General features: G+C 45.7%; 2 protein-coding genes across 4 annotated transcripts; both read right to left on the bottom strand.

Annotated features, from left to right (window-relative positions):
- Positions 1-52,837: 52,837 nt before the first annotated feature.
- On the bottom strand, positions 52,838-68,059 carry MAB21L3 (mab-21 like 3). Of its 3 annotated transcripts, none has more exons than XM_033001027.2 (8): positions 67,632-68,059; positions 67,292-67,475; positions 65,283-65,423; positions 63,107-63,178; positions 60,272-60,563; positions 57,269-57,450; positions 56,306-56,500; positions 52,838-53,446 (listed from the first exon to the last, which is right to left on the bottom strand). In XM_033001027.2, exons 2-8 carry the CDS (start codon positions 67,337-67,339, stop codon positions 53,213-53,215), a joined length of 1,164 nt encoding a protein of 387 aa, XP_032856918.1. In that variant the 5' UTR covers positions 67,340-67,475; positions 67,632-68,059; the 3' UTR covers positions 52,838-53,212. The 3 variants fall into 3 exon arrangements, with proteins under 3 accessions (XP_032856918.1, XP_032856922.1, XP_032856913.1); XM_033001031.2 differs by having other exon boundaries at positions 67,858-68,059; XM_033001022.2 differs by having other exon boundaries at positions 67,292-68,059.
- An 11,911-nt stretch (positions 68,060-79,970) lies between these two features.
- Positions 79,971-123,490, bottom strand: SLC22A15 (solute carrier family 22 member 15). The gene is made up of 12 exons (XM_042788883.1): positions 123,290-123,490; positions 108,765-108,977; positions 105,547-105,679; positions 104,371-104,535; positions 103,260-103,389; positions 101,351-101,566; positions 99,892-100,032; positions 99,035-99,120; positions 96,856-96,976; positions 95,827-95,899; positions 92,300-92,488; positions 79,971-89,218 (listed from the first exon to the last, which is right to left on the bottom strand). Exons 1-12 carry the CDS (start codon positions 123,374-123,376, stop codon positions 89,132-89,134), a joined length of 1,641 nt encoding a protein of 546 aa, XP_042644817.1. The 5' UTR covers positions 123,377-123,490; the 3' UTR covers positions 79,971-89,131.
- Between the last annotated feature and the right edge of the window lie 20,689 nt (positions 123,491-144,179).

The following is a 144,179-nucleotide window of genomic DNA, read 5'->3' as shown; positions in this document are numbered from 1 at the left end:
CGGGTGTCCCAAAACATCCACCAGCACTAGCAGGGCAAAAGCTTTGCCTCACCACCGTAATCCTCTGTCCTTTCCTCCTGCTGCCCTGGCACTTCCCATCTCACCCCACAGCTGTGTTGGCCCAAGTGCTGGGGACAAACACTGTGAAACAGGTTGGAGAACCCAACCCACTTGAAACAAACATGCGGAAGGCATCCCCCATTTTTTTTTTTTTCTTTTTCCGCTGGAGTCTTTTGTTCAGGGATCTGCTTTCACATCAGGTCCGCACAAACGGCAGTGCCAGCACAAAGCAGCACTGCCGTAAACTGGCATTGCCACCACAGCGTGGGAGCCAGGAGCCCCCACATTTGCTGGTAACTGAGTATAGTTCCTATACGGGTCCCTTTGCTTATAATGGCCAAGTGCTTCACAGCTGTTAGGAAGAGCATCCTGCCCACCTGGAATTAGTAAAGAAATGCTCTTGTCTCCCTGAGGCACAGAGGTAGAGTCTCCAGTGGGATGCCCCTGGGGTCCAGCAGAAGTGACACAGCTGGGGAAGGGGCTCATCCCAGTCTCACCCTAGCCTAGATTTGGGACAATCTGAGTATGGTCCCAATCCCTGATGCTCAGAAGTGCTCCTGATGCCTGGAGTTTACGTGCAAAGAAATCGCTTGTCATCTTAGCTGAGGTGCACAACAAGTCTAGGAAAGAGCAAGGCTGTCACCTGCACCGGCCGCAGCCAGGCAGCCAGCCGGGTGGCCAGGACCTGCAGGTTCACAGGAGTTCTGAGCGGTGTTTGTAGAGGGTGTTTTGTACCCTGGGAAACATGAAGTACATACACATGATTGGTGGTTATGTATGGGGCTATTTCAGGACCATGTAACTGCTGGGGGAAAGGATGATTAAAAAAAGGTTTTGAAACAGACAAGATAGCTCCATAAAATCCTCCCCTGCCTGAGATGGAAAGCCAGCAAAAACAAGCTTCACCAACAAATACAATTCATTCCAGGTCTTGCGGTGGGGAAATAAAACAAGGGAGCTGCCAGAACAGTGGATTGCAGTTCATGGTGTGAGTGCATCGGTATCATTATAGCCTTGAGATGAGCAGTTACCCTTAGTAAGAAATGCACATTCAGCAGCAAAATTGTTCTGTGCACATGGGCTAGAGCCCAAGGATGCGTCATATTCCCTGAGTGTTTACTGCCCAGAGCAACTCATATAGCATGAGCAAGCAAAGCTCTGACCAGCTATAGATTTTTGCTTCAAGTTTATGAGTCTTCCTTATCTGCAACACTGCTCTGATCCAGTAACAAGTTCTGTTTGCAGAACATCTTTCCCTTCAAGGATTTTAAACCTACCAATTTGCACTGATCACTGTTCTGGGGCAAAAGAAAAGAGCTGCTTATCAACACTCTATAATATTACCCCATGGAAAAAGTAAGGAAATTACAAGGAGAGAATTGATGAGTGAGAGAGAGAACTCAGATGACAGGCATAGTTGACACAGTTGCTGGCTTTTACAAAAATGTCATTTAAAAAATGTTGTGTCTACACGTTCAGAACCCAGACGAGAGTCTGAAGAGCAGCCTCGACTAGCAGTAATTGAGCTCTTGAGAAGGGTTCCTCTGCATGGTGGAGAGCATCTCTTTAAGCATCCCTTAAAAAGAAAATACTTAGAAATCCATTCTCTCTGTTGTTGTAAGAGCTCAGCCTAACCCACTCTGTGTCACTGGTGTTACTTGGAATTTCTGGTGCCCGCAAGGACAAGTGCTAGTCCAGAGATTTTTCCAGCAAAGTTTCACACAAATCCATGCATATATGTTTGCTTCATTTTTTTAAATAAGACAGGTATGGCTGCTTACTGCAACGGGAAGGACAAGATTCATTAGACTCGAGAAAATTAGAGCAAAGTCCTAGCAATCGTTGTCTGCATCGCTGCTTGCTCCTTGTAAAGACCAGAGGACACGGAGGCCCTCGTACTTTAATCAGCTTCAGCATGCATTGCAAAGAAAGGATTTGAATGGGCATAGTCGTACGACGTACCCACAGGAGCACGTCTGGACTCTACCAGCTAGCACCCCTGCGTGACCGTACGCTGAGCATAGCCGTGGTCTGACTGCAGAGCAGAGCAGCAGGGAGCTCATCATCTTTCCAAAAGTTAGGGCAGAGCAGCGGTGGCTCCGTCTCAAACCAGGGAAGGACCCACGCTGTCTCCTCCAGGCGTGCAAGCCACACAGTCCTTATTGGCAGGGCAGAGCCAGCTGCTGAGGAGGAGCTCTGGGGAGGATGCTGCTCCATTTCTTCCTCTACCTTCTCTTACCCCAGGTTTACAGCCCTGCTCTGAGATAGCCAAAAGGCTGCTCCGGGTCATCTGTCTGGATGTGCTTCTGAGTTACAACTTTCAGGCTGCCCCAGGCACCCTCCCTGTAGCAGCAAGGCACCCCGGCAGTCCCTCTGTGCTGCTGAGGGGAGCAGGGTGGCAGGTCCTTTCTTCCCAACAAGTGGCCGCCCACCTCCACCCCATCGTACCAGGAAAACTATCATGCAGCCATCAGTCTTGGGCAGGGCTTCTGGCTGCCCTAGATATAAGAGTTGCACATCAGCCAGAGGCTGTGATAGTCTCTGTCTGAGGGATTACACCCCCATGAAGAAGAAGCGGTTCTGTGTTTAATCAAATCAGTAAAAGTCTGAAGTAGGAGCTGGCAGCTGACAGGAGCAAAGCCCATGCTCATGGGAACAAGTTATTGCTGGGGAAGATCATGTGAATTTATAATGTCTCTGTTCCCTTGGCTGCCCAAGGCAATGCCAGCTGTGGGGAGGATGCTGTCCGTTTGTCATGAGTAACAAGAGGTGCACGTGGTACACCCTTCAGAGAGCTCACTTGTGCTCTCATGGCTGCTTTGATGCACTTCATTAGCCACTTGTGGATTTTTCCAGCTGGCAAGCCATGTCTCCAACGGTAGTCCCACACTAAGAGCCTCACTGTGCCATTATCTACCCTGTACAGGAGGGAGGGAGAAACAGAGCATGGAGAGGCAAGAGTGGGGTTTGTGTTGTTTCCATACTCACTAGAGAGCACCTCTGCCAAGAGCGATTCATTCTACCAACATCTACCACCAAACCTAGAATGAGGTGTCACCCTGGAAGGCTCCATGTTTCTTTACTAACTTTGGCCCTGTTCAAAGACCTAAACTTTTGAATAAGCTGAAGTCAGGGACAGTGAATTGCACCAAAACTTGTCTTGCCTGAGCTTCTTGGAAAGTTCACGGCAGAGCTAAGACCTGCTCATATTCTGCTTGGGATCCCAGTTCCAGGCAAACCTGAAAGCCCAGCCTCTGCTTAGGTGGATATCAGCTCTTCACCAGGATATTAATGGTTCTTTCCAATGTCCTTCTGGCACCAGCTGCTTTTGGGCAAGTGCAGATTTACCGTCATGCAACACATACATGTACCGGGACTGAAATGTTGGGTTAACAGCACCTGAAATTGTGGTAATTTTGCTGACTTGTAGCTTGGGTTTTTCCCCAATGAAGAGCGGGGTGTTGGCCACTGTGCTTTGCTCCCAGTGCTCCTCGGTTGCCCTCTTTGTTCTTTCCCACAGACTGCTGAAAAAGCAGCATTCTCTGGGGCCATAATGTTAACGTCTAGCTCTCCTAGAGGCAATTACAGTAGAGACGGTAGACCAAGGGAGCAGCTCTGAGGAATAGCATGTCCCAGGAGAATGTGCTTTGCTCCTCCAATGACATTGCTCTGTACAGCACACAGGTATCTGCCAAGTACATGCAGTACAGCAGCCCAGTTCCCTATCCCCCAGTGTGGGGTTTTTTTAATGATTATAAAGTGTTTAGATACATTTAGACTGTGGCTTGCCAGCACATAGCTATTGTCTGCACGGGCATGTCCTCAAAAAACAATGCAGGGAGCCCATTATGGTTAGTGATAGACCTGAGCCGCATAATTGAGATCCACCCTTAAGCCTCAAGATGTTCTGATCTAATACTCAAATCCAGCAGATTCGTCTGTTGCAGATAAAAGCAAAACACCCACCACAACCAGCATTTCCATAGCTGATTTTTGCAGTTCTAGAGAGTCTGAGGACTTTATTTTGGTTTGAGGGCTCAGTGTCAGAGTTCAGATCTTGTTCCCATATAGAAGTGTTCAGGAGGACTGCTGGATGCACTAGCTTGTTTCAAGCCTGGTCTACCAGTTACATTGAAAGTGTTTAGAGGGGAGAGGCCCATCATGACTTGAGTGAATACCTGGGAAAATTAATTTTAAGGCAGGTCTGTAAAAGTCTGTCTTTGTGCCAGAATAGCAATATTGTGAAGGAACATCTTTTTTTTCCCCCCTGCCCTTTTTTCTTGGCAGAGAAGTTGAAATTTCCATAATGACAAAAACCTTAGTGCAAATGCTGTTGAATCCACTTATAAGTCTTTTTGCCAATACATAATCATTTTTGTTTCACTTATCGAAATCAGCTAAACCAACAGAACTCTCTTGTGACAGCAAAAACAGTACTCCCCCAAGAAAGGTTTGCTGGGATGGCTCTTCTGGAATACTTACAGCTGGGAATTTTAATGGTAAGACTTCACTGAAATAAATATATATAAATATATATATATATATTGCAAAGAGGTAGTGAGGAAAACAGCCTGAGTCATCTCCAGACTATCCCAATGGACAGATGAGAAAGCTTTGCCTTGCTTCCAGTTCCTACATAAACAGTGGGAGCTTCCTCTCTGTTATTTATGCCCTGATGAGTAGGAAGACAGCAGTAACAAACACCACCAGCCCTGTCTTCATTCTTTGCAGCTTATTACCCTCGCAGTGCGCACACAAGCCTCTCCAAGGGCATTGCCAAACTCCCCAGACAGCCTCCCCGAGGTATGTTCTGAAGAGCTAATGCACGTCACGCCCATGCAATCCTCTTTTCCTGCATCTCCAGGCAAGGGCACGCACCGCTCATAAAAGCGTGCAAATCACTCCCTAATGCGTAAAAGAAAGTATTTCCTTGCCCTGAGGAAGCCACCGGCAATGAAGAGGTGGAAAAGGCTGGGGAAGAACGGGAGAGGGTTGGCTCTTCCCTGGCTGGAATAACAGGGGGCTGGCACAGGCCGTGTGACGGAGAAGCCAAAACGGCCCGTGCTAGCCAGCAGGCCTGGGGAGCGGGGCGGAGGGATCCCCTCCTGGCTCAGTGCGCCCCGAGCTGCTCGGCTCCGGTGAGCTGATGGGCCCCGGGTGCCGCCGACCCAGCGGGGCCAGGGTGGCTCAGGAGGGACTTCAGCTGGCCGAGGGACAGCTGTCCTCGGCCAGGGCCACCAGCCTGGAGCCGAGAGGAAGGTGCCCCTGACTTAGCGCCCGGGGCACCGGCGGAAGCACGTTATTTCAACTGACCGACCAAAGGGGCTGCGGTGGGCACAGGGGGCACCGCTTGCACTGCTGGCCTTTACAGGCTGGAGCTATTGCAGAAAGGGCCTCTTGAATTGTACGCATAATTTTTTTTTTAATCTTGCTTAACAGCTTGAAGAAATATCCTTTTTCCTCTTCCTTCGGTTCTGGGGCAGCATTTCCCAGGTATACTTCCAAACTCAAAACACAGGCTTCCTGATGCAAGCTGGGTGTATTGAGCAAGCAGCTGGCATTGCTAAATTGGAGCGGTACCATCTTCTCCTGGAGAATCGCAGCGGAGGAAACAGAAGTTGTGCAAACCTAATCAACTAGTCCTACGGGAAGTCACGAGACCAGCTCCTCTCAAGCCAAAGCACTGAATGCTTAAACAACAAATTGAGATGTTGACTAAAAGGAAAAAAGCCTTTTAAATCTATATTGGCCAATGCAGTTCAAAAGGGAGGTTTATTGTTGTAAGTGTATATACTATAAATAAGGGGGTTATTTGATGTTCGGAGAGTTGTGCAACAGGCTGTTTCATGCGATCTTTCAAGAAATGGTTTTAGCATGAGTGAAGTGGGTGGTTCTCGGCGGTACTGGATTTCATCAATATGATGAGGCTTTTAGGAGAGCTTCCCCCCTAAGAAAGACAGATCTGTCATGTTGGGTTTTCTTTCTCTCCCAGGTGAGGGAGAACAGACGGGGTGATAAAAGGGCATAAACCCCTGAGAAGGAGGGGCGGGGGAGAGGGGGAAAGATTGTTTGGGTAAAAGAGCAGGGGAGATTTTGTTTATTTATTTCCAAAGAGGGAGTCTGCTCTGCATTTCAGTTTTGGATATATTTTTTTGTCCGTGTTGCCAACACAAGCAGCAGTGTATTGGGGGTCAGCTAGATTCTAGCAGCGTTCCAGAGTCCTTGACAGCAAAACATGGGTGCCTTCATGATCCATGGCCATCTAGCAATCCTGAAATCAGCTTAAGGTGGCAAGAGGAAAAAAAAAAAAAAAAAAAAAAAAAAAAATCACAGCACAGCAAGGACCTGCGGGTGATCAGAGATAGGGACTCCAGTAGGGTGCTATGAGGCACAATGGAAAGATGTCAGCTCCCCTTTTTCACCTGAAGGTTTTCAGGACTGCAGAGTGACCTGGGCATAAGTGGTACTCCACCTCCTGCTATTAGCTTTTTAAATTTCTACTCTCCTGTGTGCCACATGGAGCCTCATTTCCTCTGCTCTGAAACTGCAGTAGATTGCAAAATGTCTCTCTCAGATGCAACACCATTAGCAAATGTAATGGTCAGAGAAGGCAGAGGTGGAAAACAACCATGCAAGTGGATGCAGGTTACACCTCTGGTTCCTGCTGGCAGGTAGTACTTGCACCTTTGTTGATGCAGGATTTTTTTTGTTTGTTTGATGTGGTTGGGGCAGGAAAGCCAAGCTCCTTGCTGTTGGTCCACCCAAGTTAATGAGTATGAACTTGGTTGTTGTCACTATAAAAAAGGAATGCCTTGAAGGAAGACTGTAGTGTAATAAAAAAGGTAATCTAAGTCCTGCACTTAATTCTGTGCTTAGCACTGTGTAGCTGAGAAGTTACTCACTCTTACTAGACCTTTACACCAGTCTGACTATGAGACTGTAGTTCTACCCTAAATCTGAAAGAGAGAAATATTTGATCCAAAGGGCAGGCTTTAGAGCTGAACCACGAAGAAGATCAAGATGTAAGCTTCACTGCACAGGGATTGCCCTGCTTCTAGCCATATTTAAGTCTGAAACACCATGTACTAAATGTTGAGAATTCACCACGGGGCCTAGGAAACCCCGGCTACATCCTAAATGGAAAACTGTAGTTCCCCACTGGGCCATGCACTTGCAATCAAGGTGCTCTCACACTTTCTCCCACAATGGTACAGCAGGGAGATTTCTGGCTTTTGTCACCCAGCCCCACACAGCTGAATGAAGGGGAAGCTGAATGAATGCATACCCCAAAAGTCATCTTCTTCCAAGAAAAAAAGGCCGTGGGCTGTACCCGATTGCCTCAGCGACAAGCTCATGCTGATCTTACCCACCCATTGCTCTGAGACAGGATCGAGGATACCTACCCCACCCCACCCTGCCCAAACTGCAGAGACTTTTAAGACCTGATGGGTGGTAGCCCAGCAGCAGAAGCTGCTTATTGGAGGACTAGCGACGCTTAAAAACTTGAAAATATTTCCCCAATGCCTACCATAAATCATTCTTACTGTAAATCAAGCCAGGCCTGCCTTGCCTCTGTGGACATGGAGAATAATGCATCTCAACTTATACGAAAGGTCAGGTTTTCTGGTTTCTCCCCAGTTGTTGTAGGGGGAAGAAAGCATGCTGGACTATCACATGTTCCTCAGAGGTCATGTTTTTGAATCCTCTGCCCAGCTTACCACTTTCTCTTAAAGTTTTTGCTTATGTCTCCAAGTCTTTAACCCGATATAATGCAAATTTAGTCTGATTTCTGACCCCAACATAAAATTCCCTGTGGTCCTAAGTGAAAAATTTCCCTGGTGAGGGAATAGAAACAAAGCTGAAACATGGATCCCATCCACCTGTAAGGATACTTGTCCCTGAGTCATAACTTCATAGGGTCTTTTTTAAAAAAAGAAAGACTGAGCCCAAATCTTGCCTTTAGCTGTCTGCACACTCTGGATAAGCTTACACTTGGAATGAGCACATGGGCCCATAAGCAGAGCCTGGCCCACATTAATTCCTGAGCAAAACATTAATAATGCAGGAGAATTAGAAACTTGGGACACTCGACTTGATTTACCAAAAAGGTTGGCCCCATGGATTGAGTTGCAGGTCTTAGCACCGAGACTTGCATGACTCCTCTGAGGCAGCAGAGGTGGAGGAGCCTTTGCAGGTGGCTTGCCTTCTTGCTTTTCCACAAGCACAGGTGGCAGAAGGCATGGTGTGTGTTACTGATCTGGGTCTCAGCATATCTACGTGTGGTAACCAGAGAAGCTGTAGCAGAGCCATGAGGAAGGCAAGCTGAAATTGATCCAAGAAACAAGAGAGGATGTCAGTACAGCACTATGGGAGACTATTGAAGAACAGGCCTTTCATCTTTTATGAATATAAAAAGCAAAATAAATGCAAACCCAACAAGTTTTCAGCTTATGTGTCCCTGTCTCTGAGAATCTGAGGGACCACAAACAGAAAAGCAATGGCAAGAGAGCTGAGTATCACAGGTATCAGCTTGACCTCTGAAACTTAGCATCCAGGAAGAAGACACACCTGGAGTGCCAGATAATATCTAGAGGAGGCCACTCCTGTCAAGCCAACAGTCTGGGTCTCAGCCGCACAGGAGCTCTGCCTGGCCTGGCTGCATCTGTGCGTTTCCCTCTTGGGATGGGGAGGAAAGCGTTAACAGTCTTACAGCTACCTACTACAGCCTAAAAGCACTGTACCTGCAGAGACACAGAGGAGGGTTGATGGGGCCCTCAGGCTGCTTAGGGAAAGGGAGAGTTGCAGGGGATGGCGCAGTGCTCTTGAGGGGCATGAAGCAGCACTGGTACAGCTGCATTTCATACCGGTGCAGCAAAGCCACCCGGGGTTCCCGGCAAAGCAGGCTGGGCTGGTAACACTCAGAGAAAGCCATACTTGCTTGCCTGGGGTCTGTGTGTCCTTCCATTCCCAGTAAATTCTGGGGCACCTGGTGCTTCAACCAGCATGCAGGTGGCTGCACTGGCACCTAGCCATGTCCTCAGAGGGCTTCTGGTCAGCCTGACACATCCCTGGCGTGCTCGAGGCTTGCTTCCCGCCTCCAGAGCCGGGGATGTCTCCAACCTTGTACAGGGAGCGTGAAATACCAGATACCTGCATCTCCCACCATACTACAGTGCTGGCAGAAAACATGCTCCAAGTGCCAGGGGATTATCTCTAATTCTCAGTGCCTCTCAGCTGTGTCCCATTAATCAGAAAAAGGCAGGGTGCTCCGAAAGTGTCTGCTGCCAGGGCTCATCCCACACATGACCTGGCCTGGAGGAGTGGGGAAGGGGGACCCTGATCAGTGATCTGACATGGGGTGATGGGGTAGGGGGGCTGCCCCTCGTGCTTGCTGGCATTGGGACTTCACTGAGGGGCTGCTCTATTTGTAAAAAAAAACATCGCTGGCAGAACTACTCTGGAAGCTGTCTTTTTTCCAACTGCATGTCACAGGGGCTGCGTCCTCTCAAACCATGCCTCCTGTCCCCTTTGCAACATGCTGTAGCAACGAGACAAGAAACAGATAAGGTTGACGCTCCTAAGGTTCTTTGCATGGGTTACCTGAAAAGCAATACCTACGTGACAACAACTGCTGCGGAGATGCATTTTTTCTATCTGAGTTCTGCTTAACTAGCTCCAGTTCTCCTCTGCTTTACCTGTTCTCTGCCTCTTCAAATGTCAAGAGTTAATGTCCTTATTCTCCCTAAGTTGGGTAAATATCCAGCTGAGCATGGAGAGGGAGACAGTAGAAGGGATTGTTAGCAGCCTCAGAATAATGTATGAGAAATTGTGGGCTGTATCCATCACTCAGCTCTTCCACAGAGACTTGGACTGGACCAACACTGTTTCCCCACTTGTAAAACAGAGGTAATCAGTCTTCCTAAATCTGTTGCTGGGAGAAAGTTTGTTATTGCTCATTAAGCCCTTCAAGGTTGTTAAAGAGCAGACTAGCTGGCCAAAGGACACAAGGTCTATCACCCAGCTGGAAGGCACTCTGTGACTTGAAATATAACAGCCCTTTGCAGGGGGAGGATCATAAATTCCACAGGGCTCCAGTTAAACTGGAGGAGCTGAAAAGACAAAGGGGCAGCTGAAGTTTGAAGTCCCTTCCCCCTCATGTTCTGCCTCCTCCTTCCCACCTTTGCCATGCCAACACAACAATACCGATGTGACAGCCCTCTCTATCACTGCTTGGAGCAAAAGCAGCATATGGTTATGCTGCCCAGGGTCCTGCTGCCCATGGATCATGTCTGTCCTTCATCCCCATACCTCCTCCTTGGTCAGCAGGTGGACAGCCTGAGCAGCCCCCCTCCTGGGAAAACAAAAAGAGGAACGGTGGTGGAGGGGGAAGACGGGGTTGGAGGAAGGCAGAGGGAATGGAAGGTTGCGATACGGGGTGGGATGGAAAAGCCGGAGCTGAGCAGAAGGAGAAAGTGGAGATCCTAGGGTAAAAGTGGGAAGGGGAGGAAGGAGCACACAGATAGCCTTGCAAAAGAAAGGCAACGGGTGGAGGTATGGAGCAGGGCCTGGCTATGGGACCTGGTGTTGCACACATTTTCTGGCAAGTGGGAAAAAATGCGAGGTCACACAGAGCCTCCTTCCCAGCACACACATCTCCAGGCAGGTGCCTTGCACACTCAGGAGGTAGCACTGGTGTACACGGTCAGCAACTGTCTTCACCTGCCACTGCTGGAGCAGAGTTTTGAGACCAGACCAGAGATCCACAAAAGTAACACAGCCTTTATTTGGTGCAAGCGGTGCCCACTTTGCCCAGTTCCAGCCCTGACTGTTTGACTTCCCCACTGCAGGGTGGTGATCAGTCAAGTCACACAGTGGTCACCCAACTTGTTCTACTGCTTTGGTTGGACAACACAGAACAGCTACAGGAGCCTGGAGAGTTCCTGTGAGGGTGAAGACAACAAAAACAAGACTGTAGTTAAAAGTGCTACCAGGGTAGTAATTTTGGAAGGGGGCTAGGAAGAGGAGGGAAGACAGCACTTTGTCAGAGCAGTAACAATCCAAGTGTAGGCACAGTTACGCTGCAAGAGTACTTTTACCAGGTAAGCTTATTTCACTTTTACCAGAAGAGCTTATTTCACTTTTACCAGGAAAGCTTATTTCAGGAAATCCCTGCAAACAATGTCAACAACTGCTTTGTATAGAGGAGTATGTATACAAGAGCCTAGATATGCACCAGGGTTGCTGTGGCATAGCAAACTCCTGCTCATCAGCTGCGTATTGCCTAGGAAGGAGTATCTGAGTTCACAGCGTGTGCAGGATCATTGAACACAGACAAACAAGCTACAATCATTATTTATTAGTAATTTATTGCCATCAATACCGTGGCAGTGTGTCTAAGCTCTGTGCAAGGAAAATGGGGGAGGAGGCCATATAGAATTTTGGGAATAGCATGCTACCAGTAAACCTTTCTGGTGAAGAGACAAAGTCTTCACCAGTTATGTTTCATCGCACAGAGAAATAGCTACAGTAGCTGTGCAGAAAAAGCCATGTCCACACTGCTGGGAGACTGCTCTGCTACAGCTTCCCCGGACAGGTACAGATACAGAGAGGGGACAAAGCCAGCGAGGCTACAACAGCTAGATTGACTGACTTCAGCCTGGCTCCTTATGCTCTTGGACTCACCTCCAAACACTACTTCATCCAGAAACATGAACTCCAAGTCCTCGCTGACTGCATCCGCTTTTCACAAGCAATGCACGCTCAGGCTTGGAAAAACACAGGTCATTAATGGATCCTTTTGTGACAGACGGGGACCGTAGGCTACTTGCAGCCCGTAGGCTGAAAACTGCATTTCCCCAAATGAAGGGTAAAAGAATTTGCCTCTTTGTTTTAGGGATTGTTCTCCGCAACCCTAAGCTCAAGATGAATATTCATGAACCTCCTATATGAATTAGTTATCTTCTAAAAGCAAACACAAAGTCCTCATTCTGCATGAGGTGCCCAGGTGCCAGACAAAGCCAAGTGTGTGCTCTAGCAGTGAGTTTCCCAGGGACTCTGCATGCTGCCTTAAACCAGTTACTCTTGCCTATTAAAGCAGGATCAAAACTGAACAAAGACAGAGATCCTTCCAGAGCTGCTTGAGGCAGCTGTAGCTAGTTCAGACTTCTACATCTCTTGACCTAACATGACTCCCAGGCTGTCACATTGTCTGGATGGGAAGCAAGAAGGGAAGCTAACGTGATTTTTATTGCAAGCGCTGTTCACCAGTGCAGTCTAGTTTATGTTAAGAGTTCGTGTTGCTAAGTAGCTTGCCAGTGCAGAGGTTCACATTCATGGTTGAGCTGTACTTGTGGTAGGAACAAATGGGGGTGCATGAGCACTAATGTGTGTAATGGCTCATTTGCAGGTGTTCATGTAGCATGCACGAGGGAAATGGGCATCTCTGAGTGGGAGCCCTCCTGAGGTTGTTGAGGACCTCAGAGAATGGTTCATTATATACACGATGGAGCTGACATGAAGGCATTTAAAAAATGGGTGTTACTGGGGAGCAGGCCCAGGTCCAAGTGATATGGCAAGACTATGCGAAAAAAAAAAAAAAAAGATGAACAATTGCAAGTGTGTGTACAAGAGAGATAAGACGTGCCCGTATGGTGCTGTGCTTTGCATTTGTGACTAGAACAGTGTTGATAGCACACCAGTGTTTTGGCTACTGCTGAGCAATGCTTGCACAGTGTCAAAGCTTTGTCTCTCTTCTCCCTGCGCACCCCACAAGTAAGTAGGCTGAGGGTGAACAAGATACTGGAAGCAGACAGCCAGGACAGCTGACCCAAACTGACCAAGGGGAAATTCTATAACATATGGCTACACCATATATCATACTCAGCAATAAAAGCTCCAGAAAAGGAGGAAGGGGGGTGGGGTGTTCACAGTTATGGCATATGTCTTCCCAAGCAGCCGTTATGTGTACCGAGGTCCTGCTTCCCGGGACATGGCTGGAAATGAATTCCTCTTTTTGCTTTGCTTCCATGTACAGCTCTTGCTTTTCTTGTTAAACTGTCGCTATCTTGACCACAAAAGTATTTTTTCATCTTATTTTCTCCCCTTGTCCTGTTGAGTTGGGGGGGAGTGAGAGAACGGCTGGGTGGGTGTCCGGCAGCCGGCCGTGGTCAACCCACCACATTGTCCTTTTGTTCAGGTGGCCTGTGTCCCTCCCGAGCCCCTGTGTACAGACGGCGGGGATGGTTAAGGACGCTTAGGAGGCTTGTGAGCAAGTCAGAGGGCCTGTGTGGGGAACTGCCTGGGGCTGGGGAAGTAGGAAGGAGTACCAGGGTGAGACTGACCTTGTGTCTGTATGCCTGGGAACACAAGTGTCATTGCCCCTAAAATACCAGTGCTACGGTGGTACCCCAGTACAGCAAGTGTCTCTGGGCTGGCATTGCCAGGCTGGACCTTGTGACTAGCCAGGGACCCCGGCCTCTCTGCACAGCGAGGCGAGGGGTCTCGTGCGGAGAGGTGGGCTCGTAGGTGCTGCCCGTGGCCTGTGCTGAAGAGTGTTCCTCCTCACCCGGCAGACCTGGTGCGTGGGGAGACTGGTCTGGTCACCTACTTGGCAGCCTCCCCTGCTCACATCAGTGGGGCCAAGAGCACCGGCCACGCGGGTCCCTTTGCCCGTGCTCTGTGCCACCCCGGGGGACACCAGCTCCACGCTCTGCCCAGGCTGCCATCTCTGCCGCCGATTCCTCTCCAGCCTAGAGCAAACATTTCAGAGCAACCAGGTCTCCTGCAACCACCAAGGGGCAGAGGGGCAATGTCCTTGGCCAGTTCCCACTGTGTATCCTCCACCTCTTGTGTACAGATGGCGGAGAGACCCTAGTGTTCCAGAGGACAGTCCTGGTAGGTGTCACCAAAATCAGAGCCCTTCTGGACGACAGGTGGTTGGTTGGACTCCATCTGCTCCCTTTTCCCAACCCCTAAATGGAGTCAGCCCTTACCCTCAGAAGACGTTGAAGGACACCAGCAAGACTGTTACCTCCATGATCCAACTGCACAGCCCGCAGAAGCAGCAGTCACGGGCATGGTCAGAGCACGGTTTATGAGGTCCCCAGACACAAATCCCTTCTGCAGCACGAGAGAGAGACCCTGGCACACATGCACCTGGCATGCTCCAGCTCCTCTCCCATCTCCCCTGAGGGATACTGTGTTTTTCTCCCCACCTTTTCTGCCCACACCCTCTCCACCAGCAGCCCCACCATGTCACAGGACCTTGGCAGCATCCTCTTGGCCCTGGTCAGGCTGACCACCCGCAGCCCAAGGAGGAGGATGAAGAGGGGGGACCACAGTGACTATTTCTCTCCCTGCACTTTGGATGCTTGCAGGGAGGGGTGGGCACAAATGGTGGGGCTCTGATTCCCCTCCTGGCTCCCTGCTCTTGCACTTTTGACCCTCTGACCTTCATCCTTTTTCTCCCATGAATTGTTCCCATTTATGCTGTTTTCCTATATACTCCCCCCCCCCCCCCCCCCCATCCCAGGAGCTATATTGTTTAGTTAGGATCAGCTGACACCCAACCTAAGGAGTAGGGTTTTCCCCAGCAGTCCTTGGCCAGTGGCCACATGATTAAAAGCAGCAGGAGAGCGGCAGCGGGAACCCAATCTGGCATTAATGAGAGTGAGAGGTTGTTGTGTGACTGGCTGAGCAGCAAGAGCCTGGCCAAACGGTAGCAGAACAAATGGCGCCGTGTGTAGCAAAGCTCCTCGTTAGCATAACGAGGATCTCCGTTACACCCGGGGTGCTCAGCCTCCCAGATTTGCCCTTTCCTAATCAGCCCTCTTGCATAAGGGAATGTAAAAGAGCAGACTCTACGAGTTCCCTGCAGAAAAAAAAAAAAAAAAAAAAAAAAAAAAGAAAAAAAAAAGATATCTTACATTTCCACTTTAGTTGTGTTTGCGTCTTGTCCCTCTCGGGACCTGATGGTGTCCAGATGGAGCTGGTCAAGCTAAGTGACCTGGGACTGGGTGGTGTGGAAGAGGGCTATCTCGTTTCTCTTTGCTGGGAGCCCACTTTCCCCATCGGCTGGTGAAGCTGGCAAGGTGTCTGTGGGCAGGGAGGACCAGCCAAGATGCAAAGAGCTGCTAGGCTTTGCTGTCAAACAGCTCACTGCATGGATCTGAGCCTTGCTTGGACTTTGCAGGACTTGGTTGCTTTGGGACTTGCCAATGCGGCCCTTCAGCCCACGAAATCCTTGTGCTTTCTTCACGGAGGTGCTTGGTGAGGCTGTTTGCAGGCTGCTAGATGCAAAACTCTCTTGGCTGGCTGCTCTCTTGCAAGGTCTGTATTAAGAAACTCCTTCTCAAGGTAACTCACAGCTGTATTGTACAGCAAAACACGTGAGGCTTTACGCTGACTACTAGTTGTAGTTTGTTTCAACTCCTCCATGCACAACACAGCAGGGACTTGCTGACACAGCTCAGTAAGCAAAAGATCATGCTTGTTCACAGCCTTAACTGATAGCAGATGTAGCAAAGGCCCGGTCCTAAAGTCCCTGATGTGGATGTGATCAGAAGAAATCATATAATTTAGCTATTACTATACCCTTACACACAACAGTGGTCCCCAACTAGAAGCTTGGAGGCAGTCCATAACCTTTGTGCAATCTTGGGAATTGATTGTAGTCTGAGGAAGCCGCCGTCTACGCAGGCCAGAGACATCAAAACAGGGTATTGCCCACAACATGTTCTTTGCACGGTATTGTTAGCTAAGGAATGACATATAATATGTGGTCATATCTATCATCTGTTTAGCTACACCAGGATAATTCAGACAGTCAAAGAAGTTATGTCAGTAAAATTTCCCAAGTGGACAAGCCTCATCATGGTTTTCTGACAACCACATAATACAGCATTTTCACACTGCTCAGAGCAGCTAAGCAAGCATCAGACCTGGCTTTCAGTGTAAAAAAACCCTCTGAACAAAAGCAGCAGGTTAAAGGGTAGGTCACCATCCAAGAGTTTTTCTGCCTTTTGTGGAATAAGGAAATGCATGAACGATCTCTACCTTTTAAGAATATGAATCTAGAATAAATTTTGCCAGGGTCTTCAAAAATCATCATTTGGGGCTGGGAACCCAACAAGACAAGCGGTGGTTGGTCTCTATGTTATCAGGAGAGTTTGTACTGGCAACTCTATTTCTGCAGTAGAGATGTGACTCGTTCAGACCCCAGATGGAAAGCAGCCCAGCACGGGAGTTTGCACAGAGCATGTCTGTCTGTCTGCACTGATCTCCACTGGAAAACTCCCGTCTTGGGGCAGGGACTCCCAGTCGTACCCTCAACAGAAGTAATACATGATCATTTATGGTTTCAAGGATGTTTCTTTTGCAGGCAGCCTGAGCGGGGACTTGGAGGTTGACCACAGCCCCAAGGCCAGCGAACCAGCTGCTCTGGAGTTGGAGGCAAAGCCGTTCAGCGCTGCGCCCAGAGAAACAAAGCTGTCAGAGGCACTGCTGTGCCAGTTGCTGAGGTCGTGGCGTGGTCCCCGCGTGTGTCAGTGACCAACCAAAAACTGCCGTTGGGAGAGGGCACCCAACCACCAGCATGAAGTATAGCCTGATCTGCAGCACGCAGTTGCTCTGGTTGTGAAAAGCTCTTACCTGCTCTTGGAAGCTTGTATGGGTACGTATGGGGGGGAATTACAAAGGTCTACTGAGCAATGACAACTGTGTCCCAGCAAAAGCCCCAGCACAGGGGCCTCGTACTGGCTTTGCAGGGCCTTCTGCAGGCAGAACCTCCCCAGCAGCAGCACTTCCTTTCTAGCACGGATGCCATATCTGGATGCACGGGCAAAATCTTTTCTGGTAGAGGCAAGGAACACCTGGCAGAGGGAACCCTATAGCTGGGCATTTCCCAGGGCACCTATATGACCGAAACCACCACTTCGTTACCGTGGTATTGCTGGGTCAGAGGCTCCTCTTTCTGCATGTGTGAAAAGGATGATACCAGTAGAAGCCCACGTAGGTGATAGAGGCCACAGTCCTGGCCACAGGAGAAGCACAACGCATGCCATTAGGTATGTCTGTGTGGGGGCAGAAAGGATGTTGTGATGCTGCACTGCAGCTACAGGGAAACCTTTGTAGGATGGGGCCACAGTGTTAGGTCCCACCAGCATGCCAGAATGAAGCTATCTGCACTTAGTCAGCCAAACACTTTAAACATGCCCCAGGCTTCAGCCTGACTAAGGAGACCTATTGAAATGTTACCTGCAAACATGATTTCGTCTTGCTGAATACAGCAAGACAATATTGCACTCCACTGCAATATTAATGGGGTGACACCAGGTCCTAAGCGTAGGAGGGTTAGACAATAACAATAGAGATAGAAAGTGTGTCCATGCAATAGGTTAGATATGGAGCAATGTCCTGTCATAAACAAAGTTTGGCCTCACCTGCACAGAAGGGATCAGCCTAGGTTCACCATATTACAGCCTTGCAGAAATCATGGACCAAATTTTGACATTCATTAGCTCCAAGAGTGGCACTGACTCAGACGACAGTTAAATGCAACTCTGTGGATGAAAAGGATCAATTTTCCTGTAACATGAGAGGAGCACTTTACCTGGCTGCTTCAGGGCTATGGTATTTGCAACAGGGATGGGACTTTGGCAGGCCAGGGAGTAGGAGGCAAGAACAAGCCACGAATTGTATGTCTGAGGCCACAACAACAGATGGGGCTCGAGGCAAACCGTCCAGATGAAAATTGGCCATGGGTGAAGCAAAGATCTGCTTGCAAAAACCTGTGTCTGAACTTGCCCACGCAGTGTGGGTGTTTGAGTCCCAGTCCGAGCCTTCCTGGAAGCTCAGTGGTGTAAGAGGTAAGAGTCAGAGCAGAAGAGATCACAGGGTTCATATCAGTAGAGGGTAGAGACCAGGTAACAGAGTCCAAATCCAGCAGCGACTTTGTCCTGTGACTCATGAGGACAAGGGGAGTTTTGCAGAATCATAGCTTCAGGTCTTTGGATGGTTTGCAAAAAGGCATCTTGGTGCTGATGCATGTGAATTGCTCTCAGATGAGCTCTCTGTGTACAGAGCATGGGTGGCATTTGACCTGTCCTAGTTTTATCCACTCCCTCCGTATCATCCCATCATAGACAGTAGAAGAATTGCACAAAGGGTTGCCCAGCTGCTTTCCCATCACAGCTCCCCCCCTGACTGCGATGGGAGGTCTAGAAAGCCTGGCTTGTGTTTTCATCCAATCTACAGGAGACTGAGAGGAGCCACAGTAATAGACTTCGAACATGTGAAAGGTCACTGCAGAAGGCAGGGGAATAACCTGTTCTCTTTTCCCTCTGGGGAAAAGTCAAACTCATGTGCCTGAAACACAGTAAAAAGATCCAGGTCAATACCATGAAACATCTCTAAATAATAAGGTGAGTGAATCACTTCCTGAGTAGGCTGGAAGATTGGAGGGCTCTTAAAAACATGTCAAAAAACATCTGGCAGGCATGGACTAGGTTTAGTTAATCCCGCCTTGAAGAGGAGGATGGGTTAGCTGATCCCAAGGTCCTTTCCAATTCTGTGTTCAGTGATTTCACCAATCTTTATAGTACCCAGGGACCAAACGCAGCTATTAAAATCTTTGTAAGAGTCCAACCAGTTTGTCTTTCTTCAATTAAAAAAAAAAAAACAAAAAACAAAACAAACAAAAAACAAAACAAAACAAAACAAAAACAAACAAACAAAAAAACAAAACAAAACAAAACAAAACAACAGACTCACCCATGGTTTATTTAGGAAGGAAGCAGATATTCAGGGAAGGAAAACATCCACCATTTACTCCGTAGCCAATACTTAAGGGAGGACTGTGAGAGGAACCAGGTCCTGCAGTGCTTTCTAAAAGCAGACAAAACTTCTCCTTTGGGAACAAAAAGATACACCACAGCCAGCACAGCCACCTCTCCCGCAAGTGCCTCCAGTTTCAACCTTTCTGATGATAGACCTTCACGAGATTTTCTCCCTTTGAAAATGCAGGCCCCATACAGTCAATTTAAACTAGCCGGCAGAAGTCTTGCGCTCCTTAATTACCTTTCACAGGCCTATATAGGGGGTGTGCAGACCGCAGGCCAAAAGGTCACTTTGCTGAAGAGAGTTCAGATTTAATCTCTTTAAAACCAAGTGCAAGGGATCAGGCATCTGAATGCGATATTGCCCGGGGCTCTACCTTGGATTATGCTCCCAGGGAGCATTTTGTATTTTGAAGCTCTTTTTCAGGACAGACCAAAAAGTCAGCCATTCAGAGTCAAGAGGACTGTGGACAGGCGGAAGGGGAAAAAAAAAAAAAAAAAATCTTTTTGGATTAACGCCAACAGACTGGTTTGTACACCCTCCGGGGCTCATCAACATCCTCATCATAACTGCCATGCCATTTCTCACAGAGATGTAGCTAGCTGCTTGCTCAGCTGCTGGACGTGGTGTCATCCAAGGCTATTTGCAACCCTCACAAAGTACCCTGACACAACGGTGACACCCCACATCGCTGGACTCAGGGTAAAAGCCTCATGGTGGTTATACTGGTTCCTCACTGCTGTATTTCCCTGGGGGCTGCCAGGAGTTTCTGTTTCAGCTCATGCCCTGGAGGGCTGGAGCATGCTGTAGTGCAGCACCGAGTATTGTTAGCAGAGACCAAAATGGGTTGTGCTTGGCAAGCGCAGTGGAAAGGAAAAAGAGGGTGACCTAGGAGCATTGCTGTTCTCACTTCGTTTTTCCATTGCATCCACTGCTTTTTTTTCCTGTCAAGCTCAAAGAGAGAAACAGAACAGAAACAAAATACAAACAGGTTCTCTCAACAAAAGGACTACAGGAGGGGAGCACTGTCACAGAGACGAAAGCAAGGAGGTCTGGATTATAGTCTCCATCCTTCCATTCTCTCCCTCTTCTGTCTTTCATCCCCTCCGGACTCGATTTCTCTCCAGCATCCCACTGCTGCTGCCACTCAGGGTGCTGAGCTGATGTTTGCACTGGAGCCTCAACAGGGTACCAAAGAATTATATCGCTCACAGGCTGACTCTGAAGAGACATTTTTGGAAGCTCCTCAGCTCTCCTCACAGCATATTGTCAACAGATACAATGGGTCAAATACGACAGAAATTGAAGACAACAGGAATGTTATTGTTGTCTGTGTTGCTGGGAGCAGCTCCTGGCTGCTCAGAGGGGCCAGGCATCTTTGTGAAGCATCGACAAGCCCATTGCTCAAAGCTCAAACCATCTCAAAGGTGCCCATCTCCTGTGGCACCACCTCCAACCCGTCTTTGGCAGAAGCTGAATGCCACTGGCATCTACCACCCCCGAAGAAACCCAGCCCTTGCCAACTGGTCCGACGTGGCCCCTCTTCTGGCCAGCTCAGCTGAACGGCCAAGGGGTGAGTGGTCCAGACAGGTCCTGTCCTGCAAAGGAGCGGGCATAGGGACAGGTTGCTTTCCCACTGCCTGGGCTGTGCCCTACCATCCCGAGGGCTGTGCGTGCAGCACAGAGCTCAGGGATGTGCTATGTCCATCAGGCAGCCTGCTTTGCCCTTCCGTGCCGGCGGCTCTCCAGCACCACCGGCCTCCCTCCATCCCTGGGCAGAAGGGAGAGCTACAGCACATGGGTTATCCGTGCTCCTCTCCAACAGTCCAGTAACTCCAACTGCCCGTTTCCATGACGGTATTATGGTCCGCAGAGAAAGGTTTGCAGAGGATATGATGCCAGGAAGGTCCCTGGAGTGGGTCTGTTTGGAAAGGATTCCTTTTTGAACCAGAATCTCACCCACAGGACCCATGGTGACTGATCTGCCCTAGAACTGGATCCAGGGAAAAGGCATTTATTTTTCTGCATTTCACTGGCAGTGTTACTGTTCTGGCAATGGGCGCAAGGCAGACCCCTGAACTTGGCTCCCCCTTTGCTGGCAGAGCTGCAGGGGCTGAGGGAATTGCAGTTCCCACAAACCTCAGAGCAATCATGTGCTTGCTTGCAAGAAAAGCCTTGAAGCTGGAGAACACTTTACTCAGACCTGGAAGCAGAAAAACCAACATTTCTTCCCTCTGTAGCATGCCTCTGAGAACAACAGTCACCACGAACCGCCATGAAACCAGACTGCAGCCAAAAACACCCCGATCCTAATGCCCGGGAGGAGGCTGTGTTTACACCCTGCTGCTGCATGTAACCTCGGGCAAGTCACCGCCTCGGTTGCCTGCACCTCAAACCTGCTGAAAGTAACCTTTCCTGATCTTGCTTTAACTCTCCAAGAACGTGGATTCGTCTGCAAGCCCAGCACATACCGGTCTTTGCATTTAGCAGGCAGGTTTTGCCGCCATGCTGCTACAAGCAGACCTTGCGGGGCTCCGGCCGTGCCCCTTTAAATAATGCGCCTTTATTTCAAATGGCTCTTGCAATCCTCCTGTAACCTGAGCAGCCAAAATTGGTGCTGGCACTGGAAACCGGTTACACAATATCTAGAGGTGAAGCCCTTTTGGCAGGGGGATGTGAAAGGAGATACAGGTGGGAGGCTCCAATCGCTGGGGTGAACACCCGCATGTCCCCCAAGGAGCCTGGGAGAGAGAAGATGGACGAATCCACTCGAGTGACTGTCTCCTTCCCGGCTGTTGTTTTCCCAAAACACCTCGGCCACGAAGCGGGGACAGATCTGGACAACAAGGTGACGACACTGCTGGCAAATGGTGCAAGCCAGAGCTGTCCCAGTCCAGACAGGAGACCCGCACAGATGCTGTCCACCCTGCGCGTGTTTCAAGCAGCACCTTTCGGTGTCCAAAGCTGTCAAGTCAGCCATGTGTTCGCTGAATTGTATCATGTCTTCCCTCTCCCAGTGCCAGCCCAGCTTGGGGGGGGGGGGGGGGGGAGCGTGCAGACGCAAGAAGCCCCCCAAGGCTGAGCGGGCAGGGTGCTGGGCGATGTGCAGCCTGCAAACCTCGCCACGCATTGCCCCAGCAAAGCATGCCGTGCCGTGCCGTGCCGTGCCGTGCCGTGCCGTGCCGTGCCGTGCCGTGGTGGAGCCAGCTCCTCCGCCAGCCAGGGCCCTGCTGCTCCCAAGGGAAGGGTTTGGCTGCGGCAGGCCGGCTCTGGCACGTGTGAGCGGCAGGGCACGTGTCCCGTTTCTTTGCACGGGCTCGCCGGCATGTGCACCGCGGAGCGGTGGGACTGTACGGGCTCGGGCCGCCCCGTCTCCTCGTGGGTGATGTCTGAGGCTGGTCCCACCCCTGCTGCCGGGGTAATTGCTCCAACCTGTAAAGGCAGGATTTTGCCCTCAGCATCATTTTTCTCCAGCCGTGCAAATTAATTTGCTGGTAACCAAGAAGCGCGATCTAACCGGTGCTCTGCACCATCTACCCATGCCGGGGCTGCTGGGATTCCTGCCCTCCTTTTCTCCCTGCTCAAAGCCCCCGAGGTGCCAGCTCCCCGTAGCTGCCTTCCCACCCCCAGCTGGAGAGACTTGGCTCCCAGTGCTGCCAGCCTGCCTGTGAACGAACGCCCATCAGCCGCTTTCTGCTTTCTCTTCCATGAGCCACACAAAATATTTGCACCTCCGCTGCAGAAAGTGCTGCACCCTGCTCCTTCCTAGCCCTTGCACAGAAGCTGCCTTGCTTTCCCCTGCCTGGCTGAGCACATTCCTTCCTCCCTCCCCACTTTGCTCTGCCCTGCAGCAATTTCCAAAGCATTTTTGCGGCATGGAGACCCGGAGACAAATTCATGAGATGTGGAGATGTGGTTTCTGTCACGTGCTGTCAGCTCCGAGTCCTTGCCAGTGCTGAGGGTGGTGGGTCCACAGTGGCACGGGCACCGGCCGTGCTCCTTTCCCGGGGGTCAGGGTGTGCTTACTGTTTCACAGCTGGCTCCTTTTAAGTGGAATTAAATTGCTCTCCATGAGCTGATTGGGAAAATATTGTGTCTGCGCTCTCTCTCCCAGGTTCCTGACAGTCAAAATAATAATCATGTGGCCTGGGAAACAATGATTATTAACCATAAGCCTGGGAACTGCTTTTGCTATTCAGCTTTATGGGAATTCATATGGCTCCCATGGAAGGGGATTATTTACCTAGGCCCTGAGAAAAAGCTGAGGAGCCCACGTGCTCCTTCTGGCTATTGTATTGCCGAATGCCACGGCATTGCAGCCGGAGAGCAGCTTCCTCTAGCTGTCATTATTCCTTGTGTGCTTGAGTGCCTCAGGATGCGGCATCCTTTGGGTCTCCGGCCACTGGGAAGTCAGGCCATTGTTTTGGGGCTTTTGTCCCAGATGGAGGGCTTGCTGGAGCTGAGGAACCAGACTTTGCAGGCATCCCACCGTCACAAAGTGACTGGTTGCTCAGGCCTTTCCTAGCTCTGCTGCTGGGAAGCCAGCTGGATTTGGACTCGTTTTGATGAGGATGGAGGAAGGACTGGCCCTGGGATGTCCCAGTATGAGCCGTGCTCGCCCTGCATGAGCGAGCTTCCCTGCACGCCTGTGGCTGCAAGGGGCTGGCTCCACCACAGCCCTCATGGATGGGATGGGATGCCCAGGACCCCCCTGCTTCCTCCTGGTCCCTAACTGCCAGCCTGCTCTTCTAGTACTTGCAGGGGAGGAGCAGGAAGACCCAGTTTCAATTCAACACATGAATTGAAGCAGATGAGATCTTCTCTTCCTCAAAGAGCTAAAAGAAGGCTTGCAGAGGAGGCTTTTTAATAGCGATGACGCCCATGGCAAGCGTGTGCACACACATGCATGGAAGCAGTCAGGGCATGCAGGGAAACCCAAGCAGGCCCTTCGTTCCTTGCCGTGGGCTTGCAAAGCCCTTTGTGTTTCCTCCTCCTCCAAAAGACTCTTCCAGTGGCCTTCAGGAGGTGGGAAGGAAAGAGGAAGATGTGGGAGATCAGTATCAGTGATTCAGCCGTCATCAGACCATCACCATCATGCACAAAACAAGTGGGCACGCAGCGACGCTCGAGAGCAAGCCTGCAAAAATAAAACTGCAAAACAAGTGGGCACACAGTGACACTCGAGAGCAAGCAATAATAAAACTGCACCTACAGGTCAGCTGTCTGTGGGATCTGGAGCTGCCCTACAATAAACAAGCAGTGTATCTTCTGGCAGATGCCATCAAACCAACCCGCTGCTCCCCTGGCCAAGGCAGAGCAGGAGGGCCAGCGCTTAGGAAGGGCCCCAGCTTAACAAAGTGTGGCACCAACCCGTGCGAGTCTAAACCACCTGTATTGTGTTACAGCCCCGAGCTGTGACACAGCAAGCTCTGCAAATGATTTTTATGGTGGGAACCATAGGGGAAAGAAAAGAAATCTGAATGTTTTTCGAGTCAAGGTTTGAAGGGAGTTTATAACTCTGATGGGAAAGTCTTTTTTCAAGGTTGTCTCTGCCTCAGCACAAACTACACTTTAGGGATAGCTCGGAAGGAAGCAAGTTGTGATTTCTGCGTGATGACGGCAGGCAACGCACCAGTGAGCCTGAAAAGAGCTGCCTTTACTTTCTCTAGGTGAGGCACGCAGCTGGGAAAGCCTACATGTGGGCAAGCCCCCACTTTCCCCCCAATTCCTGTCCCTCCCAGGGCAGCTGCAGGGATTCGTGGAGCAAAGCAGCCAGCCCCTACCACCCACCCAGCTCTGCCATTGCGTTGTGGCTAGCAGCTCTCCTCCTTAGCTTGCAGCAGGAGCTTCCCTCCTCCTGTCCTCTTCAGGGGCCTTGGGTGCAACCGCAGCTTTGCAAGTGGCAGCAGTATTATTTTGATTCTGCAGTCACTCCTTTACAGTAACTCATTGCTTTGTGAGGTGCTAATGGATGAGGAGAGGGCTGAGAAAGCCGCCTTTTACACTAGCCCAGCAGTGCTGTCAGAAGCACAGCCAGGATCTGGAGAAGGTCAAAATCTGATGGCCCCCACGAGTGGAGCTGTGCTGCTGTCCCTTCCACTGCCACCTGGGCACACAAGGAAAGTCTGTGGGTCTTCCCAACCCACACAGCGAGGGGCTGCCCTCAGAGACCCCCAAGCTGGTGCATCTCACGGCCCTGTGCGTGGTGCCGGGCTGGGGCTGAGGTTCCATACCTTGAGTGCACCATACCTTGAGTGCAGAACGGCAGGGACCCAGCTGTGCAGCTGGCCCGGGCAGCCTCAACGCCCTGCAGGGATCACGAAGCACCGGCGTGGTCCCACGGACCTGCCCGAGGTTCCCCTGGGAGCCTGGAGCAGAGCGAAGGACCAAGCTCCGACCCATCGGGCTCCTGGTGACCGCAGAGCCATCTTAACCCTTTGCAAAGCGGCACCAGCCTTTGCTGCGCACCGGGGAGCAGGGTGACGCCGGTCTTGGGCATCGATCCCTCCATCTTCTCCCCGATTTTGCCTAGTGAGCGGCGCGCAGAGGAGCGGAGGGACACCCTTCCCCTCCCACGTGCTCCGTGGATGCGGAGCGCGGTGGCAGCCGGACAGAGCCCCTTTCTCCAGCACAGTGCTGCTATTGTCTGGCCGGGGCTCCAGGGCCTCTCGTCCCTGCCAGACAGACACGGTCGGCACCTGGGTGGCCCAGCAGCACAGGTGATAAGGTGAAGGGGATGGAGGCAAGCTTCTGGAGCGGGCGGCCCACCTTTGAGTCTCCCCCGTGCAGCCCCACCACTTTTTGGACTTCTGTGCAAAAGGCGGTGTAAGGGAGAGCACTAAGGTGGGGGTTAACAAAAGGAAAATCCGAATGAAGAGGAGGGGGAAAGGAGAGGAGAGAATGCTGCGATGTGAGGGGCGAGACAGAGCCAGCGAGGCAGAGCTGGGCTGGGAGCCGGAGAGGAAAAGCTGTGAGCCCCACGGGAGCCGGGCTGTGGGAAGAGACAATGTGATGTAGGGGAAGAAGCCAGCTCCCGCTCGGGGACACGCGAGCCCTGTGCAAGGCTGCAATTAGAGAGAGGAGACAGCATGTCTGCCCGGGCTGGGAAGCCTCTTTCTGCCACGGATACAGGCTCGTGTGGGTGCTGGTGCAGAAACAGGCAGCCTGCTCTGTGCCCCTCTGCACAGCCCCTCTTCGACTTGCACCCCTGGGGGTCCAAAAGCCCCGAGGGCAGAGGCTGGTGGTACCTACGGAGATTTCCTCCGAGGTGCCGGGGGCTTTGCTCTCCAGTGCTGGGAGGAGAAGTCCAGCTCTTGTCCTTGAGGCTGCACAGCCGCGCCGGAGCCCCCTGCCCTGGGCAGCCCCGGGCTGTCCCCTCCTGCCTCCTAAAATAGCTGCTCAAACAGAAACCGTCCTCAAGGCAAGCAGGTTCCTTGACCACCCGCCTCTCGCAGCCAGCAACACGCCCTTCGGCAGACTTTGGGGATTTTCCCGGATGAGGGATGCTACAGACATACACGACTCCAGAGCACAAGCTCTGGTTTTAGTGGCCTCCTCTGCACTGCGATTATCCAGCCCCCCAATGGAAAATTCCAAGTTTGTTTGGAAACAAAGTCTCTGGATTTGGCTTGGAAAGGCTCAAAAAATACCACACAAGGGGTCACAAACTTTTAGCACGGACGGGGTTTAGCCAGGGCTGTACAGGAGGAGAGAGGTAGAGAAGGAATAGGAGCACCCACATTTTTTGCTACCACAAAGCTTGAGTGGGAAACTCTTTGTGCTTCTCTCTCTCTGGACATAAAGGTCCAAGCGAAGAGTTAGATGCTCCAGAAAGAAAGCGAACAAGCAACACAGCCAGAGCAAGTGGTTTCCAAATTTGCTTTTTACAGTTCATTTTCACCACCCAGCCAAGAGGCAGAGCTCCTGCAACCTTCCACTGGAGTGACAGCAAAGGGAGATGCTTGAAAAGAGCTGGCAGCTCATGACGGGAAAAAGAGAGCCCTAGTGAGACAACAGTGGGTTTTTTTAAAATACAAAATAATATACTTCAGACTCGCAGTGGTTTTTGCTTCCTGCTCAACAGTTTCAAACCAACAGAACTTCTTTCCTCTTTTTCTGGTCATTTTAAGATCTTTTTTTCTGAGGGGATATTAAATACAAGCAGGGGAGGAGATCTGCCTGTTTCCCTGCCATTCTCACCTGCGTGGGAGCAGTGGTAGCGATGAGTTAAGGCAGCACCATGTGTTGACTGACCTGTCAGAGAGAGAAGCATGGAAGATTACCGCATCATATTTAGAGCTGTGCAGGAATAACAGCTAATTTGTTTTTGCTTAAAGAGCGGTTAGGGTTGGTTTTGTTTCATTTTAAATAAAGGCATTTGGAATCCAAAGGTCATTTCCGTGGAATAACAATGCTCCTTTCAGAAAGGGGTACCGGCAGGGTCTCCGGTACACCCAGTACGCCCAGCCTGGTTTGAAATCCGAGCTGTGACTCAACGGGGTGAGCGTCCCCGCGGCTGCCCCGTCCTGCAGCTGGCCAGCCCAGCATCCCTGCCACCCAAAGCACAGGAGCTCAGGAAGGAGTTTCGGCTTCTCCTCCGGGGTGTTTGCAAGCACCCAGTGCCTATTTGTCAGTAAAATGAGGACGGCCTCCAGCCCCTCTCCCCCCCTCGCCCCAACCTCAGCCGCACCCCTGTGCTTTCTGGGAGCGCTGGCAGGGGATGGTTCATCCCCAGCAGGCAACGTATGTCTCTGTGCATTTCTCTCATCCTCATCAACTACGGCACGAGGATCAGATATGACCAAAAGACTCATCTAAAAATAGTCTATTTCCAGTGTGTGGTTTTCCAGGTGCTGCTCACTTTAAACGGCAGGTGACTGTGCCTCACTGATTCCAGTGAAGTTGGTACCGTGATCTGTATCCGTGCAGGTAAGCTGAAGCCAGGTGATTTATCCAGCTCAAGCAAGAAGCTTTCAGCAGAGCTGGGAGAAAAAGCAGGCATCTCAGTTCTCTGCTTCAGTTAGGTTACTTCTTTCTTTTCCTATATGCTTCCTAAATAGCTACTCACTCAGGCTTTCAGCAGGCAGAAAGTGATGGTCCTGTGAAAAAGAAAACTTGAGGCTCAGGCTGTTCCCTGTCTTGCAGACATGTATTTGCCACAGATTTTCTCTCTGCTGCAGCGCAGCCCCCAGCATCACTTTCTATCGGTTGAACAGTCTTCAAGTTTCAGGTCACTTTGCTTTAGAAGTAAATTATCTTTTATTCTGTGTGGGGAAAGAATCTGCAGGAAGAAAAAGCCTTTGGGTTAAAAAAAGCTCCCCTCCTTAGTGAGCACTGCTGTTCTTGGAAATTTGTAAACTCTTCTCTCTGTATTTATCTAACTTTGCTATTTTTGGATTTGCCATAGCTGCCTGCGCTGACAATGGGTGTACGGAGGGGAGAGCGTCTGTGCTGCTTGGCTGGTGTTTTTGGCCGGAGCATCAGTCGTTACTGGGAGCTCGGGTATTGCGGGACGACGCAGAAGGGAGTCCCGATCCCCTCATCTCTCTGGCTCCTCTTCCTCCTCGGGGAGCAGTGCTGCCCGGCGGGCCTGCCCGCAGTGGCACAGCCGTCCCAGCCGAGGTGGCCAGCGTAGGTGCTGCCGGGAGCGCCGAGGGCTGGAGGGGCAGGGGGGAAGGAGGCCGGGATGGACGGCACAGCCGGCTGCAGTGGCACCGTCCGGACCTCTTCTGCTCCCCACCCCAGCTCTCTCGTGGCCGCAGGAAGGCTCACTGGCAGCTGAAGGGGGTCTGTACAGTTTTGCTTCCCAGGCGCACGGCGGGACCATGACGGGAGAAGGCAGATTCCTCCTCTGCTCTTCCCAAAGCTGCCCTGCAACTCCCAGACAGCCGGCTCCAGCGTGGGAAAGAGCCGCCCGGGACAAACCCAGCCATGGTGCACAGAAAGGAAAGGTCTTCATCAGCCCACACCCCTCCACAGGGAGGTGTGGGTGTGCACATATTGTATGTATACAAGTGCGTGTATGTATCTTAATACCCTACAGCTTACAAGACACTCGTAATTTTTATTTTCTTGTCTTGCCAGGGCCCTTTCCAAACCACCTCCAGCCGTGGTTAAACCGGGCTGCGCTATCCTGTGAGCAGAGGTCGGCTGTGTGGGGGAGAAAGAAGCTGCCACTACGGGAACGTCACCTCCACCCCGTCGTTTGTGCCTGGGAGGCCCCAGCAGCACATGAACAGGTTTCCCCCGTATCTCCTAAACAACATCTGTGCGCGTTGATAGCTGAGATCGGGGGTGAACCCCAGCACCAGGCAGCGATTCGCTCCCGTCTCTCCAGCCACAACAAGGAGAAGCCACCGCAGCTCTCCCGTGCAGTTGACAGAGAGATCTGTCCTACCCCAACCAAAGTCCCGGTCAGAGCCACTGTGCATCTGCCGATCGCACACAAAGCTCTTCCTGATTTCTTGGAGGCTTGTGGGAGCAATTTTTTCAGCTCCAGAGTTTTGATTAGGGCTTGTCTTCCAGTAGCCAGGAGGTCACAGTGTCTGGATAGAGCACAACCTGAACATCTGCATCCTATTACACAGCACGGTGATTATTTTTCAACATTCCCCATGTCTTCTAGCAGTGACAGTAGTGATTAAAGCCTGGAGTGGATTCCTGAGTACCGTTTCAACTTCCTTTACTTTCGCATCCTGACCGTAAACAGGAGAAGAGGGCTTTCCTTGGGCACTAGGTCAGGAAGCCCATGTGCCTTATGGTGATACTGATGCACTGATGAAAGCCCGGAGATGTCAACTGGTACAAAGCAGCTGAACAAACCTGCCAAGGGGTGCCAACAATAGCAGGATGTCACTGCAGCTTGCAGGGAGGATGTTTCCATTCACTGATTTGGCTCCTGTGCCAAAAGCTGTCCACTGGTCCAAGGAATAAAGCCATTGTCTCCAGGAAATGACCACGAGCAGACCTTGGTGGCTCTGAGTGAGCGATGGGGATTTTCTTTCCCATCCACAGTGCCAGAGGAGCAAGAGGAGGAGGAGATGTGGGAGGCGAGCTCTGGTCAGGGCACCTTTGGGCTCCATAAACCTCCCTGTTGGAGACTGGGAATTTATCATTCTCCTTCTTGGGAGAGGGAGGCGAGACAGGTTGGGGAGATCAAGGAGCCAAGAGGAAAAGGATTAGTCAGGTCAAGTCTATGGCAAGAGGCTGGAGCTGCCAGGCAAGTACTCCAGCTGGGAGACAGCCTCAAACGAGTAAGGATTTTACTTTCTCTCCTCATTGTGCAAGGAGGCATTAATGAGCCCATATTTCTGGGCCATTGGGTCTGGGCTTGTGCAGGTCAGCATTTTCAACATTCAAAACCCTTCTTTCACCATAATTTTCGCTGCAAGGTTTTGTAAGGCAGCCAAGGGCAGGAAACTGTCTATAAATGAGCGCGACTGCTCCGGGTGGGCCCCGGCGCTGAAAGCAGCTGCTGTCTACACTCTGGATCCGGCCAGCGAGGAGGGAGGAGGCCGGGCTCCTCTTGCAGCTCACCCCTTCCCTTGGGAAGCGGGGCCGTGGCACACGCCTGTGCGCACGCCCTGCACGGCAGCTCCTGCTGCTGCCCCTCACCGCGTGCCTCCGCAGCTCTTCCCATTCTCCTCCCTCTTTACCTGCCTGGTATTCCTCTGCTTGGCTACGTCTGTCTGTCTCTTCCTAGGCATTCATCCTGTCCCCACGTCCCTGCCTGCACGCGCAGCCACGTTTGCATGTCTCCTTCAGCCCCAGCGCGTGTCTCGCTCTTAATAATCGCGCAGGCTGCCTAGCGGCTCCGTGCACGTCTACCGTGCGCCTGTGTTTTGCTGCTCAGTTACGCTTGCGTGCCTCTCCCCGCCTCCACCTTCCAGCGCCTGCCGGCATCTCTCCCTGAGTTTGTACATCTCCTTCCACTGGCTCTTTTTATCGTGGTAAACAGGACAGACAGGTGCATCCGAGCCGCGTGCGCCCAAGTCGGCTGGAATCGCGCCGGCCGAGAGCTGAGGTGGAGGGGTGGGGAGGAGGAGGGGGAGCGCAAAGGGGAGCGAAAGGGCTGTTGGAAAAGGCCTAGGGGACAGCCCACCTTCTTGCTGCCTGCGCACTACTCTCATGGAAAGGCTCCTGAGGTAAACCTGCTCATTAAGATAACGACTGGGTGCCAGTGGAACTGCAAGCCACCAAAGCTGGGCAGCTTTCTTGTTCACGCTCCGAGACAAGAAAGGGTGAGGGTGTCCTGAGGCTGCCGCTTCTCTGGGGCTAATGGGTGTCGAGGGTGGGGGGCACAGGTGTGCACTGGAGCTCAGCTGAAAGGGGAGGGCTGCAGGGGGTTGGAAAAGGCAGACACAAGGCAAAAATACTAACATTTCAGAAAAATGTGGGGTGAGCAGTTAAGGCTGTTTAAAATAGGAGTAATATTACATCCTTCCCTCACAGAGGAAGGGCATCTGGGAAGCTTGTAAACACCTCCACAGAGCCCTGGTTAAAACTTTGTGCCCCTCCCAGCGATGCTGGACATCACACCACGCGCCAGCTGAATTGTCACCTGCAATGGGGGCCTTCCTCACCTTGCCCACGGACGTGGTGGGGCGGGGGGGGGGGGGGAGGATGAGGAAGGAGGATGCTGCAGCGAAGGCATGGCGGGGCTAAGTATCTGAAAGCGCTAGCAAAGGGTCAGGGGAGCTGTGGGCAGCTTGGAGAGAGCAGGAGACTCTGCTGAGCAAAATCAGAGGGTGCAGAGAGGCCAGGCAAGAAGTCCTGGCGGAGGAGGGACTGGCAAGGTTTCTGGGGATGTAGCTGGGAGGAAGGATGGAGCAGGCTGGCTCTTGCATCCCGCGTGGCACGTGCCACACAAGCGGTCAGAGCCACCCCAGGGCACTGGCAACGCTGGCGGCGTTCGGGTGTGTGGGGAGGCAAGGCAGTGGCTGTGCCGGGGTGAGACGCGGGGGTGAGGAGAGAGGAAGACACACACAGGCAGTCACAGACCTCAAAACGAGAGAAAAATGAGTCAGCTGTACCAGCTGATGACTGGGGGGGGGGGGGGGGTGGTCCTGGAAGATGTCAACGTTTCTATTTCACTTTCTGGAAAATACCCAGCCTCGCACACGTTCCCCGATGGAAAACTACTGCAGCAGAAGTCACAAATGCGGCTGCGCGCGGGGCGGGTGGGAGAGCTGGTGAGACCGGCTGGGATGCCCGGCACAGGGGCCGTGCTGCCGGGCGCTGCTCAGACCTGGGGGTGCCGGACTCGTACCCAGTGCACGCCGGCCGCCCCCCTCCCTGCGTGGCTTTCCAGGTGTCCCTTGTCCCCTGGCAGCTGGGCCCAGCTCACCCAGGAAGCAGCCAGCTCCTCTGCTCGGGTACCCCGAGATGCACATCCCTGCCCTTGGCTGCTGCACCCCACCCTCCCCGCAGGGGTGTCCCCCCTGCAGACCACCCTGCGGGGCCCACCGGCGCAGAGGGTGGCAGGGTTTGGCCTTTTTCCTTCAGCTGGCATGCGAATTTAAGGGTGGTTGTTTTTTTCCCTCCACCTCCTGCAGCACTCCTGATGCTCATGGGGATTCAGTCAAAGCAGCGAAGCCCCAGGAGGGCCTGGCACCAGCGAAGAGAAGCCTTGTCCCGGGCTCCTGCTCTCACTGGACATACCAGTTGGCGGGCAGCTTGGATTTTCAGCTTATTTCTGGCCTTTCCTCACATGTGACTAGCAGTTAATTTAAGAGAAATTTTTAAAAATCAGTGCGGCCAAAGCTAGAGGTCAAGAGAGGGGTGCCTGCATCTGCGAGTGCTCTCAGGTACAGCAGCAAGAGGGAGCATCTTCACTGCCCATGGGGGAAGGCTAAAAAACCCCCAGATCTCACTACTTTTCTTTCCCTTAATCACCCATTTAACGCTCCGTGCCTTCCGCTTGTTTCTTGCTGCCTAATTAAGTTTTGTCAGATGACTGTGTTTCAGAGCAGCAGGCTGCTGCAGGGGGTGTGCAGGTCACCCAGTCCTCGGCCAGCCCCAGAGAAGGAAGGAGTGCATGCGTGTGCGTGCACCCCCATGCTCCCCGCATCCAAACTCCGGCCCCGGGCTGCTTTGTAAAGTCGGACGGAGACACGGCCAAGGGCACGTTGCAATCTCCACCACAGGTTAGGAGATAAGCAGCCCTCCCTTAATGAGGACATGATATACCTGGCAGGGCTATACCCCTCGTGGGGAACAACAGGCTCTTTCACGCGGGGAGCTGGTACAGCCGGGAGCGGTCATGGGACAGAGGAAACCACAGATGATAAACCAGCTCAGCACCACCAGCCATAGGAAGCTGCCAGGGGTGTGGGGCCACTCCATCAGCCCCCCGCTGATGGGGCGGCCCCACAACGGCTCATGTTGGGAAGCCCTGGGATGCCCCACATTGGATTCCACCAGCAATTGCAGCAGGAAGGAAAATCTGGAGGGCTACAGCTTTTCTAAAACTGGCTTTTTTCAGGGAGGTTCGGGTGGGGATGGCAGCTCTCCAGCGCCAAGGGGAAAGCCGCATTTCTGCCTCCAGTATCTGCCAAGGCAAGCCCATCCCAGAGGGAAAGGGCAGCATTACCACACCAAGAGAGCTGCGCTTGGGAGGCAAAGTCCCCACTGAAAGGAGCCAAAACTTTACTGCGCATATCTAAAAGCACTGAATTATTAAAGGGAAGAGATCTCTTAAGGCTGCAGGTGTAGCAGAGAGCTTTACAGATGGCTAGTATTAAGTGTAATGGACCTCTGATGGAAAACCACCTGATTGCTGCAGAATGGTTGCTCAGCCGTGGAGCAACACAAAGCAGCTGGAGTGAGTATGGTATAGATCATCATCACCCCAGGGAATTACTGGTTTTGGTAATCCATTGCAGCCTTTGGGAGCATTACAGTGAGCACGTGATGGGGAGATACCCGCTCCCACCCCGTTCTCTGAGAACACCCACAATCCAGCCTTTGTTTTTGCTGGATGAGCCCAAAACAGCCTCTCCCTGTCTCACCAGAGCAGGGAAACAGGCCTTGCTAGCCTACAAAGAAAAAGCCTTTCTGAGCACGGGGGTAAGGCCGACCAGGCGATACCTGACGTGGAGGCACGGGGAAACCCCATCACCCTGCAGGGTGCTGGCGAGGCTCGGGCGCAGCGGAGGTCCGGGTGGGTACTGCACACAGAGCCGGAGGCTTACCTCTGACCGGCCGGGAGAGGCATCTGCAGCAGTTGTTCTGTAAAACCAGGGCTGTTTGTCAGCAACGAGAAAACCCTCAAATACCCTGGAACCAGACTTCTTCCCACCCTACCACTTCCACGTGATTAAGGTCGTGGAAGAGCTGGCTGTCTTTTCCAAGCCTCCTGAAATTGCCAAAATTAGGCTGGATTTGTGGCAACTGGCTTCCTGAGACCTCGGGCACTTCCTGCCTCAAGCAGTGGGCCAAAAACAACACAGCAGTGCTTGCTCTCCTAAACTTTGGTATGACTCCTTTAGTCCCACACAGTCACAAGTTACAAAACTCATTGATTTTGAAATCTTGAAGGTCAAACATTTTGGCTTGTTCAAGACTGCTCAGGCAGAACATTGCTATGACACTGGGTACAGGAAAATTTTGGAAGTCGGTCCCTCAGAGAAACGTCATATTCTGGTTGCTAACACTGGCACCAGATGATCCTTTGCTATTAAATGGCACCCTGAGGTCAAAGGCATCTTACCTCACATTAAGCACTTGGGAGAGCTATTGCCACTTATTATGGGGATCACTGAGTAAGGCTTTTAGGGACCTGAAGAGTAGGAAAGGACGTTACAGGTGACTGCCCTGCTCTTCTGGGACAAAAAAGCCTTTTCTCCAAGACCTCATAATCAAATATAAGATAGACGAGAAAGATGAAATAACCAGGTTGGAAAGGAAGCCAGGGGCTAGAGGAAAGTGTGTTGTGTACCAGAGCTGCAGGGACTGAGGCTTTCTATTCCTAATTAACAGACTCACTTGTCTTATTTTCTGCTCTAACCACCATATTAGCCTTTTAAATATAGAAGGCTCCTCCCTGGCTATGTACACAGCCAGCCTGGCACCACCATCCATCTCAGCTACTTTGCCACAGGTTGTATTTTCAGAACCACTTGATGGGTGGATTAATGGCTGCCTTTTTATTGCCAGATCCTCAGCTTTCAGGGAAAAAAAAAAAAAAAAAAAAAAAGTAATAATAAAAAAAAAACATATGTGAGGCTTTCAAGTGTCACGAAGATGGCTATAAAAAGCCAAGATTTTTTTTTTTTTTTTTTTTGAAAGGAATATGTAGGGGGTTTATTTGCTGCTTAGTTTGGGAAATGTGAGGCTTGTAGGCTCATTTTTCACACTTGCCCCCACACAGCCCCCAGGCTTGGAAAGATACTTTATTATTTTTAAATGAAAATGTGGTGTTTTTCGTAAGGACATGGCTCCAAGCTTTGAAGGTTTGCTGGAGTAACTACTAACTGTGAATGCTTGTCAGTGCTGCCCAGTGTAGCCACCTGCACAGAAATCTTGAGCTGTCCCTTACATTTAAGATGACAAATAAGGTCTCTTATCCTCTCTTTAGGGCTTTGAGAAGTACTATTTGATATGAAAACCATAGAAGTGATTTACAACTAATTGTGATCGTTGCTACAGGCTTGATGTACAGAACAGTGTAAACTGAAAAGGGTTGGTTTTGTTGCTTTCTTTTTTTTTTTTTTTTTTTTTTTAAATTATCACTATCAAGAGGGAAACTACCCAGATTTAAAAGTTTTCCTGTAGGTAACACAAACCAGCCCCCAGTGGGATGCAGAAGAAGGCCTGGGTGCAGACTCAGGGGAAGACAGCAAATAGTATGCACTGCGCTAGAGCTGGGAACAGGGGAAAAAAAAAAAAAAAAATTAAAATAGGCACGACTTGCTCTCTCCATCGCCCGGCAGAACAGCAGCAAAGCAGCGCTTCGGTCAGAAAGCTCCCGTCCAAGCTGATGTTTCTCACAGCGGAAATCCAACCCCCTGCCCCCCGCCCGAAAGGACAGGGAGGGATTATTTTAACCTCTCGGTCAGAGCCAAGTCTCCAGCCGCGCTGCAACAGGCAGCACGCTGAGGCGATGCTGTTACTGCCGTGGCGCGGCTCCGGGCCCCTGCTCCCCTGCTCCCCGGCCCACCCGGCCCACGGCCATACGGATTTGGCTGCGGACAGCTCTGAGATGGCCCCTTGCGCTTGGCATGCACCCGCCGCGGCCAAAATGACTCAGCCTCACCCTGGCCTGCTGACGGCGCCTGTTATTCTTCGGAAAGACCAGGGTGACGTGAGTCATTTGGTCACACCGGCGCGAGGCCGAACGTTGGCTCGGCTGCCCGAGCTGCCCAGGCCGGCCTCGCGCCGCTGGCTGCAACCAGGCCGCGCTCGTCCCTCTGCGCCCCCCCCCCCCCGCCGTGCCGGCGGCTGGGAGGACGGGGCCGTGGCGTGGGGACACATCTGCCTCGTGGGGCGGGAGGCACGTGTGCCCGGGGGGGCCCGCCAGCATGCTCACAAGAGGCACCCGTCTCCCCGCCAGCCGCAGCAGGGCAGCACGCTTTTTACCGCGACTCCTTGGAGGAGAGGGGGCACCCGCGGGGGCCAGCTCCACACCCACCCCCACCCCCCCCCCCACTTGACACCCCGCTTTCCACACCCCATCACCCCGCATGCCGGCGCAGGGCTGGCTGCTGGGCCGCAAGGGCGTGAGGGAGGAGAGGGGTCCCTGCCGGGGTCACCCCTTCCCAGCTGCACCCCGGGGCTGCTGCAGGGTTTGGGGGCTGGCGGCTGGGAGGGGGTTGGGGGGGGGGGGGGGATTGCGAGGGAGTCGCACCAACAGCTCTTTGTGCCCTGGCCGCCCGTCCCTGGGGAGCGCTGCCTTCAGAAGTCACATCGCCCAGGGTTGGGGCTGACGTGCATCACACAGGCCATGCCCTTGCTCAGCAGTTAAATCGGATGCAAGTAGCATTTGCGTGTTAATTACTCTAACTAGCTAACGCCACGTGTGGATTGAAGAGGGAGTGCTTTTCTCTGAAATAACTCCGTCTATCGGCAAGCTCTTCGAGATGGCGGGGGCTCAAAGCAGACATCAAGGTACTGCCAACAGCTTCCCCGCGGCATCACCCCGACTTTGCTGGACTGCTGCGTGGGATCGGGGGAGCCCAGGGGCACCCCAAATCAGAGCCGGGGGGGCAGAAGCACCATGCTAAATAATGCAGCGTCGTTCCCCCCCCCCCTCCCCATGCCACCTACCCTCACGTGTGGACTTTTCCTTCGGGCTGGCACAGCACCAGCTGCCTCCCTGAGCTGGTATCTGGGCGGGCGGGAAGGAATTTGGACCCCGTGGACCTGATTCCCAGCGCACAGCGCTGCTGTTAAGGAGGCACAGCACCCTGGCGCTCAGCACCCCAGAGCCTGCACCACAATTCGGGTCTGGAAAGGTTGGGGCGGGGAGGGACAGACAACGATGAATGGCCCCCATGGCTCATCTGCGGGCTTAATAGCTCTTCCGGAGAAAAGGAACAGGAGGGAGCTGTGTAAAAGGCTGCTGAGAAATATTTAAATATTTCAGTTTCCAGCATAACTTGAGTCATTTGGAATGGAAAGTTTCCATTGCCCAATAAATCTAGCGCATTCATTTAAAAGGCAGGAAAAAAAAAAAAAAAAAAAAAAAGGACAACTTTTGCTGTTGGCTTGATGAACATAACAGAGCAGTGGAGGTGCTGACACGAACCACCCACCAGCAGGTACATGATGTTCTCGGCCCAGGCCAGGGCCGGGGAGGGGCACGGGGCAATGGGGCAGGCTCAGGGCAACGGGCGCATTTGCTGCCCAGGGAGAGCCTGCTCGGTCATGTTGGCACAGCTAATGCAGATGAAAATTTAGGCTTGGATCAGAGCAGGTAGGGAAAAACCCGTGCACCTTTGGATGAAATTAAAATGCATGAGAAGCTTTTCAGGAGGTTTTTTTCTTTTTGTGGAGCTGCCCAAGTCTGAAGCAACACTCTGCATTACCTGACCGTGACGGCAAATTCAGGCCAGGGGTGCAGATGTGCTCAGCTGTGGGTCTGCCCAGGGAGGGCAGGTTTTACTGTGGGAACCTACTGCCTTGGCAGGGATGGCTCTGGTGCTGGATAACCCTGAATCCAGGAGCCCTCTGCTTAAAGCACACGCAGTGGGATGGAGGATTGGCTCCACCTGCCCCAGGTCCTTCTGCCACACCCCATAAGTGGAGATTGCTCCTAATGGTACACTTTCCAGAGGACCATGTTCCCACATCAGATTTTGGGAGGAACGGAGGATGTTATGGGGGGAAGGGGGTCAGGGAAAGGAGGTTTATGTGTGCACGGACTGCTATTTTCAAGCAGCCCTCAGCCACCCTGATGGCTCCCAGACTCGGGACCCGGGAGGGAAGATGCTGCAGGACCTCACCACCCACAGTTGCAGCCCCACGGCCGGAGCCAGCCCCTGCCCAGAGGAGGGGAGCAGGGCTGTGATGCACCCCAGAAGCTGCTGCTCTTCTGCAAACCGAGGCCCCTGGGTGCCCAGTGCAGGCTGCCCTGAGAGGTGGGGGGGGGGAGCCGGGAGAAGAAGGCTCCCTCTGCATCCCTTGGAGCATCCTCACAGGCCCCCCCGCTGCGAGAGGCCCAGCTCCTGCCTGCAGCCAGCAGCCCTCCCCGGCGCCTTTCTGTGCGCCACCAACTCCTCAGTCAGAAAAACCTTTTCAGTATTAAAACCACTTTAGCGCCAGAAAGCTTCTCGTGTTACCTGGCTTCCCTGCTGTCCCAGTCCCCTCTCCAGCAACACGGTGCAGCTCCGCAGCCAAAGCAAGAGCTTGCACAAGGACCATGGGCGCAGGGTTTGGGGAGCCAGGGGCTGCTTGCAGCAGGTGAGGGCACACACGCACAAAGTAAGCAAGGGGAGCAGGACCTTTGGCAGCGTCTTCTTCCCCAGCACCAGAGAGACATGAGGCACAAGGGAAAACATAACCGAGGTAATCTGGAGACCCCCCAGCCCCTTCGCCCCACTGCTGATGGCTCTTCCAGGGGAAGAGGTGGGGGATTGCACTGCGGCACTCTGGAGAGCATGAGTGGGCACACAGAGGCTGTAGGGCATCAGAGGGATGACCCACCTGCCCCCTCCCCAGCTTGCACGCACCAGATCCTACAGGCTCAGGAGCAGAGGAGGAGAGCAAGGAGGGCTCCTCCTGGAAGGCTGCAGGCAGGGCTTGAGCTGCAGGATCTGCACACCCACCGTCACCCTGAGGGACACCAGAGCACTCAGCTGCTGGCAGCAGGGCCAGAGCGCTCCCCTGAGGGGGGAGAAATAATACAGGGAGGGCCCCCTCCGCCTGGAGATACAGCAGCAGAGCAGAAGCTGTCCCCAAAGACAGCGTTAGGCCCCGGCAGTGTTTTCGTGGAGCTGAGACACGGGCAGCCCACGGCAGGGCTCTCCCCCCACAGAGCTGCCTGGATCAGGTGGCAGAAGCGGGGCAGAGAAGTGCTGCCTCCCTGCAGCATGTAAGCGCGATAGCATGCGTTCACACACTGCCACTGGGTTTCTGGGCAGTTAGAGACAGTGGTCCAGATACTTTTAAAGCCCCCTGTCCAGGCTAGAGAAACAGAATCACTGCAAATACTGCTATTTCTGGTCAGTCTGAGAAATAGCATCTTTCCAGTCGCTCCTGCCCTGTTGCAGGACCACCTTTTAACCAGGGGCCAGGGCAGCAGTATATATAATGCTCTCCTCGTGACAATTTGCATTTACAGCCAGAAACTATTGAAACTGATGAAAGCTATTTACATCCAAGGCACAGGAAGTGTTGCAGACAGAGCACTGCAATTTGACAAGAGATGGCTCTATAATCATCACAAAGGACTTAAACAAACAAACAGAAAGGAAACCATACCATTAACAATATCAAATGACAACAGAGAGAAAAACAACATAGCCTCAGTAAGGGCAGCAGCAGCTTTTCTGCATACAGGAGCAGCCATACAGTCACAGATGACTGTTTTAGCTCAGCACACGCTGAGGAGTCAGGCGGGAGGGCCGGGAGCACTGGGTCCAGGTCTGCCTCCAACCCTCTGCTGCATCATCTTGGACAAGCCAGCAGCCATCCTTTCATCCCAAGCACTGATACAAGGAAGGAGAAGCCTAGAATATGCAACACCGCAGTCATGCCTCCCCCAATGATGCACAGTACCACCCTGTGCCAAATGGCCATGCTTGGAAGGAGAAACTACAGCTCCCCCACCTTAAAAGTCCTGCTAAATCCAGCTCGAGTCTTACCCAGGTCTTGGAGGCTGTCGGAGGTGGGCTGATGCTCACGGTGCATTCATGTCTTGCCTGGGCCGAGGAGAGGGTCTGAGGATGCTTTTGGGGATGTTGTGGTGACACACTGAAGGGAAATGGAAGAAAGAAAAAGAGGGAGTCCAAGTAATTTTAATGGTCAACTTATTTCAAAGCACTAACATGTGTCTTACACCACAAGTGTTTCAAATGAGACTCCAGCACCTGCATTGCATTTGAGCAGGGTTTTGTTATAGGGCTTTTCCAGCTCGTGAGAGCAAACCAATGAAAAAGAAATCAAGAAAAGCTAAGTTTGAGGTTCAGCCTCTTAGCGAGTGATGTTTAGATTGAGCTGTTGTTCAGTGTATGTAGGTAAGAACCCTTATATTGTTCCCACGTAGCTCTGCTGTCAGCATTAGAAGGCTCTTGCTGGGCTGACATTAGTGCTTCTGTCTACTGAACCCTAGACTTTGGCATATATTATAGTTTTCCTTTATTATTGGTCACAGACCAGATCAGTCTCTCTGTGAACCGAGCAAGGGATGAGCCTGTTCATACCTCCAAGTTTTGTGTGAAATTTCAGTGTAGGCTTAGCACAGCAAGTTTGTGGGTACCTGACCAGCCTCTCAAAGACCTGTCCCTGCAGTGCCCTGGACACGGGGTAAAACAGAAATGTGTATTGAGGCTCTCCCAGATTGCTTTTGCTGCATTTTAACTACTGAGTATTGCCAACATTTCTCTTTGTTTTCTGAGATGTTTCCTGTTCAGAAAAACACCCCAGACCCCAGTGCCCTCCTGTTTACTGACCACGTGTTACGCAGAACTGAAGTGAGCAGACAGGGTTTGGATGCTAGCATGTTTTTCATAAATTACATATATTTTGGATGTAAACAGTCACTATTTGTTGAAGCAGTGTTTTCCGTTTTCTTGTTTTGATTGTAGGTTGAAAGTTCAAAGAGATTCAATTTGAGAACACCAAGTGTGGCCTTTGCTGTGGTTTCCTAAGTAAAAGGGGAAAGTTAAATACCATAACACAAACAGGGATGTGCTCCCCCAGTTTGTGTGGAAAAACTCTGCTCTTGTTAAACCCTAGCAAATAAAAGCAATCAGTTGCTACAGCTTCTCCCTGCTGCGATCACATTAACAGCTTTGCCCAGGCTGCCTGATGAAGTTGCTGCCACCTCCACGTCCCAACCTCCTTCACATCCCGACCCCCTTCTCATCTCTGCCACCCTCACATCCCGACCCCCTTCCTGTCCATCTGTCAGTCCAGCTCACCGTGCGGCTGTTGCACAGGCAGCAGGCAGAGCTGGGATCCTCTCAGGTCTTTGCTCTTGTTTTGGAGTCTTTTTAACAACTCTTGAAGTAGTTTTATTTTCCGGAAAGTTGATACCAATACTTTTAGGTGTTGCTATCCCCTTTTCATAGGCCCCAAGCCCATGCCTGTCATGGGGTTTGACTTTATTGGCTCTGGTGTCTTGCTGCTGTGCCTCAGATTCTCCTCTCTCAGTGCCTGGTGGAGCCTAATTAAAACCATTTTCAGAAAAGTTCTTGTGTTGCATCAGCTCCAAGAGGCATATTAAAGACCAGGGCCTCTCCGCGTGGGGGCTTTAGGATGATCTCTGCCTTTAAGATCCTTTAATACAAGAACAGACGGCGCCTGGGCACAGGCTACCTTATCTGACAAAGTCACCAGGGCAACGGGAGGACAACATTTTATGGGGTCAGCCTCCTCCTCTCAGCAGCGTGCTTTGCACCGCGCTTGCAGGGGCAGTCGCCTTCGGTTCCAGCTGGGTGCACAGGCAGAGAGAGCTTGGGCTCTGCCCTGAAGACACGTTCCCCGTGTACCTATAGAGAACGATGGAGGAAACCACAGCCAAGATTCGGCTAGATTGGTACATCCATTATATAATGTGTATCGTATGCATATTGCACATGATCACCATCACTTATTAAAACCTTCAGCAAGACCTGAGATGCCTTTTCTGAGAGCAGCCTCTCTCATTGTCAGGGATGCTTTTGGGAGCGTGTGGTGCCACAGAGGGAGCAGCTCCTGAGGGGACGTAGCTGCTTTCACCCCGTGCAGCACTGGCTCAGACCGCTGCTACACCCAAGGTGGGCTCGGCCAGCCGGACCGGGGTTTCTGCCCCTGCTCTGCTCCCATTGTTGCTGTGGGCTGATCAGAAAAGCCTCCAAGTGTTGCTGAAGGGCTCTGCCTCCTCCGCTCCTTGTAGGGCCAGGAGCTTGCTCAAAGACAACATGCTGTGCAGAGGTCCCCAGGGGCAGCCCAGGACTTTGGCTGGCCCCGGGGAGCAGCAAGCATCCCCCCGCCTCCTGCTGCAAGGTTAAAGGGTGTTGCAGCTAGATTTATGCTTTCCCGTTGTGCAGAGTGCCCTTTCGCAGTTTCTGTCAGGCACCGGCAGGGGAAGAGAGTCTGTTGCCATCTTTTTTTGGTTATTAATGTTGGATGTGAGTTCCCCAAAGCCATATACCGAGCATCTGGCACTGCCATCCCCTGCGTGCTGGCACTTCATCATCCCAAACCAGGGGATGTTGTTAGCGATCTGCACGGCTGTAGCACTCAGGAGGAGCAGGGTGCGAGTTTCTCATCCATCTGCTCCCCCCCAGAGTGCCTCCTCATCACCCCAGAAGTTGTCTTGAAAGGCTCTGGTGGCCTTCCAGCTGTTTAGATCAGGATGTCCTTTGTTAGTCTGAGGTTTCATGAGGGGTTTGCATTGTGTTAAGTTTCAGGAAACATGATGAAACTGAAGATCTTTCTATGCCAGGCTCCTGCCCTGAAGTACTTTGTCTCCAGGGAATGGAGAGCAGACAAAGGAGAAGGAAGAGGGTATAATATCTGAGCAAAAGATCAAGCTGATAAGAGAATATATTATTCATTAAGTGTATCTCCAGGACAAGTAACAAAGGGAGTGTGGGAACAGAGCTTACGGTTATCTTATGTACAGTTTTAAAAAATTGATGTAGCCATTTTTATCTCCACTTTTTTGACAGCTGGTTACTTCATTTGCGATAGGACTCAGCCTAGACACCATTTCTCAAAGTGGTATATTTATATGTTCCCACTGGTTTCACTGGAGACAATGAGATGCGCGTATGATTAGGCGTGATTAGGCCAGCAAGTGCACCTCCTCTGAACCTGGAGCTCCCCCGAGCCAAAGCAGTTCTCTCTATAGATTTTGCCCCCCAATTGGCTTTAACTGTCTGCTGCCTAAGGGAAGGGAAAAAAACAAAAAAAAAAACAAAAAAAAAACAGGGTAGAGATTCCTGAGCTGCATTATGGCAGCCAACATTTTTCAAAAATCCTTTTGGCAGCGTTTGGGCTACCTGCTGCCCATTGCAATGTGCATGGAGAGAGCTGCAGAGAGCTGAGTTTGTTTCTGAAGTTGGTGGTAGCTGGGGTCTCTTCATGAGATCTGCCTGTTAAATGGGCTCAGGACAGAGACGGGGGCTGCTTTAACTCATCATCACATTTCTCTCTGTTGAGAGGTGCCAGAAATTAATCTGCATGTTGCTTTTTCAACCTGCCAACTTTTTTCTTATTGCTACTTTTAATATGAGCCCAATCTGCTCAGAGGAGCTCGCAGATGACCTCCTAGCTGGTATATGCACACCGCGGGGTTCCTGCTGACTTTCGGAAGGTGTCTCCTGCCCCCAGACTGCTGAAGGACTCATAGGACACTGTGCTAAATACACTGGAGTGGGAAGGAGATGGGGAGCAGCAGTTCAGCTCAAGGACCCGGGCTTCCAGCACAGAGATAATGAGAATTAAGTGGCTAGTGCCAAGGGCAACCCCCTCCCAGAAGTACCGCGCTTCAGCGCACTTGCAGCTTTGACTTCTGGCATCATTTACACCCCCTGGGTTTTCCTTCACCACGCAAACCCTCGGTTCAAGCCCTCATTTGGGATGCAAAGCAGACTGAACCAACCTGGAGTGGGGCTGGTGGCTGCAGAGCTACCCCCATATTTCAAAGCTGGTGCTAAAACCCTTCTGCTCAAAACTGAGCAAGGAGCCAGTGAAACAAATCCTCCACAGCTTGAGCCTCTGCAATTGCTTTCTACTTGCCTCGCCACCCCAAGTAGAGGCAACTCTGCAATGTCACGCGAAATTAAACTTTCTCTTTATTCTCCAGTCTAATCTCTCCCTCCACAGTATGATCCCAAGGTTTAATCTGATTACGATCCTTCATATCACACTATAACAAATGGCCCCAGCTGCCAAGCTAAGCAGTTTAATGAGATACTGTGTTGGCTATCAAACGAAAGGCAGAGGTGATACTGCAAACAAAGGCATTGCTTGCTCAGTCTCATCCCTGGGACATGGTACACAGGCTGCAAGGAAACGCTCCTGCAACTAACGTTGTGCCTCTTAGAGAAGAGAAGAAAATGTGCCTTTCTGCAGGAAGTTTGGTGGAGAGCTATGCTTTATTGGGCAGGATAGAAGATGCTGCGTGACTGGCAACCCTGAGATGCAAACACAGTGTCTGCTTGCCATGGGGGTCTGAATGCAAGCTAGAGAAAATGCAGTTTGTCTTTGTTCAGATGTTATTAGATCTGATCCAAACATAACAGTCTGAGACGTATCACATGGTGAATCGATATTGTTGTTTGTTAATCCAAATGCAATCAGACACATTTTTTTTCCTTCCTGCCCAGATAAGACCCACCCTTCCCCCTCAGAACTGCAGCCATAACGTAATTCCCTCTCAGCAGCTAATGGCATTCATAAATTACGCTCAAGACCTATTGTTCATTTAATCCTTTTTGCTGCTATTAGCTCTGGTCACTGATCTGTTGCCTCTCCAGTCTATGGTATTTTAATGACACAGCTAGAAAACAGCCAAACTCTTCAGCTTAGTGGTAAAAAGCCGGATTTATGTTACAAGGAGGGATGGTGTCTACCACTGACTCAAGGGGGAGGGAAGAAGTGGGGAAGAAACACAGCCCAGAGCCGGCTGTCATCTGGGGAGGGCAGAGAGGAACGGGCTGAAACAGACTCATTGATTCTGGCCTGAGCTCGGGTCTCACTGAGATGATGGATCTGTTGGCTCACAGCCTTGGGAATTCAGTTCACTTCCAAGACAATCGGACCATGGCAAGCCTCTCAACCGGCCTAACCTGGTTTGTCAAAGGAAATCATTGACAATAGTCGCTCCTCCTTTGAAGTTGCAGTTATTTTTTATGGGAACTTGACCCTCGGGTGTGCTTTCCTCTTCAGCACAGGGGATGTGCTGCATGGATTAGTATTATCTCTGTGACATGCCATTCCAGGAGACACTGATGAGACCCCATTTGGAATGCTGCAAAGCAGCCTGGTTATCCATGCTGAGATGAATTACACATGGAAAAGATTCAGAGCAGGACTGGAACAGAGGTTTTATCAGAGAAAAAGAGACCAAAGAGTTTAGCATATCTAGTCATGCTCAAGGGATCTTATGATTGTTGCATGGACAGCCAACGCTATGGAGGGAGAACAGCAGCTTGAGTCTGTACTGGTACAAAAGCGGATGACGCTGGCTGTGAATGCAATTAGGCTGAAATTTCAAAGAAAGATCCTAAAGATCTGTGTGGGTCTGAAACAGTCTGCCTGCCCGAGGAGCCAGGGACAAAGTATGTAACTACCTTTGAAACAGCTCTCTGTTCATTTAGGGGAAAGGACCAGAAAGAGCAGTGGGTGGGTTCAGTAGCTGGTGAAATCCTTCCCAGCCCTGTGTCCTTACCTTTTTAAGAGGGGACCACAGGAATTCACCACTTGATGTTCATTTCCTTAACAATTCTTTTTGACAGGGATTTTATTTCCCTGAGCTGTGTTTTCTTTTTTGGTTCATTACTAGCTTGGAACCAGACTTCCATAAACTCTCTTGAATTAATAAAACTCCTCCCCTGGAAAGCATTAGCTAGCCCCTTTGAGTCACAGCACATGCATGCCACCTTGCCCCCCAGCTGTGTCAGTGACAATATCGGCACCAGAAGGGGCTGTGACCCGGCCTGGGCTGCTGGGCTGTGGTGCAGAAGCAGATAGATGGGTCTGAGGCTGTCGGCAGTTGAGGCAGAAGGGGTTTGGCTGTTCGGGTTGCTGGATAACAAATGGTACCCATCTCCTCCAAGGCAACAGCAAAAAAGCCATGGGCCAGATGCAACTGGGCCATGGCTTGGGATCGGGCTCTGGACCACCCCGCCTGTAAAGTGACGCCCTGCCAGGCTGAAGGAGGCTCAGTGCGTATTTCTTTGAGCTGTTGACCCGTGTGGCTGCCTGATTCCAAGACTGGCTTCTCTAAGAAAGGAAACAAGAAGATATTTAGCTTTTTAATTCAGAAAACTTCAAGTTGCACAAGCCACGGGTTGTGCAGCTGGTAATTACTACCACACAGGGGAGCCTGAGAAGATACCATTCTTTTTTCCAATTACTACAAAGTCTTTCAATCTGATTAATTCTTTCCTTGATGCATTTCCTTGTAATTTCTATTTGTGAGGTCGCTAAGGGTAAATTAGAGAATCTTTCCTGTGCAAAATGTATTCCGCATTCTCCACAGACCTGGTCTCTGGTAACATCTGCGCATTCCTCGTCACCCATCCAGGAGATGCTTTCGGAGCCAGGCCCTGATCCTGTCCTTTCTCTCAGATCAAAGCTGTTGCTTGGAGCAGAACTAACAAATACCTGTGTCATGAGAAGAGCATCCTCCATTTATTTGTGCTTCAACAGCTTGGGTCAGAACAGACTAAAATACATTTGCTACCTGGAGCTGTTTATTTTTCTTTGAGGCTGCGCATCTTCCTCTAGCCAGAGAAGCCAGACCCCAAGGAGGTCAAGGGCACCACACAGCTCCTGTGGTGACAGCAAAAGTTGGCCTGATAGGGCAAGCAGGATCTCTTATCATGTTTTGAGCATTGGTGCTGTGTCACCATCTCATGTGACATTGCAAGGGTCTCAGGTGAGAGTCCTGGATGGGCCGGAAATAATAATAAAAAAATATGTTTATCCTCAAAACCAGCAATCCTAGCCTTGGTAGGGAGGAAAATATTTAGTGTGAAGGCAGAATTAGCCTCTTATCTTATCTATGTCCGTGTCCCAGTTTTGCTCAGAGGGGCCAAGCTGCTCCCACTGGGAATGATTTGCAAGGTGCTCTAACTTTGTTGCTGGGCATCACTCCAAACTAAAGATGGAGCATGGCCGGGCGGGGGTGAGGGGAGGGTGGGTGGGTGGTGGTGGTGTGTGCAGCACGTAGATGGTCTGTAATGGCTTCTATGTACACCTGGGTCCTGTGACATAAAGGAGAGATGATGTACACTCGGAAATGACCACTCCCACAAGAGCGAAATGGATCGCATCAGAAAACCTGTTTAGAGGAAATCCCTCCTGGGGGGGTGGTGGGGAGCTGAGGGAGAAAAAGAGGGACACAGAGGTTCCTGGGAGGTAGGCATGCGTGGGAGTTACGGCCACGTTGCCTTCTCAGCACCCCTGTGGCCCAGCCCCATGGAGAGAGGGCAGGACACATGCTCTGATGGAGCAGAGTGGCGGCTATTCCCGCAAGTTCCCTCCTTCCCAGAACCCTGCCTACACTTTGCTTGTTGGTAGTCTCCCCAAACCAAGCCTGTTGGGAATTACTGCAAGCCCATCTTTTGCTGCAGAAAGCAATAAATCCATATTCTGGCTCTTGGAGCGGTTCCCAGAGTTTAGAGACTCTTTACCCAAATCTTGCTATTTATTAGAAAGCTCTCCCGTGGTCTCTTTCCTTCTCTCCTTTTTGGCAGTAAAATATCATTAAATTAAGCGAGTTCGTTTATCTCAGTTCAATGATAACTAAGAAGATGCTGATTTTAAGAGCAAGTGAGATCCCGGATTGATGTGCCTGTTTGAGAGAGACATTGCCCTCTAGTGACTGAAAGGCACATGATGTAAAAGAACTAAAATTTGACGTGTTTTGTAAGGTTTTATATGGTAAATTTCAAATTGAAGTTTCTGACAGACGGAGCAATGTTGTCTGTGGTGAGGGCTGAGAATGCTCCTTAGCTGTAAGGAGGCTCCTTAGCACCCACCATGATCCATCTCAGCATCCCTCATCCCAGTTAAGGCTGCAGCACATGGCACGACAGTGAGGACCACACACACCTCTCCTGCCCAGCCAGCAGCTAGCAACAAGCTACCTTGAACAAGCTACTTTTCAAGTACCTTGAAAAACACCCTCAGTTAACACTCAGCCTGCGTGCCATCGCCTTGTGAAAAGGCCACAGTGGCCAAGAGCTTGGCCCTGAGTCAGCCAAAATTCTCTCAGAGCTGCTGTTTCACAGCTCCTGAACAGAGGATTGCTGTAAACGCTCATTGCACGGCATGTCTCGTCACAAATACGCACTTTGATTTCTCCCTCTTTTGCTTGTGTGAATACTTTGGGAATGTTTGTTGTTCTTGAGTGCTGCGCTTCACATGCATGTAAGACAGATCCCTTTTCGTTACCGCTCCTTCTTGTTTTAAAGACGGTAATTCGGTTAAGGAGGAAAAGCAAAAATGAGGGGTAAGCGAAAAGTCACGACCAACCATAAAGAAATTATGAAAGTTGAGAATTCCTCCTCCTTCCTTGATAGAGCAAATACTCATGAAAGCAATTAAAAAGAGAGGGAGAACAAATGGTCATTCCCTTCCAGGTGTTCTGAAAAAAAGATAGAGCTTTTGATTAAATGTAATGTACTTCAAGAAAGTTTGTATTTGCCATGATGCCCACTTTTTTAAAAGAAAAATTAAAAATATGAAATGTAAAACTTATTCTGTAGCCAAAACACAATGTGATTTCCTTTTTTGGTGGAAAACCTTGGGATAATGCCATGATTTTGCAATCAGGCTGGATGTGTAAGCGAAAACCTATTCACGGAAAGTTTACTGTGATAAGAAATGCAACAGGTACATTTGGCAAGCTTTTTTTATCATAGACCTCCTGTACAACTCTCCTACCACCGCAGAAACTGCCTCACAAAACACCCACACATCCCCAACCAGACCTGCACTAGATGATAGAAGATAGTATGTAGTATACCCCCACCTATCTCTGAGATGGAATAATTTCCTGTGTTCAACCACTTCAACGAACATGTAGTTTCTTCCTTCAAAGCCCTCTCCCTCGCCCTTTGCTAGTGGCCAGCTGTGTCGTGTCTTACTGTTCTGGAGAAAAAGCTGGGGATGGTTTCTGTGCCTTTGTGGTCAGTAACAACGTGCCTTCCAGGGCAGTTCTTTTGTTCTATATGGTCACGATGATATTTCCTGAAGCAGCATATGCAAGCTGAGGCACTTGCCTGCGTATCAATGAGAAAAGAGAGGAAAAAATGAACAGAGTTGCCTCAGAGCAGGAGCCCATGGTTCTGTGCTTACTGAGAGGCTTTGCCGATGCATTCCTGGCTGGGGGAGGCTGCCGCCCAGCCCGGGGAGCAGTACCTTCCACCTCACGGCTCCGCAGCACGCCGTGCGTGCCCACGGTTTCACTTCACAGCAGGCTGTGAACTGCAGCGACTGAGGACTCTGACACACAGCTGCAGCTAAGTTAAGGTATCACCACTGAAACACTTTGCCCTCCGGCTACAAAGGGAGATAAATTCTTCAACAGCCACAACTAAATCCCAAATGGATCATGCATCAGAGCACTAAAATATCAAACTTGGGATTAAGTGCCTTGAACATTTTTCACTGTCCTTTTGAACTGCTTTTGACCCCCTCCAAATTCAGAAGCTAGCCCTTCAACCACAAGACAAAACCAAGATGAAACAGGAGACAGTGCTTCGTAGTCATAGTGGCCTGGCTCTGCTCGGCAGATTGCCATCTCTTTGCTCTTTACTGAAACAGCTCTGCTCACTGGAAACAGGAAAGCCATGCTTTAACAGGGGGTGTCATCATGAAACTGCCATTTGTGCTCCGTTTAGAAACGAGCCTGGAGAAGAAAGATGTAGCAAGAGGAGCTACCTGTTCAAAACAGTTCCACACCACCCGGTTACCCTTGTGGAGAGCTGGCTTGGAGGGTATCCCCAGGTCCTGAACAAAGAGGGTGCCGGTTTCATGGCAGGGTCAGGTCTCTGCACACTGGGATCTGATGCAGGAGACCAGTACAAGAATGACCACACAGCTGGGATCCTGCCTGACCCATACCTTCTCCACTAAAGAATGAACTGTAGAAGAAAGTGTCCTCCTATACTGGGGTGAAGAATGAGGAAGCAAATAGAATAGAACAATAATAGACTATTTCAGTTGGAAGGGACCTACAACAATCATCTAGTCCAACTTCCTGACCACTTCAGGGCTGACCAAGTTAGAGCATGTAATTAAGGGCACTGTCTAAATGCCTCTTAAACACTGACAAGCTTGGGGCATCAACCACCTCTCTAGAAAGCCTGTTCCAGTGTCTGACCACATTGTCTTTACCTCTTGGTAAAGAAACTCTGCCTAATGTCCAGTCTAAACCTCCTCTGGTGCAGCTTTGAACCATTCTCACATGTCCTATCACTGGATCCCAGGGAGAAGAGCTCAGCACCTCCCTTTCCATCTCACCTCCTCAAGAAGCTGCAGAGAGCAATGAGGTTGCAGCTCAGCCTCCTTTTCTCCAAACTAAACAAGCCCAGAGACCTCAGCAGCTCCTCACAGGAGACACCTTCCAGCCTTTCCACCAGCTTGGTCGCCCTCCTCTGAATGCAGTCAAGGACTTTCACATCCTTCTTAAATTGTGGGGCCCAGAACTGCACCCAGCACTCAAGGTGAGGCCGCACCAGCGCTGAATACAGCAGGATGGTGACCCCTTTTGCCCGGCTGGCCGTGCTGTGTTTGGTGCACCCCGGGATGGGGTTTGCCCTCTCAGCTGCCAGAGCACAACTGCTGACCCGCACTGAGCCTGCTGCCGACCAGCACCCCCAGACCCCTCTCTGCAGGGCTGCTCTCCAGACACTCCTCTCCCAGTTTACACTTGTGCATGGCATTACTCTGTCCCAGGAGCAGAATCCAGCATTTGCTCTTGTTAAATTTCATCCCATTCATCAGAGCCCAGTGCTCCAATCTATCTAGATCCCTCTGCAAGGCATCTCATCCCTCGAGAGAGTCAACAGCACCTCCCAGTTTGGTATCACCAGCAAACTTGCTAACGGTGCATTCAACTCCTGCACCCAGATCACTGATAAATACAGTGAACAGGGCTGGCCCTAGAATTGAGTCCTGAGGAACAGCACTAGTGATCAGCCAACAGCTGAATGTGGCCCCATTCACTACAACCCTTTGAGCTCTGCCCTTCAGCCAGTTCTTCACCCAGCGCAACATGAACCCGCTCATCCCACAGTTGGACAGCTTGTCCAGAAGGATGCTCTGAGGGACAGTATCAAAAGCCTTACTAAAATCCAGAAAAACTACACCCACCCTCTTCCCTTCACCCACAAGCGGGTGACCTTATCGTAGAAGGATATCAAATTAGTTAGACAGGACCTTCCCCTTGTGAACCCATGCTAACCATGCCTGATGACTGCATTAGTCTTTAAATGCCCTTCAGTAGCTCCCCATATAATCTTCATAACTCTTCCAGGAACTGAGGTTAGACTAACAGGTCTGTAGTTCCCTGGCTTCTTTGGTAGACCCTTTTGGTAGACTGGAATAACACTGGCCAGCATCCAGTCAGCGGGGACCTCCCCAGACTCCCAAGGCCTTTGGTACATGGTCTAGAGGGGTCCTGCCGTAACACCCACTAGCTCCTTCAGTACCTGGGTGAATCCCACCTGGCCCCATGGACTGGTGAACACACTCCTGCACACAAAATTAAGCCATAAAGCAGAGGCTGTACTAAAGATACGTGGTTAAACCACGATTTGACACAAGGGGGAGATGCTCTGCCATGGATGCTCATCTTGCAGGCTGTCAACTGATGGAGTACAGGCTACAAATCCTATCTCTGCCACCTCCTTTGGCAAAGAAGATGCTTATTTACTTTCCTGGGCAGGTGTAAGGAAAAAAAAAAAAAAAAAAAAAAAAGCCCACTTTGGTTTAATTTCAGTGATTTAATAACATTATAACCAACATTCTTTATACTCATTCTAGAACTCTGTTCTTTAAAACACTAAAACTGATTTTCTTTTTAAACATCTGTAGTATTCAAAGCACTGGGGGTTTTGGAGCTAACAACCTTTGAAAAATATTGTCCTTCTGTGCACCACCCAAAAATACGTGGGTGCTAACAACTAGGGAAAGACCTGCTCCTCCTCCAGCCTGCTGGATGAACCCAGGGGTGGGAGTGAAATCTGCTCCAGCAAAGCCCCCTGGTTGTATGGCACTAACACAACTGGCAAAGGCAAACACGAAGAAAACATATTTGAAGCAACTGGAATAAAAATGGAAGTAGTAAAGGAGAGAAAAACGAGGAGGTGGCAAAAACCACCATTCCTGCTCTAGCTTGCCTTGAGCTATTCAACATGAGCACCATGGTTGTCTTCGTACTGGAGCAGGATCCCATATAATTGGAGATGGAGGCATTGAAGTGCCTCTAAGAAAGCTTCCAGCTTCAGTACACCTCAGAAATGTTCTTCTGCTCTTCTGCAGAGCTGGCCTGCGAGGTAAGCAGGGAATTAAACCTGCTGTCCTTGCGAGAAAGGGGGAGGCAGCAACAATACATGTGCTAGGTTACACAGCCAGTAGGCAGCAGGGCGAGACTTCATTGCTCTGCCTTTCTGCTGAGGTGCCACAAGACTAGAGACAAGAGAACAAGGCAGTTGCTCTGACTGACACAGAAAGTTGGGTTTCACTGGCTGTAGCTTCCAGGCAGGCTGTCGCTGTTGAAAGCAAATTAGATCAGCTGGGCATCAAGCGATACCTCCCATCAGTTTGCACCACCCACTGCTGCCAGCTTGACACTTCTCTTTCACGCTGCATGTGCCAACTGTCTTACAAAGCCAGCTGCAGCATCTACTGGAAGGACATGAAGAACAACCACAGGTGGGGAGAGAAGGTGGGGGATCAGCTCAGGGTTGGGGTGAGAAGACCTTTTCCTGCCTTAGTCCAGGCAGAAGACAGGGTTCTCCAAGAAGACTGCGAGCTTGCTGGCCACCAGGTCCAGGTCACTGGTGTTGGCATATTTAAGCAGATTGGTGTTCTTGACAAAGTAATGCTTGAGGAAGTGCTGGCTTACACACTTGTGCAGTTTCTGTACCAGCCTCAGAAAGGCTTCAGGGAAGCAGCGCCAATCCTTGGTGCGTGGGTATTTTTCACACGTCCAGAATAGCACTGTCTGCAAGAAGCAGATGGGAGAGAAGAAGTGTTAGAGGTTCTGTCGAGGGCTCACACAGCTTACTAAGGCAGTTTTAGTGCTGGTAAATGGCTGACAGCCTTGGAAATCAGAGTCTTGCATTGCTATCTCCCCGTGTTAACATTCCTGCGACGGAGGGATCACAACTAAAGCCTCCTCTGGGGATCAGGAAGAGCCACTCTGACATGCCTGGTTAGGATCTCTCCCCAGAGGACCCCCACTCCACTGACTGCAGCAGGAGCCCAAGGAAAATGGTCTTGCTAAAATGATCTTAGCCTATTTGCCATACTCCAGCGGGAGCCTCTGTAGAAATGCCAGGCATTTTCAGCTGTAGAAAACGGTCTGTTATACAAGTGTAGAAGCCAGTAGGTGCAAGGAGGGAGGGAAGAATAACCAGATTAACACAATAATTTGTTAGCTTCAGCTGTATTTGTACTGAAGATGTACACAGATCTGCATCCCAAACAGATATTTCAAGCAATTCTTGCAGGTGCAGGGCATGCTTTCTGATCAAGTGCAGCCTGTGCTTTTCTGGCACATGATACTAACAGCATGCACTGTGTTCTATTCCCCCAAGTTTATTTTATGTGATTTTACATTTGAGAAATCCCTAGTTAAAATAACAAAATGCAGTTAAAATAACAAAATGCATATAATTATTCCTCTCATAATAATATTTCTACGCTGCTCATGTTGCATTTTTGCAGACTTTCCTATGATTGAGAAGAATTTTCTGGAGCTACTTACACTTATTGTAACAAAAAAGCTATACTGACTGCCTTGGTCAGCCTGAAATCAGTTTTAAAACTACGAAGTCACCCATCTTGGGTTCAATAATTCTGATAAGTTCCTTAGTGTCCTCTGAATCCCAATTTTATTTTGTAGATTCAGCAACCCAAAAAGAGACCCACAGATGCTGAGATGTGGCCAAACTACAGCCTTCAACTCCTATTTCTTCAGAGGTAGAATTTAATCAAAATAATCCATACTATTCTGGAGTGCCTGGTTTGTTTTTTTCTTCCAGTAGGCGTTGCAATAGTTAGACAAATTTCTTCACAGACAGCTTTTCAAATGTGGACAATGTTTTCTTTCACAGATCCAATAACCACAAAGACTTTTTTTTTTTTAATGTTGCCAGGAAACAAAAAACATAGTGAGGAATTAAAGATGTAACTCTGTGAGAGCTACTCCTCGGACACTTACCTTTTGTCACACTAAAACTAATTCAGCAAGATCCATGGGTAGCAGTTGCAGTGAAGTTTCTGGAAGCAAGGAAAGTAGCACTGCTCTTCCAGCCATGTGCCAAACAGGTAATCTATCCCCAGCATTTACTAAACCATTCCTAACAGATAGCTGTCTACCGGAGGCATGGAGTTGGATTTCAAAATGTACCTAGGCCTTTTCAGACTTCCTGATCCTGGAGATAAGCATGTTGAGCGTGCTTACTGAATCCTCGAAGGCTTTCACAACTCCTAGGGGAAAGATTTCCTCTGTCATAAAGGGCCTTTTTCATGTGGAGTCTTATTTAATCATAACTGTTAGACACCTCAGACAGTGGAAACCTAATAAGTGAAAAAAAACTAACACTGAGCCTCTCCTCAGCTGCTGGTTTTTCAACCGACTGTTTCTCTCTCTCTCTTTTTTTTTTTTTTTTTTTTTTTAATGTAAGTATTGTTGAAGCATTCCTTCTGTCTGGTAAACCAATCCTTTCTTGCAGTAAAAGCCTGAAGTACAGCTACAGTGAAGAACTGAAAAGCTTCTAAAAAGCTTTTTATCTTGATCAAGAGTCCATGCAACAGCACTTCCTGGACCTCTTCTCCTTGAGCCAGAAAAAGAGATTGCTACTAATGGTTAAATGATTTTCCACTTTCTCCTACCTATGGCAGTATTTCCACCAGATTGTTCTTACAGGCACCAAGAAATTTTTCATTCTGTTAAGCTACGACCAACCTCGTTAATTCTTTTTTGACTCTATTTTGACTTAGATTAGTCCCATGACTGTAACAGCACTTGATGGTCACAACCTTTTCTTTAGGAGAAGTCTTGGCATTGCATCTGGTTTTGGACACCAGAAGATCAGTGACTACTGTGGAAGCCTGGTGGCTTGAGGCTTCAAGGTGGGAGAAGAACAGCTTCTCCTTGGCAGCTCCAGAAGGATGGAGGCCCAGAAAACAGGATTGCTCTACTGTCTCATAAAAAGTGCTGCCTGTGGCCCATCAGTGTCTGCAACTGTCAGATGTGGGGACACAGCCATAGCAGAGCCTTCTCCCTCTTCTTCACAAATGTTGTTTGAAGCCATCTTGAACCCTGAAGAACTTGCAGGGAGGATGCTACCACTCTTTTACCTCTTTCTTCCCTTTCCACCCCAGGTGAAACAACAGCAGAACTGTCAGTTTGCACCTCATTCATGAAATAACGCTCACCTAAGAGAACTTTGTTTGGTGCACATCCATAAAGGCAAATACACAATTTTCCTCCAGACAGATAGATGGATATGGACAGCTGGGATAGTCAAAAAGCAGGAGGTAACTGTGTGGTTAAAGACAGTATTACAATGCCTGTGTCAAGTCAAAAGAGAGCAGGAGCCTCAACTCTTAGCGTTATTTATGTTGCTGCAATCACAATGTTCCGACATGCTTTAGTTTCTTGTTGAAGTTTGAAACATATATTTACTGAACTACTTGCCACTGTAAAGCAAGGAAATGGTACTGCAGTTTTGACAGTTACCTTAGAAGTTACAGAGACATTACAGTGATTTATGCCATGATATTTTGACATTACTGGATGGGAGCACCTGCAACAGATAGTGAGACTGTATCTTGGTATCATGGTGAAGCCTACCTGAAGGTGATAAGCTGTGATGACAGGCTTATTTCCAGCACACCAGACATCTTCCTTCATCTGCCTCATGACCCTGAAGCACTTCAGGCGACAACCACCATCTTCATCAAGTCCTTCCATCAGCATATGCTCAGCCCGGGAGAAGCACAGCTGCCAGTGATAATTGGAGCGGGCCAAAAGGTCGAAACCAAGTGACTGTGGACAAAAGGGGAAGTGTGACACCAGATCAAAGGCAAACTTCTCCGAGAAACGCAGAGGGATGTTACAAAAAGGGTGTGTGACATTTCTCCGAAGGGTATTCTAAGCGGGATTAGCCGAGGCAGCAAACATGGGTCATGCTCCCATCCTAATTCCTCATCAAATGACTGTGCAATTTGTTTGGTTTCCTCCTGTGCTGACATCAATTACTCCCAGGAGATCCAGCTCTGGAGCCACCAGGTGCAGTACCAGCAGTGCTACTAAAGCAGAGGCACAGCTCTGCAGGCACTTTGCCATGGAGCAGCAGGTCGTGCATGGGAGGGGAGCAGGACTGGAAGGTGTAACTGGACCCTGCAGGAACATGGCAGCTGGGGCTGAGCTGAGGTGGCAGAATCCATCCATGAGCTTTGTAGGGAAAGATGGGATTCGGCTGGAGTGAAAACTGCAAGACAGTGGCCCATTTGCAGAAGGCTTTCATGAGGCAGGACAGAACAGCAGGAATGATACACATGAACGCTGAGCTACACAGGCAGAGCTGTGTGCAAGAGACTCATGCAATAAACAGTTAATGCAGTTTTCTTCCACAGAATTCTCCACCGTAAGGGTGGAAAAAAACACCCCAATAAAATCTGACAAAATACTTTGAAATATTGCTTCTCTAGAGAATACACCTTCCAACAATGCAGTCTTTCAGTTAGGAAACCACTGTCAGCCACCTGTGAGGTAAATTCTGGCAGAGTTCATAGTGCTTTTTACACTGTTCACCTTGATGCACTGCACTTTTTCCTGGGAAGGCCAACGCTTAAGGCAGCGAGGCCACCGGGCTTTCTCGGGCCAGCAAGTTGGAATCTCCACAGCAGGGACCAGCTCCACCTCGACCTGGAGTTCTGATGTCTCCACAGCTACCCGGACTACTGAGCTGAAGCTCTCCAGCACCGTCACTTTATCTGTGAATAAACAGCAAGAGATGGTAATAAAGAGGAAAAGGTCCTTTTCCACAAGCCAAGCAAAGGGCTGTCTAGGGCCTTGCAGTTCTATTGTTCCGTCTCAACACTTTCTCTTCAATGCCATAAGCAGAATACAAGAAAAAACTTATCATTTTAATCTCCCCTGGAGAATGAGAACAAGAAGAAGATGAAGGAACAACTAAGTTCTCAAGTTTACGCTCAGTTACCTTGCCTTTGTTTTCCTCTGTGGGTCCTCTTAAATCCTAGGACCAGCTTCTTAAAAACACAGACAGATAACTGGTGCAACCTAACATTTCTAGTGGTACATTACAACAAGGACATTACTGCAGATTCAAGGGCACCAGATGAACACTTTGTATCTCAAGATCTCCTTATTTCTTCAGAGAACCCGTGATCAGACCAAATGATTTACTCTTGCCGGTCATTCAGAATGTTTTGTGGGGTACCTGTAAATTTTGTTTCTGGAGATGCACTTGCACAGAAGACAATGCCAGAACTTATGGCCTGTTGTGTAGAGCACTCATACAAAAAGGGCTAACTGCTTGCCTCACTGGGACTGCTGAGTGTCAAAAAGAGTTAGTTCCATGGTGATTTGGAGGAAAGAAGTTTCCTCAAGTGAAAGAAGAGTGGCTCATCTCCAGAAACAACATGCTCTAAGAGAGCAGAAAGGAATGAAAGCTGCAACTAATGGACTTGGTCCAGCTGTGCTCATGGAAGAAGTTTCTGGCCCCAGCTTTTCCTGTCACTTTGGCAGGATCCCTGTCTCTTCAACTTTGCCAGACAAGCCAATTGCACAATCATGCTCTAACCTACTGAAATAAAAGACAGAGCGGATTACCATAAGCAGGTTAAATAACGGTGTGTTAACCCACCTCATTTTGTTTGGCATGGGCTAAGGAGCAATTCCACAAGGAGCCCACACAACAGACTTGAAGGGACAGTGATGGACATAATCTACCCTCACAGAGGAAGTATCTGCCTACTCCCAGTGGTAATTTAGCACCTCCTCCAGGAAGCACAGGAGCGAATTACCTTGCAAATAGTGGAGTCCATCCCAACCAGAACTTTATAACTTTCAGTAAAATCTGCATGCTATTTCCCTCCTGAGCCAAACCTGGCACCAAAACAGGAACTATACTGCTCCCAAGCCCTTAGCAGGGATCCCTAGCAGCCAACATGCATTAAAGCAACTGCTGTGTCAGCATGTAAATATACTCACAGCATTTCCAAAAGCATCACAGTTGTGCTACCTATTTTTCCACCAATGAAAAGTGAGACACCTCAAAAACTCTGGTTTTCATGGTGCTCAAAGAATTAAAAAATAGGGAAACAATGAAATCAGGGAAATTTTTTTGTAACTTTAGTTGTACTGTGGGATGAAAGTTCATTCTCCACAGAAATTAACAAAATTGGTAATTACTCCTCCTGACTTCATCTTAGCTCATCTCCTCAGTGTCAGTCTCCTCCCAACTGGTCTTACAAAAAAGGCATCAGAATCATCATCCCAAACATCCCTCCCTGGGTCCCTCGGAAGTACCTCTCCTGGCTCAATAATTTGATGTACGGCTGCTAGACACAATGGCAGGTTTTCACTTCAACACAATGACTTTCGCATAAGTAAACCCTCAGATGGAAGCCCATTCTATCTGGTCTTTTCTGTGAGCCTCCATGTTGAAATTTCACCCCCATCAACTCTTCCATTTCTATGATAGCAAATATTTCATGTAAGAATGTAATGATCTAGCTCGGCTTGGCTTTAACAAGCTTTCTCCTGTGACTAAAATTCAGAGTGCAATCAGATGAGTGGAAATGGCTCCTATTTCTCTGCAATACAGAAGACCCATATCAGGCTGCTGTTGAGTAAAGTCATCCTGGAAACATGCTATGACAAAAGGCACCACAGTCTGGATTTGATCATGTCACAGCATCTTAATGTGAAAAGATGGACATCGACTATTTATCTTGGACCAAGCCAAGTGGTCATGAGCTGGTCTATAGCACACCTCTAGAATGTCAAGAATTAAGCATGAGGATCACTGTTCACTCAGCATCTTGCTACAGATGTTGCAGCTATGATGGCATGTTGCACGCACCACTGATTGCATTATGTCAGTGACCAGAAGTTCCAGTATAAATAGCCACTGGAGATAACCAGGCACTCTGAATTGCTCACAGAGGGATCAGCACCATTACTGAAAGCAAACTTCCCCAGTCCAGTTCTGCTGAGAAGGACTGGAGTAGCCTGGACACTGGGGAAAAGAGCACTTGTCCTACAGACTTTGCTTAAAATCCTTCTACTTAGTTGCCACCACCCCATGATGGAAAGCTATGGGCAGCTAAGGTTTCCTCAGAGCATCATCTGCCCCGTATGCATCTTCAAGCACTTTCTCCACTGATTCATACCCCTTCTCTGTATCCAATTTTCCTATACTATCTTCCTTGATAGCCTAGATATATTGCAGGTGCTGTTGTAGAAAAAGATTTTTCCCAAACAAATTCCTAAATGTTCTGAAAATCTGCATTGCATCTCAGCTGAACTGTGAGGGTGATGTTGCTGGAGACCCTACCCAAACTGCTATTAAATGAGCAACGTCTTGGGTATGAAGAGCCCAAGAACAATTAATTCTATTTTCAGTGCAGGTCTACATGCATCACTGTAATGGGCTACATGATTTTGGAGAGGTTTGCGGTTTCTTAACTTCTGATCATGTGAGCCAAACACCTTGTGTGTGTGATGGCTTCCCTCTATCAGCTGCAGAAGGCAGCCAGTTCCCCTTATGCCTGTCCCCACCAAACTCACTGGAGAGGTTACAGGAGATAATCGACTTCTCCACCAGCTCCCGGAAGACGATTAGGACTTTGGCTGGAACCAGGTCACCTTCGATGTTCACGTCCGTTTCATGCCACTGCTGAAGGCTTTTTGAGAACTGCTCCACCTCTAGCCATTGATGCAATTCCTCAGGGTCCCGCACGGAGGAGAGGAGCTTGGCTCCCTGCACAGTGTAATAACGCCAGTGCCGTACCTGGCACTCCCTGTACCCAGTCAGGCCACGCAGAGGGACTGTGATGAGAAATTGGCTGGGTGCTAAGACCTAGGAGAGTGCAGAGAGATTGAGAGAGGAGACAAGGGCAGATCCATGAGCCTGAAGTATGAAAAAAGGGTTAAGGAAGTAATGGGTAAAACTGTGGGCTTTGAAGAGAAGGAAAAGCAATGGTATGATGGGCAAAACTGAATACATCCAGAACCCGTTCCATGCCTGTCTCAAGGTTACTTTGGAGATAACACAGACTAAAAGAAAATTGTCTTAGAAGGAGTCTGATGTGACAGCCATGGCCCACAGAGGACAAGAGTGCACTGACTGACTTGCCACCACATCTGCCATGGTTTCCCCCATTCCTTGTTATTTCTAGACTGCACTTACATGAGCTGTAATAACTAGCAGCTTACAAAGAGCAAGAAAGCAATCACAGAGCTTGTTTTGAGATCCAGCAAAGGGAAACAAAATAGTGCAAGTTATTACCTCAGAATAGCTACCAGAGATAAGCCCAGAGCTCAATAGTAGTAGTAACTATGGCAAAAAGGGCACTTTTCTGATCTCTTTCAAAGTCTACAACAGACATTAGTAAAATAAGACTATAGCCAATTCATTTTACAAGTGTTTCACTCTGCATGACTGTCCTTGAAGAGACAGAGATGTGAGACAAGTGACATGCCTGAGCCTGCACAGGCAGTGGCACTCTCAGAAATAAACTCAGGTCTTGGCCAGCCGTACTGTATGAAACTGCATCTCCTGCTGAGCAGAAGCCAGAAACAGTGTAAGGCTGGGAGCAGTAACCAATGGGTAACAAACCCACAACCAGGCTGGTTTGCAAGACCTCAGTTTGGGAATGACCATTTTCCAATAAAACCAATGCTGAATCAGTGTTTGCAAACAGTGAATAAGGTGACACAAATACCATGAAATCTCCTGCTGGCCCAGGGCATAGCCAAACATCTCCAAACACTAGTTTGGAATCATCTGGCGATTGTGGCCCCAAGTATTTTGAGAGGGCGTTCAAACTCCTTCAGTATTCTACCATGTTGACTCAGAAGCTCTTTAACTCCACTTGCTACCAAGCCAAACTTAAACTGCCATTAATAAGGTGAAGCTGCTGCACAAGCAGGATGTGAAATGACAAATGTTGCTGCAAGGTGGTTACCTCGAAGGGAATGAAATGCCCCTGCTACTCTCTTGTAATAATCCAAAACATTCTGGTTGGCCTTCCTGGTAGCTCAGCTGGTTTAAAATATTACTGCAGAGGTGCCAGGGTCCTGAGGGCACTAGCAGGCTTTGATGGTACAGCTTTTCTGGGGCTTCTACCCACACCTTCTGCCCATGGGGCTGGGACCCCCGTTTCAGCTCAGCACCAGGCTATGTTGTAGGAGGGCTGGTCTCCAGCTGTGTGACAGCCATGCCTGTGCCTGGCCACTGACCTTGTTGTCTTGCTTGCAATCTGCCTTCCCAGCCTGACCTCAGACCTACCCGGCCACTATGGATTTTCCTGGCAATCAGTAGACTGTATCTGACCCTGGTTACCATCATCGGGCCCGATCCTGACTCCAATGAGTGCTCCTGGCTTGACCTCAGACCTGCCTTATCAGCACAGACTTGCCCGACAATCCAGATTCTCAGCTGACCCCATCTGCCCTCCCGAGGTCTGCCTGACTCGGGGACCGTGGGGCAGGCACTGCCACGCTGCCACGCTCACCTCCCGGCTCCCCCTTCCACAGGGAGCAGCCGGTCTCCTCTGGTCCCTGGCAAGAGATTTGAAATATAAAAGATGGCCAGCAAGAAGCACAGAAATGACGAAGGAAACACCAGAAGGATGACATTGCAGACCAAGCTGAGCTGCACAAGTCAGGTTTGGTGGGGCTGAGAAATCCCATGAGCAGCTCAGGGATGATGTGCTGGCTCCATAAGGAAAAAAAAATACAATGGCTGTCATGCAGTTACTGCTCATCTCACTCCCTCAGCCACATTTGCAGATAAATGACCATTCCTTCCCATCCCAAGATGCTGACTTGTATGCACTGACACCCACAGATTTTAAAGGGGAGAGCTGCAGGTTTTATGCCAATGCTTTCAAATACAAGTCACAAGGGCCTTCCACCTGGGGCTTACCAGGAAACACCAGAAATCACAAGGCTGGGGGTAGCACTGCAAAGCTGGGCCACTGGTGGCCTCTTGGCCTAAATAAATCCTAGTCCCACACCTATGCTCTGTCACACGACGGTCCTACACACCATATGCAGACCATGGGCCCCAGCAAGTCACAAGCTTACACCAGAGCCTCAAATTCTGGGGTGTGTAGCCTATGGCCAATTCTGCTGTATTAAAAACCTGCCTGCAGTATGCTGGGCAAATTGAATACAGCCTCATTCCTGTGATCCTGGCCAGGACGTCCCAGGGAGGCAGAGGCATTAGGTTAGAAATAAAATATTTACACTTTGAGCAAAAAAGCAAGTCTCTTGCGGGGAGGATGAAATAGTATAGGAGGATCGGTTAGGTGGGTGAAGGTGTCTGGAGAAGAGGGCTAGTGAGGAGGTAGCAGGCACACGGACCGGCAGGCACCGGCTGGCAGGAAGGCTTTGTACCTGGATGGATGGGTGGAATGGGCGCTTCCCCCGAAGCATAGCTGACCACTTGGCCAATAAAGCTGGCTGATCCTGAGAGAAGCAGAAAGGAAAACAAGAAGAACACAGAACAGAGAGAAAGCATGTACCAGGTCATTCATTCACAGAGCAAAGCTGCAAGCATCCTTTGAGCCTATTTGTTAAAGGAAAATTCCACCCCCCTCCACCACGATTACAGAGTTAAACACTTGGCGATACCATCGGTCAGTGCTGTACTAGTAATTTCTCTGGACTCCAGCCTGCTCATCATGCCTTACTGAAGCCTCCACAGCTTTTTCATCAGCCCTGCACAGTTGACAGCTGCAAAAATGGTGGGCTGCAACTAAAACAAACACAAGTTTTAAAAATAAAATATTCCATTTTGCCCATCTAAATTTTATTTCAACCTTTTTATTAAAGATTTTGACTTTTTGTCCCCCAGGTTACAGAAAAACATTGAATATCTAAAGACTTTTTTATATATTCCCCACCATCCCTGCATATTTAGAAGACTTGTAGCTTCTCAACAAATCTAGACCCTTCACCATGTTAAGTTAATTCCTTTAGCTGAAAGTTCTGAAAAGTCACTGTAAATTTAATTGACAGAAAAAAAGATGTTGCAAAATTAAACATGGAATAGTTAATATATTGGCCTTCCCTTGACACAACTCTCCTCTAGGTTGAGTTATGTCATCAGTTATATTAAAGATTCTAGTTTTTGGAAGCAGAATGGCCCAAACCAAAAAAAAAAAAAAAATTTCTTACTAACCATTTCTTTGCTGCCCCATACCTGCAGGACAAAGTTAGCCAGGCCCTGCTAGTATGACTTCCACAGATTTATAGCACTGGGTTCCATTAAGTATAAATAACAAATCTGCCACTTTGTAAGAAAATACATTTTGAGGATTTCTTTTAAACCGAAGTTGTTCGGATCAACCTACCATAATACCAAATTACTGCTCAGAATATATTGCCTTGGTTTTGTTCTGCTTTGTTTTCCAGAACAGCAATTTTACTCTGACCCTGGTCCTGTCAGACCTCATTAGCCAAGCAGGTTTGTTCCAGTATGAGAGGTAGATGACAGACTATGTCACTAAGGAACACATGGACCAGGTTGTGGCACCATTTTATGTCACCGTGGTCATTCCTATTGGCAAGACCACATGCCCCAGGATATGCAAAATTCCAGAAAAATATAAATCTGAATGTGTTTGTCCTCAGAGCAATAGCCACATTTCAGATTGGATGATTACATTCTGTCTCCACTTCCATACCCTTCCAGCAGCTTGATACACACAGAGTTATTCCCTATCAATCCTAGACCACTGCAAAAGTTGCCTCATGCTTTTTCATGTTTGCTGTGCTTTGATCCATAACTGGCTGCATTTTAGTCTAAGGATTGACATAGACAGAGTATGTAAACTAGTTCAGATGAAAAAGATATTTTTCATCTGAAGTTGCCATTGCTATGATTGTTTCTTATATCCTTACACTAATTATTCTTGTGTTAAGTAGTCACAAGAAATAACCAGTCTTCTCCTGTCGCAGCTGGGACAGGACATTATTATTTTGGTATCTGATGGTCTAAACTGGGGAGGCATTTAACTTCTCCCACTAATAAGAATATCTCTTCACAGTAAAAAAGAAGTTCCGATCCATGACCAAGAAAAAAATAGCATATTTTTCTGAGGGAGCTTTCTAATGTTCATAAAGGAAGAATGATTTTTGATATTTTTTTCATTTTTTTACTGAGTTGACAGGTTTTCCACCTGTGAAAAACATGAGTCATAGCTCTTGAAGGCATGAGCATTTTTTTCCTCTCATGTTACTGCTGTACAAGTTTTTCTTTCTGTCTCCCAAAGAGCTCTGGCTTCTGCTTGCAGATTGACAGCTCTGGCAATAGACGCCCTTCGTAAAAACAGCAGCTGTAAAAAGAGGCTCTGCCTCATTTATCCGTCCCTCTCTGATGCTGCTCTAGTTGTAAGATGTCCGTAAGTCCCTATGACCCAGGCAATAACTAGAACTTCCACAGCGAACTGTCAACGCATTGTCTGTGGCATTTTGGGTGAGGTACCTGTCCATGCAAACACACAATGGAGAAATCGCTTCCTGATTACCTACAAGCTTCCAGAGAGTATATTGGAGCTCTTGTTCATACCTTAATATTCTCATTGTGAATGCCAGAGTTGGAGATAGCCTGGAATCGCATAGCCTTATAGCTGATTTCTGCAGTCAGTTCCTGGATGATTTTCTGCACCTCCTCCACTACTTTGGAAACCAGATAATTTCTCTGTTCCACCTGTCAGTTCCAAGAAAGACACTTCACATTACAGGTAACTGCAGTCTTTTATTCCAGTGGGAAATAGACAATCAGCTTAAAGCATCCTGAAACATTTGTGCCTGTGCTGCACTGGGAATAAAACATCATTCCCTGTGTGTTACAACCAACTTACCATGAGACAGGGCTGGTAAACACCAGCTGGTAAACACCAAAGGGCCAATACTCAAGGCTGCTGAGCATTAATTGATATTTCCATGCCAATACCATTGATAGAATAGAAAGAGTTCATGACGTGGAGAAATTTGCTATCAACCAGCTACAGTCTCACTCTTTATCCATTTGATGCAGAATACACAGTTATTCCCCGGCATATACCAGCCATTTTCAGATCCAGGATAACTATCATTCCAAGAGCTGACAAGACTTCAAGAATTACAGATACTCTGTGCATTAGTCAGGTTACAGGTGTATGTGGCAGCATTTAGATGCCTACATTATATGTTGAAGGTATCCATACTGGCTTCATATCTGAAGTACAGATGAGAGTCTGCTCCTAGATGGTGAGAAATTTTTGAAGCCTGTCCTATCGGGGACTAAATGTTTATGTAACCTGATGGATGGTTCTTCAATTCAAACAGTAGTAGCATAATTATTTATTGAAAACTGTTTCAGTGAAAGGTCTGAGTCTTGGAAAAGCTTAGGTGAAGGATGGACAACTCAAAAATATAAGATGAACCTGAATCTTCACACACAACTAAAAATAATAGAACGTAAAGAGATGGTCAAAATCCAAACAAGGAGATTCAACAGGAGGAACATAAAGGAACCATGTTAATAAAGGACATTTAAATATTTCCCAAAGATCCTTACACATTTACTAAAGTGAGAAGGAGATTCAACTACTGTTAACAAAGTTTGTGAACATATTCTTCATTACTTATTCATCCAGAATAACCTATGCAGAGGGCACAACACTGCATGGCTGAAGATGAAAGTTCTCACAGAAATACACTTATATGTCACCAAAACATTTCCATAGAGAAAATAAACCTTTTTTATCAGCCCCTTCATGGTACTAGAATATTTCATCCTTTATAGATGAGAAAGTCTTACAGTTTTCCATTTTGAAATAATTTTCACTTTGGTGTCCTGCATTTTGTCGGGGAAAGCAGACTATAAAATAGGGTCTAGCCAAGTACTGTGATGAAGCATATCAGCTTTAAAAAATGTTATGGCTCACTTACAGTTACTTTTATTAAACAGCACTGTTTGACTGATGATTTTATTCTGTTTTACTTCATTTCATAATAAGAAAAAAAAAATCAAGTGCTGGAATATCTCATAAAATAGAAAATGTGATTCCAGCCTGCAAGTGCTAATGAGACATGTTATTTTAATCATGGTATATAGAGATGTATCCTTAGCTGAGGTGACAGACCGATGGGTGAATTCTAACAATATCTATCTCTCTCTCTCTAGTTCCAACATGTATCTGGCTTAGAGACAGCTCCTGGTGTGATTTTGGTCTTGTTTCCGTCAAGCCAAGACCACTGGACAGGGAGAGAGGGAAAGACCTTTCCTTAGATTAGATGCTGGCAATTATAGAATTATAGTTAGTCTCACATCTGGAATTCTAGATCACGAACAAAAATTCTAAAGAAGAAGAGGACAAGCACCTTGAAAAATTAGGCTACCAGCTGAGATCCCTGACAACATTCTGCAACAGAAACCTAGAAGTCTCATTAGAAATACAGTTCCCATGAAACTTCACCCAGTCTTGTCTCAGAAATGAAGACAGCAGGCGAGCAACTAACTGTCAAGTTTGGCACCCTTCAGAATCAACACCTAGTGTGGGAGACAGAAAATCTGGACAGATAAAGCCTTACCTTGCTCTGGATGTAGATTTCTACATCTTCATCTGTGAATGGTTTCATGGCAAGATGGTCGTCTCTGCTCTCTAAAGTGTGAATTCACTCTTCACTCGTTCACCTGCCTCTGGAAGTAGAGGGACACTCAGAGCAAGCTGCTCAGAGCCTCCTTGACCTGCGAAGCTCAGGTCACCTAATTCCTCTGTGGATGAAGAAGAGGAGAGAGAAGCAAGGAAGTACGCCTATTTTTTTTTAATCTTTTTTCTGGTCTGAGTTACAATGGTGACATACAGCTACTCTGGAAAACTAGCTCCAATTATTATTTTTGAAGTTCAATCATTATGATTCATCTTATTACTTTTAAATGGTGGGTCTTGCATGCAGGCACACACAAAAATATCCCAGCTACTGCTCTGTCTCAGGGCAGGTCTGGAAGCACCTTTCAGATTGCACTGCAGATTCAGTACACCCGTGCACAGCATTATTATCCTGCGTGCCACAAGAACTTCCCTGCCTCACTAGCCCTTCACTAAAGCATTTGTTAAACACTCTCAGCTATCCCTTGTTGACTTCAATCCACCCACTTTCCGCCTGAAACTGCATGGGTACTTTCACACTCAGATCATTCCTTTGGGTTGCAGTGTGCAGCCTCTGCTCCCCTCTCCTCCCCTCTCCTTATATCTCCTCTCTCTCTCCGGCTGTATTGACAGTAAATATCCTGCAGCCTGTCCCCTCCTGTAGTTTGCTTTGCTTTCTTTACAGTAAACAGACAGAAAGCTGTCTCTTGCTTTCTGCCAGCAGCTCAGCTAACAACCCCATATGGATAATTCAGAGGGAAAAACAATTGATCAGGCCTCATTGATCCAGCGAGGACTGGTAGCTTTTAGAAAAAAGGGTACACCAGCACATAGAGGGGAGTGACAGAGTATAGAGAAGAGACCCCATGCTGCTAAGTGTCCCTTATTAAGGAAGGTACTCTCCACTTTTGAGTAAAATCATTATTTCTCCCTGGAAACTGAACTTTGACATCCCTTGGCTGATTTATTACCTCTACAGCAGCTGGCAAAAGGCAACACTTGGGTAGGCACTGGGTGCTACCTCAGGACAGACACTGTTATTGCTAGTTATCCTTCATGATGTTCCTTATTAACAGTCAAATACTAAGTACATTAATGGAGCACCAATACCTGCAGGTTATCTGATTCCCCAGAATCTACGAATCAAACCTTTCCCTGTGCCTCCCAGGCATCTGCCTGCATCTTCTTGCTGAGGGAGTCAAGGACTCCTTCACAAAGACATGTAGGCATTTACTTCCCAAACCAGCTTCCATGGGAGATGGGCACTGAAAAAAATGAGCCCCCCAATTTTTAGGGAACCATAACTCATCCTTGCTCGCTTTAAGACTTACTGGCTCTCTTTCATCTGATGAGCTAGCAGTATATACAAGCTCTGCTAGGACAGCTGGACAAAAGGCAGTTTCTGAAAGAAGATGAGTGGGACAACAGGGTAGGAAGGTCTTTCAGAGGCAAGTTGGATGGGATTAAGCCCAAGCAGAGCATGCAACGAAGGAGAATTAGCCTTTTAAATGGTCAGATTCCATCAAAAGTGTGTCCCTAAAACATTAACTCCCTTGTGCCCCACCACCCCCTGGCAGCTAGCTGTAGATAAAGAAGACAACTTCCTTAGCACTCCTGATACCATACATTACTTTAATACCCAGAACCTCAGGTGTGTATTAGAAAGCAAAGACAGATTAAGGGTCTTTCTTTCTTGCACCTATAAAGTCTCTCCTTGTGACAGCTGTCAAGAGTCACAGGTGCTGGCAGACAGATGAAGAAGTGGTTTTGGTCATTTTTCTTGTATACAATAAACACACCTTATGTTTATAATCCTTTTCTACTGGGAAGAACTTCCCCAAGAGGGTCTGGATGTCCCCAGATCCACCTCCTCACAGTGAGGGAAGGTGGCATAAAGTCTTGGACAAGGACTGTCTTTTTGTTTTACATGCAAGCATATTTAAGACCAAGTCCAAGTTTATGTTGAGGTCCAAGGATCTGAGCAACAGTTCCTACTTGCTCCTGCCATCTGAAGAGAATAAATAACTCTCCCTTACCATCACTGTTAAGAAAGCACAAAGGGACATAGTAGAGTAAAAAGCAATGAGAAACCCCATATCAAAATTAACATAAAACACAGGCTTTTCTGAGCTCTGGGAACTCCTTGTTCCAGCTGTAAGAATTTGCTGCTTCATAATTTCCTTGAACTTCAATAAATCCAAAGAAAGAGAGAAGGAGAAGAACCGTTACAAGAACTGGGTGCAGGAGATCATAGCAGATGGACAAGCGCACCAAGTGCCTGTGGATTTTATTATGCTACTTATAGGATGCAAAGAGTACTATTTGACTGACAGAAAATAATGCAACCAATAAAGGCCCTTACACCAACAGCAAAATACAGTACAGGTTAGAGGGACAGTAGACCCTTCTGTAAAGGAAAATGCAGCATGGTGGTATGGGAGGCAGCAGCCAGTCTTGACTTCACTGAGGAAAACAGACAGCACAAGGACTGTTTGTTGTTTGTTACATGAGGGACCAGATAGCACAGAACAGAGGGGAAAAGTAGAGGCAGATGGCCATGTGTGAGGAGGGAATAACCTGCATCAGAAGGGAAGAATACAGAGAAATGGGAGTGCAGAGAGAGGAACATCTGCAGAGATAAAACAGGACGTAGACCCAAAGTAGGAAGAATCCAGGATCCTCCAGTGAGATCTGCTGAGCTGATGTGGTGCTGTTGCAGTGAAACTTTCATCTAACTTCAGCCAATAGTGATGGCTTTTGCAGCTCACCCCATTAAAAGTTCAAGATTTCTAGATATTGGTTTGGGTTTTGGTTTTTTTTTTTTTTTTTTTTTTCCTTATCTCCAGTTAACTACCAAAATCTACCGAAGCAAACCCATGCTCCAGGCTGGTCCTTCTCGGGGAGTATCTATCCTGGCAGTGCTTGTATAGGAAAGTAAGATTACAAATGGAGAAAACCTGAGATGGACCCAAGCTCCAAAGGCTAATAAACACAATTTCTAGAGAAAACATTTCCTCTGAGTCTACAACAACTTAATTCTCCAGGCACAAGGGCATGAAGAAAGGCTATTTCTTGTTCTTCACTCTTTGAGAAGCACAGAAGGAAGAAACAACCCTGTTGTTCCTTAGACTCTCCTCCTTTCTCCAGGACCAGGCGTATTTTGTTCACTGAAGGAGAACACTTGCTAACTGTTACTTTCTGAGCAGCTTCCACACTGCTAACACTCCCTGAGCAGAGGAGGCCATGGCCTACCACAGAAATGTGTCTCCACAAAGTACCAGCCAGGGCCATGAGTTCCCATCCAGCTCTCCCAGGTGTCAGCCTGATGGCCAAGGCAGCCACGGACCGAATGGATGGGAAAACTTCACAACTGCTTCGTGGGGATACAAAGCACCCCACTGAAGCCAGGCAGCAACATAAAGATGCAAATGGAAAAAGCCTCTTCAGTTCTAGTTAGCTCACAACCCATCAGATATCACAGATCTGAGCCCTGTAAAGAGCTTTTGAGCTTTGTTAATTTAACAAGTATACTTGTTTCTAAGGAGATTCATATCCACAATGAGAATTGCTAACTTTCTGACACCTCTGAATCCCTTCCTTTTCTCCTGATTTTTGAAAGAGGCTTAAGCCCCCACTGGAGTCTGAGCATACTTCTGAGAGGGAAGGTCACCACCAGACAGTTCTTGCTGGGGGCACCGCAACCTTCCTTCCCAATTTGGTGTCCCTCAGGAGGTTATCAGCATCACTTACACAGCTAGCTGGCCACAGACAGTCCCCCAGATTCTGTTTGATGAGCATCCATTGATTTATCTTGATGTTTGATTAGCATCCATTGATTTATCCTGATGTTCTCAAGCATTTTTAGGCCACACTTCAATATCTTGGTCTTCTCAAGTCATAGTTCACTGCCTTCTGATATGCATAGGTTCATCTGAAATGATTCAGCTGTATTACATCCTCCCCCATTTGTTTTATTTCAGTGCCCACCTCAAAGCACCTTGTAATGGAGTTCAGTTTGTAGCTGGTTTCCTTTGTACCTGTATCTTCATTTGCTTATCAGTATTCTTCTAAGAGGATTTAGGGATTTCCTAGTGTCTGCAAAAATACTGGTTCTATGATAGATCATCTTCATTCATGTCTTTGGTTATATCCAGAACTGAATATGATCGTGGATATGTGAAACTCACATGAAAATATTCTGTGAATATATACCTTGAATGGTATTATACTGGCTCTTGTATCTTTCGAAACTGACAATTACTGATGTTTTCCATGCTTGCCTGGCTTTCCTTTCTTCACTCTTCAGTTTCATAGATACAACAAATATATTTCAAACCTACAATCAAAAATAATCTGAACTGTGAGCTGTACAACAATAAAAAAAAATTACCAACTTCATGTAAATAAAAGCAGTAGTATTAACTGTATGGGGAAGTCCAATATTGTGGCTTTTCCTGTTTGGTAATTATTTAGAAGAACTACTCATACGGAACAGCAAGCATGTATTAAAAAGCCTCTACTAAATCACACAAATGAGTCAGTCCAATGTACCACTTGTGACTCACAGATGATCTGCAGTGGCAACAAATAAGCCCCGCTGAAGATGCTGCCTTCCAGATGAAATACAACCCTTAATTTGCAGTTGCTAATGACCACTCATCACTTGCTCTAATTACCAGAGGCATTAAGTCTGTTGCATTAGCTGAAGCATGTACTTCAGTCAAGAGAGACTACCAAAACAAATCATCCCAGTAGATATAATAATCTCTGACAGTTCTCTTGCCTTCTTAAACTGTTGCCCCATTTCTCCCCATTAGTGGATTAAGTGACTGTACAAAATGAGTAATTTTAGCTTGAATACCCTATAACATTTATGCTGTAACAGTCTTTAGCAGTGATGGTTCAGTGCTGTTGAGAGTCTCCATTCAGAGGATACTAGCGTAAGATAATCAGGCTTTTTTGGGGCACAAGTTCTGTGAATTTGTTTTTGTTTTTTGTTTTTTGGGTTTTTTTTTCACATTGTCTTTTAACAAGTAGTTATGGGCAAATGGGATGCTTCAATGACAAAAGCCTGGGATGGACCACAGGGAAAAGAAAGTGCTGCTAATTCACTGTGACAGCATCAGAATCACACATGGATGCCAAAGTGAAATGCTTCTCCACTCATTCCCACCCCTCACCAATCAATACTTGGCAGGCTCAAAAATGCTCCAAATGCCTATGCTGCTTGTTCTCACTACCGCACGTTCCCACATTAGCCTTGGGCCTGCACTTCATATCAAGTTAAAGATTTATATCCTTTCCAAACTAAGCATAGCATTGGATCAGGTCCAGTGGTTTATTAAGCCTGTTATCTTTTTTTCCATTTGTGGCCAGACTGGACATGTCAGAAAAAGGCAGATAGCTTTTGCCAGAAACGAGTTCTCTTGACCTGGGAAGAGTTTTGAAACCCAAAATTATTTACAACCTGAATCTTTTCAGGCTGCAGTGTAACATTTCCAAAGGAAGTGATCACTCCAGGATCACTAGCTGGGGATGCAGAAAATTCTGAAAAATGCTGCTTCTCACCACTGACCAGTCTCAACTAGCAAATTCACAAGAATCCAGTCAGTTTTGCAGCCGTTGTTAGGAAGCAAACCACTGGGCAGCAAACATAAGGCATATCTTCTAATATTGCCAATATCACTGGCCCCCCGTATGGTAAGCTATTCAGAGAGTCTGGAAATTTCCAAGGTCATAATGGTCAGCTCAGAGGGTGGCAGGGGGGCAGGAAGCTGGGAGCCCTGGCTGCATCAGCTCTGAGGCTGCCCAGAGAGTTGACTGAGATGTTGGGCAGGAAAAGTGGCATTTTGAGTTCTACATTCATGTATGGTCTTCTGGAAGTTCACTGAAATAGTACAAGTTCAGTGCATCATGATTTAAACATAAAATATTCCACTAGACCATTTCCAAGCATCTGCAAATGATATTTTTCCTCTATCACTATGTTTTATCCATCACTAAACTACAACCACTGATCTACTGTTCCAATCGGGTTGTCCCACCATCTTGAAAAACTACCTGTGGCCAACATTCATAAAAAAAAGAGCCTTCCAACACTTGTATTTATATGCCTAGGTAAATGGCCAGAATGACAAAAAGGAAATACTTGATACCAAGAAGCTCTCACAGAATTAAACACGTGGTTAGAGCAACGGCATCTGGAGAAAACCTGATGTTTGGCAGAGCACAGTGCAACTGGAGAAACATTTAGCACTGGAACTCTTGGAAGGTGCAAAAAAAGCTGCCTCATTTTTGATCTCAGCATAGGATTGCTCAGCTCTTGGTAAACTGATTATTTTCAGCTGTCAAGAAAAGGACTTTAAATCTAGATGAACAGTAACTTCGGGACAGACCACAGCTGAGATTTGCGAGCCAAAACAAGAAGCATGCCTGCAATGACGCTCTTTCTATATGAGGGCCTGAATTACACTGGACCACAGCATTTCCAGGAGCTGGTATTTTTCTGTGGCTGCCCTCCAGAGAACAAACAGCTTGTATTATTTTTACACTTTGCTGTTGTGTCCAAATGGATCCGATTCAGAATTTACTGCTTGAGCCTATGGCAGTTTGAAGCAAATTGAATAAGTCACCAGTGCTAAGTGAGAACAGTCACTCCAACACAAACCCACCTGGGAGAGAGAAGACTCAGACTGGCATCCCCGTTTATGTGCTTCATCCAGGGACTGACTAGTAAAAAATGTACAAGTGTTCATTGGAGTCAGAACTAGAAACTAGGACTTGTATCTCACAGGCCAATGACATCTACATACCCATAAGATCTATTGCTTTCTCTTGGTGAAAATGCAATTACTGCAGAACAAACAAGTCAGCTTCAACAAGCAGTTGAGAAGGGTCTCCAGACCCAAAGAGCTTGGTCCTTGGGAGCTACTTCTGAGTGCTGGAAGATACATTTGTATGGGAGGGGAGTGAGATGGAAACAAAACCAAAACCAAACCAGAGTGAAGAGGACTAGACAACCACATTGTGCAAGAGCTTGAACCACATTAAAGCAGCTGTGGTTTTGTACAATCTTGGCCAATCTACTGTAAAAGCTGTCCGATCAAACTTCTCAGCTTGTGTCAGCTCACGCACACAGATGATAGATCTCAAACTTACAACTAATAGGTGATCCCTAGGATGTGTCAACTTGGACACTGGGTTGTGTTCCGAAGCTAATGTGGCACTGAGGAGAGGATGGAAAGGAGAATCTGAAGAAGCAGCTGGAATAAAGGAAAATTTTGTCAGTATACATGTAGAAACGTCTCAAGAAAAGTACAGGGAAAAAGCCAGACAACTGCATCCTTTGGGTGGGAAGAAAGTAGGGGAGGAGAGAACCACTGAAATTCTAGTGTGAGGGCTCTGAGAGAAACAATTGCCACGAGGGAAAAATTACTATACAGACGAGAATGAGAGTACCAGCAGAAGTGAGAAAAGAGATGCTCTATATTAGAAGTATTATATATATACCACAAAGCAAATCAAGAGATTCAACAGACAAACTAGTGAGAACCAGCCTTGTCTGAAAGAGAATCTCAGCAGAGGCTTCAGTCAAGTCTCTTCAGAGACTTTCTAGACAGATCAGATCATGACCTGCATTGCTATACACTCTAGCTTCAGTCACTGGAAAACAAGCTAACAGCTTCCAGTCCAAGCTGTGTCTGGCAAACGTGTATGCTGTTCATTTAGTCAGCAACTTCTAAAAACTTGTCATCATCAAGAGCAGGCAGCAGGAGAAAGGAAGAGGAATGCAATTGCAGTCTTCAAGCAAACACTTCCTCCTCTATCTCAGACCATAAAACTACACCGCTTCAAGCTAATCCCTGTAATTAGCTGCCCAGCCCTTTCCACTTTATTGGCTGTTTTGTGCAGTCAAAGCCACATTGCCAAAGGGAAGGGTCAATCATTTGCCCTGCATCTGCTCCAGGCAGTGATAGGACACAGGGTAGATATCTAGGGTAGAACTAGTTAAATGCAGATTCAGGACACTGAAAGCAGGCGTGGGGGAGGAGAAAGGATCCCAGAATAAAGGTACTGAGAATATGCAGAACAAGTTGCTTGGCCAGGCCAGGCCATGAAGGAGCAAGCCATCTCTTTGCTCCTTGGGCTTTCATGGAGGGAGGGGAGCACAGACAGATGTATATGTGTGTGTGTGTATTTAGGAGGTGAAACAAGCTACCAGTTGGCTGGGAGGACAGGGCAGGACTGCTTTTTCACCATGCTGAATTTGGGTCAGAAACCAAGAGGAACAGCATTCATAGGAGTCACTCAGCATTCACAGGTCATTCAGTCCAGCTCCTGCTATCAGGGACAACAAAGATCTTGAGTGAACTTCTACTCCATTCACTGCTCTCTAACAAACCAAAGGCTAGCAGAGATAAAAAACAAATGCCCACAGCTGTAATTCAAAATTTTAAAGATAATGGACCCTCAATTCCAACCCAGTATCCCTGAGAAAACAGCACTGTTCAAGCACTGCTTTCTCCTGCCCTTGTGTATACTGTTTCTGAAAGCCACGTCATACCAAAAGCTCACCCTCCCTATGCACCATGCAAGGATCAAAATATTAAAAACTAATTTCCTAGGAATTTTCAATTTCTCTATGACTTCTTCATGCCAACTTTAACAGAGATGCACCCTGCCCAGCATCATCATTCTAAACTCTAATTGAACATAATCTGTGACCTGGCAAACTCACACTGGCTTCATTTTATAGATGGGAGTAGGGGTGGAGGGTTGAAGAGAGCAACAAACTTTGGTGAGAAAAAGTGACTTACCCAGAGCTGGTGCAGATTTCAGCTGTAGTATTCAAAGGTTCTGTCCTAATCACTGCACTGGTAGTATATGCATTGACGGGGCTTGCAGAGGCTTGAGAGAATTTTTCTCCACTTCCTTTAACAAGGTGTTCATCAAACATTTCAAAGTGAATATCAAACAAACCAGAAAGACAGCTTGACCCAAACAGAATAGGACCTGTGCAAGCCAAGCACTGGAGTCCCACAGCTATTTAAAAACCAACATACAGCAGGGTGGGTATTTGGTACCCACTGCAAATGTGTCCATGGGTCAGGATATGCAACACAGCTGGTGAGGTGCCCTGATGTAGGTTTAAAATCAGAGGTAAAAAACAGTATGTGAAGTACAAGTAGCTACTTCCACTGTTACAGAAAACCAAGGGTGACTGCAGAGCAGGAAACCAACACTGTAGAAAAAAAGGCAGCATTGCAAGCTCAAGCTGGCAGGGTAGATCTTCATAAAGGGCAGTACAGGCATGCTGAAGGATGGAGTCCCACTGCCCTCCTGTCACACAAAGGAGCTCTGCATTGACCCGCATTTGGCTCCCTGGTGTAACTGTAGACACAACACTTCCCCTCACAGCTTCTACTTTTACTTGTTTAGAAGATAGCGCCTCATATTTGGGGGAGAGAGAGAAACTGTCAGTCAATTGCTAGGACTCGTGCAGAGTTAGTCTCTACTCTTTGGTGCACCCACCACCCAAAATGAGGTAGAAGATTTCTACCAAACCCAAGTGCTACTAACAGCTTTGGGAGGTGGCAAAGCTTTGCAGGAGCTCTTGGAAGGAGCAGCAGTTGATCAAGCGAGGAATTATCCTACACTGAACAACTTAATTTTTCAGTAGTTTTTTCTTGCACAGAGCACCTGTATGCTGCTTATGCTTGTTTCTTTGCTTACATTAAGTACACCCAGCAGACGGCTCCATCGTGACATCAGCAAAGGCATCGCCTTGTCCTGACACGGCTGGTAAGCAGAGCAGCTGGAAGACAGGTTAGGGACAGGGAGTCTCATATTGCAAGATGCAGCATCTGAGAGCTAACAGCAATCCTAAAAAAATAATAAACAAACACCCCCCATATTAGAGCACTCCATCTTTGGGATCTGGTTCATGGCTCAAACCACAGCTGAATCAAAATAAAGCTGAACTAGATTTTTAATTGTTTCTGAACTTGCAGACTTCCAAGTAATCCCATCTGCATGTCAGCCTTCCCTTCAATGAGTCCTCATGACATTCCCCATTGTAGCTTTGCCAAGCTACTGCATGGATTATACAAAGTGCAGAGAAATGAACAAAACTGCCCACTTTTAGCTGCAGAACAGATTGCAGGATTGTCATATCTTAGCTACCTTTCAGTAGCACAAGTGTGGAAAGGAAAATGAGATCAGAAGGAATGCTAGTTTTTCTGGTACAAAAAAATTTACCTCCCCCCTCCTCAAGATGGAGGTAAATCTGATCAGTTGCTTCTTTGTCATCTTTACTAGAAGAAGAAAGGGCAAGAATAAATCACCCGAGAACTTATTTTCCAAGTATGACATTATATTACCTGCTGTTACCAAGTTTGATCAATAAATTGAGGTCCCCCCCTCCTCTCTGCAGCAAGGATTGTTCATTGTGAGTGCTCTTAAATAAGTAATAGATCCAGATTAGAGGCCTTTATTCACCAAGACAGAGAGAATCTGACCACAAGTATTTGTCTTGTCTTTGTGTAACCAGCAAAATGACAATGCTGGAAAAGGGAGCTGAGTCTCTCTGAGAAGCACACTGCCTGGAAATAGCCTAGAGTCTGGTGTAGAAGTAAGGTAACCTTAGTTAAATTTGAGCCTGGTACAGTTTGGAAGAACTGAGTAATTTTGCCCGATAGCTGCTTAGCAGCTGGTAGGCGACACATACTACTGCCAACTCAACACCAGTACTGGCTCTTATTGGCAAGGGACAAGCACATTTCTCAAAACGCACCTGCTTTCCAGGGGCGGCACCTTAGTTCCACACCACCCAAAGACTTCCAGAGGTGTCCTTCCTCCTGTCAGTGTGAAAAATTACTGACAGCAGAAGCATCACAACAAGCAAAGGTTAAAGCTACGCTGACTAAAAAGTAAAAAAAAAATCTTGCAGCCCCCTGAACTACAGTCCTTCCCCTACATAATTTGTGGCTCCTTCCTCCGTTCTTGGTGTCTCCTTGTTTTTCCTTATCTTGGCCCAACAAAGGGTACAATGCAATGGCTTGGTAGTCACACAGATTCCAGTTACAAGAGACAGCCAGTTGCCAGACAAAGCACGGGCAAGCTAAGCTGCATTTAAGAGCAGCCCAAGCTAAGGCAGTTTCAAAGGAAAGGTGTGCTCATGTAAATCAGCCCTTGGGTATGGCAGATCATACTGCTGTACTCAGTGGCTGCCAACAGAAGCACCCCTTATCCTCATGTAGGTGACAATCAGCAAAGTCTTTCAGGCCAGGAGTTCCCTGCAGCATCTAGTTGAAACATATTAGAGAGGCGGGAACAAAAATTTGAATGACAACCTCCATCGTGAAAGAGCAGAAAAAGTGAAAACTCAAGTAAAATCTTAAGTATCTCAAGTACTAGAGGTAAGAGTAAAGATGGGCTTCGCCTGGTAACTTTAGATGGAGGGATAAACAATATAAGTGGTTTTGGATTCTGGTGTCTGCTTCATATATTCTAATTACCCATCCCAGAAAGGCAGCTTAAGAGAACACTTGGGAGTTCAAAAGACTTCAGTAACCTTGTTCAAAGCTTCAGGAGGTTCTAGAAAGCATATGACAGATGAATCAGAAAATATACTTAAGATGGTCTCATTTTTCTTTTGCAGTAAGCCATACTAGAGCAAATGATGATTTTTGCAGTGGTCTGTGCCCAGAAAGCACGAATAGGGAGTCTGGCTAGATTACTGTTCTTAGCTCTGCGTCAAGGAAGAGTAAAATGCAACATAACACAAGGTCTGGAAATATTATCTATCATGTAGACCACCATTCTTCAGTATGTACACTTTAAGATACCCATAGATGAAATGCTTTGGGATCTGTTGAAGGGACTAGCTATTCAAGGAGAATCTTATTCAAGGAAGCTCTTCAAATCACCTTTTTTTTTTTTTTTAAGCATATATACAGAGGTATGAACATTCTGGTAACCCAGGAGTATAAAATACAGCACTGATCTCTATTTCCCACAGTCACTTGTTTCAAATTTAGGCAGTATTTTCTTTGTCACTGGACAGAGGACAGGAAATGCAGTCAAGCTATTTATCACCTCATTTCCAGGTAATGAAGACAAATGTTCAAATTCTGCCATTCCCTGGCAAAATGTTTAAGCAGAAGCCCCTAGGACAGGGACTGGTTTTCTGCATTTGCATAGCACTTTAAAGAAGGGGTGTTAAGTGCCAACTTGTGTTCGTGGGAACTCCCCCCAGTACAAATGTTAGTAACACCACCACGACATTTTGCTATGCTAAGCCCCCCAAAGTGTTTCCAGTCTTTCAACATCAATCACCACAACTGAAGCCAGCAGTAAATTGAATCTCACATTCCACTGGTGCTGGTTTTTGTTAGAAATGATTTGTGATAGATATGGTGGAATATATTGATTAGTACTGACAGTCCCAGTTTCCCAGGCGCTTGTAGCACTGCCATTCCAAAATGACCTGCTTTCCACCTTGTCAATTTTCTTCTGCAGAGTCCGTTATAAATATCTATTCTATTATGAGAGCTTCAGCCCCCTCCAGAAAACAAAACAAAAGGGTCAGGCAAGTAAAAAATCAGTACAATAAAAAAAGGTTTGCAGTGTTGCAAAAGAGCTTGTTTTTATTGAGAGATTTTGTGTCAGGGGAAGAAAAGGCACAAAATAAGTTACAAAGACATTATATGAACTGTATGACTCAGAGGCAGTATCAGAACTCTTACAAATCACCTAAAAGTTGGCTTATTAACATAGGTTAGCCTCTACAAAAACCTTTAAAAAAAAAAAAAAGAGAATATTTCAAATGACCAAAATCATTCAGAAAGTCAGTGCGAATGTAAAGACCACCAATATTACCTTTTGACTAAAATCACCTGGGCTTACCACCATCATCCTCCCTTAGAAGACAGATATCACTGGTAAATATGCAGTATTACAGAATTATTTTAAAAACCCATTCCCATTTTATAAATCAAGAACTTGATATTTACTTTTTTTTTTTTATTTGTACCTCCAGTGACATACAGTACATACAGGTAAGGCAGTATGCATAGGAAACACCTTAAGAAAAAACAGAACAGGTAAGTGCAATTATTCTGAGTATTTCAACATTTGTTATGGCCCCTCACCTATGGCAAAGAACATCTTAAAAAGATGGATCCAACAGCTGTTCACAGAACATATGAATATACCACCATAAACGGTCTATTGTTGAAAAACTTATGCTGTCTTTAGCTGTGACTTCTCAGATAAAGCATTCTAAAAACAGTTTTCAGCAGTACAACTCTGAGTTAACAACAGCACACCAATACAGTTAAAGAAGAGAAAGTACTTCTGAAATATATCAATCCTCATTAACATGGAAAGGCTTGTAACACTCAGTATTCAAGTAACTCAAATTAAATATCTGAAAATACACACACCAACTATATACAACTTTATTTTTGTTTGAAGCAGTGAATCTATTCCCACTTTCCTGTTACTCAACTCTCAACCAGCAAGGACTTTTGATTACTGGTTCAAATTAAACTGCCAGGAGGAAACAATACAACATCTACAGGATATAGAGACTATACAAAGATTTGTTTTCATGATTATGGAGGGTTGGGCAGAAAGGAAGTAGTTTACCCCTTTGGCTGCTCCTCTGGTCAAGTGTAGATCTAAGTTGTCCTCTGAAATCAGCAGGGATGCAAATGTAACCAGACACAGAACTCTGCTATAAACATTTGATTATATTCTTAGGAGTTTCATTTACTTGACCTAAGACAACAGTATCACAGAAAGGGAACGCAGCACCAGCGACCGCTCACAAAAATTGTCAGCCCAAACTGTAAGGGCTTAAACCCTGCTCAGTCATGCACTGAGCATAACTGCCAGCGTTTTGGCAGTGAGGGGGCTGCAGGGTGCCCAGCGTAGGAAGCAGCCAGGGCCTGCCCTGTGCCGCTCCCGGCCAGCTCTGCAACAGGCAGCACAGAAACCCGGAGGGGATCTCGCAAGGTCCTCTGGCCCAACTCACTGCTCAAGCAGGGCCACCTACTAAAGCAGGCTGCCCGGGACCGTGTCCAGATGGCTTCTGAATATCTCCACACATGGAGACTCCACAGCCTCTCCAGGCAACCTGGGCCAGTGCTCAGTCACCCTCACGGTAAAAAAAGTTCTTCCCTATGTTCAGAGGGATCCTCCTGTGTTTCAGTCAGCACCCGCTGCCTCTTGGGCACAGTGGGCACTGACCCACTGCACTCCAACACCGTCAGAGATGTTTCTGGCACTTCTGCAAAAGCATGTTTAAGAGAGGGCAGTAAATGCCAAGAAAGAGAGATTACAGTGTTATAGCGGTAGGAGGAAAAAAAAAAAAAAAAAAAAAAGGAAAAGACCATGCCAGCACAAGAGGAGCTGAAAGGAAAGACAGCTGAGCAGAAGAAATGCCAAAGGAAAATCATAGCCTGAGCAGAGGCTGAGCGTAGACTCAGAAGGAGCTACAGCTCTAAAGGGACTGCGGCTGGTGAAGAAACCCACAGGAGAGCAGTTGAGTACGAGACAAGGAGCAGTGACAGAACAGCAAGCACAGACTGATTGATCCCAACCTCCTGTGCTGCCTGTGGCCTTGCTGGGGGGACTGAACGCAACGTGCAGCCAAGGGACTGGAGACCACCATGGGGTGAGGGATGGCATGGGGGAAAGAGAGAAGACTGCTGTCTGGAAGAAAACAGCAGTGTTTACCTTAGGTGGTTTATTTATTTTTTTCTTTCAATACCAAAACCAGTAACGAAAAGCTCTTAATTAGCAATAAATTAAATTGATTAAAACGCTCCAACTCAAAACTTGTTATTGCCCCCCAAAAGTCATGTCCTCAGCTGAGGTTAGTATAAAATTTCTGACCCTTCTAAAAGTAAATAGAACACACAGGAGAATCCATGCTCAAAGTGTGTAATTATTCTGCTCCTTCAAAAGCTTAGGTCTTTTAACTAAATTTAAAATGCCTTTAATAAAAACTTTAAACAGAAGGAAGACTTGTGGTCTTTAAGTCATGGATTCCTACATAAATAAAAAGAAACTATTTTGTAGTTTCCTAAAAATCAGTTAAATACAAAATTGACAAAAGCGCTCAACTTAAAGAGGTAGCTTTAAAAAAAAAATCAAAGTATTATTAGATTCAGGAAGGAAATGTAGTGCAATAAAAGTATCTATATTAAAAATATGCTTCTAGTTTCTACATGACTTAAATTTTAACAAGAACAGAATAAAATTTGTGCTGAAGAGTGACAAGGATCAAATACTTGAAACCAGCCTTTTAGAGGCATACTTGAAATCACAATAACTAAATTTTTTTTTTTTAATCACAAAGCACCCAGCAGTTGTCTGCTCTATAACAATTTTCATCAGTGTCTGCAACACTGATTTCCCCCCCACCCTGCAAACTAGCATCAGAAATGCCTATCTCCCAATCAAGTTTCTATCATTTAAAAACATTTTCTTTGAGCAGATGTGCCAGCTACCTCTGATGGCACATCTTGAAGTAAATATAACTTTCAATACAGGCAAAGGTTTTCTTACTGCCATACTTTTTGCCTGCCTCCTGATAAAGTAGGTATAATACGAGCACCTCAGATGTGTTGGTGGGAAGCGGTAACATGCATGCTAAAGACCTGTTTCCTCTAGAAACCTTTTCTATGCTATGGTAGGCAAGTACTTATTTAAACATACTCCATTCTATAAGCTTGCTGTATATGAGAGGATCCTGACACCCCACGGTCCCACTTCATTCTGCATACACACTGGAGAAAGGAGGTTATTTCTTTTATACTGTTCTTCTGGGGGCAGCCAGCTCTTGCACAAACTTTTAGCCACCTGCCTATTTACTGACAAACAAGCAGCCATGATAGGGCTGACTTGAAGTGAATTTTAGTTGTAATAGGGATTGAAACTCTAGAACTTATTATCAGTGTCTCAGACTGTGCATTTTATATAAATCTGCTAAATCCTATGAAGGCAAGCTGTTATTAGCAATGCTAATTTGTAAGGCTGATGAATGAACTAACAAATTCCTAGTCAGGTTTTATCAGTCTTACAGTAAGCTTTGACATTTACAACACAGAAGCAAACAGGCTCTGCAGATTTCTCTCTAATGACCTCATGATATAAATTCTGCATATTCTACAAAACCTATACTATCTTAAATCCTTCATTTAATTTCTTTGGTTTCTCAGAAACAAAGGCTACTTAAGTGAACTGAGCAATGAAAGACAAGCAAACAAAGGTAACTCTGTCCCCTAAAGCTCCAGAGATGCTTGTAAATACCAGTTTTAGCAGGTTGCGTGGAAGAATTTCCAAATGACTGCAGCTAGAACTAGTTCTGGACCATTGCTTTCCAGGAAAAAACATCTCTGGCACTTATATAATCTAATTCTATGATGTTACTTTACACATAGTCCCATATCAAGTTGACTGAGGAAATTAAAGAAGACTTTTATAAAACAGGCACTTCAAATTAGAACAGAAAAAATTTCTCCCATTAGGTAATATGGGAACTTTTTTCCAGAGTGACAGAAACAGCAAGTAGTACCAAAAATAAGATGAGAGAATTCAGTAAATTCAGACTGTCAAAGTAAAAGTTTTACCCAGCTCTATTAGACTTAAACAACAGTAGCACCTGGAAAACCTGAAGGCTACAATAGACTGCACAAGGCATTAAAAATACATAGCATGGAAAAACTCTGTATAAATCTGTTCACTCTCCAATTTTTCATTTAGATCTGCCATAGAGGTTTTCTTATGTAGGTACCTTACTACAAGATGTATTAAGTGGAAGAAAGGTACAAGCAATGAGACTCAAAATACAGCTATACCCTGAGCCTCCTGTTTGGTAAACAGCTGAATAGAGACATTTCTGACACAGGCATTAAGTGTGTCAGGCCAAACTAACTTCCACCATCAAATGACAGCACCACTCTTGGGCTTTTCTGATGCACAGATGCATAGATTCAGCTTTGTTAAAGAGCATGATCAAAGAAGCTCTAACAGGGTGGGCAGAGGTATACATAGCACACCACTCTTCAGCTAAAACAAAATAATACTAACCAAATATGTATTCAGTGATTATGCAGAAGACTCAGGAACAAGAGTTTTAGCTCACATGACTCCATTAAGACACTCTAGGAAAAGTAAGTTTGTTCCTCACTTCCCCTTTTCCTCAGTACAACCAGAACATTCTCTGGCAAACTGCTTTTATATGCTTAGGTGAAATAGGCTGGAAAGTGTACAGCTCAACTGCATTCCCCATGGTTCTTCTGCAAAGAATATTCTGCTAACTTCAGTACATCCATACAGTCTGGAAACCCTAGCATGGATTGGGCATTGGGAGTAGAGGAGCATGTGGCTGCAACCCTTAAAGCCTTGACCATAACAAAGGTGGCAAGTAGGTACAACCTGCTCCATGTTAATTAGGTGTCTTTGGAGAGGTGTGGATATGTTCTTCACTCAGCACCCTGACCTGAACACCAACTCACCTGTGGCCCTCCTTTAAAACAGAGCTTCTAAGTTTCTGGTGTGTCAGGGAATCTCTGAACAGCACTTTCCCAATAGCTAAATGGAGAGCACTAGCTTTGTTTTCAGAGGAAGCAGCTTAAAAAATAAATGTGTCAAATCACTTCCCTATTCTATTCTTTTCAGCCTATCAAAAATAGCCAAGTAGTAAAATCTTTTTAGAGGACTTAAGTATCACTTCACACGAAGTTCTGTGACAAAAAATACATCAAATTCTTCCCATATTTCTAAAGGTAAACTGTCAAATTAAATGATGACCAGTTATACAGCATTCTCCAAGAGGGCTTTACTAATTTTAATTATTTTAGTGACATGCCATTGCGTAGAAAAGTCCAAAAGAAAACTGAAGCACGCCACATTTTATATTGATCAAAAGAAGTTTCGTCACTAAAGCAGTAGCGATAACCAAAGTTGACATTAAAAAGGAAATTAAACTAATGTCCCCAATAGAACATCTTGGAACCAGTGCTAGCTCTGAAACGGAGAAGCTTCAAGTCAACATAAGCAGCAAGAAGGGCATTTCTACCCAATAGCTACTATCTTGTGTTTTTGCTTACTCCTGCCCTAAAGTGCTTCTACTGAATCCTCTATTTCTTTTGAATGTCTCCAGCCAATTCTCCTCCATGGCGTCTCACATGATCTGCCACTCTCCTTCACTCCTAGCTGTATTCAAGTATCACTTGTGAGGTCCCCAGGTAGAAGAATCCCAAACATACCTCACCTGACACAGTATTAAGATCCAAGTAATGAGCACCGTGGGAAAGCTTCTCTCATCTCTACCATAATTCCCCACTAAGTGAGCTGGCTGAAAAAAATGACAGCTGCAAAGCCAGAGGAATCCAGGGAAGGAATTCCCATCTTGGGGGCAGGTATCCTAGTGCCTGCGCAACACAAAAAAAAGATAACAGCACAGTCTGCTTAGTATACAAAGCTACTCCAGTAAAAAATATGGGATAAGGTCGTCATACTTCACTCAACTATAGCAAGGATATTGAGTCTCGGACTCTTAGCATCACAGTATGTCACAAACTGTGATGTATTTAGTGCCATATCAACCTCTGCTCTCCAGTAGCTCCCTCTGGGCAAACTTACTGACCAAAGACTGAGATTTATTAGTTGGGCCTACACAGACCACTTACGTATAACTTCAAAGTCACAAGTTCCCCCTGACCTTCTGACTTGGGCTTTCAAGTAACACAGTTGAGACACCCATAACAGCATGTGCTGTTCAGCTGAAGAACTTCTGCTTAGCAATAGTGCTCCATCTAGATACAGAAAATGCTGGCCACATCTGCTACAAAACACTGTGCAGCATCTCTCCCCAGTGAATGCTACACATGGCACAAGTATCTCAATATTATAAAGCATTACACTCCATGGGTAAGAAAAAAGTGATCGTACTGGTTTCTGTACCAGAAGGCTAGCTCTTACAAAACAAACTTCTCTGAAATGAAACTTAATGCACCTAAAGGATTTGGACTTCAGAACAAAGGGGGAGAACAAGTAATTTTAAGAAGCCTGATACTACATTACTGACCCCCTCCTGTAGGGTTTCTCTCCTATAAAACTTCTGAATTAACTGGCCAGGGAAAGTAACACTAGAGAATTCCTATGCTTGACACAAAAAAGATGCTGCCCTTTAAAATTCCAAAGATGCAAACATGGCATAGATTTAAAGTTAAAAAAAGGGCAGCAACTTTTATGGAAAAAAAATTGTTGATGTCTTCTTCACTCTAGTTTTTGCAGTCTTACATACATATACCTAATATATAAAAGTGCATTAGTGGAGAGGTAAGTTTAATTATAAGTTGAGGACTGTCACAATATCCAGCTCAGGTCCTGCAAAGAGTGATCTCCTCCACCTGAACCATTACAGTATCCTACTGTTCTAATAAAAATTCTGTTAAAGGTGTCCTGTGGCACAATGTGGGCTGCCAGTGGCAGATAATGACAGTAAAAGAATGGAGGGAGGAAAGCTAGCAGTTCCTGTCTGCCTCTCAGGTAGTTTACTCCACCTACAGTCCAAAGAGGGAGAGAGGCAGTAAATACCTAAAAAAACCTATTGGGTCTTGGCAGCATGTTAATACCACCAGGCTTACCACCATTTGGTTTTAAGTGAGCAGGCTTTATCTATTTAGAAGCCATCAGCAACAAAATGAAAAGTCATTTTTCCAGCTGTCCCTAATTCAAAATGTGAATGCAAAACTAAAAAATTATTTGAACAGATAGATTCAACCTCTCCAAGTAATTCTCACTACCTTACTGGGAACGCTTTTCTTGCATACAAAAGGATCAAATAAGGCAGAAAGACTACCCAGATGGGTTTAGAAGTGCCCTGCCACATCTCAAAAACTATTCAACAGTCTGGAAAAAAAAACAGAGTGAAGACTGCAGGCTGGAATTATTCTAGTGAAGCTCAATACAGGCAAAAATCACAATACTGACACATTGTCCACAGGGACTGAAGTTCCCAACTTTGCTCACAGTCAAAGTCTGGATCAAGTTTAGGCCAAGCAGGAGTGCTGCACGTGTGAACGTGCAGTCTCTGGGCTGCCCTCTGCACCAACCAGGGTAGCTGCATTTCACTCAGCTTTACAGTTCCCAGTGAAAAAACTTCAAGCAGCTAACTGCAACCTTCAGATGTTGTTTACTTTCACTTCATTTGAGAGTAAAGGAGCTTCCCAGTTTAAACAGAAAAATATTCAGAGGTCATCTTTTTTTTAATCCAATTTTTTTAGTTTAACATTCACAAAACTGGCCAGCGAGCCAACAATATACTTACTGCTGTTGTGTGACACTTTGCTATGAACTTCAAGTATAAAGACTAACAAACATTTTATGGAAATCAATCTTAATAAATAGAAACCCACAGGTTGGAGGATGAAGATGATAAAGTAATCGAGAAAATGGAATCCTTGTAATGCCTCATCATTGTAGCTGGAATATTTCAAGATTCCATATCCCTCTAATGAAGCACTTAAAGTTCAGTGTAAACAGGAGAGTAAAGTTGTCTTTCACAACAAGGTCAAGTAACCAAGTGTTTGAGCAAGCACCTGGTTAAGAAAGAGCATCAAGTAACCAAATATTGTGTCAAAGAGGTTTGCCTTTTTTTTTTTTTAAATGAGAATTTTATCTACACACAAGGTTAAATAAATACCAGCAGCTTCTTGGCAATTATTCCCAAAGTGTAACAGCAACTCATAGTTCCTCTTACCACTTCGGAGTTAAGTTTCTTCCAGAAATGAAGACACAGAGGGGGTCCATAAAAAGTGAGCTATATATTCTAACACACACCTCAGACATACAGTATGTGATAAATACCTCGCCTATGTCCCACCCATGAAATTACATCCTTCACAGAATTATTTCACTGCACAGAGAAGTTGTTGAGCTTCAATATTTATGGCAAAGTGAGGACAAGGTAAAAGTAGGCAAAGCTATAAACAGCAGTGCTGAGATGTGGGGAACATGTGACAAACATATGCATAAGCCAACCCACAAAAATGCTTGACGGATGAAAAGGAGGAAAAAAAAATATCCGTCATGTCCTTTGTCTCCAGGCTTTATGACTGCTCCTTCCTGTAGTTCTCCCTCCCAGCTTTCCGTTAGCACTAAGTTTATGCACAGCTCATGACTAACCAGCTGCACCCTGTAATTCTATACAGGTGTCTGTGTGCAGAGAGAAATCTTATGTTCATAGTTACCTCTCCTCTGTTCAACACACAGAAGCCATTTTAACATACAGTTTCAGGGATTTCTTCCCACTGAAGTAGCACACAGCACATTCTGTGACCACTTCCATTCTACAGAAAAAGAAAAGTAGATGTCTAAATATATCAATTTATACTGAATCCAAATCAACCACCTTGAAAATAAAATACAAACGTGCATTGATGATCTGTCAAAATCTGTGTAAGCCTAGGTAACTGCCTAGGTTTCAGAAATACATCATCCCACCCTTGCTGTCTCACCTGGCTTCAAATGTGGTCCGTACACTGTCATTCTGAATCACAGGAATTTGAATGGCTGTCTCGTATGGAGAGCATCACTGGTGTGATTAGTCTGAACAGTACTCAAACCCCTCTCCTAGTCAGGAAACACACAGGCACTTGCCCAATTACATTCCTTGACAGGCCACGTCCCCAGTATTTGTCTTTACAGCCAGACCGATTGGACAAGAAAGGAAAGGCATAAAATCGGCCAGTGCTCCTTTTCATTACTTGATCATATGAGTCTCTTCATTGGCATCATAAAACTCCTCATCTTCACTTCCACTCCCTGCAGAACCGTCTTTGTTTCCAGACTAGAAATAAAAATTAAGTCATTGGTTAGGGTGGAAGCCACTAAATCAATCTCAAAATATGTAAGCATGAACCGTTAAACCTGTGTTGGAAGGCTGGTAGAGAAAATGTAAAAAGACAGGTCAAATCACTGTGTCAAAGTTTTATAAAAGATTGTATGTGAATTAAAATTTCTTTGTGACCTTGGTTCTTCAAAGTCTCTTTAAGGGGTAGGCTTCTAGTGGATGGACTTTCTCTGCTCCACCAGTACACTAGAGAATACATGCAGAAGAAAGACTGCTAGAATGGTTCTGAAGTGATAATCTAATCAGCTTTCTTAATTTAAGTCTAAGGTCCCTGCTCTGTGGTGACCTACTGGAAATAAAAGCTCATAACACAAATAATTTGATTAGGTAAAAGCTTCTCCATGTCTAGCATGGGCATCTTCCTATTCAAGTTTAATTAAAAAGATCTCCCCGCAATACTAAAGGTGTTATGGAAAAGGGAAAAAACTTTACCACTTCACATGTTCAGAAAGTAAACTTCCTATTTTAGGTATACCTACTCCACCCAGGGTCCTTTTAATAAAAATTTACATCATACACTCAGACTAAAGTTAGCTCTCACAGCTAATTGATTTGGCCAGTATCGCAGTTTTTCATGGAACAGATACAAATTACTCCAGTTAAAAAGATTTTCTTGGTAGTATAAACTCCATCTAGTTTGAACGGTTAGGATTTTTTTTCCCCAGCACGCTTCCATCCACACTAAGACTTCTGCCTGCCTAGTCATATGCGAAGGGTGAGAGAGAGGGTGAAAAATAGAGAAATGGAAATCATGTTCCTGACTGACAGTACCATGCAAGCAAAATCTGTAGCTTTAGATCTGTCTTCAGAGGAGTTTTGTTACAGCAATGTGCGTTAACTGCAAAGGAATTTCAAACAGTTTGAGCACTAAGACCTGTCAGAAGATATAAAGGGAATAATGTTATGCTTTTTTTCTGGATTTCTAAAATTATTTGAGGGAAGTCAGGCTATCACTGGATGCCGTCCAACTTGAATATCACATTCGTGTATGTTAATGGGGACAAAACCTCCATTCTGGGCAACCAGGACACGTTATCTTCAAAGTGGCACAAAAGGACAATGGATTCCACAGGAGGAATTCAGGGTGTGCCAAATAAATTTTACATCTTTCTTACAGCAGCTTTGCAAGACCTCTCAATGGCCTTGTCAAATAGGGTTAATGTTTATAAGCTTTCCATTTTATCAGTGTTTTCTTTATGAGCTTTAAAATAAACCCCTAATGTGTCACAGACATTCCAGAAAACTTCACTGCAGTTACAGGTTTACTTCAGGTCTGAGCCAATGACTTTTTTCATTTGGATTCAATAATTTTAACCCATCTGGGGAAAAGTGCTCCTGAAGAGTGGTGTTTGGGTTTTTGTTTGTTTGTTTTTTGTCACTGTTGTCATTGTTCCCCCACCCCATTTTGTAGATCCTGTTCAGGTTGGGATTTTTAAGAAGCCTCCAGAAGTGCAAGCAGGGAAAATTTAAACCTGAGAAGACTGCTTGACATAAGTGAACCAAGTTGTGCAAATAATGATAGACAGGCAACACTGTCACCCTAAAGGGCATTACTGACTTACTTGCTTAGAAAGGAAAATAAAAATGTGACTTTCCCCCCCTCTAAGTTATAACACCTGCACCATTTGCTAGAACTGTTTTTTGTTAGTAAGCCATCTGCACAGTTAAAATGTAATAATGATGTAATTACCAAAATAACAGCTGCTGTAAACTTGATGTAAATATGTATGATGGATTTGTGTAGCCAGCAAGAACGTGGTGCCATAACACATTATCCAGTATGGTAAAAAATGTTTATAAAATGTGCATGTAAAGTAGCTAAAGTATAAAATTAATTGTTACAGGGCTGCCTCTTTCAAGCTTTCTTCAAGGCTGCTTTTGTCACTAACTGTGCTGTCCTGTCAAGAATTATTACAGCTAAAATTGGTAAACAAGGCAACACATTGAAGCCTTTGAAAGGAAGCAACTGATCTCATTCTAGAAATAAATGTTACTCTGCCTCCTGATTTCTGTGAAAATAAGTTTATGACTACCTGTGAATCTCCGACTGCTTGACCAAAAATTAATCAAATGAAAGTAAGAAAGTCCTATAAGGATCCTGCCTCATCTCAGCCAAATGGGACAACTTTTGTTATGAGCTGCCCTTCAAGTCTTCTGACCACTTAATTTTTTATTAGTCCATTGATACTTAAAATTTTGAGACCAGGATTTACACATTAAAGCCTTATTCAAATTCTAACAACCACTTGCAGCTCCCAAGCTACTTCTCTCTAATACCACTCCATTCACAGAGGAGCAGACATGTAAAAAAGCCTCCACACAACTAGAAGAGATACACAGCGCAAGAGATGCCCAGAATTTTGACAAAATTAAATATAAAGAGATATGAAAAAACATTCGAGGAAACCTCACTGAAAACCATCCTGCTGCCACATTTATTTATGCTTATGCCTGGGAGTTTTGTAGTTCCAACATTTTCAACATCTCATTTCCTCCCCAGAATCAACAGTGGGACAGATCTCAGAGGTTAGTGTAGCTTTAACCCATTTAAAGGCTCTCTAGGACAGACCTAACAATTGACACTGCAGAACAGCCAGTGCAGGTCAGGGCAGAAGTACAGTGTGTGGCCTCTGAGAGCAGCCCTTCACAAACAGGCTTCCATTTTCTTTAGCATCAAAGGCTTCTCAAACTTTAGCAGTCAGCTCTGCATGAAGCATGCTACAGCAATCCATCTTCAAGATTAGAAGAGGCATAGACACCACCGAGTCCTTTATCCCAAAGGAAAAGATTGTAAGCTTTTGGCCTTGAAGGGATGAATTAACCCAGCTATGTTTCAGCTTACATTTCCAGACAACATCTCAGATGTGATGGTAAGGTTACTAAACTATCTTCTGTATCTCCTTAGGGCCTATCCTCCACAGGCTAAGAATCACTATCCTAATCTATTCAGAGTGGCATATTCAAGCTGACAGCTGAAATAAACACAACAGAAAAGTACTAGGAAAAAAATGAATATACCTGTGAGCCATCTAGGGCTTGCAATGACATGGCTTCATCACCCAGCCTCCAGTATGAGCATACCTGCAGGTCTGAAATAGTTTCTAGCAAAGGGCTGTTTAAGGTCTCTGGTAACAATAAACTTAAGAGCCCAGACAAAAGACCAGTCGCTCCAAACACAATGTAAGGCAGAGACCACTGTACAGATTTCTGGAAAAAAGGAGAGAGTTAGGTTGAGATTGGTTCCCTCTAGCTCCTACTGCATATTGAAGCACTTAACACTTGCCAGATGGAATGGTTGTAAAGGTTGTGTTCATATTTAGCATAGGAGTTATAGATCCTACTTTTTTTAATTTAACCAATATTGTCAACTGTATCTTATCAATACTATTAGATCTACACAGATTTTGGGATGACTTTAAAAGAAATGCACGTTCTATTTATATTCAATCCTTGTCCGTTACATATGTACTTTTAAACGCATGCAACACCACTTTGTAGAAGGGAAGAGATATGACAATCACAGACATGCTGTCTGGAAGAGATCTCCTGAGGTCATCTAGGCCAAACACCTACTCTAAGCATGACTATAGCCAACAGTAGACCAGGTCAGTCATAGCTTTGCATAACCAAGTATTGAAAAAACTCCAGGGATGGCGATTCCCCCTCTTAGTAGACTGTTCCGGGGCTACATTGAGCCTCTCAAAAAGAGTATTTTCCAAATTTTCTATCTAACCCCCAAGCCAAAATCTGTGGTCACTGGCACCTGCTGAACTGTTCCATGCTGCTGTGAAGATCAAAGTTGCAATATTCCCTCAAGCTTTCATCTGAAGCCATGTGCTCTAGGCCCCCGACCATCTTGGTTACCCTCCACTAGACCCTCTCCAGATTCTTCAACATCCCTCCAGAACTGAGAGGGAATTTAATCTGTGGGCCACACAGTGAATTGGGCCTGATGTAGCTCAGTGTGAAAGTTTGCCTGTTTGTGATGAGAGGACACTGCTAGCTCCCGTTTAACTTGTCCACTGTTGTACCCGGGTCTCTTCCAGCAAGGCTGCTACTCAGTCAGTTGGTTCCCAGTCTCTACTGACCATGTAATTGGTCCACAACAGAAACAGAATTTTATTCTTCTTGTTGGTCTTCATGGGATTTCTGATGTCCCAAAAGGTCCCACTGGACTCAAGATCTACCATTTGGTGTGTCAATCACTCCTCCTTATTTTGCATCCTCTAAAAACATGAGGAGGATGCATTCTGTCTTGTCTTCTACTTGTCACCGGCCACCAAATACTGAGCTTTTCACTATCCCTTTGAGCCTGGTGGTTCATGTAACATTTAAATCTAATACTCCTTTCATCCAGGATACACCTTCTCAGCTTCCAAACAAGAATGCTGTGAGACAGTGTCAAAAGCCTTACAAAAGCCTTTTCTGCCCTCCTCCCTTTCCTCATCCATATTACCTTCTGTGATAAAATGTCTGACTATCAAATCAAGCTGGCTGAGAATTAATTGTCCTTAGTAAATCCATGTTCACTGATCTTGATTACCTTCTTGACCTGCATGTGCTCAGAAACAGACTCTCAGATGTCATGTCCCATGATCTTTCCAGAGACTGAGTTTGAGGTGGGTGCTCAGCCTATAACTCCCTGAATCCACCTTCTGATCTTAGAGACTCACAGAGTATTAACTTTTTTTCCACAGTTATCAGTAACCTTTCTCTATAACAACAGTTTATCACAGATGATAGATGCTTGCCTCACTATCACAGCCAGCTCATTCACCACCTCTGAGGGAATCTTATCCCATGGAATGGAAAGCTTTCCACCTTAAGTGTTCTTGAACCTATTGCTCCTCCACTGTTTGTTTGCCCTCTGCTTCCTCAACCATGCTGATATGGGTCTTAGGATCAGGCTTTGCCTATAAGGGCTAAAGCAAAAGTGTTAAGTATTTCAGCTTATTCCATCTCATCCACCAATAGGATGTCCATCCCATTCAACAATACGCTGAACATTTTCTCTAAACTTCCTTCAGCTGGTGGAATCCTTATTTATGCTCATTGCTAGTTTTAGCTTCAACTGAGCTTTGGCCTTCCTGTCATCACACCTGACAGCCTAAGCAATGTTTATACTCCTCCTTTGACGCCTGTCCCTGTTTTCACATGGCTTGTTGCAAGCAAAACTACACTGGGAAAACGTTTGTGCAAAAGTACAAGTCATCTGCAATAATGCTCCAAAACGTGTACATTTACACTTTCAAATGACCGGTAGAGCAGGCTTATTTTAAAAAAAAAAAGAGTATAGCTGTTTGTTTCAAAAACTCACTTTGTAAAGAGCAATTCTAAATTGAGAAAATAACAGGCTGTGATCAAATACAAGAGCAACAGTTCATCTCTTATCTCAGCAATTAACTTTTCCCATTTGCATCCTTTTTCTAAGATCCCCAGACAAAAGATACCAAAAATGCATTAAAATAGTTGAAGAAATTCCAAACCATCAAGATTCTTAATTTTTTTCCTCAAATCAATGTTCATTTGTTAATTAAAACAGAGCTGTCTTCAATTTCATGGGACTCCTTCAAACATGGCAATCCAAGATTTGTGTCTTCTGCTGTGCCAAATCTCTGCTAGATACAACGTAAGGGATACCCCAACTGCTACATAAAAGCTGCCTACTGAATCTACCTGGGAGACCTGCACCAGCCTTGGCTTTGCCTGTCGTACCCTAAAGGTGCTCACACTTTCACCTACCCAGTGTTTCATTCTGCAGATTAAAAGGCTCACTGCACTCATCTGCCTTTTTGCTAGCCCTCTGCCTGACATAAGACTGCAAAATGGCAGAAAGGAAAGTTATTCCAGATGAAATTCGTCATATTAAAGGAATCATCACTTGACATCAGCAAGCAGTTTGTGTGAAAAACTGGCACACTCTTTTACCTGCATACATGTAAGACTATAGCATAGAGCAAGATAACGGTATCATGCCCACATTTCACTCTTCAGAATTTTTCTTTGCCTTGACAGACTGCTGTGAAGTTTCTGCCCGGAAGCCTTGCCTGTATACAAGGTCTCCACTTCATTCATTCAAAGATAAACCACTTTGCCGGTAATTATAATCCACGGATATTCAGTGAAGTGCACTGACAGTAAAACCAATATATTTTCAGAAACACGAGTTGCTGAGCCCATATGCTTTATCTTGATGCAGTAGACATTTTAACTATGTGGGGTTTTTTGCTATAGCTCACTTAAGGTTTAAAATTGGGTGTCAGTATTTTGGTATTTTGAAATTACTGTACTGCTAAAGTCCACTAGCTAAGCCCTGAAATTCTTACAGGGCTAAAACGCCTTCTGAACTAATAAATTGAGGTTTTGTCTAATCAAATAGATTAGATCACAATGCCTTCGGCCCACCACAGTAATATTAAGACATGCAACTTGCGTATCTTAGTTTATATACCTAATTTATCCAAAATATTCCCACCTATGTAAGCCTCCAATACTTCAGATCAACAAAACAAAACTATACATAACAGTGAGAAGTTCAGACAAACCAATGAAGGGACGAAAGGAGCAATGATTCCACCAACACGGGAAAACATGGAGCAGGCACCCATTCCAACATTCCTAAGAAAACAAAAATCATTAATTAGTGACATGTATAGAAGAAATTATGACTTTTGAAAAGTGCCATTGAGCAATAAAAAAAACCCCAAAACAATAACTCAGTCATGACCCTGACCACATTAGCTTGCAAAGAAGAGTCAAATGTAACTGAAAGCATCCCATGACAGGAATGAAAACATATGCTTTGTGCTTAAGCAGAAATCCTCCTCACATTCAGAATTCTAACATATATATGCATAGAGAGATGCAAAAAATGTGCAATTTCAGTTAATGCATCTTGTCCCTGCCTGAAACTTTGGCTAAATTCCTTTATCCAAATCCTATTTATTAGCAGATTTGCTTACCCATGAAAAACACCACAGAACAGTTTCACTAGTGGCTGATCATCAATAATAATACCTGGTTAAAATATCTATTAAAAATCACACCCATATGATAGATGCTTTTGTCTGCTCTGTCAACACAAGCACAGGGTACTTCTGCCTCTAGTGAGTGAAACCTTACTGTTGCTTACATATGGCCTATGAGGCATCAAATTACTTTTACAAAACTTATTGACCAGCCAATCTTCAGTGTTGCTGGTTAAGCAAGTATAAACGTTTAACAGAGTTGTCTGGTTTATAAAGCACAGAAAAAGTTACAAATATCATTAAAAAAACATCAATACTATTGTTATTTACATTAGTGGTGAGAGTGCTGTCAGCATACCAAGCAGCCAAATGACTATTTTACTGTTATATAAAGAATATGGTTAGTCTGAAGAGAACCCTGCAAATGTGAGGGAAGACGAAGTAAGAAGAAGATAAGGGAAGAAATTTAGCATATAAAACTACAAGTAATCATTATATATAACTGAAAATCTCAAATGAAAAGGTATAGTTAATAGAAAAAAGTAATAGAGAAGGTGATCAGGTAAGAGAACCAGAAAAATGAAGACCTTAAAATTAACGTGTTACCTGATCACTGTGGGATAAAGTTCTGACGTGTAGATGTAGACGATGTTAAATGCAGCACTGATTGTCAGTTTCCCCAGCAAAGACAGAGAGCGACTGTTCACCACTGCAAACACTCCAGTATCTGAGAGAGAAAGTGTGACCCTTGTAAGGGTTCTGAGTACTCAAATACATCTCTGTAATCATTACAATCACAAAACATTATGGAGCAAGAAGGAATCTACTGAAGAATCTGCTACGACACCCGATTGTTCTATTAAAGGACAGTATTTGTCAGAGGTGATCCGTACCCTCAGAAGAACTCTAAAAACTCAAGAGAATCCAAGGAGTCTTCTTTTAGGCAATAATGGCAGAAACCATTCAACATAACTTATATTCTGGGTCTCTAGCTTTGTGTATGCAATCAAATGTGTACAAAGAGAAAAAATAACTGAAGAAATTGATTTTAAATTCATGGCAGACTTGCTGCTGGCCCCAAATTGTGTCCATTCTATTAAATATAATCCAGTAGAAAGACTGGGTTAAATGACTGAACAGTCCTCAAAACTACAGAATGGAACTATTGCTCAATACCAGAAAAAAGAGGAACTGAGTTTTCCTTTCCTTGTCCTAGTGTTACAATAAGTGACATCTTTAAAGCATTAAAATCCTGCCTTAAGGCTCTACTATAACATCAGATTTTAGAAGTGCAAGATAAATATCCTATAAACATAGTAAAAGCTGAAACTAAAACTCAACCTTTTCTGAGTATACCACTAATAAAATACTCAACTAGTTCTCTCAGTAAGTTGAAGAATAATGGATACATTTTTCAAAACTGAGCAAGTTTTCAGTAACAAGAGCCCTATTCAGTGTTAGTTCCACAGCATAGCATGATTGTAACATTATTACTTTGGAAGAAAAAAAAAAAAGACAGGAAGACACTGTAAAGAAACATACCAAATATCCCATCCAGCTCAGTTTTGCCAGAACAGCCAGTGCTTGCTTGCCTATACTGGGCACACGAGAACACCCGTTAAATGCCCACCAAGGCAGGCTACAGCATAAGCCATTACTGCTTAGAACAGATCATGCTCAGCAGAGCCAGGTGCTTGCTTTTGCCAGCAAGTTGTTTCACCTCCTAAGGCTCTTTACTCCTGGCTGACTTTGGCAGCTCAGCACACAGCTGATTCCCCAGGATCGCGCAGTTCTATCCTCTGAAAATCTCATTCTTTTCACATGTTATACTTCGACTGATATGCAAAAGCTACTTGATGACTGGTATCAGCTTAAACAGAGTATCTCTGAGTGTGCAGGCTCTAGCATCTGGAATACTTCTGGAAACTTGTGCTGCACCATTTTAAAAAAAGTTTTACCTATTAGAATTCATTGACTTTTGGAGCAACTTAGGCACTCTCTCATCATAAATGTTTAATCTCTTTGAGTCATGCTTCAAATGTTCAAAGTATTTTCTTTCCTTATGACAGGTGTTATACACACACAAATCTTACAAGCTGAGATGAATTCATGTATCTAGTTTTAAAAGGAAAAATTGCTCACTATTTTGTTTCCATCACTTTGAAAAACATCTAAAAATGAAGAAATTAACATTAGTGAGTCTTTACAAAAAAAGACATTTCACTTCACATTTCTTAAACACTCCTTGCCTCAGAAGATTTTCAGAGTGCTCTCTGAAGTGTAGGTTACATGGCCACATTACTACTACCACAATCACACCAGTCTTGAACATTACAGAGCAGTGAGCAGTTCCAGAGATGGAAACTTAACCCAAGATTAAATTCTTAGGATCTTTTGCCACTGGTCTTTCATTTGGAGAGATACATACATGTTGTATGGGTACTACTTACACTGACATATCACACAACTAATGGAGATACCCCAAGAAACATCATTCTTTGGGATTAAGTCTGAAACACTGGAAAGGAGTGACTGATGTGATCAGAAGTAAAAGGCAGAATCCAAGCACGAAAGTTCAAGTGCAAGCCTTTCTAACAAGCTTTCCTTAAGGCCTTAGGAAGGTTGCTGCTTATCCTTTTTTAAAATTAGCTTCTCTGGCTTCAAAAAATTGAGATTTGCATGTGGTATGAGCCTAATCTACTGGCAACCATCCAATTCTTAGGCTGTAGGATGCTGTGTTTAACAATTCTTATCACATACTCCAGAAACAAAAGGAGATATTTACCTTTCTTTTTAGGAAGGAACATGACAATAAGACAAGCCAATCCTCCCAGGAACAGAAATGTACTCAGTGTTCGCTTCCGACCAAACCTGATGTGCAAGGATAACAACGCTTTATTCTGCATTAGATCTGTAGTTTCCAGAGCAATGAGTCCTCTAAATTCACACCGTGTCTTTATTTGCAGTTGGAAATTCTGAATGCCGTCTCCCACAAACACTTCCTTTCACACTGCTTTTAAACAAGCTTCTACTGCACTCTTAAAATGAGCACCAAGAAGTCTCTATGCAGCGGCTGACAATTTCTAGGATTTTGATTTGCTTCCCACTGTGTGTGCACATTTGTAAAGCTCCTCAAGAGACATGGAAAGAAGAGATTGGGAGGTGAATTCTACAAAAAGTGAAAGACGTTGTCCAGAGCATCATGGCTCAGGAAAAGGCTAAATATCTGAATCACCAGCTGTGCTCACATACTAGTGCACACAGCAACTGTTACAGGAAGCCACACGACAGCTTCAGTTTAGCTGCAATAGCTTTGAGGTAACAGTGAGAATGGGGATTACGAGACAGAGGTGGGAAGAACTCCATCTCGTGTTAGCATGGAGTCAGCACAGTTAGGTTTGACTGATCAAGGAGATCAGCCTCATCTCCAAGCCAGATCTGGATGGCTCACTGATAAGTGAGCTACCGAGAACAAGTTAAACTGTTATTTGAAATAAAGATAGATCAATGGCACTGTCAAATTGAAGCAGGAAGCCCCACACAACAGATATAAGCTAGGAGATGCAATATATAGGAAACCTAACTTCAAGAAAAATTGTAACAAAACAAAACCTTGAATGAGTTAATAAATTTTATACTTACCATTTTTGGTTAATCAAGTAAATACAGATTGGGTATGCTGGGATTTCTATCAACCCTGAAAGGGCTAAATTGGCATAAATACTTCCACCTAAGTCACCCACATTAAGGGTAAGACCATAGTAAACCAAGCTGCACACAAACCTGCAAAAGACAGAAAAAGAGTAACATCAGAGCTGCTGCTTTGCCTGCAAAATCAAAACATTGCTCTGGCACAATACACTATAAACTCTATTTAGTGTTTCAGAAGATGGGTCTAAAATGTTCCCCTACAAGTGTATGATGCCTTCTAGGTAAAGAAGGCGTTTTGTCTCTACACAGACCCAATTCCTGACTTATTACTTGGTTAAACTTAATAAGACTACACATTAGAATGTGCATAAACCAGAATAAAGTTAAAATATGATCATGATTATATTAAACTTGAGAAATCATGTCTTTGTCCTTTTTGTTTTTATCAGGTTCCACTTACGTCCATACTTTTCCAATTGTGTGTAGACCCTTTCTCAAACAGCTCAGATGATACTTTGCCTTCTTTTAATTTCTACACCCTGGTCTAATTTTAGTCATTCTCCAACTTTGATTTTTATTTTTCTTTTGTAACCCTGACTGGTTGTTGTCTTTACAGAAAGGAAAGGAGCAGGTCATTAATTCACTCTGCAGGAAATCAGCAATTCTTATTTAAGGAACGGAAAAATCAACTATTCTGCAGTAAGCATTTAGAAAAGCAACAGCAAAACAGCTCTGTGTTGTCTGCTGACAAAAATAATGCCACTTTTTTTCTTAATCAATATACATTCCACAAATATATGCATTATAAAAGAATCTGTATGAACAGTAATGCCAGAGGACTCACATACCATGTCATACATAAGGTTTATTTCAAAGCAGCAGAAAAAGAGCTCATGGCAAGCACAGCTCTCCAAAAAACCCAGACACTTTTGGAGTTAAGCTTCTGCAAGTAACTAAGGATAGTATCATGGGTTCCTGCTCCTTACTACAGCAACCGCTAGCACTGGCAGCAGTTTCTCTTAAAATAAACACACTCATTAGACAAGGCAGGCCACCCACCTGCTAATGAGCTCCTTACACACAAACCAGAATAATCCAAATGACAAAGTAATGACACAGCACTAGGCCAAATAGGAGGACAGCATGAGCAACCTCAGCAGCCTTTCAGGGTCAGAAAGGAAGAGGTAGCTCTCAACTATTTTGAGATAGAAGCAGCATGACAGAAATGCAAAGGTAAAACACCTCAGAACTAGACTGTAAAAATGGCTTCATATTAGAAATGCACTAAGGAAATACTATAGCACAAGGATTCTTTTTAGGTACTGTGTCCCTGTACCTAGGGCTGAGACTAAGTAGAATCTGCAGGATGAGTCAATTCTCAGCAACATGTTCCCTCAAAGACTTAAGAGACAACAGTAGCACAGCTGGGCCTACAAAGTATTTCAAGTACCAGGTAAACATCATGATCAAGGTGCGTCCCAGGAGAATCTTATATCGGAACAGATCCAAGAAGCTGCCAGCTTCTCTGGAGCCCCTCTCTGCTGGAAGTTTTAATGAAAAAGTGCACTTCTGCTTGCGGTTCCTCTTTGCAATGAGGTAGAGGGCATCTTCTGCTTCATTCAGCCGGCCTTGTGAGTAGAGCCAGCGGGGGGACTCTGGAATGAATCTGAAACACACATACATAGACAGCTTTAGGGCTTTTCTTTTCTATAAGGCTGGACTTGTCTATGGAAATAAGGCTGAAACATTTCAGTATATAAAAAAAGAATTTTTCAAACAACCCCTCAGGTATAAAATTCACTTATCGAAACAGAGACAAAGAATGCTGAAAGGAAAGGGAACATAAGGTCATATGTAATTTAGATACCCAGAAATTACACTGAGTATATACACACACGCGATAACACAAGTTACAGCACCATTAAGACTCCAACTTTGGAGAATTCAGAATTAAGGAGGCATCACATTACTACAAGTAACACAGGATGGTTTTGTAGCACCAACTAGTCGTTTTCAATTTTCCAACTTTCTCAAATTCTCTCCTGTAGATAGGAAAGCAGAGGCTGTGCAAAGGTCGTGCTCTTTCTCTCCACGTGCACTGTTCACATTACAGGTCTATACCTCCAACACAGCCTACAAAACAAATCTATTACTTTCAGATTCCCAGAACTAATTTAAACTTTACTCTTCTGCCAGAAGCTTTAAGATTTTTGCCTCTGACAAGAGATGACATTTCTCCTTTAAATTTAAAGGAAAGTGATTTTGTGCTTTTATAGAAGAGAGCTTAGGAAGGAACATGTTTTCTTCCCCATGAAAAAAAAAAAATCTGGTAGTATTTTCTTCACAGAGCAATTTTTAAGCAATGTGGGAAGAACGCAGTGTGAAATCTGGAATAAAAAAAAAAATCCTTTCTTACAGTAAGATCGGCCTCTGAGCACAGCTCTGAAGTCCCAAGCATAAAGCACTTAAAAAAAAATTGTACTTATCAATCTGAAAGTTAAAAATTTTCTTCCAAAGGCCCCAAACACCACTAAGTTTTGAAATATCAAAAGTGTCATCTCTGCCTTTTACCTCATGAACAGCTTCTAAGACCTTTCCCTGAATTCTGATGCTTCCTTTAAAATGGTGTGTTTATTCTTTAGCACAAAGCTTTATTCAAAAAAGTTAGTTACTGAAGTTAAATAGGTTTCAGAAGGAAAATATCCTTAAGTTTAAACAGCAGCGAAAGTTCCTGTCTTTCAGTTACTGCGATTTTGCTGTCAAGAAGTAACAAGAGCATACTACATCATACAGCTTTCAGTGCTGAAGTCAAACACAAAACCCCTATCATCTTAATAAAGAAGCCATCATCTTATTCCTTCCTAATCACATCTGAAAAATAAAAGCTGCCCATTTTTTCCTTTGCACATCACCTTTAAGACTGTATGCGCAAGCAATTTTAGTGCTGTACCTTCTGTGTAAGCACAATAAGAGAAACATCATGTTATCACATAACCACAAAAACATTTTTTTATCTTTTAACATGTATATATAGTGTCTTGTAGCATACCAGATAACAGTTTAGATCATCTACATATGGCAGTTAAAGAATAGGATGTGCTTCTAACATCACTCTAGAGACTGTTCCCATCTACAGTAATAATGCATATACAATACAATGTACACTTACATTTTCAAATACTGCAGCACTGCTATTTAAAGAAAGCACAGAACATGGGGTGGTAGAGGTCGAAATACCTTAGTTACATCATTTCATAACATCCTAGAAAGTCACCTTGACTTAGCTGTTCGGTTTGTTTATTTTTTTTTTTCCTCTTTAACATCTTTCTTGATGAAACTTGGTTTGAAAAATAACTTACACAGAGAGAAGAAAGACGACTGTTCCTTCCAGGTTAACGACAACAGCCAGAGTCCTCCAGGAACGAATGAAGTACCCTAATAAAGCATACTGGGCAATTCCCACAGCAAAGAACAAGCCACCAATAGATCCTAACATACAATTAAAAACAAAACATTATCACTCCTTCAAGGAACATTACTAACTCCCAACACATGGGATCAGACAGAAACTAACACTTCATTAAGAAAAATTCACTCAGCAATACCAGCAAAACCACAGCTATTTGACCAAAGAATATTCTGTTCTTCAGCCATGCAGAGCATAAGTATTACATCTAATTTCAAAGATCAACACAAGTCGCAAAAGCACTTTTGTAGATCCTCCTCACCCAAAGCCTCATAAACAAACATTTCAGCTTTCTATGTGTAAAAATAACTACTACCAACAATAGGAAAACTGGTAATTTTAGGAATATATAGTAGTCATTTGTAGTTCTCATGATTTGTAAGATACCCTGTTTTAAAACAGTCTCAGCACAGCATTTGTTTGTCACTTGTCACAGACCGAGTCAGGCCCCAGAGCTGTAACAATACAATTTATAATCGTAGCTGAAGGACAGCTTCAACACTAGCAGCCAAGACAGTTAATGGTGTCTGTATCTTTTGTTCTAAATTCTAAGGTTGTTTACCACCTGGGACAATTTTTTTTTTTAAACATATAAACAACAGTTGTCTCATCTTCCTATCACATAAATACACTTTTGGTTTCTTTTTGATAAGGACCAGGAATGAAAGCATTTATATTTAGCATACAAACACGAGGCTCTGTTTAGCAGAGCCCCAAATTCCAATGGATTCAGCTAAGTTATCACAAACCTTGGACAAATATTTAGCTGTGTAACATTCACAGGGGATATTTCAACTGGACCTTTGTTAAGTTGAGCGATGCAGAAATCCGAATGGCGCCAAATCATCTATTGTGTTTGTCTAAAATTCATACAAAGCAGGGCTCAAAGACTGTGGCCACACAGATGCTCAGAGTTAAATTTGCAACTGCTATGGTGCCAGCTTTGGTGTGCAAGACTGAAATCTCTAAATCCTGATAAGAAGGCACTGGCACTCCAACTTTACCTGCTAATGCCCAGTAGGCAGTGCCCACACACTCATTCAGTAGAACAAAGGCCACCAGTGACATCCCACCATTCATCATCCCTACCAAGAAGCGAGAGATGGCAAAGAATTCATATGAGGGTGAAAATCCATTTGCAATGGCAAACAAGATGTCAAGAGCAAAACCTGGAAAACAAGGCAAAAGGCTTCATTTCAGAAGAGTACCTGAAGAAAAACAAAAGCATTTATCAGTATCTTTACTTCATGTTCAGTGGCATCTGTCCTAAGCAATCACAGTCAACAACTACAACACAGGTTTGGTCAGAAATTTAAGTACCTGAAGTCAGTATCATAAAAGGGGGGACACAAAAGAAGTGGTTTCTGATACCTAATTTGCAGTACTAAACCTTCAAATTCACAGCAGACAGTTTTTTCATATACTCAGAACTACTGTCTGGCTCCAGTTAAAATGGAGTGATATTTATCCCCATACAGAAGCCACAGATTAATTATGACCAAGCATCTCTCCTCATACTTGGAAAGCTGTCTATACAAATTAGAGAAGAGAAACATTAATAGGGAACAGTACATGGGGAGTTTGCACTGCATAGCAGGCCCACCCTTATCTGCTTTAAATGAGGTTGTTCCTTTGACAAAAATAATCAGTTTTTTTAATTCTACGTGCTCATCCACTGACACACAACTTTATAAATACATTCGCAAACCATGAAGTTCCAAACGTTGTTTGATCTGAGGACAGTAAAAAAAGTTTGAGCTTTAAAACAATGAGGATCACAAATCCACAAAAAGTGAATCATGCAGACAGAAGATAAGAGGTGCAACAAATTCCTAGCATGTTATACATGTAAGAACATTGCTAACAAGTTACTAATAGTATTAATTGCAACCTGTAAAGATCCCACGAGCATGACATGCATGAATGCAAGCCCTTACGGTATGATTCCTAAATCCAGAACACCTCCCAGTTATTCAGATGGTGATTGAACAGTCAAATATTAATTTCTTGTCCCTATTTATATTCCTGAAGTATACTGGAAGTACAAAACAAAAAAGAAAATCAAAATCATTGCACATGATTCACTGCTGCGTATCAAGCCCTCAGCAGAAACTGGGCTTTTGCCACTGATCTTCAGACACACACCACCTCCATTAATTTTGTTAGGTGGCAGTAGTTACCTGTAAGATAGACTTTCTTCCTCCCAAATCGATCTGAGAGTTGGCCAAAGGAGATTGCTCCAACAAATACACCACTGAAGTAGAAAGAACTGGCAGCACTGACTTTGTACGATGTGTTGCCAATTAAAAACCACTGGATAGGGGAAAACAAAGGTGAATTAACCAGAATCCAAGCAGTGCAGGAGTTCACCAACAGCTAACAGTTGGAGGGGCATGACACGTATTTTAAGGAAGATCAAACTTTGCATAAATCTCCAAAGCATCACATTCTGTCAGTCATCAAAACACAGCTGCTGTCTCCCAGACTCAGTGGGTCGTACTAATCAACTGTACAGTTCCCCCACATCACACATGGTCTTTGTTTCTGAAATCAAGGACAGATCCCTCAAAATATTGTAATTCTTGCAGTCTTCTCTTTCTCCCGTTTATTGTATTTTCTCACATAAATTTATTAGCTTAAATAGACTCAGTCCCACCTCTTGACATATGTCACTGCAGTGTGTAGGCACACTATGCAAAAATAAAAACTGTGGTTTATGTCCAAAGATAATCCTGCATATGCTCCTCCTTATGAACTGTCTTGTCACTGAGAAACACTTTGGTAGAGGTAGACAGGTTTTCTGGTATTGCAAATACTCATCTTTCTTACAGTGTACTTTGTGTCATTTCCAGTTCTTCTCAATTCCAAATAAAAACCTGATCTTTGTACATCTGATTCTTAGAGATTTCACGTCTCTGGCTGAACCTGACAGGAAGTTTTTCCCACGCAAAACTGTAGAATGAAAATGTGCCATGCTCTTACTGTTCAAACGTTATTTCCTTTTGTATTCTAAAAACTCCACATCTTGTGTTCTTTCCTTTTTCTACTCCTCTTGCATCTTGAGATAATGTTTCCTTTTAGTGACACCCTACTTTTTTTACTGTGCTGGTAAGCTGGTGATTATGTCATTATCCCTGCAATAACACTCTAATCTTCTCCTCATAATCTTCTCTTCCTCTACCAAAATCCTATTAGATATCCTTTCTAGCAAAGCTTATATTATTTCAAAGCTCAGTTATAAGCTACCTCACCATGAGAGCAGAGCCATGCAATTAAACTTTACCAAGATTAGGGAGCTAACAAAAAAAAAATCATTCAGAAGCTCCAAGAAAATAACTTGCTTACTCTCCGTACGTGCTTCATTTTGAATTGTCACTTTAATAGTGAGGTGTTTACTGATACAGTAGGTAATGCACTCATAAAGCATCAAGACTGTCAAAATTCAATTCTAAAACTAACCATGTGACCACAAATCAGCTTTTGAAGCTTCTCCAGATTTTAAAAACAATTCCCAGAAAAATATAGTTGTGTAATAATGGCATATGAGATTAATTTTATCTTGAAATAACATCGTCAGTTTGTTTTATAAGAGCTACAAGAACCATGCCCTAACTTTTAGTATAAAAATTTAAAAAGTTGCCAACATGGAAACTCTAACATTAGATGCTTTCTGACTAATTCAGGGATTAAGGAATAATTTGGTGTGAAGCAGTTTGTTCTGCAAATTAATCTCAACAGCTAAGAAACCCTTTAAAGGGCTGAAGGCTCTTCTACATAAAGTATGTTACATATATATGCTTGATATTCATAAATCATGTTTTTTATATCAGAATATTTTTCAGTGTAAATTTGCGACGGTCATGTTATTACTAAACGATGCCACAAGATAAGCATTAAAAACAGCCTCCTCAAATGTAGAAAAAGCTTCTTTACACATAAGTGATGGAATACTGGAGATAGTGATGAGCCATCCCCCAAATAAGTGCTATCTCACTAAAATCATTGTATTTAACACAACTCAACTTCCAAATACACTACACATTCAGCTAAAAAATTCTGAAAAACCCCATATAGTAACAGTGGGAAACAGGAGATGTAAGAAGATTTTATACACGTGGGCCTTAACTGAGAAATATGTTAAAGACTACAAAGCAGAATCTACTCAAGTTGCCTTGGGAATTTTTTTTTTTAGTTTTGTATTTTTCAAGTAAACTTAAACTTAATTCTCTACCTGCATTTGTTATTTATGCAACTAAAATGCATAATAATCTTTATAAAATTTATGACCTAAACCACTACTAGGTCCACAAACAGGTCTCATTAAGAAAGTAAAAGATTCTTGGATAAATTAAAAAGCAAAAGCCAAACAACTTTGAAAACCTTACTGAGCTTCAAATAATGCTTAAAAAATCCACCATCCATTAGGATTTTAATTTAAATAGTGGCATAAGTATTCATAACCTCTTTATTACCAGAACAATAAGCAATGCCTGTTGTACACAACTGTTTGGTACTATTCCAAAGTTGGCAGTTTTTATTCATATGCTTACAATCAATGAAGTTAAGTGCTTTACAGGACTAATTCAGATAACATTAATACCTCTGGACAATAGCCATGAATTACCAAGTGGTACTACACTTGACTCAACTGTACAGCTCTAAATTCAGGTCTTGTAATACATGCACTTAGGGCTTTTGCACAGGACAATTTGACATTAACATATACTGAAGGCCTCAAGAAGGGCAGGTGTTGCACACATCAGTGCAGAGTCTGGAATCCTTTCTGTAGGGACTGTGGCTAGACTGTGAAAGATGACACTTACAAAATACAGAGGCCACACCAATAAAGCTAAAACTTGGTTTGGGATAGAAATGGGGGGGAGGTGCTTTGTCCACCTGACTCCCCACAGCCCATATCTATCTTATCTGGAATTGCAAAAACTGCAGAAGCCACTTCCTCTCCAGCTCTTCCACTGCTTGCTAACTGCATGATGAATGCACTACGTGCCTTTGACCTTAGCAAGGGAATTACAAGAGGTGGCCAGAAGGAGCTCAGGGTCCATAAAGGATTTTGAGCACATTAGTACAATGAATGGCATGATCCCAGCTCAATTGTGGAACCAGGCTACAGGATCCAATACATACCTTCCACACAGAAAAAGTAGGAAATTTTGGGGCAGAACTTTGGCCAGGATCTGCACAGGAAAATAAAGCTAGTTTTTGTTGCCAGTAAAGATATGAGTAGATTACCTGCTCTATACCTGGAGGTAGCACATGTGTCATTTGCTAATCAAAACACATATTAGTGTGGAAGAAAGAAGCAATACAATCAGCTCCCCACAACAGACCCAGTAAGATTTACTACTCAGTGAGGCAGCAAAGCACATTGCAGACTTACCTCAGAGACTATCGATGTGAAGCTGCTGCTGAAGTGTACATGCTTATGCACCTCGCTGCCATTGGCAGTCAGAAGCCATTCCCCAAAAGCTCTCTCCTCACTCGCTGACTGGTTGCTATGACTCTGGTTAGCTGAGAGCTCTTGGAGGTCCCAGTGGTAGGGAGGAGTTGCACCCACCAATGCAATGAGGATGGCTTCAGTGGCCACATAGAGCTGGCATGAAAGACAAAACACATCAGAAATGCTAAACGTATATCCAAACAATGCTTCTTCTGCAGCTGGATCAAATCAGTATTAAAAAATATTCCTATTTTATATTTGCATTTACCACTACAAGATGGCATGTATAATCCCTGCCTACCAAATATCACACACTAAAGAACTACAACTTCAACATGGTGATTCTCATACTTTTTATCTGTTGATTATTTGAGAGAAAAGAAGTTCCCCTCCTGACACCCTTCCCTCAGTCAAAGGGCCCCAACTCTCACACATAGCAAGTACACCTCCTGGATGCATGAAAAGTTGTTAGTAGTAATAAGGAGACAAAATAAATCTATTCTTTAATGCAAGTATATTACTCTATTATATCTTCTCCTTCCACCGGTATTGCTCATTCCTCTGATTTGATATTTCTAATAGATATCCTCTTCACTGTTTCATATCTAATTTTTCCCACTTTTACCAAAACTCATTCTTTCTTATTTTTTAATCTTCTGTGAACCTGTATAATCTTCTGTGAACCTGTTTTACTCAAAAAAAAGATAGAGGCACACATGTGAATGTACATATGCAGAGGCACACGTGAATATACATATGCAGAGGCACACACGTGAATATACATATGCAGAGGCACATAGCTACACATTTATACAGACACACAAGGTCTAAATATAGTGATTAACAGCTGGCTTTGTTTAGGAAAGAATAAATAGAACTGCTGGAAACCCAGACGTTTCAAGCCTGGTCTAAAGCTGGGTCACTGCTGCATGCTCAGAACAACATTCACAGGCCACATTACAACTTCTTAAAACAGGTTACATCTTAAAACCCAGTATTTTTAAACCTGTTTGAACACAGAAGTGCCACATGCTCGTTAACAAAAGACAGATCACTGTCTTCTGAGAGACAAAAGATGTTGCTAGTAACAAGACAGATCCTCCCTCTCTAAATAAAACTGCCTCTTGTCTCAAGCCCTCACTGAGGAACAGTAACATGACCGAAAAAAAAACAAACCAGGAAGAATGGACCAGCAGGAAGTGTGTTCCCTCAGAAAGCTGCTACACACAATTCTCAAAACTGAGAAGACCATAGACACAAAAAAAAGAAGTTTGAAGACCTCTGAATTCTGATGCAAGCAAGACCAGGTAATCCTATTCTGCTCTGTACAACAGCTGAGCAGTCAGAGTTACGCCTAAATCTAAATGAGAATTACTACTAAATGAATAGAGATCCCTGAGTTACTACCTGAAAACATTTTCTTTCCATCAGCTCCTTATTGCATTCTACATGATAAACTGCTACTGTAGTGGCAAGAGGTAAATATTTCTTTTAAATAATTCAATTTTTTTTTATATATAAAATTACTGAATATCATAAGGAATTTGGAAGAAACCCCACAATGGCAATTGTATTATTATTTAAGCTAAAGAAGAACTTCTAGATATACAACAATGAAAAGAACTCATCTGTGAAAGGCAGCAATGACTCAGAGTGCCTGGGGAAAAGGTGTTAAAAAGCTGAGTGGCCATGCTGCAAGGGATGTGTGGATATGGCACGCTCAAGAACAGTTTGGAACTACTGAGAAATGAGAATTACAGGTCATGATCTGTGGTAAATCCCTGTATTCTCACTCAGACAATTCCACATCAGGACTAAGTGATAACATCCTTGTTTTTGTCTTGTGAAATAAACTAATTTTTGAAGTAGTTCAGGAAATTAATTCCTCAAGGCATTCAGTTTAGAGAAAGCAAGCATAATGCTTCTCATTTTTGCTTTGGGTGAAACTCATCTCAGCTACAGAAAACTAGCTTAAAAAATAAGTGATTGTAGGCACACAAAGAAATACTACAGATATTTTTTCAATAAAAAAGTCAGTCTTAAGCATCCCATTGGCTGCAGCAGGCAAGGATATAACAAAGATAGAAACACATTCAATTGATCTGTTGAATCAGATAAATGTATGAAGATGGAGACATGTTTTGATGTTATCAAATAGTATCATTCTGTATTCAAGTTCACTGGACTCACTGCTGACAAGACTGTTTGAGTGATCAGCTGCCTGGTACTTTGAGTAACAGCCATGGTAAACCCTCTTTACTTCATTGCAAAAACACAAGCCACAAGGCACCCCCCAAAATTAATTTACAGTTCTGAAAAGAAACATTTTCTAGAAGCGGTCTTAAAAACACGACAAAGCAAATTCAAAACAAGTTCAAAATACAGTTTTATCATTCAAGTAAGAGGCAGGACTTTGTTCATGAACCTGGAGATTCACTCTTAAGAATTCTAAATGCTTGCACTTAGCAGTAACATAGCTGTATAGACTGGTGATCAATATAAAATTCTAGCAAATCAAATAGAAATACTATATAACAACTTTATAAGGTATAAAATGGCTACATTATATGCACTGTGGCTAACAAAGGCCTTCATTTTTCATTTGTTCTGTAACCTAGGTCAAGTCAAATTTATGTCATTTAATGTATATCTTCTATTCATAAAACATTTTAATTGGCTCTATGTGGATATTAACGGTTCCCTACCGAATTCCCTGCACTGATCTGTATTAATCAAGATGAATACCAAGCACAGGGGGAGGAGGCAGCAGCTTGTAGTCACTGATGATGAAATACTGAGAGTTTTGTTAGTTTGGTTTACATTTCTTCTGTTTGTTTATATTCTCTGTAGTTTAAAATTTTGTAGTCTGTCTAGAATAGAAGTCTGTGGTATAAGGAGACTCATTAAAATGCAACACCTTAGTAACTTGTAAACTTTCACTTTCTCTGTGAAGTAGAAGGAATTTTAGTTAGCCATTCATATCCGTTTCATTAACAGGTTTTGAAATTTACTTAAAATTAACATTTTAAAAATAATATTAATAGAAATGCCTGGAATGTCTTGACCATCCTTCTTGGTGTTCATTTTCGTAATAAATTACTTCCAAGAAAAATGTTAAGTCTCTAATAAGACTAGCAAGGGAGGGAGAGGAAGAACTGAAATTGCTTCATTTGTATATAATAAAACACACAAAAATAATTTCAGAAACTCTTTTCAACCTCATAATTTACCCATTATGAAACACAAATGAAAACCAAAAGCAAGACAAACTCTACTAAGAAATGCTTTCAACCTTTTGCTCATCAGCAATTCACAACCAGCTTGGTCATTCTAGACAAGTATCAGCTGAAGCATTACCTGCTGAACAAAATAATGAGTAAGCAACTTCTGACCTTTCAAAGACAGAAATGTTAAAACTGCACCTCGAGGAAAGATAGAAATTAAGGAAGAACAACCAAAAGACCTTGCTCTGGTAGAAGCCTATTATGAAGAGGTGGTTACATTTTAGGATTAGAGTCTTTTCTCCTGAACCCATGACAAGCATCTGGGGGGCTTATTTTTGAAAGTGTAATGATCTCATCTGCTCCAAGTTATTCCAAAAGGGTGATCTGCAAATAGCTTAACTGCCCATGTTTTCTGCAAAGACAGTCCAAGTGGCAGCTAACTCCTGCGTACACGTTTGCCTGACAGGGCCATGGGAACACTGCACATACCCTGTACCTGTACTCCTGCCTACTGAGTGATGACAAAACCAGTTATGGCATTGGTGATAGGACTGCAGAGCACATACCTAAACTGCCAACTCCTCAGCACAAAGTTGCTTTAATAATTATTTTGTAGTCTATCACAATAAAATTAATCTACCCTTTTTCTGCCAACATGCAGAAGTGATCTTTACCAGCAAAATCTAGTGGAGTACTTTCAGCTCTGCACTTCTGTCACGAGTGCCACTCGAGAGATCCAGTATTTCTAGGTAAATCTCTCTATTTGAGATTTTTCAGTTATTGTCAATGAACTTAAGACAGAAGGTATGTCAGTCTGCTTATAACTGGAGAGCCAAAAGGCAAAATGCAGATGGGAACAAAGGCAAGTCAAAACAAAGTTCCACAAAGTGATCTGTAAGAACAAAACAATATTCTTCACACAAGATCACAAGTGAATTTAACTCTGAAGATGCATACTGCATTAAATTGTGCCAGTAACATGAGATTCTTCCACCTCTTCCACCACTGCATTCTCCCAAACACCAAAATACACAAAAAAAACTTACCATCAAGAAACAGGTTGCTATTACTTCCTGCAAGCTGGATTTCTCCCCAGTGCTACAGATACAAACAATGAGTTTGCTGCTAAGAAGTCAGCTGTCAGTCTTGTACTGAAGCAAAATCTTGCAAGACAGTTACCTGTATGGTTTGCTCCGGGACTGATGAAACAACTTACAGGGTTGAAAAGAGCTCAACAGGATTCCTCTACTGTGGTATACCAGTCTCTTGAATAAATTAGCACTTAGTGTGCTACCTACCACATAAACATCAAAAGTGACCATAAATACATTTTTTTTTCAAAATAACATAGGAGGTACAGGCAACGCACATGATACTAAGGAGACCTGGAATTTGCTAAAGACCTAGAATGGTAAAGCAGGTGCTACAATGCTTCTGGCATGTTACAAAGCACATGACCCTGGAAAACCTCACAGCCTTGCCCTACAAAGCATCAAGTTCAGTGACAGAAATTAACAGAAGTTTTGCTATATGTTTAAACGGCACAGCAGCTGACTGCATGCTGGTAGACTGAAAACGTGAGTCCAGAACTGCTTCAGGCAGTACAGCCTAAAGCATTTGCATTTTTGTAGTATGTCAGACTACATGCAATGCTGCTTAAGAAAGGCAAACATACTTATCCAGCATGGAGTCATACTGCATCTCAAAGGGCTGGGACAGGACTTGCCAATGCTACAACTGGATCACCCTGAGCAAGGGAAATAAAGTAACCCTCACACCATAGGTTGACAGGCCTCTGAACACGAATAACAAAGTTGGAAGTATTATTTTTCTGCCTTTATAAACAAAAGGCAGAAAGCAAACTTAGGTGCCTGTGCTGGGTTTGAACGGTGGGGTTTTTGGTAGAGAGGGAGGGGGCTACAGCGGTAGCCCCCCTGTGAGAAGCTTCTCAAAAGCTCCCCCAGCTCCAAGTCTGACTCACCTCTGGCCAGGGCCGAGCCAGTCAGCAACAGTGGCTGCGCCTCTGTGACAATGTATTTAAGAAGGGGAACCAGAGGAGGCATTAGGACTTGTGAGGAAGGGCTACAAGAAGGAAGAACACTGAGGTCAGTGGAAGGAAGGAAAAAGGAAGAGGGGGAGATGCGCCGGAGCAGAGCCCCCTGCATCCTGTGGTGAGATGGCAGGGCCACCCCACCACCACCCATGGAGGCCACTGGTGGAACGGAGGCTGACCTGAAGCCTGTGGAGGAGCCCACGCCAGGACGGGCATCTGCACTTAAAGGAAGCTGGGACTCTGAGGGGAGAAGTGGCCCCCACTGTTGTAGTTCTGCGCTGAGAGGGCTGCAACCCACAGGGGTGACCCACGCCAGAGCAGCCTGGGAACGGCTGCGGCCCGTGGGGAGGACTCGCTGCGGAGACGGTTCATGGAGGACTGTTTCCAGTGAGAGGGGAGCAATGTGCAGCATTCACCCCACCTTCCATGAAGGAAGGAGCAGCAAGCTGACTGTAACCCCCATCCCCTGCCCCTCTGCTGCTGGGGGAAGAGGTAGAGACACTGGGAGCAGAGCTGAGCCAGGGAAGAAGGGAGGGGAGTGGTGCTTCTCACTGTCCCGCCTTGTGTTGTCTTTGTTAGTATTTGAGTTAAAGTGATGTTCTTTTTTTATTCCCCTAACAAGTCTGTCTTTTACCAGTGACCATAATGGGTGAGCACTCCTCCCCGTCCTTATCTGTATTCCTGAGCCTTTTGCTCCATTTTCTCCTTCCCATTCCTGAGAGGGGAAGGGGTGAGGGAACAGCTGCATGGTGCGCAGTTGCCCTCTGGGCTCAAACCACAACAGTGCCTTATTAAAATATCTACGCTTAAACTTCTAGTTCCTCTCTGCCAAAAGTGCTCACAATTTTGGCCTCTCACTGGTAAGTTAGAGAACCAAGCCAATAAACAAGAACCAAAATTATGAAAAGCACTATAAATACTACCTCTGCTTGAACAGGAATATTCAAGAAAGTTAAACTGCATTAATGTGCAATCAAGCGCCAAGACTCTTCAGCTGAACACCAGCTATACAGTTTCATCAACACCACATCAGAAGTGCCACTCCACTCTTCTTATGTAAAGAAGGACTTATAGGAGAACAAAGTAAAAAAGTGCCAGAAGTTCCTATTCCAGTTTATGAATATACTACAAACCAGCCCAGGACTGAACTGTCTCAATGGCATTACAGTATAACACGAAGAAAAATCAGTAACTGCTGGTAAAAGCAAGAATTGTGGCCTGACAAATATCAGGCAGAGTTTAGTCTTGCTTCCACAAGCATAATATTATTTTGTCTGCATTTCATCTCTGTCCCTCCTTCTCTCCCTATCTTCCAGCCTGGTTCGGCTGTCAACATATCTGAGCCACAGCCGGTATCATAAGAGATCAAAGTCCTCACCTTAGTGTGCTGGTTGGGGACACTGCCAAAGAATATTGGTGAGCATCTTGGTCTCAGAGGACTTCTGCTAAGACTATGAGAAAAGCACATTATCAGTTGTGCATGGACTTTCTCCCTACCAAATGAATAGAGCATTTAACTTGGTAAAAAGATGCAATAAAAGTACTGAGTACTTCAGAAGTTTCTGCTACTTAAGTACGCAGACTAAAAGGCATTGCTGACATTTGTATAAGATGCTTTCATTCATTTATTCATTTTAAGGACTTGCCTGAAGATAAACAATTGGATCTACTTGTGGTTTTTTACCTTTTTTTTGTTCTTTTTTTTTTTTTTTTTTTTTTTTTAGTTTTGTTTTGTTTTTTAATTAAAAAATCCTTGGTTTACTGCTATTTGAGCAACATGATGCTCCAGAATTGAAACAACAGTTTTTTCCAATTTTGCAGTGTGACTTGATAAACCAGTGATTTTCAACTTACAGCCTACAGGCCTCAGAAGTCCCTGAATTACTACTTAACATTCTAGAAAAAATAATTAAGAAACAAAGCTGTCAGTCTTAAATTTACTGTACAAGGATTTAACATCTTCAGTGGGAAGTGAGTAGGGGGTCTGCAAACAGAGAGATTGAAGAGCTCTGGTTTTTATATATTTTTAAGACACCAATAACTGAACAGCATATCACAAACAGAAAGCTGGAATAAGCTCTACATACAACCCTTCAGCTTACCTGAGAATCTCAAAAGCTTCACTGTGCCTTCCAATGAAAATTCTTAACACCCCTTCCCCCCAAACCCAACAGATTTAGGAAAATGACCAGGCGAACACAAGCACAATGTTTAACCCGGTTAAGTCCCAAATTTAGTCAGATATCATATTGTAAACCGACAAGACCTAGAAAACAGATGTTACTGCTCCAGAGGGACTCCAGTCCCACTGGGCCAGTACTTGCAAGAAAGCAAGCAGAGGTTTTACTGAATGCAAACAATGCACGTGAAGCACTACATTACCTATAAATAGAAGTAGTTATGCTAACTACTCCAGTTAAAAAAAAAGGTATTTGAGTGCAAAAATATTTATTTGGGTCAGAAATAAAAAGAGTAGCAATCACATGCAAATTGGAAACAATTATTCTGACTTGAATCACACATCTACTAGTTCTACCACCTGAGAGAAAAAGAAATTAGAGTCTCTAAAATGGAGGAAGTGTCAATGAGGAAAGCCTTGTTGAGGTGGCTTGCTAGTGGAACAATACAGGTAATTTATTGCCTACAAAACATGGGAGATTAGAGACTTTGTACACATGGGCAGGGAAGAAGGAAAGGGAGATAATGTACCATAATACAAATATTTGTAATCCATAGTCTTTGCTATCCAGTAGAATCATGCCTGTTAACTCCCAGGCTCATGTTCTGAGTGTTCAGAGGACAGACTGGCTAGACGGATTGTTTCAACAGTTTGCCAGGCTGGAAGTCATCTTAACAGCAGAAGATGGGATTGCTTCAGCTCCCACTGAATCCAAATACCATCCCATTGCACAAGATACTCTGTGTAACAATAACTTTACTGTTAATAATCTGAAAACATCTCCCCATGTGTTTTACCCACACTCAATATAAAGATGCCAATCACCATTGACACAGTGCCCTCCCAGGCACCTTCCATTCCCAGTCATTAAAAGGACATTGCAAAAGCAAAGCATTCAGCCACAGCTAAAGAGCCCCAGACCAAGTTCCTTCTGACAACTTCACTCTTTACACAGCACGTAGCCTTCACTTTGTTAAAAAAGTTGTTTTGTTTTGTTTTTTTTTTTTAAATAGTCAGAACAATCTGCTTCCTTCCCTCTGTTGATAGGCCTTCAAAATGTCAACTTCTCTGTGCTTCTCCCAAAACTCATGATTCTTGTCATGCTCATCAGCAATAAATCTGTTGAGGTCTTTGCAACAGCACATTGAACTGGCATCTTCCAAGACTGAAGTGCACAGAAACTGAAGTTAGCCTTGTAAGTTAAACTGCAAAAGCTGACTAGATGTGTTTATACGGATACATGCAAACAGAAGACGTGGTTTCAGTGTCAGGGTGGACGCAGTGATCACTAGAAGAACAAGACGACCTGGCAATTGCAAGTGACACTCAGAACCACCTAACTATGAGCTCAGTTACATGTGCTTTGCAGTTCAGATGCAGCTAAAGGGAAGGTCTCAAAGCTACAGCCCATGTTTCTTCTATACCTCAAACTTGCTGTGACCATACTTCTACACTGCATACAAGCACAAATTTAAAGCTTACCTGTATCTATGTATGCATGCACACAGTGGTTTGGATTAAGACACAACCTAATTTTGAGGTAAAATGGAAATGTATGCAGCCAATACGGTATTCATGACTTCCCTCCACTCACGATTATTTTTTGAAAAAAAGAGTAGCAAGTTCGCAATTTAAAATTAATCAGCACGGAAACAGTTATTCGAATTTAGACTTCTGCATTACAACTGAGAGTTAAGGACCTCACCGCTAATGAAGCATGTCACAACTCAGTACTGTTACTTCAGGTTTTCTGCAAAATATAATGCAATGTCTGCATCAACTGCATTCATGTTTTTAACGCTGAACTATAATATCAGAAAATATAAGCAATTGTTTCTTTTGAAGAACAGTTAGGGATCTGAAAGAAGTAACTACAGAAAGACAGACAACACTGAGTCTTGACTATATTTCTGCTTCTGGAATCTAGGTTTTATTTACAGAAGGCCACTAAAGGACAAGGGAGTCTTGGTTAGCATCTGAATCATTGAAATGAAATGTAACACGTGACCAAAAAACTACCTTTTTTTTTTCCCCTTAAAAGATTCACTCCAATTGGAGCAAATGGTAAGACTGGTCTTCACTTAAAAGTTCCACCAACTTTCAGGTAGGAATAGTCTTAGCTAAATGAGTAGCAGCATATCTTTCTGTGTGATTAGTTTATGTACTTACATTCACCTAGTTTTTATTCCCAAGCAGGAATAAGCTATACCAGAACAAGAAATTATATTCAGTGATACAACTACTCTAAAAGCCTTCATCACTTCTACAAGAAAAACACCATCCTTTAGCATAAGCATGTTCTGAGTAAGATACAATGCACAAAAAGATGTGGAAGAAGTTTACCTCGAGTAATGAAAATTTGGGTCCCTACCTTCTATGCTTGTATTCATGCCACATTTGAAACCAACCCCCCACATAAGTGGCTGCACATGTTTGACACACATTCTGCAACTGCTTTCTTGAGAATCAGAGGGACTTAAAACTCTTACTTCTCCCACAGACAAAGAAAAAAGCCAAACAGTAAGCAAAGTGAAGGAAGGTTACTTGGCAATTCAGTAAATCCTTTTTATATCTGATACTTTGCTTACATACCTTACAGACACGCTGTATCTAAGTTACAGTGCAAGTAACTCTGGGTAAACAGCATACCTGTTGTGAAACCTCTGGAACACCTTCAGCACCCTATACTAGCAATTGTAATGCAATTTGTGTAATACTCATCTCTCCATTTTAAATTGCTCACTCCATTTCAGATTTGTTTTGCACTTTCTAGTTAGTCCTAACAGTATACCTCATCAAGGACTGGGAGTAAGCTCTCCAATTTATGATCAATTCTGGCTAGTGCTTAATAGATTCAAGCAAACGCAAGTATTAAAAGAAGATTCACTGAAAGTATTTCCTTACTGTCACTGCAACTACAGAGTGTTGTCTCATGCCATTAAAGAGGTAGAATGTGTATAGGCGTAGATAAGAAATGTCAAGGCTATGTTAGGGATCACATCTGTATCCTAGCTGAAGACAGACACTACTTCTTTTGAATTACTTCTAAAGATTTGGAATGAGCCTGCCTTACTTAAGCCACATGTCCCAGAATCTGCTTTCCCTCAAAGCATTTGGGCAGATGGCTGATTAAAGAACAGTTTTGTGCATTGGGACATTCTAATGTTAGAAATCATACGCGATCTTGTTACTAACAGCAAAGAGACATTAGAAGCACCACTTATTATGGCTGCACTGCATAAAGAATGCCTTTGCCTTAAACCAAACTATTATTCAAGGAACCTGATGTTACTACCTTAACTGTTTTTCCGTCTTCACTTTGGTTAACTGTAAGTCCCTAAGATGGAAGGAAGCAACACCCTCGGTAATTGTCCATACTGCTGTGCAATGCACATTATCCAACTATAGGCAAAGCCTTTTTCAGCTATTCAGGTCAAACGTGTTTTAAGAAGCCTTTTAATATATATATATAGTAGGAACACACTTCCGTTCTCAGATTTCTGCAGGTTCAGTTTGGACTTGGGCAGTACTGTAGCTCAGGTTCACTGGCAAAAGCAAGCCTCTTTCAACTGCATATGTTCAGTCACAATAGACCAAGAAACTATTTTTAATATGCTTGTATGCTCTCAAGCATCTAACCAAGATGTGAAATTTTGTCTTATGTTGCTACACATATTCAACAAGCACCAAAAGACACCATTCTTTAATAATGCCTCAATATAATTTCTTCAAAAGGTAGTGAGCACCTTTCTAGTAATCAATAGGTGTTTACTTTTAGTGCAAAGTAAAGTCCTAAGTATTTTAAGAGTTACCAGCTCCCCTTATTCCTCCCTCACTCTCTCAAAGTTACGCTGGAAATGCAAGACTAATCCAGCCACAAATTCACATCATTAGTCTATCCCCACATTCTTCAGGTAAGTTTCAGCTTTGGGTAATTCCATAAATTTTTGAAACAAAATGTTTCTCTACATTAGCAGTCATCAATCCATTATAAAGTTAGCAGTAACTGCTACAGAACATTCCTAAAAATCTTCCAAAGTACTATTAGGTTGGTAGTGAATAAGCCAGGCGTACCATAATACAGTAACAGCTCAACAAGTTAATGAGTAACAGCAGCAGGTAGCAGAGGAGTAATACAATCATTGAAGAAGTGAAATAAAGTACCCTGCAAAGATGAAAGCAGCAGCCCACAAGACTTAATCTAGTTTTACACTGATGACATACAAACTCTTTTTTCCAGATACAAGCAGCCTGGAGGTTTTTTGTCAATGTCAGTAAGCTCATTCCACAGCTCAAGTACCAGTTTACTCAAGCCCACATAAAAATTGACTTCCATGTGTAAAGTCTCATGTATAGACATGTGTGTTTGGTACAACTTGCCCCAAAGAAGCGCTGTGAGATAAACTATGTTTGTAATTAGAATTCAGAGACTGGATACATTGGCATATCAGTAAGGCTGCATAGTAGAAGTAGCTTACTGTAGAAATTTCTATGAGAAGAAAAACACTAATATGAAGGAAAATACCTATAAAGTATGAAACTCGAGAGATTAGAAACATGTAGAGATGGAAAAGCACAAAAGCCTAGAAGGAAAGCAAGAATATCTGCTGGAGATCTTACTGGGCAGGGAAAGCAGAGAGTTTAAACTCAGTATATTAGCAGAGATGAAGGGCCTTGGCACAGCAAAGACAAAACCAGTTTTCACCCATGTGATATTCTTATCTTTAAGAACGTAGGGGTTTTTTTTATACCAATAGCCAATGGGAAAATAGAAGCCAACTGAAGGAACATGTGGGAAGGGACAGGGAAACAAGCAAAAAAATCTGAATAATCAGTCCACAGCACAGCCAGTGACATAGGCTAACAGGAGTCCTCATTCTGGAGTCAGGTGCTGCATCTAATCCACTGAAGGAGTCCAGGATTACCTAAATCTACTTCACACACACCAGATATGGTACTTACTTTTGGGTCCATCCTCCAAAGACTGATGATAAACCAGAAAAAGGACTAACACCAATCATGGAACCTGACTTCACGGTCTTGCTCTTGCACATCCCAGTGACACATGATGTAACTTGGCACCAGTAATGGAACACAGAAAGCAATCAACCACCCAAACAGGAACCAGATGTGTAAATCCAAATCTATTCACAGACTGAAATACAAGCTTCAAATCTAAATCCTTTACAAACTCCTGCGTCCGCATGATCAGAAGCAAAAAAAAACCTATCAGTCAGGGGATGATCCTCATTGAGAAAGTTCAAGAATTAAAGATAACATGAGAAGAAAAAAAACAAAAAAAACAAACACACCAAACAGTCCTGCAAGCCTGCTACCTTTTTTCTTTGGTTATTCTGAATTAGTTCCGGGATTTGTAAAGATCTTTGTTTACTTCTCCCACAAGAAATACAAGTTAATCTGTTAAGATTAAACATAAACAAACAAAAGCACTACAGAACAGCTGACCCATACTACTAGAAACTCTCAGAATACAGAGCACTTGACATAGTTGCAGTTCATCCCAGAACATGACCAGCACTGGAAGAAAAAATATTGCTTCCTTAATCCATATTCATCAAGCAAACGAATTTACTAGCCAGTCAGTAGAACAAGCTCTAAGCAATGTCTAATTCTAAAGGATTAATCAGTTAAATCGGTAAAAAGAAAGAAACAGTACAATGAAACAGAAACCTACAAACTTTTGCTGTTCATCATCATAACTTTGCAACCTAGTACAGAATTACCACTTGACAGGACTGGGCATCTGAATCTTCTCTGGTCATCTCATAAAGCTGCTTGATACTTCTGTCAGTCCCCTGCCTGCCAGGCAAAGACATTTTCAGTCTCACAGATCACAACTGGAAGTTCTTGATTGCTACAAAATAGCGGTCAGCAGAAGGACACCTATGCTCCCCTCTTCACTCCTGCAGCTGGTACCTTTCCACAGTGGCAGCAACTCAGCATTTGTCAGCCTTGATGAATTCACTACAATTAAGTTTTTGAAGAGTTAGCATCAGGTAAACCAGGTATCTGTCAAATTATACTTTATGCCTAGGCCTGGCCGTGAAGTTGCACATATTATCCTCATTTCCCCTCCCCACCCCACAGAAGTAGACACAAAGATGAAGCAAAGCTAGAAGACAACTAGTCTGGTTACAGAGCACATCACTTGGTCATGCAATTTCTGAATGATATTATGGCACTCTGCTATTACTCTGGAGTCCATTTTTATCAAAAAATTTGAGAGCTCCACTTTTGTATCTCACAGAACACAAACCTGACTACCCAAGATTTAGAGCCTTGTCCAAATACCTAATGCACAGACACTGCCCCTATATTCTAAGAATTAAGGCAAACCAAAGTACCCTAAGCAGTCACAACCTATCCGTTGACTAGATGAGAGTTTCTGCACACTGAGGTATCAATGACCACCTGTAGCTTTTCAAACATTTCCACCACCAAGAAGCCACACGCAACCTAGCAATCACTCACTTAAGTCATTAACTTTAGGCTGCACTGGATTCCCAGCAGAGTCTCTGACAGAAGTCACTGTGTTCCAGACTAGCCCATGGAAATCTCAATTTCACTTCAACCAGCCCTTCACCTGACAAACTGCATACTCCTAATTTGCTCACCCAGCGACACAAGGCGTAACCCCTCAGGCAACGAGGCACAGTCAGCATCAGGCACTTGCCCCACATTTACTCTGCTGAAGTTCACCTTGCCTTCGGACAGAGGTCACCTCTGCCCAGGAGCACGGCAAACTGCTGCAGGCTGAATCCACAGCAGCCAACCGCCGACACCAGCCCTCACGCCGGGCAGCGCTCCCCACCGGCACAGCCACCCCACCCCCTGAGAGGGCGGCTGCCCACAGCACCCACGGTGAGGGTGGCGGCATCCCCCCCCTCCTCCCGCCACTGCCTCCCCCACGGGCGCTCCCACGCCAGCCAGGGCGCTTGCGCCCCCACCCCCTGAGAAAGGGTCGGGGGAGGGGGAGGCGGCCCCTCACCTGGAGGAGCACGGCCAGCAGCACGCACAGGTACACCTGGTAGGGCCCCATCTGCCCCACCAGCGGGAACGCCTCCTCCACCTCCATCCCGCTCCCCGCCCGCCGCGCGGCTCCTGCGAGCGGCCGCCGAGCAGCGCATCCCCGGCCCGGCCCGGGGCGGGGCGGGGCGGGGCGGGGAGCGGCGGCCGGGCGCTCGCAGCAGCGGCGGCGGCCGGAGCAGGGAAGGGCGTGAGGCGCGAGGCGGCGCCCATGCGCAGGCGCCGTCGGGGCGAGGCCGGCCCAGGGACGCACGCGCAGCGCGCAGCCCGCCGCCGCCGCCCTCCCGGGAAGCGGAAACGGAGCGGCCGGCGCGTTGCAGTTGCGAGCGGCGGCGCACGCGCGCCTTCCTGATTTTAAATAGCGGGCGAGGGGGGGTGGGGGGGCTGGGGAGGGGGGCTCGCGCGCTCCTCGGGCTGCCGTTGGCCACCAGCGGGGAGAGGGGGGCGTGTGGGAGGTGTGTGTGGGGGGGGTGTCCGTGCGTGGGGTGTCCGTGCGTGGGGGCTGCGAGGGGTGCGGGTGGGGGGGTTGTGAGGGGGCTGCGAGGGGTGAGGGTGGGGGGGTTGTGAGGGGGCTGCGAGGGGAGCGGGTGGGGGGGTTGTGAGGGGGCTGCGAGGGGTGCGGGGGTTGTGAGGGGGCTGCGAGGGGAGCGGGTGGGGGGGTTGTGAGGGGGCTGCGAGGGGTGAGGGTGGGGGGATTGTGAGGGGGCTGCGAGGGGTGCGGGGGTTGTGAGGGGGCTGCGAGGGGAGCGGGTGGGGGGGTTGTGAGGGGGCTGCGAGGGGAGCGGGTGGGGGGGTTGTGAGGGGGCTGCGAGGGGAGCGGGTGGGGGGGTTGTGAGGGGGCTGCGAGGGGTCTTGGGGGGGTTGCATGAAGGGCTGTGAGGAGGGGACGGGGACTGTGAGCGGGGGGTTTGCGAAGGGGGGGCGTGAGGGGTGTCGGGGAGGCAGCGCCCAGGGAGATGCCCTGGGCGGCCGGGCTGCTTACCCCGGGTGGGCGCGGGGCTGGGGGGGTGGGTGCTAGGCGGAGGGGGGGGGTGTTCCTCCTGAGGTGCAGCGGCTCTGGTCATAGTTGTTTGGAAGGGGTGGGGGAAGCAGGCAGTGTCCCTGGACCCTTGGTTAGACCAAAGCAGGGCACTGGCCCTGCGGGCTTGGCAAGGAATCTGCGCTGGGACCATGCTGGCAAGGTGGTTCTGGGTTTTATGGCGTTCTCCATCTGGCAAATTAGCTCTGATCCAGCTTCCTCGTAAGAGCACAGCTAAGTTACCAGTCTGCGCTCGGCAGGCTTGCACCTTCATTGAGCAGCGTTAGCCCCGTGTCTGGGAAGCTGTACCCACGTAACGCACGCTGCTTAAGTTCTGTGAATTCATGCAGGACCCCTAAATGCTGACACCTCAGGTGTGGAATATTCCGTAATTATACTTCATAGTGTACCTGCTGATGGTCGAAAAAAAAACAAATTTGGCATGAGACTAGTATGTCAGTGCCACTTGAAGCCCGCTTCCCTCTTCACACTAGAGTTCAGTTCTGGACCTGTGCAAATCTTGCTGTTCTTGATATAATGCCTAGTGAGGACATGCCTCTTTCTGTTACAGCAGTCTTCATAAAACTGTAGTTGTAATATGTTTTATGAAAAGTATGTGCCATTTATTTGGAGAGCCTTTCTTGTGAACTTGTGGTAGAAGTTCTCACTTAGAAGTAATGGGAGTGGTTTGTGAAGGAACGTGAACTCCAACAAGTAGGAAGGGAAGGGAGATAAATCCATGTGTGAAACAGTAATATTAGTGCAAAGTGGCAATGAGCTTTTCACAGTCTATTTTCATTCCACCTTTACAATAAAGATCCAAGAACATGAAATAACTTAGATTGTTGAGACCATTTTACCTAGTGATGCCAAAAAGCAGCAGCAACATCTTTATGCTTATGGCTTTTATTGTATGAACAACAGCTGGAGAGAAAGGAAGAGTTGTGTTGTGAGATGTGACCTTTAGGACCATGCCAGGAGCCTGGGAAATAATACCGTTTCCTTGCTGTAAAAATCTTGGCAAATTGACAAGCATCAAAGCAATTTTCTCTTCATATGAAATTCACCTTTGCCCTAAGCACTTCTTTTCACATTTGAGGCTTAGTACAGATTGATTAAAGGCAAAACAGCAAAGGATTTCTGAAATGTCAGGACCTTTCTGGTGTTCACCCAACCGCACTTGTCTCATTATATTACTTGGCCAAGATGCGGAGGAGGTGTCCCGATGCTCTGGACGCTCTGCGTCCCCGTCCCCTGCACCCTTCCCGCCCTCCCAGTCAGTTCAGCTGCGCTCTGTGCCAGCCGCTTACTCCCGCTTGCCCAGCACCGGGGAGGGCTGTGGCCTTTGCCGTCACCCCTCAGCCCCTCCTCGACTCTGGAGTCGGGGTGAGCAGGGTTGGGGGAGGAGGGCAGTGGTACTTGCTCCCTGTCGGGAGGGTACTGCCTCCCAAATCGCTGTGTTCCCTTCAGCCCTCTGTCACTCCTCTGCCTTCTTGCTTGGGACCTGCAGCACCCCTGCCTGGGAGCTTTCCCTCCTGCTCCCGTACAGCCACCCAAGCTGCAGGCCCTGCCCGCTGCCTGGGCAGCAATTGGAACTCCTGTCACGGCTCTGCTGAGAGAACGCCTCCGACTCCCACAGCCTCCGGTCGCGACCCCACTGAAGTTACCGGGTTGGCTCTAGGCATGTCCATACCACGCAGCAACGCCCTACCCCCGGGGACAACAGCCATCGGGGAGCTGTCTCCTCTTGTGTGGGTGCTCCCCAAACGGAGTCCAGCGGAGGACCATGAAGATGATGAAGGGACTGGAGCATCTGCCATGTGAGGAGAGGCTGGGAGAGCCAGGACCATTCAGGCCACAGCAGAGGAGGCTCAGGGAAGAACTTCCCAATATCTGATGGGAGGGAATGAAGAGGAGGAGTCTAGGCTCTTCTTAGTGATGCCTATCAACAGGACAAGAGGCAGCAGACACAAATTAAAAACCGATGAATCTCAATTTGAATACAATACATGTATTATTTATTTATTTATTCCCCTGAGAGTGGTCAAATGCTGGAACAGGCTGCCTAGACAGGTTGTGGAGTCTTCATCTGTGGAGATATCCAACACCCAGCAGGACACAGTCCTGGATAACCTGCTCTAGCTGACCCTGCTTGAGCAGAGGGGGTGGACTGGATGATCTCCAGAGGTCACTTCCAACCTCAACCATTTTATGATTCTGTAGTTTGCACGTACCACCTATGACTGAGCCTCTCATATTCCCACTTTATTCTAAACCTTACAAATTTTGGTCACACCACCAAAAATGCCTGATTTTAGTCAGGATTTGGCTTTTTAATTTTTGCAGTGAAACCTGAGCATTGGCAGAAAGGGTGCTGCTTCAGGGTCAGCCTGAAGGCTGGGACTTGGCAGGAGTGTATCTATGGGACACTGACCAGGGGTAAGAAACAAGGAACCCAGGTGGAGTGTCACAGGAGGAGAGGAAGGACTGGCTGGGTGACGTAAAATACCCATTAACCATCACCGTGAACCCCAAACATGCAGGTCACCTCATGTCACATTCTGCAATGACCATGCAATGAATTTAGAGGAAAACAGGCATTTTCATTTTCCTGATTTTCACTGACAATGAAAGGTGTCTGCTCTGTGAGGCTGGTGGTTTTGGAAAGGATTGGGTGCAATGTTTGGAGGTTTCAGCATTCTGTCAACATGATGATAGCACTGGCCTCCAGTTGGCCAATGATCTCACTGGAGCCTTCATGTCTTCCCAGAGTATTATTATCTGTGAAGTTCATTAATGTGCAATTTTCTCTCTCCTCCTCCTCATTAATAACCACATGTCAAATAAGAATAGTCTTAACAATCCTGTCTGTGGGGAATTTTTCTTTTAATGAGAGCGATTCAAGCTTCTTACTCAGACATAAACATCATATCCCCTAGGTTTTCCCACATCGCTCCCACCCTCCCCCCTGTTACTACTGCTTCATGGTTTTGTTGCTCTTTAGAGGCTTACATGTCAAATTCATGTGGATACCCCAAAACTGAGACACTGCATGGCTTCTTTTTCAGACTTTCTGAAATAATAGTTCCATATATGTTCAGCCCCTTTCTGTCTGTCTGTAATGATGACCCAGAGCATTCAAAGCACTAGATATATGTAAATGCTAAGGGATAACCCTAAGTTAAGTTCCCCTCTGGAAATAAATAAATAAATAAATAAATTAATTAAAAAAAAAAGGTTAAATCAGGTATTTTATGGCTAAAAACTCATTCTGGTTCATTGGCATTGTGTTCCTGGATTTGCTGTATTTGTTTGTAGTAGATTCTGGCACAGCTGTTAATTTTGCCTTTGAATCGCAACCAATAATAGTTTGAAAAAAGACCTTAAAATAATTGCTGATGCTCCCACCTTCTAGGTGGGGATTTCTCACCCACTGAAAGGGTGCCCATGCAAATCGTTGATTCAGCACTTGGTACAGTTGAGATCTAAAGAAGGTCTGTTCCTGGTGGAGAAAGTTTCAGTTTGTCCATCATTGGATGTTGTGGGTAAGCTGTGAAACTCCTTAGCCCAGGCTGCTGTGGACGCCAGAAGATCAAATGGGTTCAAGTGAACGCTCAACAACTACACAGAAGGAAAGTCCACTGAGGTTTATCTAATGCAAAGAGGAAACACCTTTGGCTCCGGAAAGTTCCCAAGAGACAAATTGTTCAGAGCTGATATCTGGAGGAAATACTTACCCTCTCTTCTTATACTCCTGCTTAGGCATCAGCTTTTGGCTACAGCAGGAGATGGGATTTGAGGCAAAAATGTTATTTGCTCTTGTGCTGTACGACCACTTTTGTAATCTTGCTCTTCCTCAGGTTCCCATCCCGTCCTGATGTCCATCCCCTTAATTCACAGGTTTCTACCACATCAACTGAGCTGAATGCTGGATGGTGAATGACTGAGCTCTGACTGGGGCTATGAGAATGGCAGCTGCAGGAAGAGGTGGTGGAAATCTCTTCCATAAGAATATAAAGGGGTTATTGTTCATAAAAACAGTTGCTATTAAACATCCCAGGAGCTAAAGGAAGGTTCCTCCTTTAGGATGAAAATAAAGCAGAGGTTCACTTGCTCTGTTAGCTTCATCTGATCCATAGCAAGATGACAGGAGCAGTCAGAGGGGTTTCTGGTGCCTGCCATAATGCTTGCCTCTGCTGGCCTCCTATTATGGAAAATGAAGATTTTTCCAACCAGACTAATCAGCTGCATGTTGCAGCTGGCTTACCCCATAATACTATGCAAAGCTAGCATATGGCTCATTACAATATACCCTGACTAAGTGTTCAGCCAAACAATCCACCAAGGCATTTTTTCTTCTCTGATGTGCCGTTTGCACTTTTTGCAAACAAAGCAACAAACAATTCCTTTGGAGGCACTTTTCAATTTTAGATGAGGCTTCGGGATGCTGAATTTCTGGCTACACTGTGAATGATGTTACAAGCTGATTCTGTATCCCTTGCTAGATGGACAGTTGTCTGTTGCAAACCAGTTCCAATTCAGGTTCCAGAGAGATCTAACCTTCCTCACACATCACATATCTCTGACAGTGGATAGTTGCTCTCCAGATGTTTCCCCTGGTCATGTCCCAAGGTGCACATCTGCATCCAACACCCTTCTTGGTCGATGACATCTCTAACTACTGTCCTGATCCTGCTTAGTTTCCCATCACTTAGACATTACCTGCAGTGTCCACTCTGGGGTGGGAGCTCTGGTTTCACCACAGACACCTTCAGGGGTTTCAGGCTGAGTAAAAGAGCTTATGAACTACACTTTTGTGCCTAAACATACTAAAAACCTAGACATAAAAAACCCCAATGTAGTCCTGAGAGGCAGGATTGGTCGTTGTGGCCTCCCAGCAGTGGCTGAGACAGAGATAACAATGTTAAACATAAAGGTGAGTGCTTGTATCTCAAAATGGTTCTCTTGAACAGTTGTGCCTCACTGCCTTTGGGAGAACCCATGTGTTCTTCAGAGGTTCTTTTCTTTCCAAGCAGTCATCATTTGGCTGGAGTAGTGCTCATAATCTTGCCATTTATACCCTTCATTCTTTCCTGCTCACCAGCATACAGAAGACTTGTTTGGACCGTGTCTCCCATTCTGGAGACCACCGAAGACCACACAGAAGCACTTACAGGCGGTTTGTCTGGCAGAAGCAACAGTGCTCTGGATTTGGAGGCAAGTTGGAGAGCACAGCTGGCAGGTGGTAGCTTCCTCATAATGCCCTCAAAATGCAAAAAGCCCTTAACAAGGACAACGACATGGATTTCAGCAGCTATTCCTACCCCAGGTGTACCATGTAGTGCAGTGCTGATATGCTCTGTATGTTTGGCCCTCATTAAATGCCTTGATCACGACTGCTGAAGGTTATCACAGCAGTAACTTGTCCTTCAACAGCAACTCTAAACTGCAAAATAAAGCTTTTGGTTCTGTCCTGCCCTTGCAAAAGAAGTGAGATAACTTAGGAAAACCCCTCAGAAATGAAGGTGTAAAGACAGCCAGACATCAGACAGGTGCTGCTCAGTGTCAGGTAGAAGCTCACAGTCAGAATTAGCAGAAGTTTGGAGACCTAACAGCACTGTGGCAGTGACATAGGAAGTGCCATGAGGCCCTACATGTCTGACCTGATGGGTTGGACCAGACTGTGCTGTATGGATCACCAGGCACTGGCTGGCACTAGCTCGGGGCTATCTGAAGTATGATCTACTGAACTGTGTAGACATACCTTGGGCTTTTGCACAAAAAGGGAAGGCATCCATGGGTGATGGGATTCTGCATTTCTAGCTCTAGACACAGGAGGCAGGGGATAATCAATATGTCAATAATCAGGATGTCACAAAGAGGTTTTCTATGCATAGTAGTAGGGGATTTCTCCAGCAAACAGGTTTGCATGTTGGGGGAGTTCCCAAGACACGAAAGTCTTGTGGGCTTCATTTCTCCAAAGAGCTGTAGTTCTCAAAGTGATCTTGGGATCCTGTAGGAGCATCTACAAAAGATGTCTGCAAGGGAAGACCCTCGCTCAATACTACCAGGAAGGGACAGTGCACACAAGCAAAGTTTTGCAGCAAAGAACACTAGGCAGTAGAAAGTAAGAATTTCAGGTGCTTCCTGTTACCCAAGGAAACAGGAGGTTATTTCGAGTCATTCTTGTGTTCAGACATTCCAACTGATACATGGGGAGAAGAAAGGCACCAAACCCCTTACCCAGCAGAGCATCCCAGAGAAAGAGCTGGCTTTGCCCTGCATCTTTTGGACACCTACAGTCAAAAGTATCTCTCAGCCATCCACAGTACTAGTTTTTATTTTCGCTGAGCTGATTGTTGTCTCAGAAATTTACAGTCTGGTGCAAGACATGAGTCAATGAGAGCAATGAGGGATAGTGAAACAGGGAAGCAGGAATGTGAATATAAAAGTTACTTGGATGCAGAAAATGTAGAAACAACGGGGTTTGCCACTGAGGTAAATGGTACAATACAGATGAGATAAATACACTGGCACTGAGCTGCCCGTTGCAGCTAATACGTGCTTGGCAGATTTCCACAGGCACTCAGGTAGAAAGAGGTCTTGAGGAAGGCTTTCAAATGGAGTGGGTTTGGACTATGTGGGGTTTCTCCAGCAGAGGTGATAGCAGGGGCTGTTACGTATCCTGGATGTGAAAGTGCAGACGGTGTGATAGCTGATTTTACAGTGCCCTGACAGCAGGAAAGATGCTCGACTCCCTGTATGCTAAGGGCCTCAGGAAGCCCGGAGGTCTCAGCCGTCTCTTGGTTCAGGACAACCTGCGAACCACTGCAACAGGATGGACATCCAGCTGGGGTCAAAACATTCAGCCGGCTTTGCAAAGAAATAACATGGCTACATCTGAAGTTTGGAGAAGGTGGGATCTGTACCAAGGCTGGCTTGCTCATAGTCTGAACATTAGTAGCTGTTTGGTGAGTCTGGGAAGGTGCTTCTGGATTCACAACACAGCAGTCTCAACTCTTTTTTATTATGCAGTTAAAACCAGGTTTAACACACCCTTAAATCACCCAGATGCCAAAGCTGAGCCTAACCACTGAAATAATTCCTAAAATAGGCCCAAGAACAGGGTTTTGCAACTCATCTGGGCAGGATTAGTGTCCTTTTTTGAACAGGGCACGGTTTCTCACGTTCCTGCTCAGCATCCTCAGCAATTCGCGCTTCTGGAAAAATAACTGGGTGGGAGGAAAGCAAAGCGTGCCCCACGGAGCTGGGGGTGAGGCTCCCTCCGAGCCCCAGGGCTTCGACGCTTATGGAACAGACGCGGGAGGGCAGAGCCCTTCCACCCGCGAAAGGGCCGCGCAGAGGAATTGAGGAGGATGCCTAAAATCGCTTTTCAGGACGGGGCGGGGAGGGGGTGGGGAAAAAAAAAAACACCAGAACCATAAATAAATCAACAGCGACGTGTGGCTCTTTCCGCCCTGGGAACAAAGAGTGCCTGCGGCGCCGGCCGAGGCCAGCAGGGAGCGGCCGAGCGCCGCCGGGGCCGGGGCCGGGGCCGGGGCCGGGGCCGGGGCCGGGGCCGGGGCCGGGGCCGGGGCCGGGGCCGGGGCCGGGGCCGGGGCCGGGGCCGGGGCCGGGGCCGGGGCCGGGGCCGGGGCCGGGGCCGGGGCCGGGGCCGGGGCCGGGGCCGGGGCCGGGGCCGGGGCCGGGGCCGGGGCCGGGGCCGGGGCCGGGGCCTGGCGGGGCGCTCCCCGCTGGCAGCGGGGCCGGGGCCGGGGCCGGGGCCGGGGCCTGGCGGGGCGCTCCCCGCTGGCAGCGGGGCCGGGGCCGGGGCCGGGGCCGGGGCCTGGCGGGGCGCTCCCCGCTGGCAGCGGGGCCGGGGCCGGGGCCGGGGCCGGGGCCGGGGCCGGGGCCTGTGGGGGCGCTCCCCGCTGGCAGCAGGGCCGGGGCCGGGGCCTGCAGCCGGTCCCGGCATTGTGGCGGTTCGGGGGGGGGGGTCGTTGCGGGTGTAAATCACCCCCCATAGCGCTGTGGTGGGTTTTCTTCCTCACCCAACACCTTTTCTGCATGTGCGTGAGTTCTGCCCTGAATTTCGGGAAACGCGGTGGGGAGCAAGGAGGAACGCCAGTTCACCGGGGTTTTTATTTAATCGCTGCAAATTAGTTTTGCGGCCGCAGGAGTGTTGGTTACAAACTGCTCACACCGAGTGGCATTGAAGCGTCGGTCCTCTTGGAGTGTCTCTTGAAGCAGGAATCGCCCAGGGCATTACAACAACTCGCACATCTTGATGCTTAAATCTGCTATTTAGATACAACCATGCTGGCATGTCTGAAATCATGTTTGAATTCCGTAGCCCAGATTAATCTTTGTCAGAATATGCAGTCAGTCTTGTCAGATGATTTTGGGAAAAGATACGAAATTTACCATTCAGACTTGTAAAGATCCAGTCCTTAATTGCTATTACTAATAGTCACTGTGGCCATTGCTGTACGACGCTGTACAGGCATGGAACTACAATACACGATGAAAACCAAAGAACATTTTTCTACCAGAAGTGAGAGAGGCATCTGCTCTATAAAGGATTGACTTTCTTGACATGGCAATGCTATATACCAAACCTACCAGCATATTGGTTACTTGGCCACAATGGTCACATTTACCAGAATGCTGGGGAATATTAGATTGCCATAACAGGTACAAAATAGCTGCAAAATTTGTTCATGATAGCAAAATCTGTGCAGAATGTGGCCATTCCAAGTCTAAATCACATAATTGAATTCCTGGAGGTAAATGCATGCACTGTTTTTATAACTATTTAAGCCTCTGGACTATAGCACAGAAGCAAATTTGTTTTGAGTTAGCTTAGACTGAATGGGAAAAATCCTTCCAGAAAACTGAAATGGTAGTATCCAAGTCTTGTGCAGGAAATTCAAAGGCTTTAGAAAATCTGGATGGTGCTGAAGTCTGAGAGAGTCACCCTTGTCCCCCGAAAGGAGAAGGATGTGTCTGCATTAAAAATACATGCTCTTCTGTTACAATGCATTCCAGAGGAATTTGAAATACGTTCAGCAAGAGGCAACCAAATTTCTTGTCTTTCTGGATTTATGTGATAATGGAAAGGGAGATCTTAATTCCACTAATATTTTTATGCTGGAAAATTGTGGGTGATTTCCTGAACAAACTTGGCGACTCTGCTGCACTTGTTTCAGTCCCCGTTCTGTTCTCTATAGGTCTCTTGAAAATGTGGATGGTCTCTCCAAAACTTAGTGTTGCTGTTCTGGGTGGATTTCAGTAAAAGTACTTACATAGCTCCATGGCAGTGGGTTTGGATTACCCCTCCATCCAGATTCAAAGGCCATGAATGCCTGCACTTCTGTTTCCATGAATGCCTTATGGCCACAGGGAAGACATACTCCACCCAACCTGAAATGAGTCCATTCTAGGACCTAGTTGGTCCTGCTAACCCTTACCAGTATGATTAGGATGTTCTTCATATAAAAGTAGCTGTACTGGGTCTGTCCCAAGATAGCACTGTCTCCGCCACTGACCGATATCAAAGGAAGAGGGAAAGCATACCTCAAGACTTCCCAGCCTCCTTTCCCAGTCTTCTTGCAATGTGTGGCTGGTTCAGCCACAGCTGATGCCTTTATGTTAGTAGGTCTGAACAGGTTTTCTTCCATTGCCCATTCCACTCTGGTAGTCCTGCCAGCTCTTTTGTTCACTGTGTCCTGTGGCAAGGATTTCCACCGTAAAACTGCATGTTCTGTGAAAGAGGACCTCTTTTTGTTATCTTGGGACCCGCTGACTGCCTATGCCATGTTCTTCATTTGGTGAAATGGAGGAGAGTTCATATCCTCCGTACCACTTGTTTTATAAACTTTGACGAGCACTGTTAGATCTCCCGCTATTCTTCTGGGACAGCGCACAAAGGAAGAAATTCCCGGGGAAAGCTGAGCTGGAGTTGCTGGGAGAGAGTACATAAAAGGTTCTCAGATGTGTGATTTTCCGTGACCCAAGCCGCTTCGTTCAGTCCGGAGCTGGCCATTTTGAGCAATTTGATTTAGCATTGTTGCTATAAATGAAATGAAAGCTGGAAAGGACTTTTGCTGCCAAAGGTGGTGATGGTGCTGCTGAATTCAAGCTACCTTCTTATCTACAGACTTCTCAGTGAAGACTGCAGGCAGTGCTCCCCCTCCATTTCCTCCTGCTGGGAGCTCTGACTTGTGAGACTAGTCCATCCAGCTGAGTTTGGTTTCCCAGTCTAATTCTTTCTGATAGTAGCAAGCAGGCAGAGAAGGTAGGATACACATTCCTCCCCCAGAAAATCTTTATATCCACATGCTGTACTTGCCAGTTGGCCCCAGAACCTGCAGTTCTTCTGGGATTGTTCTGCCCATCCACCCCCAGACCTCTCTCTAGGAGACCTGTGTGAGGCCAAGGGAAGAAGTTTCCTGAGCAGGAGACAGTTCACACAAGCAGCTCTGTTAGATTCTGGTGACAAGCAACTTTAGTAAGAACCAGCATCAACTCCAAGCCCCAGTAGGCAGCAGCAATAGAAAACTTCCCTTCTGCTGTTTCCACTACAGCCACTCAGGACCTGAGGCCTCCTCTTGGAGACCAGGTTCATTCTTCATCACTTAGCTCCTCACTGCCTCCAACTGCCAAAGAGGACATCTGGTAGCAAAGGGAGCTGGTGCTTTTTCTGAGGCGGAACGACAGCATCTTTATTAACAGCTGCATTTAGACTTCTAACTAATTTCATCTAGGCCACTGAACAGTTGGAGGATGACAGCAACTCCACTGAGTTTTGAGGGTACAAGTGCACCTAAAGGCTTCAGCTGTATTAACATGTTTGGCTACTGCGTGACAGATCCGCCATCGGGTATGAGTTCAGGGATGGCATTCTAAGAGGAGCTGGCATTTTTGATCGGTTCATTGGTCATGACACCTGAGGCAGGAGTTTGCATAAGTCTCAGACCCTATTTCCAATGCCTTTAATGATTGCAGTCACTGAAGTGAGTTGTGTCGAGGGGACAGAGACTCCATGAGGAGGGATAAAGGAAGCACAAGTGTGAACAGCTGCGTTACTCTTCACTGGGGCTGGCATATCCATCCTAACCCCAGGGTGGGCAATAGAAAGGGCTCCAAGCTTCTCAAGAGAGATTAACTTCCTCACTGCCTCACAGTTTATTTTTAAAATCCTCATGTGTGGGTATTGGGAACTGAATCCCACTCTAGATTACCAGATCTCCCAAGGGGTAGAGTGGAGCAAGAATTCAGAAATCTGTGTTGGAAGGCTTAGGGAAATGGAGGACATGAGCTAAACTGATTTTGTAAGCTTTATGAGATGCATAGGGCATCAGCAACACTGCTAGAAGATGTTAAGAGGTCTTTTTCCAGATGTAGCTGTGAAGTGGACTGCCACTATCCCTGGTCTTGTTGTGAAGGGAGGGCAAGCAGTGAGCAGAGAAATAGATACAGGATTTGATGAGGAAGGACCAGAGCATAGACTACTCTGGGCTGGCAACCTTCTTGCAGGGAGGGGGGCCAACAGTAGAAAACTCCAAATAAGGGTGGACACGGTAGGATAACAGAGATCTAGGAGGATGAAATAAGGTCTCTACAGGGTTTCGATTTTAAATAATTGGTGAGATGCACAGGAAGCCAGAAGGGTTTTAAACAGGGATTGTAGGGACAAGCTCATTGCTCAAGCAAAGAGAATCCTGATCCAGTTGATGCCTCAGATGCATGCCACATTTTTTATACTGAGTGTAAAAAGAAGCCTGACTTCTTGGACTTGACTTGCTTTGCTTCCTGTGCAATATATTTCTAAGGATCAGTTTGTGGAGCTGAAAGAGATGCATGGGACATGAACAAAACATGATGCAGTGATATGCTAGCACACCATAACATTTCCAGCACCCTGAATCAAGTATCTCTGCATGGAGCAGTGTGGACCTACTAGCTCATTCCAAACCAACTTACAACTCTTAATGTTGACATCCACTTGTATAACAGACATTCTGGGCTTGCCAAGAGGGACTGCTTGTTTCTTCACTGGACATTTTTTCCTAGTCAAAAACTCCATGTCAGTTCAGCCCTGTTCAGTTCAAGTTACAGTGGTGAGAGAGGGAAAGCTACCAATGTTTGCTTTCTGTACCAAGGGCAATCATGTTGGAAGCACTAATGAAGAGTAGGAAGGGTGTTTTCATAGAAAACATGTTGCCTACATTTCATCTGAGAATGCGAAAAAAACTGTGGTTGCCAGTTCTAAACTTGACAGGTTGCTGCCAAAACAGAAGCATTGCCAGTAAAAGCGAGGAAAGATTTGCTAAGAATACAGGCAGAGAGCTGCCTTTGCTCCTTGTGAATGGAGAATAGTTGGGAAGTGGTTAGTCCACAGCACCACTTAGAAAAACTTTATCTTTGTCATATGTGCCATATAGACTGCAACCCAAACTTCTCTATAGCTTATTCTTTGCTAATAAATAAAGAAGCAGGAATAAGTGAAACACCGCACCCCCCCACCAAAAAAAAAAAAAAAAAAACCAAACCCAACCCATATGTATCTACGTAGACTGGAAGGCAAAAGTCAAAATGGGAATGGAGAGTCTTTTCTTGGCAGGAATGCACTGCTAGGCACTTCCAAGCAAACAGTCTAGAGGTGGGACCCCCACATTTGACTACGGGAAGGAGAGAAGAACTAGGCTTCAGCTAGCATGGATGATACAGCTCCTGGGAGAGGGAATGCAACACTTACGGTAGAACTGAACAGCCCCTTCTTCAAAACCTGCTGTGATTTTAGTAGTCTGAGCAGAGTCCTATGTTTCCCTCTGGCATGTTCTGGTCCATCTTGACCACTACTTAAGTTATATTCCTAATACAAAAAGAGGAACCACACTGCATAATTCAGATGGGGATCTAGTTTTTCTGCTATTTGAAAGTCAATAGACACTTATCGATTGAGTCAATTGAGAGCTGTTATCAGAGCCAGGTCAGACCTATGCAGAAACCACAGCACCCGAGGAAGTCAGTTCCTAGGTTTTAGATTGAGGGATGAAGCTTTTCCCAAAGCTGGTGCCAGATTTGGATAGTCTAAGGTATTTTCACCCCACATGCCAGAATGTACCTGCTGCCACCCCATCCACCCACCCATCCATCCATCCATCCATCCATCCATCCATCCATCCATCCATCCATCATTATTGCCTCTAAGTGAGACTGTTTTAAGTGTATACTCATTAATTGCTGATTTCTTTGGAGTTCCAGTTGGGCTCATTGAATGAGTTCTATTCCATATCCAAATATCTGTAAATAAAACATAACAGCTACACAGACACCAAAGGAGGGGAAAGCAGAAATGTAAGAGAGAATGGTCAAGGGAGTTTTCTGGATTCAGTTAAAAGAAGTTTGTCTTTAATTCATGCTGTACCAAACCGGTATGAGGCTTTGGGATTTTTTTAGATTGAAATGTTCCTTGAATTGATTTGAATTTGCACTTTGAGGTTTAGCCCATTTCACATAAACTGAACGTCCTCACCCCATGGTCAGTACTTCCTAAAACATATGTATTTTCCTAGTGTCAATCTCAGATTATCCAAGCTGCATCAGACAAGCTGTTTCACCCCTGTGCCTCCATTCCCCACTATCCCCCCCACCAAAAGGAAATAGATTATTCTTCTTGCCTATATGCCAAGATTTTCCAGAACCCTCATATTTCCTTATTTTGGCACTGATCCAAAAGCTACTTAAGGTCAACACAAAGATTTCAACTGATTTCCCTGGGCTTTACCTTAGTTAATAAATATACTCTGAAGTCTTTGGACAAATAGCACTGTAGAAATGCACTTAGTGCATCTTACACTGTCTTCAGTCAGTTCTTTGGCTGGCAGTATTCCCACAGAAGACAGACTGAGTGAAAGCCAAGTGTCAAGCCCCAGATTTCACCCATTGTCTTCTAAAACTGACTTGTAATGCAAATTGTTCTGCTTTGTTAGGAATGAAGTGTAGCAACCCACCAGCAGCGTTTATTCCCAGAGACGTTTCTTGATAGGCAAGATGCATTGCACCCCGGCAGGGAGATCTAGCTTTTTGTTACATCCTGGGCAGTGCAAACCCGAAGAGAGCTTCCCTCGTGAGCAGAACTATCCTTATTTCCTAAGTAGGGAAGAAAAAGCAATGACAGTTTAAAGCCAAGCTCCTGGCAGACAACAGGAAACCTCCCATTAGCCCCAGAAGTGCCCAGATTTATCTAATGAATCCATAGCACAGGCAGGGAACTGACCCAAACCTCACTTGAGCAATGGTAACTCTGCAGATTGGTCCCATGACTCTGCTCCTTCTTTAAGCGTTCTCTAAACTCCTTGCATTCATTTAGCTGTGTTGATGAATGGTTGCGGCTTCGGCCATTCGTCAGTGCTGATGCTAGAAAACAGCGTGGAGGCACTTCTGGCCTTTTAATTCCCATTTGGTTTAACACTGATCTGCTGAGGTCTCTGTTTAGTGCTTAAGACCTCATAGGAATCTTTCTGTGGTGAAGATCCAGCACTAGTTAATACTGGAAAAGAATCCTGCCAGACAGAGAAATCCTGCAACGTTTCCTTAGTGTCTCCCAGACTATAAGGGTTTACCTCTTCACAGGATTGCCAAGATGAACAGATGTGCCCTGACCTGCAAATTCTCAGCATTTTGATCAGTGTATTAACACACAACATTTGAATTGTCAAAATTATTTACACCTCCAAACACGTTCCTTTTGCCAGGCGGCTGGAAGAGTGTGTTGAATGCCTAACCAAAGGTACTGACCTGTACGTGAGACTCAGCTAGCTCTTCAGATCATACATCCTGCAATGTTGCTTGTCAAAGCAGGACAGAGGTAGCCGTCTCTGAATTGCCACTCTGGAGTCACACCAGCCACAACAGACTTTTTTTTTTTTTTTTTTTTTTTTCTGGCCTAGAAGAGGTGCCACATGCAGAGAATCCCCTGTAAGCTTTCAGTGGTGCCGCTCATGCAAGTGCACTGTGTCAGATTGGTAGGCAGGGAAAGTCAGTCATGCCACTTCTCACAAGCTTCTTCCCAGGGCTGGGCAAGAAGGGCAGCATTTTTGGTCATATAAAAGTCAGGAATCAGTAGGTTTCAGGGCGCATTTCTATGATCTGTTAATAAGTAAATTCACCTTCAGATCCTATTACAAAAATGTACTGCAGCATTCATCCTCAGGAGTTGTCTGAGGGGCAGAGGTTGAAGATTTCAGTTTCTGTAGCCTAAGATGTCCTTGAGAAGCTGCCAATACCTTCTGTCTGTCAAGTCATATACCAAAGCTGTCAGTTCATCTCAGAGGGGACTCAGGGAGCAAAGAAGTGGGTAACAATTAATTATTAGACCTGGGCCGCTGACTCCTTCCACCAGTGGATAGTTTAGACATCAGGGATCAAAGACATTGCTTCCAGCAGGAGGGATTTGCACACACATGTGCTTGACACTAACAAAGTAACTGCTAAGCAAAGTGGAGTCTCCAGCCTTTGAAACCTATCCACCTATTGTTTGGGGCCCAGGGCTCACAGTGCCTCATTTGCAGTGATTTTGAGGATCCAACAAAGGCATCTTTTTTGATGTAGCAGTCTGTGTCCAAGTGGGAAGAAAATAAAGGGGGAAGTGGTAAGTCAGTGTACACATGTGTATTTTAATGCTGGCTGCTGTGTCATTGTAAAAAGACATCTTCATCCCTAAGGAGGCTTCCCCTTCAGAGATGGAGCCCTTTCTGGTTCTTACCCAGTGAGCATGTGGCAATATGGAAGAGGATGACTGCCTGCAGTCCTGCGAGATCCAGAGCAAGAATGAGACTACATGGAAAGAAAGTAATTTGCAGAAATGGTGCAGAGATACTCTATTTCCAGTCTCCAAATGATGTGCCCAAGCCTGCAAGGCAGTGTTCTTTCTTTGATGCTAACAGCGTTGGTCAAGGAGCACAGGACACAAAAGTGAAAGCTACCCCTTTCACATCTCACTGGAGGAAAAGGTTAAGTAGTGAGTGAGATACACTTGTGGGTAAACACCCCCACACCCACATGATACAGGGATAGTCTACAGTATTTGGTGAGTATAGTGACCTCTGGGAAATTTGAGTTCAGAGCGCTACTTTGGGGGAAATCACAATGTATTGGTGCTTATACAAACATATAACGCAGAAGAAACATCTGCTTAAAGCAACAACAACAACAAAACTGTCATTCAGACTCACTAAAGATCCCTGCAAGTGATTCCAGCTCTGAACCAAGAGAACTCCAGTTTATCCAGAGACTCAGACACAGGCTTAGGGAAAGAATAGCAAGGGCTATTGAACTGAACACAGCATCAAAACAATGGCTGCTACAGTAGAACAAGTATATTTGCCAGAGCTAACAGTTTTCATGAAGCAGGAAAGCCGACTAATAAATCATAATCCAGTGCATACCCCGCAGAAACAATTCAGGAGACAAGGAGGATAACATGCAGGTCATGAGCAGGTGTGGAAGACATTGGAGAAACAGCACCATTTCACCTCCCAGTGGGGTATCTTCGGCAGAAGGAAAGCACAGCTGTGTAATGAATTGTAAGGTACATGACACAGACTTCCAGTGAAGAGGATTTCTGTACTGTGGTAACAGAGCCACGGAGCTAGGCACATCTCTGAAGACTGCCATTCAGCTACCATTGCAGTAATTCTGCTCTAAGATCAGTGACCAATTTGCTTTCTGCTGGACTGCAGACCCAGCTGCTGTGTAATACTAACAAAAATGATAAGCAGGAAAATGAGCTGGGAGAAATACGTCGGTGTGCTGATGGCGTGCATTGACCAGTGCAGGGCAAATGCAATTCGTAGTAGGAAATGCATTATTCTTTACAAGAAATGCATGTTCTTTCTAGGTGGGGCTGTGCACTGATAACTGCAGGGTATGACAAGTCAGCAAACATTCCAACAAGACGGAACCACGAAAGCAGCTAAAAAGGAGGCAAGAGCAAGCTGCATGGGCCATGGAGCAGTGAGTGCAGGCTTGGATGAGGCTAGAGTTTAGTGGATGTCCTAGGAAGTCTGTCCAGCCACATGCAGGTAAAATGCCTGTTGTGGCTGCAATGCCTCTAAAACAGCTGTTGCCAGTGAAGCAGAGGTTTAGTCTTAGAACAAACTGTTCCTTGCTGTGTGTCCTACCAAGCAGTGCATGAAATCATCTCAACAGCTGTACTCCAGGTTGAATTCACTGCCAGTGGACACAGAGAGATTTAAGGCTCTCCTTCTGCCTCAGACTGCATCAGCCCCAGGGCAGGGCAGGTTTCTAGAAGAACCTCAGGTCCAAATCACACCAGGACCCCTGATTTTCCAATTGAATTGGCTTTTAGGCTGCTGAGGGTGAGCAAAGCAGTGTAATAAGATACACTGGAACGCCTGACCCAGAGCCCCTGTCTCTAATTCTTTCAAAACAAATAATATGCAAAAGAGGAGCAGGTTTTAACCAGCCTTGGTTTGCAGCCAACATTGGGCACATGGTTAGCTTTAGCAGGACTGGACAGCATATGGCACAGCGACCTGGCTTGTTGTGAATAATGGAGTATAATAAAACCTGTCAAACTGCTATTGGCAGCTAGGGTGAGGAAAAACTCTGTGCACAGACAGTTTGAGAAAGCCTACTTGTCACTGCCATGCAAAATATTTCATGGCAGTAAATATACATTCATAAAATGCCTCTCAGCCTAGGGTATTTTAACCTCCATTCCTGAATTTCTACAGGAATCCTGCAGTACTGTGGGGATGGTCAAGTGGGGAATGCTAACAGTTGGGAGGAACAAAAAACAGGCGCGTGAGGAGGGGAAGGAGAAGGAAAAGAGCCAAGAAGCAGGTCCAGAAGCAAGAACAGCAGGAGGAGCTAGGAGGGGTGGTGGGAGGACAGAGGAGAGTCACGGCCACCAGCAGGTGTGTTGGCTGGGAAGCACATGGGGGGGGGGCTGCCTGGTGGCTGGGATGGAAGAGGGGACAGTGGTGCGTCCTCAGCCAGGCAAAGAGAGAAGGAGGCAGCGTCTTGCTGGAGAGCGCAGCACTGGCCGGCTCTGAGACTGGGGGGAGCTTTGTGGGTGATGGGAAGGCTGCGTTTTGAGTGCTAAAGCTTGAAGGGAAGGAGTCAACAGAGGAGTTTCTTTGTAATCCATCCATCCAGCCGGTGCCAGCGGGGAGGTGTGGGATGGGGGAAGTGCAGTTCTTTACCTGTGAAAGTTCACCCAGTGCCTGGCCTCCGCGATGTCTCATGGGGACATGAGGTGGGCTTGCAAGCGCAACTCCAGCTGACGTGCCGGGGGCTCCACGTCCCAGTTCCACCCCTCAACCTCGCAAGGCTGAACAGAGCACTGACAGAGCAGCACAGGTCAGAATTAACCTTGAATTTTCATGTCCTGAGTCATCAGCCTGAGCTTTGTTTTTAGGCTGCGTCTCTGGACAAAAGCAAGTACCTCAAGGCATAAGGGCAGCTTGTTTGTGCCCTGCAATATTCTTCTCCCTCTGGCCTGGGATTTGGCTGGTTTCTGCAGTTGTCCTGCTCCCCGAGAGCGTAATGGGGAAGCAGGAGCACTGCTTAGTCATTGCACCCTGTCATTTCAAACATCAGTCTTGGTTTTTTGAAGAAAACACTGAAAATACCTCCCTTATAGCCTCAAATTCCTTAAAATGTTGCTACCACTGCTCGGGGCGGCTGGCTTATAATATCAATGGCCTGCCTTAGCTTTGCTAAATGCACTTACATGAGAGCAATAGCAACAATCTGGAATTCAGAAAGTCTACAAACAGGCAGCCCTATTTTAATTAGTTGAGTACAGAGACTAATTAATATGCAAATGAGGAGCTTACCAATATTAATCATTTGTTTTACTAGGCTGCTTTACTAAAGAGTTTCTAACGAATTTTCAGGTGAAGTTTCCATGACATTAAAAATCAGCTAAACACCTATCTGAGAAATACTCTCCACTTAACATAAAGGAAAAAGAGAAAGGGAGAGTGGGGCTTTGTTTTTTTGGAAGGAAAACAGCAGTGACTAAAACTAATTTTGTCTTTGGCAAGTGTCGCATAGGCTGACTGAGTCAACCTTTTCCAAACCCTAATTGAAAGCATTTCAGCAAGCTGGACACCAAAAAGCACTTGGACCAGTAGCCGCGCATGTGCGTGTATGTGTGTGTGTGTGTGTGTGCGCGCGCATATCTGCCTGTGGAGCAGAACGAGTGACTAAAAGCACGATTGACTTAAAAATTACTATTTACCTTTGACATCTATCAGTAGCTGTCAACACTGTGGAACATAACCCCCAAGTAAAATCACGCTGGGGTATATCTTCTGTGATTTTCCTATCTCTATTCCTATTACTAATGCCTTAAAACACGGTAACTGAAATCCTGCCCCTGAGCTACACCACTCTTTATTCTGCTAGGTTTACATTTTGCACTTCGCTGAGCTTCTAGGTGAGTTTGGTGGAGCTTCTTGTCAAATTCACTCTCTGATTCTCATACATTACTTCAATGCAATTGCATATGGGTTCCCCTCACTGCCCCAGGGAACGCAGAAATCAAATAAAGACTGTTTTCATTTCTAACAATTCTGCCAAAGCATTTCGGTACCTCCTGGTTTTCTTTTCATATCCCTTTATCCCCATGTTCCCTCTGTTAAAAGCAGAACCTAAATTCTTGGTGTGTTATGTCCCTTTAAATGACTGAAAAAGTAAGAATAAGATGTGCAAATCTTTTCTTGAGTCACAGGTGGGACCAAAAATCCGCCAGCAAGATACTTCAAAAAATTAAAGGCAGACTTAAAAATGAATC

The sequence above is a fragment of the Tyto alba genome, unplaced genomic scaffold (genome assembly GCF_018691265.1).
Source record: "Tyto alba isolate M040663 unplaced genomic scaffold, T.alba_DEE_v4.0 Super-Scaffold_14, whole genome shotgun sequence".
Lineage (NCBI taxonomy): Eukaryota > Metazoa > Chordata > Aves > Strigiformes > Tytonidae > Tyto > Tyto alba.
Note: the sequence above shows the minus strand (reverse complement) of the source record. Positions and strands in the feature narration are given on the sequence as shown.

What these genes read in the sequence shown, in the direction of transcription:
- MAB21L3 (XM_033001022.2), bottom strand. Translation starts at nt 67,339, where the DNA reads ATGAAACCATTCACAGATGAAGATGTAGAAATCTACATCCAGAGCAAG. An exon ending in TTCACAATGAGAATATTAAG is followed by an intron (nt 63,179 to 65,282) that starts GTATGAACAAGA and finishes TGCTTCTCTCAG; the next exon opens with GATCAGCCAGCTTTATTGGC. An exon ending in AAAAAGTGCAGTGCATCAAG is followed by an intron (nt 56,501 to 57,268) that starts GTGAACAGTGTA and finishes TTTTGTCCACAG; the next exon opens with TCACTTGGTTTCGACCTTTT.
- SLC22A15 (XM_042788883.1), bottom strand. Translation starts at nt 123,376, where the DNA reads ATGGAGGTGGAGGAGGCGTTCCCGCTGGTGGGGCAGATGGGGCCCTAC. An exon ending in GTTCCTTCCTAAAAAGAAAG is followed by an intron (nt 96,977 to 99,034) that starts GTAAATATCTCC and finishes TTTCTCTCTCAG; the next exon opens with ATACTGGAGTGTTTGCAGTG. An exon ending in AAGCCCTAGATGGCTCACAG is followed by an intron (nt 89,219 to 92,299) that starts GTATATTCATTT and finishes TTTTATTTCTAG; the next exon opens with TCTGGAAACAAAGACGGTTC.